This window comes from Peromyscus eremicus, chromosome 19 (assembly GCF_949786415.1).
Source record: "Peromyscus eremicus chromosome 19, PerEre_H2_v1, whole genome shotgun sequence".
In the NCBI taxonomy this organism is placed as follows: domain Eukaryota; kingdom Metazoa; phylum Chordata; class Mammalia; order Rodentia; family Cricetidae; genus Peromyscus; species Peromyscus eremicus.
Genome location: NC_081435.1, coordinates 2,488,246 through 2,632,424, shown reverse-complemented (window position 1 = coordinate 2,632,424; position 144,179 = coordinate 2,488,246). Strand labels below are relative to the sequence as shown.

Sequence of the window (144,179 nt, the reverse complement as noted above, 5' to 3'; positions counted from 1 at the left end):
TCAGCTAGTTGCTGGCTCCACCCCCTGATCCAAGGTTGATTTTATTAACATAGTTTCAGGTTTCACAGTGTGATTAAATATCCTGCAATAAAGATGCACCTCAGTCATTCCACATTGCATCTGTGGACTGACTGCTTACAAGTATCTTCAGTAAGGCGAGTTCTTGCATTTTGGGCATTGCTCGGAAGAAGAGGAGGCATTCAGGAGACAGAAATGCAGGCTTCTTGAGAGCTGCTGACCTCAAGGTCCCCAGCCACCGCCTTGGGGAAGCTTTTGGGAAAGCTAGGTTAGAAACTCCACCCTGGAGGCAGGAACAGACCCAATGGATAGATCTGCCTGGTAGCCAGTTTCCTTGTTGTGGTGATAAAATACCCTATAAAACAGCATGAGAGAGGAAGCATTCGTTCTGGGTCGGGTTGGCTGGATCCATTGTACTGGATCTTAGGTGAGGCAGAGTACATGGGGGCTGGAATGCGTGGCAGAGGCAGGAAGCGGAGAGTGGAAAGCATCAAGGGACAAGATGCCCTTGCAAGGCATGACCCTTGTAACCACTGCAATCAGATCCTGAAGTCCCCGTCTCTTTTGCAGAGAGTGCCACCATCTCAGGACCAGGTTTTTAACTCGTGGTCCTGAAGTCTGGGGAGGCTCTGTTAGTGCTGAACTCAGATCTCACCTTGCAGCGTGGCACCTGACCCAGCTGAGCCTGGAACAGAAGCTAGAAGGAGCCTCTCTGTGAAGACCATGTATCCCCTTGCCTGACAGGAAGCAACCTCTAACCTTTCCTATGAGAGAAAAATAACAAAGTCCTTCATTGAAGCCACTGTTATTCCTAGCTTCTGTGACAAACCTCAGAACGACATCGAGCAGCCCAGTGGCTATAGCGGGAAGGTTGTGGACTGAGGTGGACAAGACAGACACAGGTACATGTCCTTCCTTCTGTTGTCACACAGGATAGAAGTGACTTCTGTAGTTGTCTTCCCCTGGATTCTACGTTCCAGAAAGCTGAGGCTCAGGTCTTTTTATCTTTGTTCAGAAGGTACTCAGTTATTTTGACATGAACAACTTTGATCTTCTACGTTTGCTAGCTCCAGGGTCTTTGGCTCTCTAAGTCTTAATTTCTTTAAAGATAGAAGTGGAGGTTGTAATACCAAGGCTGTTTTCATCACATGAAACATGATATCTGGTGCTTAAGGCATTTTAGACACTCAGGAAAAGGATTTTAGAGTCTTACCCCTGTCCTTTCTAAGAAGTTTCCAGTCTCCTGCTTTTACATAAGACTGAATCTTGACTCTGATATGTGTATTAGTTTCTGAGGCTCCACCTAATATCCTTTGCCTTCTTTGGGTCTCGAGAATCTCACTGGACACATGTCTCTAGGTTGCTGTGTCTCAGTGATGGCTTCTTCCAGGCTGTGCCCTCGAATGCAGGAAAGTCTTCCATGCTTGGCCAGGGAGCCAGATGATTCAGGAGACAGAGAATGTGAAGTTTTCCATTCTGTTCAAGGATCTTGGTCAGAGAGCAGGAAGTCGCCTGGAAAAGCAGACCTAGTTTCCCATCCTTCCCTGGTATTTCCATGGCTTTTGCAAAGTGGTGAGCTGTTTCTTCTCTCTCTGTGTGGACTAGCCTTGTCAGTTAATCCGGCCAATGGCTGGAATGAAAGTAATACTGCCCACTTTGAATCTAGACCCTAAGTAGCTTTGTATAATTCCACGTGCTCTTGTTGACTCGGCCTCTGTATTTTCTTTTTGACCCAGCTTTTGAGAGATTTCTCTGAGTCTTTGTCTTGATCAGGCCTTAGCATGCTGAACCCAGTTGAGGAAGAATTCTGTCAGGCTAGCTCAGCCTGCATACCTTCATGCCTACCCAAGTGCCCCATGTGCATTGGCTTTCATCTCTAGCTGCTCTAGTATCAGGCATTGAGTTTAGTCTCTCAAGTCTCGGCACCTGTTGCCTGCATTAGGCGGAGGATAAGAGGCTGTGTGGAGAGGAGCAGACGAGCCTCCAAGCCAAGGCTAGCCCAGCCAGCCCTTAGCAGACAATAGACCTGTGACTGGGCCTGGCCAAGGTAAGCTGCCTCAGAGACTCATGGGAAATAAGATGGCTTTTAGTTTAAACAACTGAGATTTAGGTGGTTTGAACTGTAGCATTCTGATTGGCAATACATAGGGAGAAGAAAAGAGAGGATCACTAGAGCAGAACTGTTACAGAGCTTCTCTACTCAGAGCTAAGTACAGAGTGCACGTGTGTGGTTTCCAGAGCACATGCGTGTGTGCGTGCGTGTGTGCGTGCGTGCGTGCGTGCATGCGTGCAGTGTTGGGGGTGGTGGTCAAACCCAGAGCATCACACACACTAAGCACACACTTCCTCACCAAGCTACACACCTAGCCAGCCTCTGTCTTTGGTGGCCAGTCCTGAAAAGAGATGACAGAGGAGTGGATTTGCAAGTGGTCTGTGTCACTCCCTCAGCCACCAGACAGAAACTAAGAGGTAAGAGAGGCTGGGCTGACGCTGGAGCTGACTTATCAGTTTGTTCCAGTTGGGCTGTTGGCGGATGTTTCTTTCCCACCTGGCAGTTCCCAAAACCGACATGGAGGGAGATTTAATATTAATTACAAATGCTTGGCTGGTAGCTCAGGCTTGTTACTAGCTAACCCTTACATTTTAAATTAACCCATACTTCTTATCTACACATTGCCAGGTGGATTCATACCTTTTCATCAGCATGGCATGCCCATCTTGCTTCTCCCCGCATTTGCTGGTGACTCCAGACTCTGCCCTTCTTCCCAGCATTCTGTTTTGCTCTCCTCCTAACCTTATCCTGTCCAGCTATTGGTCAGTCAACTTCTTTATTAAACCAATCACAGAGACATATATTCACACAGTGTAAAGGACTACACACTGGGCAACAATTAAGTCCTACATTCCAGATTACACTAAGCTAACACCTGTGAGGCTGAGCTGTAACTGCTGGCCTGAAGAGTTAATACATTGTTACTCCAGCACTGGACAGTGGAACACCAGCCTGAGGTGTTCTATTGTCCAGAGCCCAAGGTCCTTGACTTACTGCTGTCCCATGCAGCATTTAACTAATAAGATATCTCAGCCCTTTTATTATCTTTTTTCTGTTTGTTTGTATTTGTGTCTGTGTAAGTGTATGTGATGGGTGTAGGTACCTGTGGAGGCCAGAAGAGGGCATCAGATCCCCTGAAGCTGGAGTTACAGGCAACATTATGAGCTACTTAGTGTGGGTGCTGGGATCTGAAGTCAGTTCCTTTTGAAGAGCAGCGAGCTCTTCCCTATCCCCTTAAGAAATTGTTTTCAATATTTATTTATTTACTGTGTGTGTGCACATGTGTACATGTGCACAAGTTTGTATCTGTGCATTCCATAGCTCACATGTGAAGGTCAGAGCACAACTTATTAGGAGTTGTCTCTCTCCTCCCACCATATGGGTTCCTGGAATTGAACTCATGTCATCTGTTTGTCAGTGAGATGGTTCTCACCCCTTGAACCATCTCACTGGCCCTGGTTCTTAATTCAAAATCCAGCACAATGCAGTGGCACTGGCACACATATAATATTGTACAGCCATCAACACAGTCCCTTTCCAGAATCCCAGGCAGAGTTCCACACACACTGACTACTACTTCCCTTCCCCCATCCCCTCTCCTTTCTAGGTGACAACTATTCTGCTTTATGATCTGTTAACTCCAGATGCCACATGTGGATGGGATCCTACCCCTGTTCTTTTGGTCCTCTCAGTTCCTTGTTTTTACCAAGTGTTTCCAGACATCAGAGAAGCAGTCCACTGAAAACACGGGAGTTGCACTTTTAGTAATGTCCAACCTGTTTCCTTTGTTACACTTCAAGAACTGGATCACATGACCTTGGCCTTGGGATGCAGGCATCCTTCCTTACCATCAACTCTCGAAGTAAGATGAGACAACTTCCTCTTCTTAACTCTTCTCCTCTCTGGGAGAGGTTTCCAGAACCCCGTCATATTTTTCTGACTTTTTGCTTGGCTTGTTGTTAATAAGCACTTTTGTCCTGTAGTCATGGGGGAAGCATGGCTGGCAGATGTGATGTGTAAATCTAATTAATCTTACCAATAAAAACTAGGAGTCAGATATCAGGGTAAAAACCTGAAAAATCAGAGAAGCAGGGGAGTAGACACAGTCACTTCCTATCTCTTCTGTTCCTCAGCCTTAAAGGGCTGAGATCCTCTCTCTGACCTGCCTTACCACTTCTTGTTTCCTCTCTGTACAGACCTCCAGATCTCTATGGTTAACTAGTGGCTAGCACCACCTTCTGACTCCAAGCAAGCTTTATTTATCAGAACACAAACAAAATATCTCACAATACTCCCCCCTTTTTGTCTAAATAAAAAGCAAAGGTTTTAGCTAACATGGTAAAATGATATACAATAAGTACAATACCTATATACAAATATATGAAGGCAATAACTACATGAACAATGTCTAGATCATCCTGTGTTGGTTTGTGCTGCAATTCCTTATGCACAGGCAGGGAAAGCTCAGCTGATACAGCGGTACCAGCTGCTGCTCCCACTTCATCTAAGGGCAAAGCAGTGGGTACTGTTGTGTTTCCTGGATGCTGTTTTGTAAGCTACAAACACCACCTTCCTTAACAACTGGATAAACAGTTTCAGGTAAAACTTTAGGGGCTAACTCTTTCCCAGATAAGAGATTGATATTCAAAAGAATTAAAGGTGACACCATGGTGATCTGAAGCTCTGTTCCTTTTCCAACAGCTATATATGAAGACTCATAACTTGGTGTGAGAATGGACACGACTCTCTGTGATGAGCTGGTCATTTTCTGAGAATTTCTAACACCTGAACAAAAAGTCTTACCATGAACTTCATCCGTGGGATTTGAACTGCCAACTGCTGTTGTGCTGGTTCTTGATGCAGGACACTGTTTTTCTTCTAAAGGTTCTGGAACATTTTCTTCTGTGATTTTTGGAGGTTGGTTATTCTAAAGAGAAAGACATGTTGCTAGCAATTCCATGAAGCAGTGACTGTCACTTTTAGCAGACATTTATTTTGCTGAAAATTCAGAATGCTGAGTTGGTTCAGTATAAGAAATGTTGGCTGTTTTACTACAACCAGCACCATCAAAAGACCTTTATTGATTTTTCTTGCAAGTTCTGAAAACTTTGGTTTGTACTAGTGATTTAATATCCTTCACTGGCTTTTCTTTTGTGGCATTTGTGTCTAGTACTTGGATTGCAGAAATACTTTTTTTCTCTTGATTATTTTGAACAAGAGTCTGTACACCATGCCCAAAAGAGCTAACAGAGTCATTGTAAGATTGTTTTGTGTTTATTTTCAACTCACAGAATTTTCCAATGGTGCCAACATTTTACTAGTGTTTTTCCAATGCTCTTGAAAGCCTTTGTAAGTATCTTTCTTTTTTTCAGATGAATGCATTTCTGAACTCTGAGGAACTTCAATAAACATGTGTCTAGAAACAAGCTGATAATTTTTATGAGTAGGCACTGTGAAGGTAAATTTTTATCCTTTTCTTATAAAGATATAGTGAAGAAACAGTCTTTTAAATCAATAACTATAATAGACCATCTAAATTTAGGTAATAGAGAAGTCAGGGGAATTCCAGGCTGTAAGAGTCCATTGACTAAATCACCTTATTAACAGCTCTTAGATCTGTTACCACTCTCCATTTTCCAGATTCCTTTTTAATAACAAATACAGGAGAATTACAAGGACCAGTCGATTCTTGAATATATTGAGCATTTAGCTGCTCCGGTACTAGCTGTTCTTAGGCCTGTAATTTTTCTGATGTCAAAAGCCATTGTTCCACCCAGACAGGTTTGTCAGTCAACCATTTTAAAAGAACGGCTATTGGTACCTTTGAAAGAGCAGCAGCTGCTGTGCCCTGTTTTCATACAACCTGAACGGTCAGTGACTGTTCTTTATAATACTTTTAAATATTTTCCCAGAAACATACATTAGTTTATGGCTTGTTTCTTAGATTGGAGGAATGTTAATCTGGGTATTCCATTACTGTAACAAATCACATCCCCATAAATTCATTGCTATATTAGCCACATATGGCTTTAGTTTTCCTCTCTTTCCTTCTGGCCCTATACACTTGACCCCTCTTGTACTTTGTTTTACCTGAGATGAAGTTCCAATCCCTAAAAGCTGAACATTTACCTCCTGAAGAGACCAATTTGTATGCCAAGATTCTGATGCAATTATTGTTACATCTGCCCCTATGTCTACAAAATCCTCAATTACAATGTCATTTATTTATATTTTTAATTTTGGTCTTTGGTCATTTATAGAAGTTTGCCAAAATATTTGCTTTATGGTTTCTCCTGAAATTTTTGTTTTATCTTCTAAAGCTGTTCTACCATCCAGATCAGTATGATTTTTTACAATAGGCATTAGGTCATTTAATTGCTCTGGGAAAGAGTTTCCCTCATGGTAACGTGGAATGATTGAACCAAAATTGACATGGGGGCCTGCAAGAGACCCCCAAAGTGTTTCCTGATGGCAAAGGGTTACCCTGTCTGTCCCTTGTTGATCTGCATTCATTGGTCCAATGTCAGCCTTTGCTATACCTTCTGCATACTCCAGAAGGCAGAAGCCTTCTATTTAGATTATTCCTAGAAAAAAAAAACATTGTTTCTAGGAACACCCTGCCTACAATCTTTTTTTAGGTGACCTTGTTTTTAACCATAATTAAAAAACCTGACATTTTGATTTTTCTTCAAGCCTCTAGAAATCACCTCTCCTATCCAAGCATCATCATGGTTATGAGATTCAACATTGACTGTATCCCTGATCCTTAGGATCTTGCCTTTAAAGGCCTAATTACCCTTTTGCATTGTGAATAGTATTTTCAAAAGCCAAAGATTCAATTATTATTTGTCTAGCTTCTGAATTTGATATCATTCTATTTACAGCTGAAGTCAATCTTTATAAAAAAAAAAATCAGTGAATCTTTTGGGCCCTGTATAACTTTAGTAAGAGACTCAGTTCTCCTTCTGACTTCTGCATTCAAAGCTGCTGAATGGCATAGAGCCAGGGTGTGGTCATCATGTCTTTGTACATCAGCATAATCACCCTCTCCAAGAAGTTGGTTTTGGGAAATTTCAATACCTCTAGCCCTACTTTGTTGTTCAATGGTCTTAGTCTCATCTTTCCACCAAGTCCTCCACTATAACTGAGGACCAGGTTCTGATACTTCGGTAACCAAGTCTCTTCAGTGTTGTGGGACAATTTTGTTACTAGTTGACCATGAATTTAACATCTGCTTCACAAAAGGTGAATGCATACCATATGAGACTATCACTTCCTTAAATCTCCTCAAATCTAACATTTCCACAGGAATCCAGTAAGCTCTTACACAGCCTTGGGGATGCCTGTCATTTGGCAGTTGTTCCTGTATGGTGACTGATAAATTAAGGTTGGCTGTTTGATAACCTTGGGCTATTCCTCTCTAATTTTATAATGTAATGGTGAGGTTGGTTCTCCTTTAAATTCCTCTGTGTCTGAATATCTCTATTATCTATATTAATAAGTTTTTCTTAGACTTGTAACTTATCAGTCAAAATTGAATTATTTTTCTTTAGTTGTAGGGCTTGCATATTATCAGTAATAACCCATTCTAAGGTCTGTATCTTGGCAGTCATATCAATCAAGTTTTTTAGGGATAAAACAAGAATTGTCAAACTGATAATACTTATAATTAACATTATGTAAATTACAGCTAAGTTAATTATCCCCTCATTTAATTGTTCCATTTTTCAACCATCGATTTTGTAGTCATGCAGAGACCTAATGGACCCCCTCCATTGTAATAGTGTTTCCCACTTGTTAATGTGTGAAAACTCTCTCTCTCTCTCTCTCTCTCTCTCTCTCTCTCTCTCTAACTATTTTCCCCCTTTAAGAATTCCCAATTGTCTCACCAAATCTGCTGCTGCTGATGGTGAAGTGTGAGGTTGGCTGCTGTCGTGTAGCATGTATGAGCCAAGAACACAAGCAGCACACAGCCTGGCTGAGGACAGCTGCTGCTGATCATGTCAGCAGCCTGAGGAGGGGGTCCATGAAATTCCCACAACCCACTGGGAAAAGGAGCCGAAGAGCCAGCTGTTTGGAAGGCAGACATGGGGGAACCTGTGAAAGCAGCACTGTGACCAGCAGGAAGTGAGCACAGAGCTGCCTGAAGACGGAGCTGGCGAGTGGTGAGGGGCTAACACCTGTGGCATTCAAAACCCAGGCAACTGTGCAGTTTGGGGCTTGTGGTGATTGCTGTAGAAAGGCTGCACCAGGAAAATCCCAGACTTGCTCAGAGGGGTTGGGGAAGAAAGGGAAAGCCAGCTGGTGGTGCAGTGACTCCAACAGATGCAGTTCCTGAATGCAGCTCTGGTGGGTGCTGCTGGCCGCAAAGCCACAGACAAGCAGCTGTTTCATGAATTCTGCCCCAAAAGTTGGATGCCAGATGAAGTGTATATCTAATTAATCTTATCAATAAAATCAAGGAGACAGACAGATATCAGGGTAAAAGCCTGAAAAAAAATCAGAGAAGCAGATGAGTAGCCACATTTGCTTCCTACCCTTTCTGTTTCTCAGTCTGAAAGGGCCAAGATCCTCTCTCTGCCCCACCTTATCACTTCCTGTTTCCTTTCTATTCAGATCTCCATATCTCTTTGGTTAACTAGTAGCTAGCTCCGCCCTCTGACTCCAACCAAGTTTTATTTGTCAGAATACAATCAAAATATCATACAACATGGGTGGCTACCTCAAGTGTGTCTTAACAGCCCCAGGGCTCACTGTTCATGTTCCTTGAGCAACCTTAAACAGTGTCCAACCCAGCCTGACTTCCAAAGCTTATTATAAATTACTGCTTCAGTAGGTGAGTCTTGAACAACTTGGAATTCAGTCAGTCCTTAGGGGCCAGAAAAACCTTGGAGGAGTCTGAGGGTCTGTAGGTATCCTGCCTGTATGAGTTCATCAGGTTAGTGAGAGAATGAGGTGCTTGTAGACATCGCCAAGTTTCCACATTCTGCTGCCCCTCTATACTCCATACACATGTGTGTGCATGCCACACTAAGGCAACAAATCCACAGAGTCTGCTTAAAGGACAAAGGGATTTATTAAGAAAGGAAAACCCACAAGATAGAACAGAGTCACGGAAAAGGTGAAGCACGGTCTCATGTTCTTCCAACTGTCCCAGCATACAAAGAACAAAAGAGAAAGATACATATGTGCATCTCAGGTCTTAAGAGTAGCCAAGAGGCCATGCCCCAGGGGCATGTACTTCAAGGTCATAGGCAGGTAGAACAGTTACCTGCTATGTCTTTAGGGCTGCGCTTCAGGGTCATAGAATGGATATCCACTACATCTTCCCCTTTTGTCTAAATAAGAAAGTTCTAACCTATTATAAAACTATATACAATATGAACGATTATCAACTATTGTCCAGGAGAGGGGAAAGGTAATAACCAAAACAAAAATACAACCAGCAAGAACATCAAACATCAAACAAGAGACACATTTTAAAATGTAGAGATGTCCAGAAGATAGGTAAATGTCATGTTACAGAGACTACTCCAATAGCTATCCTATTCTAAAAAATTGAACTTTAGTATCTCAAATGTTCTTAGCTAAGATATGAGAGGATTATAACTATAACTTGTTAGAATCTTAGATGATCTTTTAATAAAAAAAACTCAGAGCCAGATAGCAGGGTAAAAGCTGAAAGATCAGAGAAGCAAAGCAATCAGCCACAAGTTCTTACCTCTATGAAATCCTCAGTCTAAAGAGAGTGAGTTCCTGTTTTGTCATGCCTTATATACCTTTCCCTGCCCTACCATATTACTTCCTGGGATTAAAGGCATGTGTGCTTCCCAAACAAAGGATTAAAGGTATGTGCCACCACTGCCTGACCTCTGTGTCTAATCTAGTGGCTGGCTCTGTCCTCTGATCCTCAGGCAAGTTTATTAGGGTACATAATATATCAACACATTTCCTCTTTTTTTGTTCAAAATAATAGAAGGTTATAACTAATATGAGAAAAACTATATACAATGAGTACAATAAGTACTGTAATAAATACAGCCAAGAATTACATTAACAATGTCCAGTCCATTAACATTTGACAGATTTAGATAAAATATTTTATCATTCTATTTTGGTGAATCTAAAATATACCTAATTCACTTTCTATCCTAACTTGTATTACCAACATAAAACTATCTTTTGATGTCATTCAAACTTACATATTTTACACCTCTTTAGTGAGTTTCTTTTCTGAATTTGTTAACAAGGAAAACTATATAATTATCTAATCTTCAACTCCCTCAGAGACCTGAGAAGGAAATAATATTACCTAAGTAAGCAGGGAGTACAAACAAGCGACTTCTAAAAAATGTGAGGAATAACAAAAACAGTTGGCTGCCTGGGCAGTCACCCAAGGTTCCTCTGCAAGGTTGGGGCATCCATCTTTGGCCTACAGGCCTAGCATATCTGACAGACTCATCTGTGAAGCAGGATTTTCTAAAGAGCTTTCCTACCTTGTCTTGGCAAGTTTGGCAGTCCTTTCTTTTGTGTCCTTCTTGTCCATTTTGGACATCATACTGTCAGCAGTAGAAGCAAGTGCTGTGGGATGGTCTGTATGTCAAATGTGTTGCTGATTGGTCAATAAATAAATCACTAATTGGCCAGTGGCCAGGCAGGAAGTATAGGCGGGACTAAGAGAGGAGAATTGAGAGAACAGGAAGCTGGGTGAGGGAGACACTGCCAGCCGCCATGATGACAAACAGCATGTGAAGATGCCGGTAAGCCACAAGCCACGTGGCAAGGTATAGATTTATAGAAATGGATTAATTTAAGCTGTAAGAACAGTTAGCAAGAAGCCTGCCACGGCCATACAGTTTGCAACCAATATAAGTCTCTGTGTTTACTTGGTTGGGTCTGAGCAGCTGTGGGACTGGCAGGTGAGAGAGATTTGTCCTGACTGTGGGCCAGGCAGGAAAACTCTAGCTACAAGCAAGGGCACTTTCTTGTCCAGTGGCCAAATGTACCCTCATAAACTTACCTGAGGATCAGAGGACAGAGCCAGCCACTAGATTAGAAACAGAGCCAGGCAGTGGTGGCACACACCTTTAATCCCAGCACTTGGGATCTCATGCCTTTGTTTGGGAAGCACACATGCCTTTAATCCCAGGAAGTAATATAGCAGGGCAGAGAAAGGTATATAAGGCATGATGAAATAGGAACTCACCCTCTTTAGGCTGAGATTTTGTAGAGGTGAGAACTAGTGGCTGGCTGCTCTGATTCTCTGATCTTTCAGCTTTCACCCTGATATCTGGCTCTGGGTTTTCTATTAATAAGACATTTAAGATTCCAACAACTTCTGGCGCCCAAGGTGGGGCACGAATTCATGATAAAGCTGCTTGCCTGTGGCCTTGCAGGCCCTGGCTCAGGCCCGAGCTGCATGCGGCCAGAGTCCCTAACCCCCTGGCTAAGTTTTTGTTGCAGTCTCTCTGCAGAAACTCCCCAGATGCAGACTCCAAACACACCAGAATTAGCTGCTTTTGCACATTCCTGCATGCAGACTGCTGGCTCTTTGGCTTCTCCCTTCTTCAAGTGGGTTGTGTCTTTCTCTGGGCCCCCTGCTTGGGATGCTGCCACACCACCATCTGAATCATCACTGTCAGCAGATTTGGTGAGTCAATTGGGATTTCTTAAAGGGAGGAATTAGTTAAAAGAAAGTTTTTCCCCCACATTAAAAAATGAGAAACTATAACATAAATTGCTAAACAGTCTTATTAATAAAAGGCCCAGAGCCAGATTTTAGGGTGAAAGCTGAAAGAATAAAGGGATAGAACAAGCCAGCCACAAGTTCTTACCACTAGGAAATCCTCAGCCCAAGAGAGAATGTGCCTGTTTCCTCATGCTTTATTTACCCTGTGTCCTGCCATCTTCCTCTCTCCACCCAGCTACATCACTTCCTCTTTCCTCCCAGATCAATCACTTCCTGTCTGTCTGTACAGACCTCTAGACCTCTATGACTAACTAGTGCTGGGATTAAAAGTGTGTACCACCATGCCTGGCTCTGTTCTCAGTGTGGCCTTGAATTCACAGAGATCTGGATGAATCTCTGCCTCCTGAATGTTAGGATTAAAGGCGTGTGCTACCAATGCCTGAACTCTATGTTTAATGTACTGGTTGGCTTTGTCTTTTGATCCCCAGGCAAGCTTTATTTGTTAGAGCACAAATAAAATATCACCACATTTCCCCCTTTTTTGTCTAAAATAAAAAAGTTATTATTAATATAAGAATAACTATATACAATATATACAGGCAATAAATACATCAACAGTGTCTAGTCCATTTGCATTTGACAGATTCAGAGAAAATATCCTATTATTTATCCAATTTTGGTGAGCCCAAAATGTACCTTATTCACTTTCTATCCTAACTTGTGTTACAAACACAAAACTATCTTTTGATGTCTTTTAAACTTATACATTATACACCTCTTTAGTGAGTTTCTTCTCTGAATTTAACAAGGAAAACTATAGCTATAACTATCTAATCTTCAACTCACTCAGAGACCCAAGAAGGAAATAATATTACCTAGTTAAACAAGAAGTACAAACAAGTGACTTCCAAAAAATGTGAGGAAAGACTGAAGCACCTGTTTTAATAACAGATTTTTTTTTTCTTTTTTTATGACAATGAGACATGTCAGCTCCTGGCAGCACCAATTTAATTCAGAGAAGGTGATGGGCATTGAAGAAACTCCACATAGAGTTTACTTTCATTGTGGCAAGTTAGCCACTGGGAAGGAAAATGCCCTTGCTTCTACTGCTGACTGTATGCTGTCCAAAATGGACAAGTAGGACACAAAAGAAAGGACTGCTGATCCTTGCCAAGACAAAGTAGGAAAGCTCTTTAGAAATCCTGCTTCACAGATGAGTCTGTCAGATATGCTAAGCCTGTAGGCAGAATAGGATGCCCCAATATTGCAGAGAAGCCTCGGGTGACCGTCCAGACAGAAGCCAGGTGTCTGTCTTTCCTCACGTTTTTTGGAAGTCACTTGTTTGTACTTCTTGTTTAACTAGGTAATATTATTTCCTTCTCGGGCCTCTGAGTGAGTTGAAGATTAGATAGTTATAGCTATAGTTTTTCTTGTTAAATTCAGAGAAGAAACTCACTAAAGAGGTGTAAAATGTATAAGTTTAAAAGACATCAAAAGATAGTTCTGTGTTTGTAATACAAGTTAGGATAGAAAGTGAATAAGGTACATTTTGGACTCACCAAAATAGGATAAGTAATGGGCTATTTCTCTGAATCTGTCAAATGTTAATGGACTGGGCACTGTAAATGTAGTTCTTGGCTGTATATATTATATATACTTATTGTATATAGTTTTTCTTATGTTAGTTATAACCTTCTATTATTATTTTAAATAAAAAGGGGAAATATGGTGATATAGTGTGTACCCTAATAAACTTGCCTGAAGATCAGAGGACAGAGCCAGCCACTAGATTAGACACAGAGGTCAGGCAGTGTTGGCACACACCTTTAATTCCAGCACTTGAGATCTCATGCCTTTGCTTGGGAAGCACACATGCCTTTAATCCCAGGAAGTAATATGGCAGGGCAGAGAAAGGTACATAAGGTGTGAGGAAACAGGAACTCACTCTCTTTAGAGTGAGGATTTCATAGAGGTAAGAACTAGTCGTTGGCTGTTCTGCTTCTCTGATCAGCTTTCACCCTGATATCTGGTTCTGGGTTTTTATTAAAAGATCATCTAAGATTTGAGCAACAGTAGCTATTTTTCAACCCCATCAAAGACCTGAGAATGAACATAATAATACCTGAGAAAACAGGAAATACAAGCAAACAATTTCCAAAAAATTATGAGAATAGACAGACTGTTGGCAGCCTCGACAGTCACCTAAAGATTCTCAGCCCTGTTGGGGCATCCATTTTGGCTACAGGCCTAGAATATCTGACAGACCATTTTCAGAAGCAGTAATTTTGAAAGACCATCTTACTCTGTCTTGGCAAGGTTCAGTAGTCATTTTTTTTGTGTGTGTGTCCTGCTTGTCTGGAAAGGACAGCATTCATACTGTCAGCAGTCAAGGCAAGGGCAGTTCTTTGCCCAGTAGGCCATTTTGTGCCAAGAAGAAGACAAACTTACAAACGGAGTGTCTTAGCAGCCCAACATTCTCTCAGGAGTAGATCAGTGCTGCCAGGAGCAATTGTGTCTCATGTCAATAGAATTCTAAGTTATCAAAACATTTAAATGCCATAATCTATAGGTCTATGAAGTGTGTGAAGATGATCTGTCCATCTGACATATGTTTCTGTATATCTGTAGAACCTAACTAATATAACTACAGAGATGACAATAATGGGTGACTATTTTTTTTTTTTTGGTTTTTCGAGACAGGGTTTCTCTGTGTAGCTTTGCACCTTTCCTGGAACTCACTTGGTAGCCCAGGTTGGCCTCGAACTCACAGAGATCTGCCTGGCTCTGCCTCCTGAGTGCTGGGATTAAAGGCGTGCGCCACCACCGCCCAGCCATGGGTGACTATTAATCTGTAATTTTTATCTACCTAAATAACCTAAGGACTAAGGCTTCACATTTACAAGGTAAACAGTCTGTAAACTGATGTACAGTATTAAGGACAATGACCTCAAAATTGTGACAGTACACAAAATATCTTAAATGGAGCTGCAAATGTATAATGCAGTATGATAACAATATCCTTAATATGTATCAATATACAAAATATCCTAAACATGTAGAACATACATACAGTATTACAAATATAATTTTACATTTGTATCAATATACAAAATATTTCAAATAAGATTAGGAACATGTGTACAATATGATGATTATAGTTTTGAATTTGTATCAATATACAAATTATCTTATTAATATAAAAAAGTTTACATTTATATCAATATACAAGAATCCATATCAGTGCAAATTATCTAAGGCTGGTAGTTTGCTGAATTAGTTTACTAGTGGATACAATAATCTACCTTAATATATTATACCTATCCATTCCCCCTTTTTCTTTTCCAAAAAAGAATTCTGAGTCTAAATTCTATTGTTCCACCCACGACCCTATAACAATTTATCCATAACCTTGAGAAAATGAAAACTTTTGAGGGAGAGGGCATCGTTTTCTTAAAATTGCTTCCTACTGTTTAGGGGGTGACAATATCTCTGTGGGATCCTGTAAGAAATGGTTAGTGGTTAAGTCTCAATAGAACTAGCTGTAATATTTGTAGGCAGTCTCATAGTAATGTGTAAGGTTATCTGACGTTCTGGCTAGAAGTATAGTATGATGGACCATCTCATCTTAAAACTGTCCTGCAGAGTTTTCAGTCCAAAGCTGATTGATCATTGAATAATGTTCTTAGGTACAATGGCATCATTCTGGACTGGGTAGAGTTGTTGTGGGGCCCCATCTTCCTTCTGGAGACTTCAGAGATTGCTATTTCACTGTGGAAAACTTGAACATTATTAATATCAAAATGGAAAGTTTGAAATCTTAGTATGACATGACATGTGAGGAAGGATTCTGAGAAATCAAGAATAAGCATGGAGAGAAACAGAGTCTTGACAACAGTGGTCCCTAGATTATTGGTTTTCTTCTGTCCCACACCAGTTGGCTCTTCTGATATGAGACAGAATCTTCTAATTTTTTATTTTTGCAACATGCTTGGGTTTAGAGAAGGAGAGAGCCACATTCCAACTCCAAAGCCAGTTTGATTTATAATTAAATTGGGACCACAACTTTTCTAGAGTAAAAGTGATATTGATGTTAGGCAGTAAGATATTACCCTGTAGAGTATATTGGTACCAATAGGTCCTTCCTTTCTGATGTAGACAGATGTCCAAGGCCTTATGTCTAGATGTCCAAGGCCTTATGATTTCTTGAAGATGGAAGGCCTGAGATGGGAGGCTGCTTTAGACATAACTCAGGGAGCTGGTGGGGGGAGGGGCTTTGGCATGAGAGGGATTTCTTTCCACCCCAACTCCTTTGAGGACATAGTACTGTTCTGAGTCTTTGGTACACAGGAGAACAGCATCTAAGGCTGGGGCAGGGGTGGGGAGGTTTTGGAACTGAAATAACCATGTGGCCAGATTATGAGGCAAAATGCCGCAGCTCCACTCAAATCCACCAATTAAAAAGATGAGATGGTGAGAAGCTGAGGGAGAAGACTTAGTCAATGCTCACTGGGAACCAGAATAGATAAAGGGGTTCAGTGACCCGAAGTTTGTCTTTGGGATACTTAATATGAACTTTAGGCTTGGATAGAGGAAGAACTGTTAAATATAATAAAAGAAGAGCAAAGTCCAGTCTGTAAAGAAGCTGAGGAACTGTTCCCTTCAGAAGAATGAAGTCTATTAGGAGAAAGGGCAGTGGGCAGAAGAGCTTAGACAGAGATGGTACAGGGGCGCTGGCTGCCTTTCAGAGGGCCTGGCTTCAGTTCCCAGCACCCATGTGGCAGTTCACAACTATATGTAAGTCCCAGTTGGGGGGAATCTGATGCCCTCTTCTGGCTTCTGAGGACACTGCATGTGTGCAGTACATATACACGCGTACAGGCAAACACTCGTTCACATAAAATAAAAAAATAAATATCTCTTTAAAAATAGAGTAAGGGAGACATGGCCGCAATGGTTACTAATGAGGAGGAGGAGAAGGACAGGGTCTCCTGGGAAGGAGAGGCTTCCCTTCAAAAACTGAAGAGGAGCTGAATTAAGAGTAAGAATGAGCCGGGCGGTGGTGGCACATGCCTCTAATCCCAGCACTCAGGAGGCAGAGCCAGGTGGATCTCTGTGAGTTCAAGGCCAGCCTGGTCTACAGAGCAAGATCCAGGAAAGGCACAAAGCTACACAGAGAAACCCTGTGTCAAAAAACAAAAAACAAAAAACAAAAAAAAAAAAAAAAAAGAGTAAGAATGGGTGTGTGGGGGAGGGGACTCTTCAGAGAGCAGCCTTGGAGGAATCTCCCTGAGAAAAATTTCCCCTGAGGAGTCTCTAGATTAACCCTCCAAAACAAAGAAATGTGACCTTTCATAACCTTTTTGGGTGTAGCCAGAATTTTCACACCATGTGATATAGAGCATAGAGGAGCCAGGTAGTGTTTAGGATCATAAATTAGCAACTGCTGTTAGAGGCCACAACACTGACCACTTCCTAACAGGGGCATGGTCTAGTCTCTTGAGGCTGTGGGATCTGGCCTTTTCAAGTGACCACTGTCTTTTGGGGCAGGTCTATGTTCTAACAAGAATCAGCGCAGGGCAAATGGTGTGTATAAATTCAGCTGTTCTGGCCATGGTGTGGTCTTGCCTGTCATTGTCTCTGCCTTAATCCTGCATGGTAGTCCTTCAGGTAACCTGTCATTCACTGTCTTCCCCAGAGGGCACCAGAGGGTCTTACAGGATGATCTATCTGAGGGTTAGCCTAGGGTCTTACAGAACAAGCTATCCAGGGCTAACCTCTCCTCTATAAATTGCTGTTTTTAAGTGTGGCTGTCCTGCCTATAGACCTTGCTATTCCTAGGTTAAAGGTGACTGCAGGGTTAGGACAGTGACTTGACTAAGTGCATTAGGTATCTACACCTTGAGTGATTGATGTACCTCCATGCAGAGGGGACCAGGTAGTTCAGAGGACAGGAGGCAGATACAAATGGAAGCAGAGACGCCAGGCTTTCATCCTGCATTTAGTTACCGTATAGAGCCAAGTATGAAGGCAATACTGTTTAAAGCAACTGCTGAGTGCCAGTTGAAGCTGGGGAGGACACCTCAGGAAGCCTTAGAGATTGGGTACCCAAGAGTGCGGGTAAGTTGGAGGAAAGCTAAGTGGCAGTCAGGGGAAAGGCAGTCTCTGCTTAGTCTTGCCTGGGGAAACTCAGGTTATAGTTAGCGAACTGCCCACCCCTCTGTGGGGAATTCACTATGGGAGTAAATTCCTTGTCCTCAAGGCAAAGAATTAATTTTTATTTGGTAGCAAAGCTGAATTTTCCTCTTCAAGAATTTTCTGTCTCCTCAGCCTCCATGGTCTTTGTCTGTCTTGATCAGGTGAGGCCAGGGCTGCCTCTGGAGGTGAGCAGCTGCCTGGGCATTCTTGGCTTAGGGTATAAACTCACTGAGTTTACATTGTCAAAGTGGGGAAGGTAATTTGATGCCCTCTTTGCTTTATTGAAAGAATTAAGTGGAGAAAGGTGTGAGTGTGTGTGTGTGTGTGTGTGTGTGTGTGTGTGTGTGTGTGTAGCAACTTGCCTTGTACCTGCACATAATAACTGTATTAGTCATTCTGCTGTGATGAAACACCATAACCAAAGACAACTTAAGGAAGAGTTTATTTGAGTTTATGGTTCCAGAGAGAGAGTCCATAATGTTGAGGGAGACATTGGCAGCAGGCAGCAGGAGCAGGGAGCTGAGAGACCACAAAACAGGGAGGACAAACTGGAAGTGGGGTGAGGCTATGAACGTTCAGAGCATCCCCACCTTTCCCTGGTCTGGGGAGTCCCCTCCCTCAATTACCAGAACCTAAGAAAAAATATCCCTCTAAACTTCTTAACTTTTTCTTCTCCTCTGCCAGCATCCTGCCAGGTCCAGGTGTCCCCTCAAAATCTGCATCCTGGACAGCTTCAAAGTGGCTGCCCCAGGGGGTCCACCCTCCCAGACTGCTTCAACTAGACCTGCACTTTCACAGTGCCAGACAGTCCCTCAGAGCCTGGACAGAGAGAAACAGCCAGCTATCCCAGGACTTGGCCAGCATCCCAGCTTTCTCAGGTCCCCCAAAGATGCCGACACCCGCAGACAACAGGAAGCAGTCTAGAGAACACAGCGCCCCCATTCCCACCTCACCAGCTACCCTTTCCTATTTCCTCGCCTTTTTATAATAAACAAAAGGGAGGACCGTGAGTTTCCCAGCCTGCAGCTGCCTCCACGGCAGGTGCCTTTCCACGGGCAGCTATGTGACATGTGCACCCCTTCAAAGTGTCCGCCAGACCCAGCTCAGGCTCTTGCTGCTTTTGTCTCTTCCCTGTTCTGTCTGTCTGTCTGTCTGCCTCTCATGTCCCTGGGGATTCCTTTCACTCGTTCACTCTCCCCCTCCCCCAATAAACCTCTTGCACTGACTCTGTTGTGTGTGGCATGTTCTCTTAGGGCACAGCTTGGCCGGCCCCTGAAGGTACCTACTTCGCCTTTCTTTCTTAATCCTTTCACTGTCCCTGCGGATGGGTTTCCTCCAGCAAAGCCACACCACCTCCCCAAACAATGCCACCAACCTAGAGGCAGTGTTCCAATTCCTGGGGGGATATTTGCCCTTCAAACCACTATAGGAACCAAACAGCAAATGCCACTGCTGTCCCCATGACCCTCATCTGGCAGGGCTTCCTCAGTGATTGGCTTTAGGTGACAGAGTAAATTGTCTTTAAGATGACTTCAGACAGGTGTGGAAGTGTCTCAGAAAAACCAAGGACTGGGGATATAGATCAATTGCAGAATGCTTGCTGATTGTGCACAGGCCTTGGATTTGATCCCGGCACTAATAATGAGTTAATGTGTTTAATGACTTTAAAAATCTATTGGGAATACTATGTCCAAAGCATGATGGGAATGTAGTCACCCAGAAGCCCTCATTATTTGTTAACTGAAGAAGTCACAGAACAGGCACATTGTCCCCAGCAGTTCTAGGAAATACAGCTTCTCAGGAGCCCCATAGCCCCCTTTCCCCTAATTATTACAAGTGTTTTCCACACCTCAGGCCTTTGTCCTCTTCCACTCAGAGGGGCCTCACATTCTGCTGAGAGAAGAGCAGAAGCTGTCCAGTGAACACCCTCACCTTCCCACTGTAGCCCCACATTCGTACCCTCCCTCCTGTCCGGAGCACCACCTCCCCCCTTGATTCCAAGTCTTCTCTCTCCTCAGAAACCCAGGGATGTATTTTTAAAGTTACTTAACCTGCTTCTCCATTGGATTTAAACGCCCTCACATCTTCCCTATTTAGAAAACACACATAAGGTTTTCTCCTCACCACCTTTGTTGTGGACTCCCCCAAATCCCCAGCACACCCATTAACGAGACAAGGTTTGAGTTAGTTCAGAACAGCAAAGTTTGGGCATGTTTCAGAGTGGGGAAGACAAGGGAGAAACAGGTCTGGTTATAGACAAGTCTTTCCAAGTAGGGATTCAGGATTGCAGGCTACAACACATGAATTCAAAGTTTGTTTCTTTGGGTGCAATTTATCTGCTGTTTTCCATTAATGAGTTGATGGGTCTTTGGGGAGTTTCTGAAGTAAACAAGTACACCACGTGCTTATGGGGCCAGTTCCGAACTGTAAGCAAGGTGAACTAAGACAGCAGCAGTGAAGTCACGTGAGCTAAGGCAGTGGAACAGCAAAGCCAGGTTCATACGGGCAGAAGTTCCACCTCTCTGTGTCCAGACTGATAGTGAAGGCTGAAGTTTTGGTTCTCAGCTTCAAACTTACTCAGCAGCTTTCTCCTGTTCATAGATAACTTTCCCAAAGAGCGACATCTCCGCTGCTGACCTCACTTCTCCATCCCCATTCCCTCCTGCGCACTCTGGTCCACACCTCTAAGGTAGTGCTCATGAGAGTCTTTAGCAGTGTTCTCATCTTTGACTCGAGTTGAGACTCCCTCGTCTCAGGAGCACATCTGTCCAGCTCTCTCCTCCTGAGAACTGGTCCTTGTCCCGGCTTCTACGAATTGTGCCGCTCACTCTCCGGGTCACCCTCTCCCTTCTCCCCACTCATTCTTTTCTTTGCAGAAGCCCTCTCTTCTGCCCTATTATTAGATGATTTGGGTCTGGGTCTTCTCTTAACTGCCCATTCTCTATACGATGTCAGACTCACTGGCAGTGAAGGGATTCATACAAGTCAAATCAGAGTAGACGAGAACAAGGGTTTTGTTGTTGTTGCTTTATAATTTATTTTTATTTTATGTGCATTGGTGTTTGCCTGCATGTGTGTCTGTGTGAGGGTGTCAGATCTTGGAGTTACGACAGTTGTTAGCTGCCATGTGGGTGCTGGGAGTTGAACCCAGGTCCTCCAGAAGAGCAGTCGGTGTTTTTAACTATCAGGCCATCTCTCCAGCCTCAGGAGAATAAGTTCCCAGGGTGCACTGCAAGAGAGCAGCAGGCGGGGTCATCAGTGGTAGAACTGACTGGGGACAGCGGGCTGTGGCTGTTTCTATATGACAGCTGTCTTTTAGTGGTTTGGTTTGTGCCTTGTAAACGAGGGCCCTGGTCAATAACTGACTCTGGGTGGGAGCTGGCTTTTTAGAGCAATGGTTTTGTGGTATGAGATCATGGCTAACTTTGGCTGTGCTCAGTTACTCCATTCCTACATTGCCCCGTCAGACTTCTTTCTCCTGCGGCACTGCCGTTCACACGGCGAGTCATGGATCTCTCTCTCTCTCTCTCTCTCTCTCTCTCTCTCTCTCTCTCTCTCTCTCTCTCTCTCTCATACAATCTTGAGCTTTGGAGCTGGAGCATCTCACAGCTCCTCTGAGTGTCTTCCAAAGGTTTACAGTTTAGGTTCTGGAGACTTTAGTATTAACATTATAACAAAAAAAAATCTCCCAAACTAGGACACAAGGATTTATTTCCCATTAATATTTCTTCTGGTTGGTTGGTTGTGTCTCCCCATGTGGCACATTAGATACCAAAACTTCTTTTGCTTATGATTTTTCTTCTTCCTACATCCTCAGGGAAAAGAGAGGTGTAAAACTGTCCCCCTATATACCCTGTGACCGAGAGATTAATGTCAGAGAAATACACTCTCCAGTGTATTACTTCTAAACATAGGAATGTGATTTGTGGGCTAGGAGCCTGGCTCCTTGGAATGTTGGGTCCTGACTTGGACCCTCTGGCTTCTGACGTGTATGAGAAGCCCTGCTGGCATGAGAATCTTTGACTGCCTCCTGTGGGTTTTGTTATGACACCTCGACACCTTTGTGACTGTGGTTGTCAAGCTTGGGAAGGGAAAAATGCCACCTGGGAGTGCTGAATTCCCAGGTGCCACTTCCAGAGATTCTGGAAGCACAAGGAGTCTCATTTCTGCAAGCCCCCGGTGACTCTGGGGACCACATTTGACAAGTGCTCATCAAATGCCTCTTCATTCTCCAGTGAAGGATCTGGTCTATAATAGTAAATTGGCCTCTGGAAACCTGGTTTGTTTATAGATTTATTTATTTTATATGTTTGAGTATTTTGCCTGCATGTATGTGTACCATATGCACACCAGGTCAGAGGTCAGACAGCGGCGTCAGATCTCCTGGCAGTGGAGTTACAGATGGTTGTGAGCCACCTCATGGGTACTGGAAACAGAACCTCGGTCCCCTGCAAGAACAGCTATCGTTTTTAACAGCTGGGCCAGCTCTCCTGCCCCTTGTGGAAATTTCTTTTGGTCACAGTAAGAACCATATTTCTAAGCCCATATCTCAGGCCAATAGGATCTAGATATGGAAATTTTCAATGAGGAAAAGAATTGAGAATAAATATTTGTCTCCATTCATTCTTTCCCCTCATTGGTCTTGATTTCAATGTCTTTTGTTTGTGTTTTTTATGTTTTCTGAAAAATCATATTTAGTCTCTGTGAAAAAACTGAAAGCACACTCTGAGCATGCTGGGATGGGTGAGTTTACACACCTTCTGATGTGTCTCACTGAGGCCAGTCTGTGGTGGTATGAGAACTCTAGGGACCGTTCAGAGCAAGTGTGTAAAACCCAAATGCTTACATGTCCAGAGAGCTGTGGAAATCACCCAGCCGCCAAAGACAAGTAGGGATTGTAGGGACTTCCCGACTGAGTGGCCAAAGGACTCTGTCCAGTTGAGACCATGAATGTCTGTGTGTTAGACTGTCAGTTTGCAGTCAGTATGGTGAGTATGATGTGGGGATGTGTGCGAGGACCCGGCAGTGGGGGTCACGGCAGTGGGGTCACGGCACCTCAGTGGAATCCCAAGACTGGTCGAAGCAGGTGGAAGGAGATGCCATGGAGTGAGGTAGAGAGGAAGAGGGATCAGGTGGGAAGCAGGCTGCGGACTTACAGTGTAGGGACAAGCAGCCTGGGGAGAGAAGCAGCTGAGAGAGGAGCCAGTGAGAAGGATGACATTGGTCACGTAGCCCAGGAGGCAAAGGCATGCCCTGCGGTGTGACAGGAGGAAGTGCACTGGTGTAGAAGATTAGGGGGTGCTGCGGAACTGCCAAGCAACCTGACCTAGAGAGTCGTCGCCAGGGTGTAGACGGCACATCTGGAAGAGAGTCGCCAGGGTATAGACGGCACATCTGGAAGAGCTCAACTGCACATGGATCTAAAAAGTACCTTGACTCAGTTGCATGTAATAACACTCATTCTGAAGTTCATCTGTAGCTTGGGGGTGTGTCCTGAGACTGTGTATATACTAGAGAGCAGGGTGGAAAACTGGGAAGGCTCCTGAGGGGCTAATGGCCTGAAGATCTCAGGTGGACTGAGCCTCTCTGGAAGGGAAAGTAGGCTCCACTGGTGGCACCTGGGCCTCTCAGGCACCAGACGCTCTGGTGGGAAGTTCGGCACATCTCTGAGTGATCCTCCTACCTTGAGACGGCAAGGTAACTGATCTGCAGGTGGAATCTTCCATCCCAAAGTTCTCTTTCCACCCTATAAAATCCCCTCTACTCTGGCAGAAAGACTGTGTGGCCGTTCAGGTGGATCTATAAAGGAACAATTCTGTCTCTGGTGACGTCTAGCTATTTTATTTCCAAGTTGCCTCCATCAATCTTGAGCTAATAGCCAGCCCCCCATCTCTCATTAGTGGGCTGGGTCAGGTCTTACCAGTATCAAGGGGCCATGCCTCTTCCAGTTCACCCCAGGCTTTCCAGGGTGAGCAAGGCCAGGCTGGCAGCATTCTTCACCTGGCTGACTTAGACATCATATGAGGATGGCACTTCAGTTACTGTGTCAGGCTCTTGACTGTCTTGTACATGGTGTTAATAAATGTAAAGGTCCCCGGTTCAAACACACACCATTATGAAAAGGTTTCAGGTTTAGGGTTCAAGGGGGATACTGAGGCAGACTGTCCTCTTGGGTAATAGATTTATTTGAAGAGTTGCTGATGCCATGGGCATACAGACTTATGGACAGACAGCATGCTGGGTACTCTGATGAGTGTTCGGGTCTGAAGGGCAGAATGGGGAACCTCCTCTTCCAGGTCTCAGAGGCAGGGGGAGGTTTCATGTCTTCAGGCTGTCTCTTATCCCTTGGCTGGGCAGAGGGGAAATGGAGGAGGGTCTTGGCATCAATAAGTCAGAGCCAGCTCTCAACTCTGCATGGGAACGGAGGAAGAGAAGCCACAGGCAGCTTGGCTGGCACGTGCCACCAAAGGGCTTCTGGAGGACAGCTGTCCAGGTTGGATGGGAGCAGGGTAACCAACGTTCCTGTCACCAAGGAGGAAGCCTCATCCACAGCGCGCTGAGAGCATCCCTTCTCTGTCATGTAGGCTCTGATTCTCATCAGTGATGCTGTCATGCTGTTGCCCTGTCTGTCTGTCCATGGTGTTAGTCTCAATGTCCTCTGTCTGTCCATGGTGTTAGTCTCAATGTCCTCTTGAACCACCCGCCCCATCCAGCACTTCACTCAGACCGTGAATCCCGCCAGCTTTCTTCCTCACGGCTCTCATCAGCTCTGCCTTGCGGCTGCACTTCTGGAAGCCGCCTTTGGTTGGAGCCAGTGTTCACCTGAACTGTGTGAACCCCATCTGAACTGACCTTTGCTTTTTCCTCCTGTCCACAGCAGCCCCCACATGGTAGCATTGTCCTTAACTGTCCCAGGGCGGTGACTGCAGGTTACCTTTCCCATGGGGTGCTTCCTCCTGCCTGGGAAGACTTCTTTCTCCACTAGGGGCACCCCACCTGAGCTCCCTTTCCTCTTCCCTCTGTCTATTTGATTCTTGCAAAGGGGCAGCAGCCGGCTTCTCCTAAGTTACCAGAGGCAGCCAGGGCCTGGAGGGCAAAGGACTTGGCAGTTGAGCATTGAACAGGAAATGTCAGAGAGCGACAGATAAGGAACGGGAGCTGTTTTCTTTGTTGTTGTAGGGATGATGGGAACAGGAAGGAGTGACAAGGAGGAAAGGAACCTAGGTCCAATCCCGCTTCCCAGTCACTAAGATGGGACACGTGACACGGAGTGATTTGTGTGAAGTGACCGCTCCAAGCAGAGCCTGCTGGCTGATGATAACAAATTTCTGATCAGAAAGAAAAGACTGAGGAAAACAAACCCCATTCGCGTTTGACACAGAGTTCCTGACTTAGCAGAGGGGAAGTGACTTCTACCCTATGCATGGCTGCCGGGGCTTCCTGAACAGGTACAGGGAGGCATGGGAACTGGCCCAGTTCTCACAGGTACCACTTTTCTGTTTGGTTCTCGTCTGTTCCTTCACATCTGGGGTTAGCTAGAGCAGAGGTACCTATGCCTTGCAGACCAGACTGGGGTCGGCCCTGTTGTCCCAAGGAACAGAGTTTCCTTAGAGACCACCCTAGAAAAACTTCAGGTCAATCCTCAGAGGTGTGCATGAATCTTCCCCCTGTGATAGACCAAAGGGCAAAGACACAGAAACTTCTAGAACTGGCCTTTGTGTCTTTCTCACAGCAAAGGCTCAAGTTTCCTTCTGGACTCCTTGCCAGAGCCCACGGGTGGGGAAGAGTCTAGAGTCTGACTGGTGTATGTCCCTCACTCTCCTCATCTTCTCTTCCCCCAGAAAGCTGGAGTTGTGAACATGAGCTAGAAGAGCTCTTGTCACAACATCCTCATGAAGGCTCCCCCTCCACACACTCATAACCCCAGTGCTTAAGTTCAAAGGAAAAAGACTAGGGACACCTTGAGCCCATCTATAGCTGATCAAATACGAATCATCCCAAATCCAAGACTATAAATCCGGTTTGAAGACACAGGGAAGGACTTGTTCCCCCACACCCCAGCTTGGCACCTGACTGTTCGGGCCATCTCTGCCTACAGGAGCCTTGTCTGTCAGAGTAGGTCTCTCTTCTGCAGGTTCTGAGTGAGGGCTTGGGAGCTTGAAAGCACGTCTGTCAGTCAGGTGCATGGTGACGGGCACCACCAGAGAGGATGGCCGCGAACATTCTGAAGGTCTGGGGTCTGGAGGTTTTGTGCTTCCCAATTTGCTTTGTAAACCGTGTGTGTTCCTTAAATACTAGTTGGCTGAACTTTTGAGCGACTCTGTGTGCTATCATATCCCACCCAACGGATACTTGGACAAGGAAACTTGATAGCAAACTATTTAGGACTGGATTCAGCTAAATTAAGGTTTAAAAGCCTAAAAGTCTTCATGTTCTCACAGCAGCTGCAGCTTCTCCACCTTGAGGGGCAGTGTGCATCTGTAGTCTTAGCTACTGGGAGACTGAGGCAGGAGGATGACTTGAGCCCAGGAGTGGGAGACCAGACTGGACAACACAGTGAGACCATGCCTAATAACAAGTTTCAGTTTCATAGACAGGCATGCGTACAGTCACAATGGGGAGGCTGAGGCAGGAGGATTGCAAGTTTTAGCTCAGTTTGGGCTACAGAGTGAGAGGCTGTCTCTAAAAAACCAAAACTACATGGTGTAGAACTGAGATTCTTCTGAGCACCAACCACTAAGAACAGCTGTGGAGACTTGCCTTCTCCATTCTCCTTTCTCCAGGTAGAGGGGTCTCTGTCTGCAACCTCACGAGAACTGGTGAGGTCTGAGGTGGCAGGCAAGGGATGGCTGCAGAGGTGTGGACTGGCTGGTGTTTGTGTCAACTTGACACATGCTAGTCACTACAGGAAGAAGCCTCAGCTGAGGAAAGGCCTCCATGAGATCCAGCTGTAAGGCACTTTCTCATTTAGTGATCAATGGGGGAGGGCCCAGCCCATGGTGGGAGGTTCATCTCTGGGCTGGTGGTCCTGGGTTCTATAAGAAGGTAGATGGAGCAAGCCACGTGAAGCAAGCTAGTAAGCAGCTCCCCTCCATGGCCTCTGCATCAGCTCCTGCCTCCAGGTTCCTGCCCTGTCTGAGTTCCTGTCCTGACTTCCTTCAGTGATGAACAGCAACACTGAAGTGTAAGCCCAATAAACCCTTTCCTCCCCAACCTGCTTTTTGGTCATGGTGTTTCATGGCAGCAATAGAAACTCTAACTATGACAAGGTGACTGAGACTTACATGTTCACACACACATTTATGTATCTGTAAAAGAACAAAATACTTTAATTCTTTATTCATGGCCACAAGCTTTCTTCGGTAAAGTTACACCTGTGTAACTACTAGGTGACAGCATGGTTAATGCTTCAGGACAGGCAGTCCCAGAGCGAATCAGGACAAGTCACAATTTTGTACTAACAATCAACTTAACCACAACTTGAAATGTAGTTTGTCCCAGCTGCAAGAGCCACAAGACACCAATCATGCGTCTTACCCCCAATACAGACTTTTATAAAACACACATGTATATGTATTTAGCACAGTAAACGCGCTCATTATGCACTCTAACATAGAGCACAAGAATACACGTATGGAGTGCAGCCCTCACGTCTCCACAGGCAAGAGCTGGAGGTTAGACAGAAGCCCGGTGTGACGGCAGGAAGTCGGAGCGCGCCACTCTGAACTGTCGCCCCTGTCAGCGGGTGGCAGGTACAGTCTCATAGACAGTGTTACTTCCTAAGAGCAGAGATGTCACTCTGGATCTGAGTCATTGTCACCTAGAAATCATTACAAGTCAGCTCCATAGAGGGTGGGGATTGGCTTTGGGGGTCAAGTGTAACAGTGCCCCTCAGACATCTGCACACCCACACCCTTGTGCCCAGGGAAAGTGCACTTCCGATGGCAGATATAAAAATAGATTGGCACACTCTTGACACAGGGAGAGGGGACTTTAAGCCTCGTCCCCCAAGCCTGCACATCTGGTTCCCTCTGCTCCAGCACAGCATGCTCCCAGTCAGAACCAGTCTGCAGTAAAGGCCCTGAGCAGCTTCAAACTTCACATGTGCCTGGGAGGGAGAGTGGGCACTGAGTTCCGACTGTGGGGACCTGGGAGGGCCTCCAGCATCCCCAGCACATGCCTCCTCTCGGCGGCGAGCCTGAGCGGCGTCTCCCTAGCAAGGTCCAGGTACAGCTTCTCCATGAAAATAAAGCTGTAAGGAGACTCTCTGGGCAGGCTCAGCTCGACTCGTCTCTGGGAGTAAGCGAGGCTGCACCGTACTCGGAGGAAGCAGTCCTTGGCCCTCCTAGGGCCTGTGCTAGGAGCTCTGGATCAGGCGTCTATAGTGGGGCATGACTTCGTGCTCTGGCAGATGAAGTGCAAATTCCAAGGCCACCAACACTGGGAATTCAAAGGCAATCAGTTCTCTCCTGTTCAGTCGGAACTTCTCTTCCAGTTTCTGCAAAGTCAACAGAACCATGTTAGTTTTGCATTTAACAACTTAGGCTTGTTTTTGTTTTTTTTTTCCAAGTGCATTGACTCAAGTCAATGAGTATTTATCACGGCTGCATCTGCTCTCCATTGCTATAACAGATCACCAGAGACTGGGTGAATTTTAAAAGAAGAGAGGTTCTGGAGGTCAGGCAGTTGCATCTGGTAAAGGTGCTGTGCGGCTCCATCTCAGGGAGAGAAGCAGAAGAGGCCGGCTGGGTCCATGCCGTGCAGAAACCAGGAATGCACAGCCACAGCCACACTCCTCACACGCTACTCTTGTAGCTACTCTAGTTTCAGGAGACATCAATTCCCAAAAGATGGCACAAGTCCTCCTCGGAGTCCCCTCCCAACACCATGCAATGGAAATCAAATTTCAGTGTGAGTTTCAGGGGTGAGGAAAACATACCCAAATCATCTGTCTGTGCATCACAGGCAAGGAGCCGGAGAGGGTTAGTACCGGCTGTGTCCTGCCTTAGTGCTGGTGCTGCAGACAGCAAACCTTCCCCGAGGGCCAGCGGTCTGTCTGGGGGTCCATGACAACTCCATTTACTACTCCAAACGTTCTTAAAGTTCATGTTGCACTTATGCCCATTTTACAGGTGATCACAACTCAAGATATCAAGATGTTCATCTGCTGTGCTGAGGCAAAACCTAACAGGGAATTTTTTTTTAAATTGGGTTTTTTGAGATAGGCTTTCTCTATGTAGCCCTGGCTGTCCTGAAACTCGCTCTGTAGACCAGGCTGGCCTCAAACTCAGATCATCCTGCTTCTGCCTCCCTAGTGCTGGGATTAAAGGCGTGTGCCACCACCCCGGAGCTCTAATTGGGATTCTTTTTTTTTTTTTTCCCCAAGACAGGGTTTCTCTGTGTAGTTTTGCGCCTTTCCTGGAACTCGCTCTGTAGACCAGGCTAGCCTCGAACTCACAGAGATCCGCCTGCCTCTGCCTCCCGAGTGCTGGGATTAAAGTCGTGCGCTGCCACCACCACCCGGCTTCTAACTGGGATTCTAACTGCATCTTTATAACTGAGTCGGGCCTAGAGGTCAGAGCACGTTGGCCAGCGAGCAGCTCAGGAACGCTTCGCATGACACGAGATGAGGATTTGTGATTCAGCCTTGTCCTCTCACGTGTGGGGACCCAAGTCCCCGTGAGGCTGTCCCACCTCTAAACAGCTGAGTGGCCAATGGCTCCTCTCTTGTCCACTCAACAATACAGGCTTCCAGGATTAGAAACAGAAGAGAAACTGGGGGACAGAAAGTCCCCCCTTTTGTTAGAGCACTCAGGCTCAGCTTTTGGCTGACGAGGTATCTACCAGCAGTGGCTGATGGTACTGCGGTAAACTGGGCCGGGCTCTCACGTCAGGGAGCTGCTTTCGGATCAGAACTGTGGTCTGTGTTGACACCATCGGATTCTGCGGCGTGGCACGGTACTGAACTCTGATTTAATGTGTATCGTATAAACATGCTCAGAACTGTATTAGCATTACTTCTGAAGATGTATTAATTATATGCATTTATGTATATTTCCCACTTTATCTGGGAACCCCCAAGGAGATCCTGAAGCCACAGTACCACATCATATAGATACGTAATCAAACAGTGTATCTATAGTAAAGGTTGGCTTATTGTGCCCGAGTTATAGGCTCAAGTAAAACAGTAACGACACTGCAGTGGACGCTACACAAATGCGCTCTCTGTTGCTTGTTCTGGGCTCGGCCGTGCGATGCCTGCGGTGTGAGACAAAGGCACCGGGATGCTGTCGTGGGGGTTGCTCAGACCGACGCTATGATGCTTGGGCAGTCAGTCGAGGTGGCTGTAGGTGCTGGTGCACACAGGACACGGGGACAACTCGTGTCTGAAGGGGGACAGGGAGAGCAGCTTCTGTCACACTGCTGAGACTGGTACACAGCCTGAAACCTACAAATGGCTCATCTCAGGACTTCTCCACGCAGTACTGGGGCTGTGGTTGGCTTGGGTACTGAAACCAGGAAAGGTCATGGAGAACAACGTGTATGCCAGCGGGGACAACTGTGTAAGCCTGTTGATGCTCATCTGGCACCCAAAGATTACTTCCATCTTCACGCATCTACTGCACACACTGGACCCGGCACCATTTCTGAAAACTAGGAAACTATGACATAAATAATACTCTCTTAAAAACATACACCAAATACCTACCTTCCTCTCTTCATCACTAGACAGCAGGCGGGCAGATGTCTAGGGCACCGCACCGACCATCTGTTCTGGGCCTGTGACAGCCTGGCCTCTTTGCTGTCCCTGCCTTTCCTGGCCACACTCTTCCTACTGCCCAGGAAAGGGCAGTTTAGTCACGGCCCTGTGATCCTGATAGGACATCCTGGCAGACCTGCCCTGAGGCTCAGGATTGCTCACCAGAGCCTGTGATTCTTGCCCGTAAACCTGGTGATTCCAGCTCCTCTGAGGTCTCGGCCTTTGAAGGCCTCTCTTCGGGACCATCCTGGAGTCAGCTCTGCAGGGGCTCCAGAGAGAACAGCAGAGCCTCGGGACCTCAGCAGTGAGCTGGACAATCACTTTTGGTTGGACGCAAAATTGCTAACATTTATAGGGCACTTAGTTATGTGTGCCGGGCTTTGAGCATTTATAAACACCGACTCCTTAAGTGCTCCAATCAGCACCAGTGGACAACTCCTTGTGAGAACGCTTTTAAAAGGCAAGCGCATCGATCAAGAGTCCCAGCTCCTTTCTTCTCTCTAACAAGGCCACTGGTCGCCTGCAGGCGGCCCAGCACTGATAGGCATTCTTCAAACTGGGCGTTCCTAAGCCTGCACACCGGCCTGGCAGGGGCATTCTTCAAACTGGGCGTTCCTAAGCCTGCACACCGGCCTGGCAGGCACCCCTTTCTGGAAACAATAATGAAGGCTCCTGCCACAGCCCTCCCCTTTCCTTCTGCCCCCATGGCCCCATGGGGTTCTGGTCACATGCACTGAAGGTCTGTCCCTCACAAATAAGTGTGGTAAGGCCTCTGAGTAGAACTCAGAGGATCTGGGTGGTCTTGGTGAGCGTGGTGACCTTAAAGGAGACCAGATTCAGAAAAAAAGGCCCATGTAAGCCAGGAACGGACCTCAGACTTGTCGGCTTTTACAGCGATGTGAAGTCAGTCTCTGTCCTTTGGGCCGCCTAGTCCACAGTTGTGCTACGGCCGCCTAGTCCACAGTTGTGCTACAGCCGCCTACGGGAGGTCCTTCCTCTTGGAACTGGGAGTAATAACCCGTTTTTCAATGGCAGTTCGCTCTGGCTGGGCTTTTCTTTTTTGATTTGTACACTCCAGTACACACACACACACACACACACACACACACACACACACACACACAACATATAATGTACATTTGTGTACTGGGAATTGGAACCTAGGGCCTCACATGCGAGGCATGTACTCTACCATCATGCTACATCCTCCCCATTCTTTTTATTTTGTGACAGGGTCTCCCCAGGCTGTCCTGGCTGGCTTTGAACTTCAGTCCTCCTGCCTTAGCCTCCCAAGTTCATGGCCTATAACCACAAAGCCCACCTACACTCTATGTTAAAACAGGTGTCCATAAACCCACCCTAGGCCGTCAGGGTGTCCTTGTTTGGTGGGGCTGTCCTTTAGAAGTAAGGCCACACCATCACACTGAACCCAGCATTTCTGATGGGTGGTCTGGAGTCACACTGCTCACAATACTCTCGTGATTACCATGTGTGGTGGTTAAAAGAAAATTGTCCCCAAAGGGAGTGGCACTATTAGCAGGCATGGCCTGATTGGAGTAGGTGTGGCCTTTTTGGAGAAAGTGTGTCTCTGTCAGGGTGGGCTTTGAGGTCTCCGATGCTCAAACTACACCCAGTGTATCAATCCACAGATCAAAATGTAGAACTCTCAGCTCCTTCTCTAGCACCATGTCCGTCTGCATGCCGCCATGTCCCACCATGATGAAACTGTAAGCTGCCCCCATTAAATGTTTTCCTTTATAAGAATTGCCGTGGTCATGGTGTCTCTTCACAGCAATGGAAACCCTAAGACACATGGCTTCTCTGGCTGTGAGAATAACTTCATCACTCACGCTATCCGAGAAGGGTTTTTAGGTCATGACCCTAACGATGGCTTTTTCATCTTGTCCAGGTAGATCATCCATTCCTTCTACAAATTATTTTCCAACCCTCATCTCTACTCGACATTAAGGTCCATCTGCCCTCCAGGGGACCCCTGGGCTGAGTGCATGCTCCCACCCCCACCAAGACCCAGCTCACTTACATCAATTAGATGCTTGACTTCGTGCTTTTTGAGGTCACTTCCGACCTTGGCTGCTAACAGCACACACGCTCCAGCACAGAGCTTCCGGTTCTGCTTGTTCAGTTTCCCCTTGAGTGCGAGCTTCTCAAAGTAGACAAAGGCCATGGCCACTGTGGGCTCCTCAAAGCCACAGTCCTCCTGGGCAAGCTTCCGCATCTCTCTCTTCAGACTAGAAAAAGACAGGAAGCAGAGTCCTGAGAGAGCTCAGGGGACCCACAGGACTATGACACCATACGGAAAGCATTTTCTCTATTTCCCTCCCACTGGGGGATGTAGGCCGAGGTTAATCCACAGTAGATGTGGGAGCAGACCGTGGAACTAGGGCTCTGGCCCGTCTGTGGGTCAACTGACACAGACACAGCACAGCATCCCCACTTCCAAGGATTCCGGGAAGGCAGAACTCCAGGGCATGGAGGGACACCACTGAACCCAGTGTATATCTGCATCCCCAGAACAGGGCATGGAAGGACGCCACTGAACCCAGTGTATATCTGCGTCCCCAGGACAGGGCATGGAAGGACACCACTGAACACATTGTATATCTGCGTCCCCAGAACAGGGCATGGAAGGACGCCACTGAACACAGTGTATATCCGCGTCCCCAGAACAGGGCATGGAGGGACACCACTGAACACAGTGTATATGTGCGTCCCCAGGACAGGGCATGGAAGGACACCACTGAACACAGTGTATATCTGCGTCCCCAGAACAGGGCATGGAGGGACACCACTGAACACAGTGTATATCTGCGTCCCCAGGACAGGGCATGGAAGGACACCACTGAACACAGTGTATATCTGCGTCCCCAGAACAGGGCATGGAGGGACACCACTGAACACAGTGTATATCTGCGTCCCCAGGACAGGGCATGGAAGGACACCACTGAACACAGTGTATACCTGCGTCCCCAGAACAGGGCATGGAGGGACACCACTGAACCCAGTGTGTATCTGCGTCCCCAGGACAGGGCATGGAGGGACGCCACTGAACATAGTGTATATCTGCGTCCCCAGGACAGGGCATGGAGGGACACCACTGAACACAGTGTATATCTGCGTCCCCAGGACAGGGCATGGAGGGACGCCACTGAACACAGTGTGTATCTGCGTCCCCAGGACAGGGCATGGAAGGACGCCACTGAACACAGTGTATATCTGCGTCCCCAGGACAGGGCATGGAGGGACACCACTGAACACAGTGTATATTTGCGTCCCCAGGAAAAGGGGGGTAAGGCTCCTCCAAGTGAAGAAAGGGATCCACGCTCATTTTAGAGCTATATCAGGTGCTTGATCTAAATTCTGCCAATTACTGATTAGACTCTAAGTCAGGTAGAAGTGTTTGGCTAAAGGAAAAACCATGAAGTGTCTTTGGGAAAGCTGCCTAGCAAACAGACAGAGCATGTATGCTTGGTTTGGAACATGCCAGAATCAAATCTGCATTAGGATGTACACTAGGGTAAGCCCTGCACATACTCCAGCATCTCGGAGGTGGTGAGCACATGCCAGCGATGTTGGAGGCATGGTGTGGACACCACAACATGAGTCAGCACCTCTCTAACTTGGCACAGTGAGTGGCTGGCAGATGTGGGTCACCACAAACCCATCCAATCATCGGTATGGGAACTCTGGGCCTGTCTCTCTGTTTTGACCATTTTGGTGGCCACTCAAAGATAGGGCCTTGAAGTCATGTCTAGTTAGGTGGAGTTATCTCATGCCCAAAGGTGCCAATTCTATGCACTTCTGTTTTGCCTGCATCTCAGAAAGCCAAGACCTGAATGCTGCCCATTCTAGTTTGTGATTTTAGACATGACTCATGTATCCTAGGCTGATTTCACATTTCTGCCTCTGTCTCCCAAGTGCTGGGATCATAGGACTATAATCACGGCTGGGTTGTGTAGTGAGGGAGCTTGAACCCAAGCTCTGTGCATGAAAGCCCAGCGCTCTACCAACTGAGTCCCATCCCCAGATCCATCCTCGCTGCTTTTTATAACCTCAATCTTACTGAGCTGGCAAGCTGCAGGCACACAGCATGAAATGAGTTTCTCACTGAATGAACGTCTTCCTAAGAGCTGTGTCAACTAGAGGGTCAGGAGCTTGGCTGGATGCCTGATGCCCTGGGCTCTCCCACAACATCCAGGCATGAGTCGGCCAGCAGCGGAAGAGTGTCTGGTGAACGTGACTACATTGTTTCCTGAGGAACAAGAAAAACTCTAGTACAATGTGAGCTTACAGTGTGCTGGAGGGGCCTGGCGGGAAAGTTCAGGGTGATATGCGGCTCTCATACCTCCTGATTTTGCTGAGTGTTAACTTAATGTGAGGAAACTTTTCCTTGAAGGTTTCATTCATGTCCTTCTTGAGATCTGAGGGCTTCACGTAGTCAATCACTGTGGTCTGTAATAGAGGAGGCAAGAAATGTCACTGCAACCACGGGTCAGATGTACTGATGATGTACAGGTTAGGCCCGAAGCAGCCAGTAGGCCTCAGGGAGTACCTGTGTCTCTGCTTGCTGTCCACACCGGCAGGATTCAAAGCTCCACCCTCACCCCTCACCATCCCACATCTCATATTCTACCTCCCATGGTTATTGTGGGAACCACGAGAGATGCTCTGTACGCTTCTTTGCACATTATATAGATGCTCAACACATTCTAGCTACCATTTAAACATGTTTTCGTAAAATTTGACAAATTATGCATAAAATTCACCATTTTAAGGCACCATTTAGTGGCATTAAGGACATTAACATCATTATGCAACCATTACCACCGCCATCTCCAGTACTCCACAGAACATCTCCCTGTTTACTCTTGAGCCCAGGCAAGCATCATGGTTCATTGTTTGTTTTTGAGACAGGGTTCTAGGTAGTCAAGCCTGGCTTTGAACTCTGCATTCTTCCTGCTGGTATTATACATGTGAGTACCATGTCCAGATACTTTTTTAAACACTGGTTTGTGTACGTACAAATGTACATGACTGTGTTTGCCATGTTTTGTGTGTGTGTGGGGGGGGTGTCAGAAGATAACTCGTGGGAGTTGGTTCTCTCCTCCTAGCATGCGAGTTCAGGAAATCAAACTCTGGTTGCCTGGCCTGGTGACAAGCATCCTTACCTCCTTAGCCACCTCACCAGCCCCCAGCTAACTTTTGTCTCATGTAAGTAGAACAACGTGTTTGCTCTTCCATCACAGGTTTCTTTCAGTGTTAACGTTTCAAGGTTCAGGTGGCATCGTGTACGAATGTCCCTTCAGAGGGAGAGTGGCACTCCATTATACGTATGCAATGGTAACATTATTAACAGTCCCTTGCTTGAATTCTGCCACCTTCAGCAGGCCACCACTTGCCATAGGAAATTATGTGAAGGCCACCAAGCTCCAGGGATGACCCACTACTAGGAAAATCCATCCAGCATTTCTTAGTGACTGTGACTAAAGTTGGTAGGCTTCTCTGAACACGTGGTTTGATGTGATGCTTAATGAAGTTTTAGATTTTGGCAGGGCTGAGACTTGAACCCAGGGCTTTAGGTACGCCCTGGCAAGTGCTATACCACTAAGCTACACCCCAGCTTGACAAGACTTAGAATAGACACATGAACTGCATTTGGTGGCAGCTAAAAGCCACATCTAGCCCAATGAAAATAACTGTAGCAGTATTAACTTGGTTCTGCTAACCCAGCTCACACCTGTGTGGCACTTGGGGAGATGAGAAATCAGGTGAGTAACACCAAACCAGGGCAAGCAATGCAAGTGAGCATCTGAATTTTCCAACAGGTCTGTCCAAACCTTTGAGGAAATGAGAGGCCCAGATCCTTTCCTGAGGTAACCATTGCAGCCGACTGGATGTGGGATATATGAAAGTACGCCCAATGCTTCTCTTTGAATGCACCCATCTCAACTTACAGGTGAGGGAACTGAAGCCCAGGATGGTGGAGAAGCTTGTCCCAGCCTTGACAAGCTGCAGGCATGGCCAGGAGTGAGATCCTGGCCTCCCACTTTGGCACCTTCAGCTCCCCTTATACAATGTCTTCCAGGCTGTTCTTCCCTAATCAGACAATGAACAGCTGGCAGTAGCTCCCTTCTCATGAGGCTGTCACAAAGAGGTGTGGATGCAGACACGGCCAAAGAAGTAGCCACCTTAGCAAGTCAAAGTCACTCAACCTCTGGTCTAGGCACCCACGACTTATTTCTTAGTTGACTTCTATGTTGAGAAGTTCTAGCTCACTAGCTTTAGATGTCTGTTTTGTAGGTGTAGACCACAGCAGGGGCAGCATGGTCGGCAGCCACCATTAGTGGTAGTGGGTTCCCAACTGTGGTAGTTACCTGTTGGTAGTGGGAACTAGCCCTGGTTGTTGGTCAGAAACTAGAGCCCTGATCCCATAGGCAAGGCTCCCTAGGTGACTTGGGGATCATTCTTATTCTGCTAGTGTTCCCAAATATTCTCTGGTTAGAACCTACTCTGTAATAACCACCACCCACCTTTGAAAATGTGTGTGTGTGTGTGTGTGTGTGTGTGTGTGTGTGTGTGTGTGTGTGTGTGTGTGTGAGAGAGAGAGAGAGAGAGAGAGAGAGAGAGAGAGAGAGAGAGAGAGAGAGAGAGAGAGATTTACAAGAACACATGGAGGCCAGAGGTCAACCTCAGCACCATCCTTAGGAATACTGTCCACCACTTTGAGATAGGGTCCTTCACTGACTTGGAGCTCACTAATTAGGCTAGGCTAACCAGCCAGGGAGCTTTAGGGGATCCTTCCTTTTCTCCACCTCCCCAGAACTGGAATTACAAATGTGCTACCACGCCCAGTCCTTTTCACAAGGACTGAACTCAGGTCTTCAGGCTCGCAAGGCAAGCACTTTCTCAACAGGACCATAGCCCCACCCAGAGTGGGTGCTGAGCTTTACAGTGAACTGTGACACACTGTTACAGTTACAAGTGGCCCCATCCTTGCTCTTGGGGTAAGGAGCTTGGGTGTCCTTTCCTGGTAGTGGGGTGAGTTCAGGATGGGCAACTGAGTGTTGATGTGAGACCCTCAGCGCAGTCTTTGGTAGATGCTCTAAGTACCTGGATGGCAAAACTCTCAAGGTCACAGAGATGCCACCTGCAGGCACACGTGACATTCTCCACCACTCTCAGCCACCGTGTGCTTGTTTCCAGCTGCAGTCTCATGTCCTCGTGACTGTCCCCAGCACATAAGGCTTGGCTGCAGTTGGAAGGTTTCAGAGACGCCAGCGCAGCCAGGAGAAGCAAGATGTGAAAGCACTGTAAGCCACGGCCATGTGGCAACTTATAGATAAACAGAAATGCCTTACGTTACAAGCATTAGCTAGCAAGAAGCCTGCCATAGGCCATACAGTTTGTAAATAATATTAAGCCTCTGAATGATTATTTTATAAGCAGCTGAGGGACTGCAGGGCCAGGTGGGATCAGAGAAACTTTCCGACTACACTTGGCCCCAATCTGGCATTTGACTTGCTCTTTTATTTGGGCTTCATGAGTCTCACTATATAGCCCAGGCTGGCCTTAAACTCAGTCCTCTTGCCTTAGCCTTGAGTGCTGAGATGATGGTTGGGCATGCACCACCATGCGTCTTTCCTAAGTTAGACAACACGCTTTGAGGTGTGTGGAGGGTCCTCTGCCATTATCACCTTTCAGTCAAAGCCCAGTAACAGCCACTGCGTAGACAAGAAACCCCTTACTCGATCTTCAGGGAGGCAGTCTCTCCTCATAGCCTCAGCATCTGGCACCAAGTAGCTGGTAGTCCTCCAGGGGGAGTGACAGAGGAAGCCCAAATAAAGATGCTCCTCACATGAAGTATGAGATTGGCACATGGCCAGGTGGGACCAGTGGACCAGGATCCTAGAGAGAGACTGCTTTATGCTAAAGGCATCAGTGTACTTGGACAGCTGTAGGCTTGTGACAGCCCACGTCACTGAGGCAAGTGCCCAGTAACAGTCACTGTAGCCTGTCTGCCTCAGTCTATTTTGAGGTTGGGGGTGGGCAGTGAAATGTCTCTAAGACACGATGGAAGAAGATGGTGGTAAGCTGTGCTCTGAGAGGCTGGCTGAGAACAGGAAGTGGCCACTTTGGTTTCCTGGCCTGCTGTAACAAGCTCCCACAATCTGGGTAGCTTTGACAACTACAGGCCGTCCTAGAGACCTAGCTGGAAGCCTGCACTCTGGGCAGGCTGGTAGGCTGGGCTCACGGAACGTAACACTTTGTTACTCTGTCTCCAGAACCCTCCTTGACCCTCCCAAGCTTCTGATACCCAAGACTGACGATGCTTCACTACAGCATCCGCTGTCTTTCCTGCCCCTTTCTACGGACACGATCATGTCAGATCAGGAACATTATTCTCTGCTCACCTCACTTTACCTCATGTACATCTGCACAGAGCCTGGTGCAGATCAAACAACATCCTAAGGTCACAGGAGGTCACAGCCTCTCTTAGGGGAGACAGTCCCAGCCACAGTCGTGACTTGTACTTAAAAGTGCTGCTGTGCAGCCTTACTAGACTCTGACCCTGTCTGTCCCCCAGGCTGAGAGTTCAGCCCCCTGCCCCAGCGCCAACTCAGCCTCCCAAGAGTCAACCCTGGTCTGCAGGAGGCCTTCCCAGGCACTCTCCCTGTGTGTGGCAGCTCTCTTTCTGGTTTCTCTTCTCAGGGAGACTCAGCCAGAGATCTGGTTTTACACCCAGCTCTGCCTCATAGCATCCGGGTAGCCTGGAGCACACTGCTGAAATACTTAGGCCTCAGTCGCCTCCTCTGGCATCTCTTCCAGACACCTGCTTTGTGCTGATGGCCACAGGACACCTGATTGGGGGGGGGGGGCTGTCACTGTGATCTGCTCACTCACCTGATGAGTCGGCCACCCCCAGTATGGCAGTCTGCCTCCAATCCTTGTAGGATGCAGGGCCACCCTCTACCCTAGCAGGTGTCAGAGGGATGAAGTTGTCACTGTCTTCTGTAGAGACCAGAGTATGGCGAGCTCTGACACCTGACATCACCCTCTCTTGAGGGGGTTGTAAGATGACCCTTAGAGGCCAGCCCTCCTAGCCACCCAAGTGACCACTGTTCCTTCAGGGATGACAGTAACCAAAGAGGCTCGGGGATCCCAGCTCCTGCTAGCCACCCTTTCTGGCTTGGGGGAGAATGAATGAGACACAAAGCTGATGCTTTAAGCTAATCTACCAGTCTAACACACCAGTTGGGGGGCCTCTGGCGGTAGAATCAGAATCCACCCCCGGTGCATGAGGGAGCTTTTGGGAGCCCACTACCTTTGATGGGACACCTCATGCAGCCTTGAGGCAGGGGGAAGGGCTTGGACTTGCCTCCACTGGATGTGCCTCCCCATGGGAGGCCTTGCTTTCTTGTGTGTGGGGGAGTAGGGGAAGGGTTGAGGGGGGAGGCTATGGGGGCAGGAGGAGGGAAGAGGGGGATCTTTGATTGGTGTGTAAAATGAATGAAAAAATTTTCTTAATGAAAAAAGACTTGCAAGGCTAGATTTTGCCAGGTGTGTTACTATAAATCAAAGTGCTAATTAAACAGGGTGCAGCTCCTTCCTGGCCCGGAAGCTCAGCACATCATCACCTAATTCCAGGCTGCAGGACGGATGGGCAGTGCTGGCCTCAGCACTTACATTTCTGATCAACACCCAAAGTGAGGTCCCGGACACACCTGTCCGCAGCTCTCTGGCTGCAGGAGGCAGTGTGCACTCAGCTGTGTAAAGGAGAAGAGGAGGGTCAGCAGAGGGGAAGACCCCCCCCCCCCCAAAAGACAGCAAGTTCCAAAGCAATGTGCTTTACTAAGGAGCCCGGCCTCAGCAGAGGCAGGGAGGGAGGAGGGGAGAAGAGAGGGAGAGGGAGGAGAGAGAGAGACATGACCCTGAAAAAGATGAAAAGCCTACAGTTTAGTTACTTAGGTAGAAGTATCTACTCCATCTGTGTAGACACGGGGGTGCACTGCTTTTTATAATTACTCCACCTTGACTCTTGAAAGAGGAAGTCCAAGGAGGTGAACTTGGACTCATTCCAGCTCATGGCAACAGCTGGGAGGCTGCACAGAGAAGGACCCCTGGAGTGCAGTGGCAGAGGGAAGGGAGCCATATGCCTCAATAACGATGCTGGAGACCGGTAGGGGGGTTAGCGCTAACAGGTGGCTGGTCTGGTGGAGCTCTGGCCTCCCTCCTCTAGGGCCGACAGTCTGACCACTCTCAAACAGCTCTGAACAGGGGCACGCGTGCCGCCCACTCTGCTACTGTCTCTCGGGGCCAGAATTCACCCCTATCCTGGTGGGAACATTCCAAGGAAGTAAGGCTGCCTCAGTTTCCCCACCATACCTTAAACGGGAGGAGGAGTAGCAGGGAGTGATCTGGGCAGCTCCGTCCAGCCCCTGGGAACATCAGTGCTCAGTTCTGCTTCGACTGCACTTGTCCGAGAACCACCAGCACTCCCAGTTCAGGGGGGCAGCCGAAAGCAGATGTTCTGCTTGTTCAGGTAATTAGGCAGGGGCGCCAGGGACTGAATCCGTCTAACAACAGCAGATGGGCATTTCAGCTGTCCCGTGCATTTAATCCGCTTTCTGAGGACAGCGGTGAATGATAAGGGAACTGTGTGGATGGGCAGCCTTTGGTGCTGTCTACCCTGCGGATTCCAAACAGCAGAGCCTTGAAGGAAGCAGTGCGCAGCTCTCACTGACACATCGGGAGGGTCATGCTGTGGGTCGCCATGCCTTCTGAGGCACGCTCACTGTCAGACCTTTGATGGACAGCAGATGCTTCACGCCTTGGGTATTCTGCAGTCAGGTGGGCACCTAAGCCACCAGTATAATTCTTTTTTTTGGTTTCTCAGGACAGGGTTTCTCTGTGTAGCTTTGTGCCTTTCCTGGAACTCACTCTGTAGACCAGGCTGGCCTCGAACTCATAGAGATCCGCCTGGCTCTGCCTCCCGAGTACTGGGATTAAAGGCATGTGCCACCATTGCCCGGCCACCAGTATAATTCTTAATGAAAACAAGCAACAAAAATAAAAATTCTCTTATAGAGGTGGAGGCAGAGTCCAGCCACCAAGCAGGGCAGGCCGGATGAATCTTTTTCCTGAGACCTTTATTTCCCACTGCTCAGCATTTCACAGTGTACTGGAAAACCGGATCCGAAGATAAATTTCTACAGCTTACGGGGGATTTTCAAGGATGCTGTGTGGGCTTGCCAAAGGACTCAGATTCTGCTATTAGGTAAATGGAATAAGAGGAATATATCAGAGACCCATCCAACAGGTGTTCTGTCGAGATGTGGGTATCTATGGACATCATCAAGCATGTCTGTCAGTTTTCTTATGTCAAAGCATTCACTGATCCATTCACACAGGGTTAACTGTGTTGACCTTACCACAGAGCTTTCTCATATTCTCTTCTTAACTGCTTTCTACACCCATAAAAGGAAACCAGGTAACAATGAAAACCACTGTCAATACAAGCTGGCAGGCTCTAATGATACACAGTCACTCTAGTGAAACTTAATTATCCACCAGGCACCGGAACACAGGAAGTGAGGTCCTGACACCAGACCTCCTGCCCTCTGGCTGCACATTAGCTAATGCCCTACAAGAACCTGCATGTAGCCGGGCAGCTTGACGTGCTTTCATGGTCTGTGGTCTCCTTCTATGACGTGCTTTCATGGTCTGTGGTCACCTTCCAGAAATGCGCAGCCTGGACCACAGGTGCAGCTACACCATGGTCTTCACGCCGGCCCCGGGAGGTTTCAAGTCCAACGTCTAACTTTTGCCTTTTCATGATGGCTAGGTGTGAGCGTGACCTGCGGGGTCAGCAACTATAGAAATGAATGTGCCAAGAGTGTGAGGCCACCTTGGTGTCACTTCCTCTCTGGAAGTGGGGACTTCACCTGCAGACATATCCTTAGACCAACAGCAGAGAAGACACGTATCCAGCTACAGCCTGGGTGGGTACTGCTGAATGACCCCTGCAGGTACTTACCCAAGAACAGAGGAAGTGCAGACCCACAAGGGGCCACGTGCAGGGATACTGACAGCCATTTCATGAGAGCCTCACACCAGAGACAACCAAATGGCCGACCACAAGAGGATGGACAAACTGTGTTCATCCAACACTGTCAGCAATTCAGTACAACTCCGGGTGACTCTCACTAACACCACGCTGTGTGAAAGACCAAAGAGAGTATACTGCCTGTATTTCCATTTACACAAACTTTCAGGATAAGTGAAAAACTAAACAGTCTCAGAAGTCAGAACAGTGCTGCCTTTAGTGAAGCTGGGGAATCAGAAAACAGACTAAATCTATATTGAGATTTAGTGACAGAATTCATGAGACTACACACTTAAAATGGCTGTAGTGGAGCCTGAAATTCCACGGCACTTCCTCAAACACGAGACAATCATCCCAAGGTCTCAGGCTTGGGTTCTGCACGGAGATGGTTTAGCCTGGACTGTGGCCTGAGAAGATGAAGCTGAGGCAGCAGGATCCAGAGGCTGAGTGGTCCCTAGGACGTGCTCCCACAAGCCAGCAGAAGGTGCAGCAGAGAAGGTGCAGCACTGGGCCTCAGAGACCTGCATCGACCTCACGGGAAGGCTGTCGGGTTGAGCAGACAGCAGGCCCAGCCTCAGAGACCTGCATCGACTTCATGGGAAGGCTGTCGGGTTGAGCAGAGCTTCCCATTCCTCCTCGTGTGCCTCGGGCTTCTACTGAGGGCCCTTTAGCAACCTGCTCAAATAACCCCAACTCTTACTGTCCCTCTTGGAACACCAGCCTATTACAGGTGCAGGCTTGTCACTCTACGGTCTCAACCCCACTCTGCACACACCCTTGCCTTCCCACAGGGAACCCACCTCTGGCCTGTCAGCTCCTATCCATCACTTTTCCACACCTTCCACACCCTCCTCACGACCACAGTCATTTGTCTACATGTTCGCCGTTGGACTTTCCCACTCATTCTGAGGCCAAAGAGAGGGGACTGTGGCTGATAGTTCTCTGAGAAGTGAGGAAGCACACAGTAGGGCGGCAACTAAATCTGCTGAATGAACAAATTCTAGATTTGCTCGCCAGCATACAACAGTCGAGCAAACCCATGAAAACAGAGTCCTGCATCCTAGTTCCTACAAGGTCAGTGTAAATCCCCTGTAGCCTGCAGGCTCCTGTGAGTTGCAGAAGCTGGCCTGAAGCTGTCTGTCACACATTGTCAACAATTTAAGTGGTGACACAAAAGAATAGATGTCCTGTCTTTTATCAAAAGTACCACGTCTGGGGCCAGGATAGGAGAGAAGCCTCATGGCCTAGGCTAGGAAATGCAGCCAAAGAGTGATGGCATTCTGTAAAACACGGACTCTTACAGAAGCCCAATGTCAGCACATGAAAAATGGCCCACTTGGGGACACAGGCTGAGGAGGGCTGCACATACACTCTCACTTGGAAAGCCATCCAAGTGTCTAAGGAGGGCAAATGAGCTGCGTGCTGTGAGTCTTCACAGACTGTGGCCCAGAGCTTCAAAGTTCACAGTGAAGTAAGCGGGCAAATGGGATCTGGCCATGCTTGTCCAAGGGAGGTCAGTGCCGCCACAAGACAGCATCTCCGTGGGGGAGTCCCCTGCAGGACCCCACCATTGGCCACAAGCAGTACACCTTCATACTGTCTCAAACTTCTGACATCTGTTAATCTTCTGGCTAGAGAACGGTCCTCACATCCTGCCCTTAGGTCCCACTGCGGACTGCACAGGGACAGGCCATTCAGAACCGGCCAGGCAAAATCAGTGAGCAGAGGCCGACTCAGAAGCTGGAGACTCAGCACCCCACTTCCTGTCAATAGCAAGGGGTCTCACTGGGATTCTGAGCCACAGTTTCCTGCCCAAGTTAGTTAATAAAGTGAACATTCATCGGTAAAGTGGGGCCCACACTGAAAATACATGTTCTCATATAAATGATAACGTTTAAGTGGCTCCTTTAATACAAGGGCGCAGGCTTTTGTCATGGAATATTTAAGCATTGGAATCTGGGGAAGATGAATGAATCTTGGTTTTGTTCCTTGAATGAACAGATCATGGAATAGGAAAAAAAAACCCTGAAAACATTTAAACCCAGTAATCCCTACCTATACACAACTGTGCTTTTGTTATCGTGCTAGGAGCACAATAGGGATAAGTAAGAGTGAGGACAGGGTCATTTTAAATTAAGTGACTTTGAAAGTAGCTCAGCAGGACTCTGAACTACAAGTGCTGACTGGTGGTTCGAAACCACTAAGGGCAACCTTTGAGTACTTGGGAGTGGCTTTGCCCCTTGGCTTCTCTAGACACCGAAGACCTCAGTGAGAACCCTTGGGCTCAATGCTGAGGGTAGGGCTTCTAAGGTAAGCAGCTAGAGTGACCCAGGGGAGGAAGTGCATTGGTTGCCTGCCCTGATGTGCCATGGGATGCAGAAGGTATAGAGAGGCAGGGCATCTGGGCAGATGTGCCCTCTGCTGATGCTGTGTATGATAGGTCTGGTCAGCCCACTTCTCTCTTTCCTGCTCCCTAGCAAGTGGGACAGTTCTACCCAAAGAAAGGGGTATCTACAGAAGCAGGAGCCCACCATGGCAGAGAAGGTAGTCAGCCAGAAAGTGTAATCGAGATACACAGAGGGAAACCAGGAAGTCACGAAACACACACAGCAAGGAGAGTGCTCGCTTCTACTTGCCCGTGGTTCAGAATGCACGTGGAGATTTACAGTCACTGAGGTGATCCCAACACAGCTCAACTTGAACTTGGTGCTCCCACGGAAAGGTCAGGCCCTTCCCTAGTGGAGTCTGGGGTGTGTATATTCTGGCACGCTCTTCTCAGAAGTGAAGGTCTCTAAAACTAAGCTGGTAGCTTTTGCCCACTGGACCCAGCCTTCTCAACTTCTCTGTAAGTGGCATTCCCAGGCCAGTTAACCAGAATGCTGCAACTCCGACTGGAGAACTCAATAAAATGTCCCAGGTGCACAGTCCAGAGAGCTGCCCAAGGCCACTCCAGGATGCTGTGGGCACTAACCACTCAGCCAGCCGTCCGACACCACTTACCATGTAGGAAGGGAATGTCAGCACTCGCTTGTGCTTGCCACAAGGCCACTGGGGGTCATCCAGGAGATTCGGGTCATAGTCCATAAAGTCTCCCAGGTCGCTTCCTAAAGAGCACAAGCACATGGTAATTAGGGGCCCTGGACTCCTTGAGGCTGAGGCTGCTGGGATAGTTATTAAAGACAAGGTGGCTTCAGGGCCATTTGTCTCAGTCACCTCACAACGGCTCTGATTTCTAGGGGTTGTCTGTGCTTGGCAGTGAGGTATATCCACCCACCGACAAAAAGATTGGCCAACTCTTACCATTCTGATTTTTTTCCTATGTTAGTAAATTATGTGTTCATTTCCCTGACCCAGAAGAATACAAAACTTGACACAACATGTGAACTGTGGGGACCCTTGTAGGTCACAGGACATGGTCCTAGATCAGTCTGCTCTTTAAGCTGACAGAGAGAACTGCTAAACCCAGTTGTACCATTCAGGGCCATGACCTGGGTAAATGCTTCTAGACAGGCTGCTGTGTGTGAATCATGTCCCAACTGTGGTAGCCACCAGCAAACACAGATACAAGTGACCTTGGCAAGTGATGGGGGATTACAACAGGCACAGGCTGACCCAGGGAACTTTACCTTCACTTGGAATTTCGTGTGTGTAGTAAGTGTGAGCATGACTTTGTAAGTTGGTGTGCAGGTGTACATGTGTGTGTGGAGACCAGAGGTTGATGTAAAATGTTTTGGTCAATCACTTTTCTATCATCTTTTGAGACAGGGTCTTTCATGGAACCTGGAGTTGACCAATACTGCCAGACTAGTGGCCAGCAAAACTCAAGGTCCTCCTGTCTCCTCAGTGCTAGGATCACACACACACAATGCATGCCTGGCCTTTTATGTGGGTGCTCGGGATCCGAACTCAGGTCTTTGTGTTTTTGTGGTAGGCACTTTGCCAGCCGTTCCTAGGCCCCTCACCTGGAATTTCCCTGTAAGAGTTTTTATCCTTGTACCTATGTATGGGCAAACATGGGTATGCATCTCATCCTTCAAAAGCCAACCCAATTCCTAACTGTGAGCACTGCAAAGGAAATGCTCACCCAATCTGCACTTCAGGACCCAACTGTACGGGAAAACACAGAAGGCAGAATGCAGCCATAGAACACAGGTGAATGAGGAGCCGAGAGGCCGGGGGGGGGGGGGGGGGGGGGTGCTACAGCTTTGCTCCCCACCCCCACCCCCACCCCCACAGGTAGGCCCTGGGGGCTGGGAACCGAGCAGCTAATTAAGAGAAAGGTCTTCTGTGGTATGTGTGAGTCTGTGGCCTGAGATCACACCTCAGGCCTGCCCCTCACCTCACCTGTGGATCCTTCCTCTAACCAGCACAAATGGAGATCCTATTTGCGCTGTAAACTGAGGCACATCCTACCACCAGCCACCAGACCCTTCTGAGCCAAAGTTACCTGCATCAAGGCTCCCCTGGGTGCTGCTGGCCCGGCCCATGGAGAGGCTGCGGTGACTCAGGTTCCGGAACTGGGAGAAGGAGGAGGTGGAGTCTATGGTGTTCCTCCGGGTTCCGAAGGCATTTGTGGGTAATAGAAACTGGGTATAGGACACTGTCTGAAAGGGAAGAACAAATCCAGGGCAGTGGTTACGTCCAGGGGAGGCCAGGCTTGTTTTCTGGCCAAGCTCTGTTGCTACCCTAAGATCAGGTTTGCTTTTTTAAAAACATGCAATTCTGGAAGCTAATGGGATTTGAAAAATGCAACTTGTAGACCGGCCTGGTGGGCCCATCTTTAATCCCAGCACTCTCAAGGCCACGGAAGACAGATCTGAGTTCAAAGGCAGCCTGGTCTACACAGAGAGACCCTATTTCAAAAAACAACACAACACAAACAAAACAAACAAAAAAACCAAGAAATAAAAATGCAACCTGTTTGGTATTCCTTTTTGCCAAATTTGTGCCATTTTCATACCCCATCCTTACCCGAACAGCCTCCGAGCTATGTGCAGTCTAACTGATCCCATTTGGTCTGTCTACTCCTGGTAGGTGGCCAAATGTCCACATGTCAGACAAGGCACTGTCTCAGAATGTGCTGGAAGGTTGTGTCATGCACAAGGTACATGATGTACTGCATATAATCCAGGGGAGGGATCAGGAACACATCAGGCCTCCAGAGTCTCTGGTAAGGGCTCCTCTCACACTTCCCCGAAGGTACTGACCATGACCCTCCACTCTGCCCCAACCTTCCTCACTCCAAGGTGAACACTCACCCTTTTGGATGAAGATGGGGGAGCCTATTTCTCTTTACTTGCCCCAAGAAGCACCTTGTAGGCACCCCACATACAGCCTGACCGAGGCATCGTGTCTTGGACACAGAGCTGACAGATGCCCTGAGGGTGAGGACAGCTATTTGGGAGCCTCCCACCAGAGCGCAGGCTTTTCGGGAGGTTGTATGAAGACTACCACAGGTCAGCATATTTCAAATTTTGCTCCTTGGACTTCAACTTAGCAGCTCACTATATTGTGGGTGAAATCTGACTGTTTAGCGGGACACCACACTGACACAGTTTAGTGGTCACCGTGCTGGGCAGAGGCACTCGGGGCTTCTTGGGATCATGAGAAGCCAAAACTTTACTAGTGGCTGGAATATTGCTCACTGACACCTCTCGTTCACAGATACACAAACCATCACTCCATCTTGGAATGTGGATGTGTTTATAAGTATGTGAATATTGCACAATCAGCTGTAAACAGTGTGAGCAGAAATGCACATTCCTCAGGACCTCCTGCCACGCCTCTACTGAGTTACTGGCTTGGTGGTTTCTGTCTGCACAGAACTGGAGTGAGATGATGCATCACACCGAGGAACCTGCCCTGACCTTGCAAGTAAGTCTTATGCTCTAGCTCTCTGCCTTTGCATCCTGGGCCTTGCACCAGCTGCAAAATTTCAGACACTAGAAACCTTACCTTCCCATCAGCCCCCAGCTCCACACCATCAAGGCCAATGATCTCCTTCAGGCTCATGGCCCCTGCTGACTGTCTCCCTCCATCCAACTTCAGGTCCCTAGGAAGCACAAGCCAAGAGAAAATGCTTTTGTGTGTTTCCCAAAGAATGACACTCGCTGTATGACAGCATGGACACACTGATGAAATGACCCAGGAAGGGGGGGGCGGGGTGGTGACAGTGCTCTGGGAGTCACTCTCTGCTGTCACTTTCATGCAAGTGACATCCAAATGAACAAACACTCAGGAGGAAGCGGGCCTTGGAAGCCCCTGGCTACCACCACCCTCCACATGGCCTCTGTGTTTTCAGACACATGGGGGCATTTCCTGAATGCTGGGGACAGTGGGTCTCTTGGGATCTAGTGCTGGCTTCCTTTTGAAGTTGCTAAGATCACCTCTCCTTGCCACTCTTCTTTACCAGATGGGACAAATCAATGACTTCAACAGCGACCAGGTATCACTGGCAATGAAAGGTCAATGCCACAGTAGTTAGGCCGACCACCTTAACAGCGAGTGTCCTCTCGTCAAAGGAGAGCCCCAGGAGTGACATAAGCCTTCCAACACTGTGGCACAATTTCTAAAGCCTTTCACTGTCGTGCTTTTGGTTACGACGATACCATTAACCCATTTTACAGAGGAGGAGATTGAGGCTTGTCAAGGCCACCAAGAGAGCAGATTGTGTATTGAATGTCCTTCCTAACACATAGCACCACCCTGGTGATGCAGGATAGGGTCACTGTGACTACATCCAGGTAGAATTACCCACTGTGTCAGAGGGTGAGTCTCTCCAGAGTCACCTAGCGCCTTTCTAACTTCCTACTACAGTCTGGCTCCCATGGCCAGGCATTCTGTATTAGTCAGTACAGGACGGAAGAAGGCGTCCAGGGTTTTCTGTGACACCCCAGGGTTCTCTACTGCAGCCATGTTTGGGTACTGCCTTCCAGCTTCTGTCTGACACACAGTGCTTGCTGGTGAAGTCCACGTTAGACTGACAGCATGCTCGTCACGGGACCTGGGTGGAGACTCCCAGGTCTGAGTCTAAGAACGTGGGCAAGAGACTGTAATGTGGAATGGCCAACGGCAACCCAGGGGAGAGAGGAGGGCTGGGGAGTGACGCGGGGAAGTGAAGGGAAAGCAGACATCCCCGGCCCAGCCGCTGCTTCCATCCATGGGCACGCCAAGCATGGCCCGGCTCCTTTGACTGTGGAGCCTTATCTGGAACAGTCTTCAAAATCAACACACAGGCCTTCTGCGCCTAGTAGTGCTGCATTTTTGAAGCCATTTTCTTGGGAGGAGATGGCTCACCTCGCTCAAAATGACATCAAAGTCACACAGGACAAAGGCAAACAAATCTCAGAACTCTCAGTTATAAGGTCCCCTCCCCCCTCTCTACCATTCCTCTCTCCTCTCTGTCTCCCTTCCCCCTCCCTCCCTCCCTCTTGTGAACATTGTCAATCAGTACTTCTCCAAGCCCTCCCCATGTATGTGATTCCCAACATCAAGCTCGCCTCCCCTGTTTGGGAGCAGAGCATAGCAAGACTCAAAACTGTAAGAAGGAGCTGGGCAGTGGTGGCACATGCCTTTAATCCCAGCACAGATCTCCGAGTTGAGTTCCAGGACAGCCAGGGGTACACAGAGAAACCCTGTCTTGAAAAACCAAAAACCAAAAACCAAAAAAAAAAAAAAAAAAAAAAAAAGCAACAAAGAGGCACAAGTCATCCAAATGAGGACTTCAAGAATGTTCTAGGCAAGGGAACTGCTTTCACATGTATCTAAGTCCTCCCACTCTCCTCGAGCACTAGGGTGTCCCGGATTATGTGTGTGGCTTTCCCAAGATGCTGTGCTGGCACTGAACCAGAGGCTAGGAAGACAGAGCATGCTAGAGAAAGAGAAAGCAGGGCCTACGGAGGTCACCGGGTCCCCTGGAGCTAGGTCCACCCCGAGGGACGCCACCTGACTGATTTGCCTGCTACACGAGCTACCCACAGTGCTTCTCAATGGATTCAGCAATCAAGATGGAGGCCAGTGCACCGTGGCACTAGCTGGGGGCAGCATGGGTACCATGAAAAACTCGAAAGCTGACATTAACAGAAAGGTAGGTGTCATCCTCTGAGGGGGTGGGCAAGAAACCTAGGGGAATGACTATTAAAGCCAACCTGTGTGCAGAGGGTCTACAGGAGTGTTTTCTTTCATGCTCCATCTGCACAGCATCTCATAGGTAAAGAAACTGAGGCATTTGCCAACGGTAGTCTGGTGTCTCCTGGTGCTGGGTGATTCGTATCAAATCCCTTCAGCTGCCCTTAGGTTGTTCGTACTACTGAGTCCTCAGGACAGCCTGGCTCCAGTCAGTTGTTAAATGCGCACAGCACAGTGGACAGAGTGGAACCAGCCACGCCTCTTCCCACACTCCTTCCCGGTGTTTCCCACAAGGGAAAAAAGCTATAACAAAAACTGTATCATACAGGATTCCTCCCAGGAGCCAACCCACAATCCCTATGCAGAGAATCAGAGATTCCCATATGGACCCAGGAAATTGTCTAAGTGTCCAGAGACATTTGGGTCCACAAAGAGGTCAGGCGAGGCTCCACCCTGCCTCCCTCCCCACAGGAATCCACCTATGTGACCTGCTAGTGTTTTCCCCATACAGTGGTCACTGGTCACATGGGAAATATGATCTGGTTAAGAAAACTAATTCTTCAGTTGTATGAACTCTGTGTGTGTGTGTGTGTGTGTGTGTGTGTGTGTGTGTGTGTGTCTCACTCTACAGCCTATGCTTGCCCACAATCCTCCTGCTTCAGCTCCCAGAATGTGGGGGTTAGAGGTATGTACCACCATGCCCACATTAATGTATGAAATTTTAATCAACTTAATATAAATGGCCACTGGTGGCTAGTGGCTACCATATTGGGCTAGCTTTTGGTGCTTTCCTGTCAGGACTGTGGCTTCAATTCATTTGTAACTTCCATGATAAAACCATACAGTCACATGCAATGTGTTTAATAATGTGGACCGGCTCTCCCCATTTTCTTCCCCAAAGTAGCCTGGCCATTTGCTGTCTGTAGCCTCAGGGATGTTTACCTTTCAGGCCACAGCTCACTGAGGAGATGTGCCAGGCATCCTAGAGGTGGAGGAGCAATGAGAAGAGCAGGGTGGCCCTCAGTGGGGAGGTAATGATGACCTTGGGGTCCCTCGGCTTGGCATTCTATCGGTACTCCTAGACTAAGTGTTCCCAGCTGTAATCAAAACCCACAGCTGCAGGTGGCACAGGGCCTCGGCAATCTTTGGGCCTGGAGGAGTCACTGGGCAGGGGTGTTATAGTAGACTGCTGGCAGTATCAGGGCACACCAGTGAGCATGACCAGTGTGCGGGTCAACCTGTGAGCAGTGATCCCTTTGGGGGTCGAATGACCCTTTCACAGGGGTCGCATATCAGACATCCTGCATATCAGATATTTACATTAAGATTCATAACAGTTATGAAATAGGAATAAAATAATTGTATGGTGGGGTTCACCATAACATGAAGAACTTTATTAAAGGGGTGCATGTAGTTGGAAGTTTTCCTGTGTCCCATCCGGTCTGCAGCCGCTCAGACCCAAGTAAACAAACACAGAGGCTTATATTAATTAAAACTGCTTGGCCATTAGCTCAGTCTTCCTACTGACTAGCTCTTACACTTAAACTCAGCCCATTTCTGTTCATCTATATGTTGCCACGTGTTCTGTGGCTTTACCTGTGTGCCATTACATGCACGGTGGGCTGGCAACTCCTGACTCAGCCTTCTTCCCAGAATTCGACTCCTGACTCAGCCTTCTTCCCAGAATTCTCCCTGTCTGCTTATCCCGTCTATACTTCCTGCCTGGCTACTGGCCAATCAGCATTTTATTAAACCAGTGTACAAAAGCATTATCCCACAGCAGTCGCAACATTAGGAAGGTTGAGAACACTACCCTAGGCCTTTCTTCATATAGTCATAGAGACTGGAAAGAGAGGGGATCTGGGATCTGAGTTTCTCGACAGCCTTGTGTCAGGGGAGAGAGGGAGGTAACAGACTGGAAGAACTAAAGAATCTTCTCAACTGCAGCTGGCACACTCGTATGGCAGTCACTCGAGAATACTACTTTGTGATGTTTGGGACACACATTTCTGTGTATTCTCTCAGGCTGTCACTGGAACGGGACATGGTTCTTGGTGGGAGCGAGTTAAGAGCACATGCATATACATATATGTGCCTCGAGTCACAGCACAGAAAACAAAGCTCATTCATGACTTTCTGATGATCACTGAATTTTTTTTTTTTTTTTTTGTCTTTTTAGGATCTGATCTTGAAACTCACTTATATAGCAGGAGGGGACCTTGAACTTCTGGCCATTCTGTTTCTACCTCCCAAGGGCTGGGGTCACAGGCACGCACCACTATGCCCCGTTTTCTGTGGTGCTGAGAATGGAACCCAGGGCTTTGTGCACATTAGGCAAGTGTTCTACCAGCTGGGCTCCATCCTCAGGCAGGTCTCCATTTTCTTCCCTGAATTCATGGGTAGCAACTGTCAGGGTCTGAAAGCGCAAGTGTGCAGATCATCTTCTCTGGGTTGGGTTTTTCCTGCTAAGTGCTCCAATAAATGTCACTGAAACCCGATATTAGCACGAACTGCAGGAAATTGCCCTTTTGGAGCCATACTTGACTGACATAATAACAGCAATTTCACAATGGGCTCCCTGATATTACAGATAACTGCCTTGGCCTGGTGTGTGATGCAGATAGAGCAACAGAGGCCTGGGCGTTTGCCGGCTGCTGTCTCAGAGGGCTGAGCGACTGGAGGTGACTGCAGAAAGAACTGTGATGTTTTGGATGTACCCAAAACAATCTTTAAAAATAATATCCAGGGAAAAAGAACTAAGCAAAAGTCTCAGGAGAGTAGGGGTAAAATCCCAGTGTGTTCTAAGATCATTGCTCTAAAATCTTATAAAATGGTTATTAAAAATATCTGTGGACTCACATGCCAGCCTTAAACCCGCAGTATGGATAACACAGAGCAACAGCTGGATGAAGCCATTGAAAGCAGATTCAAGCTGGACTTTCTTTGAAAAGCCTAGAGGATCTTCTTTTAATCTCAGATATATGTAGGGTTCAAATGTTAATTTACTGAGACTCCGACTGTTTTTAAGAACCAAAAAGGCACTGGGTGTGGTGGCATACGCCTTTAATCCCAGCATTAAAGTAGGCAGAGGTAGGTTGGTCTCTCTGGGTTCTAGGCCAGCCTGGCCTGTAGAGGAGACCCTGTCTTTAAAAAGCATGCGAGCTCAAGCACCGCTTGCAGTATCCCAGATCTGCACATAAAGGCTTGAATGTGGTAGGTTTGCCCAGGGAAAAGCATGGTTTGCAAGGTTGTCGGAGAAGACCTTTCTTACTTCCACAGGAGCCGTAAAACACTGGTGAAGAGCCATGGCAAGTTGGTTCTAACCCCTGTGGCCCCACCTCAGGGCACACCGCAGCTTACACTGGCCTCCCTGCTCAGCTCAGTTCGCAGGCCATGCAAGCTTGAACAGTTTGCAAACGCAGGACAAAGACCGGCAATGGAACCAGTCAGTGGGGAATGGGAGGGGCTGGAGAGAGGGCCAGGGTGGGGCGGGGGCAAGATGAGAGGGGATGAAGGCATGTTTGGGGGAGACAGCCAAGCAGCACTTATACGCTTAAGAAAAATAGGTTGGTTCATTTGGGGGCTGCAGCATTCTTCACAGCAGCGTGCCACAATCCTCAGCAGGAAAGTCGCTAGACCCCAGTCTTAGCTTCAGCTGCTACAGCATAAAGCAAACACATCATATTTCACCCCTCAGTCATCTGATCAAAGCCGACTGTCAGCCTACATCATCAGGTTCTCAAAGGTTATGCACCTCCCTTAACCACTGCATGGCCAACTCCCAACTCTATCTTTTCTAAAAGGCTTGGCTGACTACCATTAATGCACAGAACTGATCTTGGTAGGAAAACAGGATTCCCCACCAGACAAGAAGTTCAGGGTCCTTTCCCTTAGAGGCAAAATCAACGAACCAATCTAAAAAAATGTGATTGCGAGCCAGTGTGTGAAGGTGCTTATAATGCAAGCCAGCTGAGCTAATTGTGATTCCCAGGACATGTGTAAAAGGCAGGAGAGAATCACCCCCACAAAGTTAACCTCTGACCTCCACATATGTGCCACCCCCCCACATCATGCACACACACCTCACACAATAATACTTAAAAAATAAATAAACAATTGAATACTTACACCTGGGAAGTAGATGGGAAAACGCATGTGTGATCCAAGTAGGTACTTTCCAAGGCTTTCTGCTCCTAGGATTGGGCTGTCCTGACCTCTACCCATGGTTGAGATCTCTAATGGTGCCTTAAGCGCAGACTCAAGGGACCGTCTGCGAGCACCACCCAGGAACTTGCTCTTCAAAGGGCAACAATGGCTCAAACACTTGGATATGTAAATAATTTAAGAGCTAATTAAATATTAACAGGATTTCTAGACTCTTCAAAAAGAACAGAGACTGGGAGAAAGCAGAGCTCTGAAAACTGGATTAGCAAAGGAAATACCACTTGTGAATGAGTCTTAATTAAGAGATCACACGTCGCGGGACTCCAGGACACTAGTGAGCGTTAAGAAACCCCATCTGTAGTCTGCTGTAATTTGGATCTAGAATGCCCCCTGAAGGTCATGTGCTAAAAAGCTTGCTCCCTCACCTGGTGTACTCCTGAGAGGTGGTGGAGTCCCGAGGAGGGCCCAATGGGAGACCTCAGGTCAGGAGGTGGGCCCTAGAAGGGGATATTGAGACCCCCCTCCTTTATTGGCATCCCTGCCGTGAGATCCATGACTCAGTTCCAGCACCTGTAGTGAGTGAAGCATGGACTGAAAATGTCTGTGTGGGTGCATGTGCATGTATGTGAAAACCACAGGACAGCTTTGTGTGTTGTTCCTAGGAGCAGTCCACCTTGCTTTTTGAGGCAGTACCTCACTGGCCTGGAGCTAGCCGAATCCCAGGCTCACTGGCTACAGAGCCTAGGGGTCCACTTGTCTCTACCTCTCCAACACACACCACCGCTCCTGGCTTTTTCATGGGGCGCCAGGAATCGAACTCAGGTCTTCCTCCACAAACTATGTCCCAGCCCCAGACTGAGACTTAATAACTTAAGGTCATTGTCTCTAGTGTCTGTCACAGTTGCAGAGCTAACACAGCCCCTTCAAGTGCAGTTTCACCTGCTCACATGGCGGCAGTTAACCACCAGAGTTCAAAGTCAACAAACAAGGCCACAGCGGACAGAAAAAAAAGGGCAGCTTTTAGCTGAGAAATCTTGGCCCCTCAGACCCAGCACTTCATGGGTAGGTCATCCCCAGAAAGGTGACAGGCAGACAATGAAGGGGTCTTCATGGAGATTACACCAAAATCTTTGTCTAAAGGCAGCTCTTACATAGCCAGAGAATGGAATGATTCACCCATGAGATCATCCAGAACCAGTCGCTGTGTGGGAATGTGCTTGGTGTGAGGAAAGAAACAGCTTGTGAGTGTGTAATTTTCCACAAGAAGAGATGTTTCTGGGGCGAGTGGTCCCGACCAGGCAGGGTGCATGCAGGCTTGAAAGCTCTCTAAGAATAGACTTTGTTCTGTGTCACAAAATGGTCAGTTTTCAGGAAATGAACCAAGTAGATGACCTCATCTGATTGCCTCATGCCGAAAGCTAAGGACACAAACACCACGTGGAAGCCGTTGACAACTTAGGACACCCCGGAGACACCTTGCACCCCACTGAGCAGTCCACGCCTGAGTGTTTGTGAATAGTGAATCCAGTGTCTGTTGCTCAACCAAGGACTGTCGTACAAACGGCCGTGTCCATACCACAGGAGCTGTCCTGGCCAGAAGCCTCTAGCTTCTTGGTTTTCACAAGACCCCCAAACAGCACATTAACCACCCGGTGATTCTCACTTTTTTTTGCTCGGACACCTAGGCAGACTCGCCCACGGATGTCGCATATTTCAGGAAACAAGCCCTTGGGCACAGACGCCAACTCCTTTAGGCACAGAAACAATGCTGGGATAACCTTTAACACACTGCCTACTGTCTCTCACTCACTAGTGGACTGTGCTCCAAAACTTCCTGAGCTGGCAGTCTGGAACCAGAATGCATCTTTCTAATGGAGGCAGTATCATAAATGGGGACTGGCCACACTACACCCTTTCAGCCTCTAATGTAACTGAGCCAGCCCCAAAGTACAAGCCAGAGCTCTGGCCTCATCTCAGCAAAAGGCCAGTGGGTGTAAGAGGAGAAAGACACTGGAGGAAGCCGAGTCTCTTGGTTTCCTGGCTTGGGACTGACCCTTAACCAACAGCTTTGAAGGTCAAATTCACACTGGTCTACCTTCTTCTCAGCTCTGCCTCTTCCTTCACTGTACTGAGCCTTTCCCCTGGGCCGTTCCCCATTTCTTCTGTTTCTATAACTCCACAGATCCTCTGTCGCACCTAGAGGTTCCACACCTGGTCCCATGGTCGGGGCACCAAAGCTCAGGGGTGCAGGGTAGGGGCTAGAGGGTGAGAGGAGAGCAGTCTCAGGTGGAGGCACCTGGCTGTGGGGGTCCCTGAACCCAAGTCCTTGTTCAGGGAACCATCTGTGGGAGGTCAGCTTCCACCAGGGTTCCTATGAGGAGGAGAGAGGAAAAAAAAATACTAGATAGAAAGATGGCGGAGAGGAGACAGAAACACAGGATAGGTTCAGGAGACCCTCGGTCAATATCCAACGGCCCCTTCTGCCTCTTCAAAAGGGCTTTTTATAACAATGCATACCACACAGCCAAGTGCAGACCCTTCCACACACCTGGTAACCATGCACATGGTCAAGTCATGCCCTCATGCAGCCCTGTTGGATAAGGCAAGCTCAGATCTCACTAGGAAACCTCTGTGGGCTCTCACACATGGCACACTTGTTTACTAAGCAGGGAAGAGTCCAGGAAGTTGTGTGCAAGTCTTTTTATGTGACAGGAGTCTCCAGGCCTAACTGCAGGTCCATGCTAGAAGGGGGTGGGCAATGACTAATGTGAGTAAGGGCCTTGGCAACTACGCGCTGAAGAATGAGGAATGAGGAGCTAGTTTAAACTGGGGACTCTTCCTGAGAACGGTCCGGTTTATAAGCCCTTAAGTCAGAGATGGGCCACAGCTGATCCCCTCCCCCATTGCTGTGCTCCACCAACCTGCACGCTGTGAAAGGTGAGTCTGAACAAAAAGTCAAAACCACCTCTGTTGTGTCCTATGTTAGGGAAACCACTAGAGGGAAAAGACAAAATTGGAAGAAAATGGACCAAAATGTTAGCAGTGGCTTTGCTGAGGTCTGGCTTGCAAATTTCAATCTTATTTTTATGTATTTTCTAAACTAGCTTTAACATGCATGTGCCGAGAGGAAAAAAATTAAAGAATAAAGGAAAACCTGAAGATGAACCCATAGTACCTGTGATTCACCGAGAGCCAGGCTGGATTTCATCTGTGACTGGACGGAAGGGACCTCCCACTGATGAACTCCCGTGTCACCACAGCCTGGCAGGGGCTCTGAGCTCCCTGAGGTGGACACTGCAGGCACTTATAAAGATGAGTCAGCTGGGGTCAGCGGCTGCCAGCTCCATTCCCCGGGCCACCCCTTGCCTGGCTTCAGGTGCCATTGGCACGGATCACCAAGATGGCTAAGGGAGGAGTAGACTTGTCCCCATCCTCTTTAGGACTGGACTCCACGTAAACTTGTGTTGTCAGAACAGCAGGGAACCGTGAGGTGAAAGGTGACAGCTAACAGGATGTCGCTAAAGTCCTTCGAGCTCCTGTTTGATCTGAAGACACTGCCTTTGTTGAACTGGTATTGCTGGAGTTATCCGCCATTTCAAACATCCTTTACAAATGACCTCAAGGGCACTCGAGAAGAGCGCCTTTATGTCCGGGAAGGGCTTCCATGTCCTCAGAAGTCCTCTGTTCACTAGGCTCTGCCTGGCTGCTGCTGTGTGAGGCGTAACCCACCCTTGGTGACTATCAGTGGAACATCAACCTCACACCTGGGTAATTTGAAAGAAATGGGCACAACCCACAGGCCTCTTCATCCACGCAGGTCAGTAATCCCGCATCTTCCTAATGCATGCACTCAGAGACGGCTGTGTGGGCCTCTACAAAGAGAGAAGAGAGGACTACCGGGTGTGACTGGGATGCATGAGGGAAGGAGGACCAGGCAGGAACGTCACCTCACCCCAAGACGAAGTGCCCCCTCTCCACAGCACCGACCTTGGGAAACTGCTCTCTTCTACCTATGCTGAGTTCCACTCAAAAGGCCCGTTAGTTACTTAAACAGAAGCAGGGTACAGCTGAAGGAAAAGTGTGCTGACCTGCGGGGGGAGGGGGGACAGGTGCCATTTATCTTTTGATCTGTTTTAGAGACGTTCAGGCCACCAACTCTGACAAAAGCCAGTGAGTGGGCCTAAGCAAAGACAGCAGAAGTCACGTGACCTTAGCAACAGGCCTGAACGCTCAGCATGGATACTTGCCATACCAGTGAGGCAAAATGCAGTCTGCCCTGGCTGTATGAACACTGGGTCATCTGGCTGGTGAGCACAGAGCGGGGGGCCTCACGGAGTTCACCAGAAGCATATGGATGTAGCTTGAGGCCCTCTATCACTCCAGGCTTAGCAAAGTTCTTGTCGCTGTGACAAAGCCACTTGGAGAGAAACAAGGGACCATGGCCCACGTCAGTTCACCTTGTTAGTCCCTTCAAGGCCATCTGTCCAGCTTTCTGTTTCTCTGGAGATGCCCCCAAGGACCAAGTGCCAGGTCGAAGGTTCCACAGAATACCGGCTCTCACCAAAACATACTGCCTGTCTGCCTTTGGTAGGCCAGTGCTATGCTTCCCCCATGAAACGAGCAACACCCCAAGCCTGGAAATGCAGCCCTGGAAAACATGGCCCCCCTCCACCCAGTTATCTGTGAAAGTGGTGTGTTCACTGTGTTCCATGCCGAGCGCTGCAGCTACTCTGAGAACTAAGATAGAATCCATCTACGGGCACGTTCACCGACCTCAGCATCGGCACCAGAGAGGGTCTTGGCAGAGCCCTAGTGAGGTACTGGGGTGGGGAAGGGGCCTCCAAAAGCTGTTTGGAAAGGCTGACTTCCTTCAGACTGGGCTGGGGTCAGTGAGTGACAGAGCAGTGTTCCAGATGAAAATCCCCACAGCAAGGAAAGCCGGACAAGGAATCCACAGGCATCTTGCTGGTCTGAGATACCACGTGGAGAGACGGTCTAAAAAGGACCCTTGTCTATGTAGAGGCTGGGCAGGGGCCTCGGGTTCAGCGAGGAAGAACAACACGATGATTAAGTATGAACTCCTCACCCCCTAGAAGGTTCGTGAGATGCGCTGTGGGGTTGCTATTTTGAGTGGCTTGTTTGGTTGATGGGACCTAGGTGGAGGAAATGGGTCGCTGGGGAAAGGGGGTGTTCTTGGAGGTTGTATCACGTGCCTGGCCCCAGACAAGGAGACAAGAGCAGAGACTCTCAGAACAGTCACACAAAGAAACCACAGATTTGAGCTGGGGTGAGGGGTCAGTGTTAAGGGAAGAACTGAGCGGGCAGTTCAGGGGTCAGTGGATGACTGACTGGATGGGCAGGCGCTGCCACCTGCAGCTGAGCTCAGGGCCCACGGACACAGCTCCTTGTGCTGGAGGACCCTCCTTGGGTGACTTGAATCTGATCTGCAGTTGTCTTGAGGGGGGACCCACCTGTGGGGTGGCAATTCTCAGGGATCCTTGTTGCCTTGGGGATTCCTTCTGGGGATGACGTTGGACTGGGGGCTTCACTGGCCTCCCCAGGTTCAGTGTGAACCAGTGGAATCTTCAGTGGACCACTGTGGCAAAGACCACAGGCTCCAGAAAGACTGAAAACTACATTTCCCAGATCCCCAGAGGTGGCCCAGGTTCCCTCAGGGAGAAGTGCTCATGTGAAGCCTATTGGAGGAAATGAGTCACACCTGGGCAAGACAGGCATTCCTGGCAAGCCCGGGGGACCCATGGGAACTGCAATGGTATTTTTGTGGGAGAGGCCTGGGGGTGAGGCACACGTCCGCCCTGGCTGCACTGCCTCCCAGGCTGCATTGCCTCCCACTGGGCTGTTCTGGTGCCCAGGCTGCTTTTGTTTTTTCCTGGAGAGTCTGTGAGGTCTTGAAAGCCTCCCACAACCCTGACCATGACAGGGATTCTGAATTTGCAGCTCAGGACGCCGAGTGTCCACTGGGACCCTGCACTGCACTCTTGTGTGCAGAGACACTGTAGGACATGGTACATGGATGCCCTACTGTAGGAAAGACCTGTGTTTCTAACGGAAAAGCCCAGAAAAAAAGAGCTATCAAAATAATAGTGGATGATCTTTCCTGAAATGTTACATACAGGCAACTGTGTAAGTCAAACTACATGTGGGAGCAGTTAGGAAAGCTTTGAGCAGCCTGGAGAGCCGGCTCAAGGGTTAGAAGCATGTACGGTTCTTGCAAAGGGCCTGAATTTGGTCCCAGCACCCACATAAGGCAGCTCACAATCACCTGTAACTCCAGCCCCAGGGGCATCTGATGCCTCTGACCTCTGCAGGCACGGCACTCACATGTACCCACCCCTCCATACATGATGAAAAAGAAGTTTAAAAGAAAGAAAATTCTGTTTTCAAAGTCCTGTCACCCACGGGGGAAGGGATGACATGCCTTATGCTATGAAGAGTAACTCTCTTACAGAAACACTGCACACCCCAAGAGAGGCAACGGTGGCACACACTGGGTCTAGACTTGGGGACAAATACTTCAAAGTCCAAGTCCCTTCCCAGTACTAGAGGAGGGGCAGGTGGCCAGCATGGGCCCCGTGGGGAGAGTGCCTAGGACTCGAGTGTGTGGTACAGCACCAGGGACAGTCACTCTTCCCTCTTTTCACAGGCCCCTCAGACTAAAGACAGAAAATACTCAAATGGGGAAATTACTTTTCATTTAAGATTCCATCCAGAGCAGGCACATACCCATAATTCCCATTACTCAGGAGCATCGTGAGTTTGAGGCCAGCCTGGGCAACATAGCAAGACCTTACCTCAAAATAAAAATAAGTAAGTAATCAAGGCTGCGGTTGTGGCTCAGTGGTAGGGAATTTGCCCATCATGCATTAGGCCCTGGGTTCAGTATAGGGAGGGGGAGAGTTTGTTCACTGCTGCCTGGAGTTACTTCTGGAAAATTTCATGCCATAGGGTAAATGAGCATCCCTCATAGCCTTCTGAAAGCCATCACCCAACAGCTTGGTCACCAGAGTTCCCAGGAAGTGACCCCTGGTGTGACTCCCATAAATACCATAAAGTCTGGAGACAGCAAGTCTAACCCTAAAAGGGTGGTTGAGAAGGGAAGGCCAGCTGGGGCTAAGTGCTGTGGGCTGAGCTATCCCATAGCCATGGACACAGTCCCGCTACCCTCTGTCCTCACTCTCCTTGGCTGAGGTTGCTCAGTCCCACCGTGTCTCATCCCTCTCATGAAAATGATAACATAGGTACCTACCTTACCCAGTCCTCCGAAGAAGGAGTGAGCACACACTCCTGGAAGGCACTAGGAAACGCCCCCCCCCCCCACTGCTCGATGCTGTTTTAGCACACAAACCTCCAGCTATACCCTCTGAAAATCATAATATGCCGTTCTCTCAAAACAGCTTTCCCTATACATGAAGGCAGTCTGAACTTGGGGACAACTGTCACATAACCAGGTCACCTGCTTGCACTGGAAGGCCTAGAAGTCATCCTGGAGACTCCTAACATCAGCTTAGCACAGACCTGACCGCTTGTAAGTACCCTGAGTACTTCACACTGTTCTCGATCCTTGGGGATCACCAGACCAGAAAACTGCCCAAACTCACCCCATCTGTGCATGTTCTGAAATCTGAAAGTTTAAAAAGACCCATGCAGAATAATTTTTCAGGTGAGCGCTAGAAGCCACTGACTGTTGACAGGTGGGGAGTGTGAACCACATGTCTTACTCACAGTCTCTTCAATGAGACTTACCACTTCCACGCCAGCCATGTAGACAAAGACTTGGGAACAACCACTGGCACCCATGGCCGCTTGGGAGATGTGAGCCAAACATTCCAAACAGGAACCATAAAAGAATGGAGGTGGAGTGCTGAGTGATGGTCGTGTGAGAGCTGGGGCGGTCCCATGACCAGGACTCCTGGCAAAGCTCACTTCAGATTTCTCCCTTACCAGGATGGAATACTTGCTTGGAAGCAGGATTCCAGCTTGGACATGGCTCTATTGAATTCTTTCCATGTAGCAGGCCGTTAACCATGCCAGAAGCTGACTTATCCTCAGACATCTTTGGAAGTCCACGGAGTCTCAGACATTTCTGTGTCTCTAAGGGCTCACACATCTAGCTCAGTACACTTGCACTGTCTGTCTGAATCCTCTCAGTTCCTTCTTCTGGGCTCCACTTGCCCTAAGCATTGGGCAGCTGCTTGGGGCTCAACTGTCAGCTGGCTGTTTTGTTTGGTAGTAAGTTTGTGTCTAGTCTCGATGAGAAGAGATATCTTCATGTTCATTATGCCCGCTGCCTTGAACAGTGCCTGGCAAGCAGGAGGTACTCTCTAGATTCCAAGAACAGGATTGAATCCTGCTCTGCGGTAGTGGGGCCTGAACATCTACACAGGGAAGGAGGAGAGGTGGGAAAGAACCTAGAGGTGGGTGGGGCCACAGATTTTACACAGCCAAGGATTCTGAAGACAATTCAGGGGCAGTAATGTGTTCTCCATCAGGGGACTCATGCACACTGGGGACTACAAAGGACTGAATGCAAAAACAATAAGAAATGGACGGTGAAACCTCTCCTAAGATCGATCTGTCAGCATTGCTCAACTGATACCAGGTGCCAAAATCAGTGTTCACTTCAGGTGAAAAACACACACACGCACAAAGCCTCAGAGCCACAGCAGATGAGGCAGGGCGAGCCAAGAGAATGGGAGGTGGAATTGGGAAGCTGCCATGCTGAACAAGAAGCCAGAAAACACACCCAGGAAGACAAGGCTGCCTATCTGAGAGATGCTTGCCCCAAAAAGGAGGTTCAAGTACATGCAGAGGAACAACTGAGTTTCCTGTGTTTGTGACCTTGTGATGACGCTAGGCGTACACCGCATCTCCTCCACTGCTGTGTTGTCCGTATTCCAGACTCAACAGTCTGGAATAATCATGCCCTCGTGGCCTGGTCCACACACAGGAGCACAAAGGAAACATGGGAACCAGAGAACAGAGCTCAGAGCTCTAGGTTGATACACAACCCCCACCCCAGCCCTGCACAACCTTGGCCACCCTGGAATCAAAGCCGGAAGGACAGATTATCTGACCTCTGCAAGCCTTTCCAGCCTTGGACTTCTGTGACAGATGGCTATATCACAGGACAAGCTTCTGGATAAGTGTGAGGCATCTTCCACAGTGGAAATGTATTATGCTGTTTACTAATAAATACCATCATACTGTACTAACATGTATATTCTCTTAGATATGTCTATTAATATAGCTTTTTATTTAAAGTTATTTCTCATTAATAAAAGAATTGTAGCTATTAGTGGATAATTACGGCAAATGGCCTATCATTTATTTATAAACAGTATGTCTGTTTATTAAAATGTCAAAAGCACGGAACACCACCCTGCCACTCAAGTGGAGTACTTGGCATCATGCTCAGAGTCCCCTCGTTGCTTTGGCAGAAGGTAGACTCTGTTACAGACAACAGACTCGTTCCCCCTGTGAGGTCTTACAAAGAAACTGTGCTTTGGTTATAGAATTCATTGCTGGGCCCCTTGGTTTCCTCAACTATAAAAATCTTGGAGAAATGGTCGACTCTAATCTGCTCATGTCTAAGACATAAAAGTTATATCCAAATGTCTCTATCCAGGGCCACAATGCAGAACAGTCAAGTCCACAGGTGATTCTAAAAGGCAGGCCTTCCCAGCAGCAGGGACACCAGGCATGAACAGATGCTGTTAGGTACCAGCTGCCTGCCAGCTTGCATTTCCCCGAGGTATCTAAAAATGTAGAAGGCCACATGGAGCCATGGTGAGATGGTTTGGATAATCTCCATTCAAACATTTATTGGCTTTGAGAAAAATACCCAGACCTTCAAAGTCACAACTGAAAAACATACAATCTTCAAAGTTCTTCACACTGACTCTCTATGCCGTGTGCCATGTTGGGAACCTCGTGTCCACAAACTCCTGTGAGCCTCAGGTGCCCTCTGGGAAGCAGATAACGTCAATGCTCCATATCCTGGAAAGACTGCCACAGACGTGGAACTTGTGTGGCATGTCTGCAGGGGTGGAGGGGGGCCATACAAATGGTTCCCATTCCCACTCTTGCCTGGGACCACTGCTCTCACAGATCATAGCTGTGAAATGTTAAGTTCTTGGTACAGCAGTGAGGGGTACCTGCATATGGACATTAACACTTTGGAAATGAACCAAATGTGAACATTTCAAAGATGAAATGTAATGTATGGAGAAGCCAAATTATTTTACAGAACAGAATGGGTCCTTAGTTAGGAAGGGGCAGTGGTCACCTGCTGGAACATCTTCAGCATCTATTTAAAACAGTGACTGTGTATGTGTGTAATTGGATGTGTCTTCCCCTCAGAGTAAGTTCAGGAGGATGGGTACCATGCCCATCCTTGTCTCCTGCATCCCCAGTACCTGGTCATGTGGTAAGCAGTATGCAAAGAAATGAATAAATGAATGGGCTGGAGCAGGGGAAAGAATGCATCGATCAGGGGACAGCAAAGGAGTCCAGAGAAATGAGGAAGCTCCGTAGGACCCACCAGGCCACGGCCAGAAGAGGCTGCGACCTCCCCAGGGCTGTGGAACAGAGTCTGGGCCTTACCACGGTCTCCCTGGAAATGGGCTGTCTTCCTGATACAGCCACAGCTGTGGCCATGGCAAGTTAGGCAGGAAAAAGAAAGCTTCTCTGGGACATCCTTCAAGCCCACGGCTACCCCGCCTGAGCCTCAGACCTCCAAGCTGTAAGATCTGCTGCCACTTTTTCCTAGAACACCTACTTTGCAAGGCTGTTGTAAGGGTGCATTAGTAAAAAGGGTGACACTTGGTGCACTCTGTAAGTCACATATCTAACCAGCGGCTGCCCTTGTGGAACTCACAGGGAGTTCATGTAAGAACCAGGTGAGTTTATCAGGACGAGTTTAACCTGTTACAGCAGAGGAAAGTTCAAGGCCAGCAGGGAGCCTGTGGGAACAGCCAGGGTGGGTAATCGGTGAAATAGTACCCAGACCACATTATCTCAGGTGCTGTGACTACGGCGTCTGTTGTCACAATGCCGAGAGAGCAGCTCCAAGTGAACAGAAGCTAGAGGTGAACAGCACCCTGTGACAGGTGCTGGACACAATGCGGTGGGGATGAGTCTAGACACAGGGAGGGACCAAAAGGTTGCACGGTGGTGGGGGAGAAGGTGATCCTGCAAGTCCAGACCTTCTATTATCACCGTCTGCTCAGAGTCGGAGCAGGGCTGATGAATCCAGAGACGGGAACATTTCTCTGACTGCCCCTAACTATGTACATTTGTTCCTGGTGCCACTTTGCTGTGACATGTTTGCCCTGCACTGGCAGCTCCAGTTCTCCCATCAGTCTCCAAACCAGGATGTAGTACAGTCACAGGATTTGGTCCTTACCCGACCTACCTTTTTCCAGCAGTCAAGAGTGACCCAGCGGCACAATGGTGGACCTCATATTTTTCTTGGTTGATAGTATTGGACAAGGTGATAAAATGCACATTTAGAAAGAGGCAGATGGTAGGGAAGTTCACACACACACACACACACACACACACACACACACACACACACCAAGGAAGTTTTCTGGCTGAAAAGAAAGTAGAACACACCCCAAAATCAGACACTGAATTTGTAACATCAAATCTAAGCAAATTCAGAACAGAGAAAGGCAAGTCACACTGTGCACACTGGTGTCTGAACTTCTCACCCAGAGAACTGTAAGCATGCATGCTTATACATACCCGGCCTGGGTGCTGTCTCGATACGGCAGCACGGAAAATACACTACAGAAGGATCTTCTGCCACTGATAAGGACTATTCTACAAAGCAAAAACAAAACACAAAAAAACAAACAACTAACTAAATGCAAAGACTCCAAATTAAAAAAATAAAACAAACTTAAAATAAGTTCTACAGCAAATTAAGCATTCATGGAATTCACAGGCGTATTTGCATACTCCCGCCACCTCCTCCAACAGATGGCATTCTGCTCTTCTTGCAAAATGCAAGTCTGAGCGCAGCAGAAGTTTGCTGCCTTTCCTCACCCAAATATTAACACGTGCGAGACCAGCCAGACGTGAGAGGTGCTGGCTGGGATGTGAGCCGTGCATACAAGGCAGAGCAGACCACACTGAATCTTGGGTGGCCAGCACAGGCAAAATGGCCAATGCCACATCAAGACTACTGACTTCTGCCACAGTAAACAATGTGAGGGCAACCGTGCCCAGAACTGTGAGCTGGTCAGATGTTCAGATGCCATTACCATCGTTAGCTTTTCATATTCTGGCAACATGTTAGGTTCTGAGAACAGACTGAGGGAACAATTACATAATCAGTCTCAGCCACCATCGCTGCTATAAAGAATCTACTGGGAACGATTCTACACGATGTTCTTATGCAATCAAAGCCACTTGAAAAAACATTAAAAACAAAAACAAAACCCCTCAGAAGTACTTATCCTGCCGCCTGAGAATAACTTTTGCCAAAGGGAATTGCTGGTGAAAAAAAAATGAAGAAATGAGTGGAAAAAATAAAAATCATTCTTTCTGGAACGAGGTCAATACAGTCACATAAGGAGTTTATTTACTTTTTAAATTTCCTTCAATATTACAATGTCACAAACAGGGAAAATAGCACTACTAAGTGCACCAGGGTTTGGGGATCCTAACCTTGTTTTGAAACTATGATGTTAAGTTGCCCACAGCCCTGGGATGAGGTCTCCTCTCTGGCATGGCAGACAGACCACACTGCTGGCCCTGCCTCTCCAGTGTCGGTGACACAGTATTTTCCCATGTGCCTTATCACGTCCGAATTCTAAAGTGCCTGCAGGTTCCACCTACTGAGAAAAGCCAGTTCATCCTGTGTCTTTCCAGGCTATTTCTTCACCTGTGATGTCCTGCTTAGGCACAATTGGCAAACTCGCACAGAGTCTTCAAAACCTCACTGGGGAGTCACGCCTGCAGGTGAGCGGAGTGCACTGGTGGGCACGGCTCCTTCCTAGCCACTTGTCCTCTCTTCTAGAGGGCAAGACTAAGGGTTCGGCATCGGACTGTTCCTCTAGAGATGCAGCCAATGTGTCTGAGACACGGTCTGGATTGCAGAGAGGCACCCAAGTATCCATCAAGAAGACCCAGGGCTTTCGCTCTCCATTGGCTCCACAGTGGGACCTATTTGCAGGGACAAAGAGGACCAAGGTGATGCTCCCAGGTTCTGATACCAGCCTTGTCTCCTTGTCTCTCTTCTGAGCCTTAATTTCCCCATCTAAAACATGGTACTCAACTGGGCATGGAAGCACACACCTGTTTTCTCAGTACTTGGGAGGCAGAGGCATGAGGATCAGACATCCAAGCCCAGCCTTGGCTATCCAACAAATCTGGGCTACATGGGATCCTGTCTGAAGAAACAACAACAACAACAAAGAGTGAGTGAACTAATGAATGAACAACTGAATAGAATGAGGTAAAATTAATAATGATCTTATTGGGAAGTTGGAGGAGAAAAGGAGTTCAAAGTAGAAAAGCCCTTGGGGCGTTGCCCGGCAGACAGGACGCATGTTAAACGGGAATCATTTTCAATGTGGACTAGCTTCCTGGATGGAGTTGTCTCAGCATTGAGACCCTCTCCAGACCTCAGTGCCGCTAAGAGGCAATGCTGGGGGCAGCTGAGAGAGCAAACACGGGCTCCACATGATGTAATGCACAGAGATCATTAGCTATCATACCCAGTTCTAACCAGGGAGCCGGCCAAGACCGTCACATTCTGAGTGGGCCCAAGTCATGTATCACACCTGCCTGGACCACTGCACACGAATCCTAGAGACAACTTCCAGCATGGTGTGTCTGTGTAAATTCACTTACACTGACACAATAATGACTGAACAACTGATTATGTACCAGGTCATAAATGCTGTAGCCAATAAGGCACAAGCTAATGAAGGCCTTGGTGAGGGTGACACATGAGCAGGTGTGGCTGCCCAGAGATGTGACCCTGAGCTCTTCCTTGCTGTGAATTCACCTCCCCAACTTAGTAGAAGATCTGCCTTCAGGCGCTTCTTAGCTGGGCACCCATGGGCTTCCTGGACTCCAACAAGCCTGCCTTTCCCTATGTATTCCATAGTCGCTTTCTAGTCCTGCCTGCAGGTCACCTTGAGAGTGACGGATCACACCACCACCACCACCACCACCACCACCAGAGCTGCTGGAGCCACAGAGGCTCGGTGCTCCACTCTGCTCAGCCTGGACCCTTTCCAGATGAAGGACAGAGATTCTCCCTGACCTCAGAGTCCCTGTCACCCCTGTCACCCTTGCCATACCCCCAGCCATTCAACATCAGTGTCCCTGAAACACAGAGGAAAGAGGGTGTTAACTAAACTCAACTGCTTTATTATTGCTGATTTCCTTCAGTACTCAGTTCTAATGTCTCTCTCTTTCCCACACACCAAATTTGTTTGGACACCTTTAATAGAACAAGAAAATGAGAGACTGTCAATGCCAAGTGCAATCCAAGTCTTCTGTCTAGCATTTCACCCACAAAGGCGCCCATCAGTAAATGGGCTGTATTGTTCTATGAACCGAGGGTGCACTCTGGGTGGTCCTCACTATTAGGTCTAGGAGATGTTGACACCATGGATCTCATTCAGAAACTTGTTACTGTTTTACATGAGCCAAGTTTAGCAACCTGGAACATAGACTGTTTCCCAACAATCCCACTGGGGTGGCTTTCTCCTTGGCTAGTCTGGAGAGGGGAGGGAGGGATGCAAGAGCCCTGCATCTTTGGGACGTTCCCTGCCATTTCTGGGCTCAACCTTCCCATGGACTCTGCTCTTGACAGGGGCCGGAGGAAGAAGCCATGGCAGATTGCATGGGAGATTCATGACAACATCACCAACATTGCCACTGGAGCTCCTGGGAACACGTCTTCCATATTTTCCGGAGTAATCTGGCCTCCAACAGGGACTACAGGACTTAGCCAGATCAGGCAGGCAGCAACACGTACAGAATGAAACTTCTTACACAAACAGCTATGAGGCACATCCTGTATAGAACCAGGAGGCTCATGGGAATTTACAGCTTGGCTCTGGAGTCGCCCATCACAATGGCGATGCCTCAGGAAAAAAAACAAAACAATTTGTTTGCCTCCTTCAGGGGTGTCTGCTCTTTCTGGGAGAATTAAATTGGACACCGGTGGTCATGAATGGCATTAGACAACCACACGCCATTTCCAATGGGCTCTTTAAAGGGAGCACGCCGGTGTCCTTGCCTCCAACCACAGACGCTGCCTTCTTTTCACATGGAACACCAAAAGCTCACACAATCTTCCCCATCTGGGACATCTAACACTGTACTGAAGTCAAGATGTCCAGAAAGCTTTCCATAAAATGTAGCGGGAGCTGTTTGAGCCATCCCCTGAAGCACTGCCCCTAGTGAGGTAGCAGGTAATTGGTACACCTGCCTGTGACCTCGAGGTACCTGCCCTCATTAAAGAGACTCCATGGATTAACCCCATTATCTGGCTCCCAACTCCCCCTTTCCTAAAGGTTTCATGTTTCTCAGGGTTATGGATGATGCTTGTAGGGTTGGGGTTGGAACAAAAAATTAGACTCAGTATTTTCCTTAAGAAAAGAAAAAGGAGAATGGATAGGTATAGGATATTAAGGTAGATTATTGTATCTACTAGTAAACTAGTAAAATATCAACCTTAGATAAGTTGCACTTTTATGGATTCTTGTATATTGATACAAATGTAAACTATTTTTATAGTCCTACTTAAAATAATTTGTATATTGATACAAATACAAAACTATATTTGTTGTGTATATATTTCTACTCCTATTTGAAATATCTTGTATATTGATACAAATGTAAAACTATATTTGCCATACTGTATGTATGTTCTACATCTGTTTAGGATATTTTGTATATTGATACATATTGTTGCCATATTGCATATTGCACTATACATTCCTACCTCTGTTTAAGACATTTTGTGTACTGTCACAATTTTGAGGTCATTGTCCTTTTACTGTACATTTACTTACAGACTGTTTACCTTGTTTATGTGAAGCCTTAGTCCTTAGGTTATTTTGGTAGATAAGACTTACAGATTTATAGTCACCTATGCTTGTCATCTCTATAGTTACGTTAGTTAGAGTGTCTAGATTTACAGATACATACGTCAGATGGACAGTAATCTTCAAACACTTCACAGACCTAGAGAATATGTCATTTAAATGACTTAGAATTCTGTTGACATGAGACATGATTGCTCCTGGCAGCACTGATCTGATCTGAAGAGAATGTTGGGCTTTTAAGACACTCTGTTTGGAAGTTTGTCTTCCTCCTGGCATAATGGCCTGCTGGGCAAAGAACTGCCCTTGCCTCGACTGCTGACAGTATGAATGCTGTCCTTTCTGGACAAGGAGGACACAAGGAAAAGCAACTACTAAACTCTGCCAAGGCAGGGTAAGATGGTCTTTCAAAATCCCTGCTTCTGAAAATGGTCTGTCAGATATTCTAGGCCTGTAGCCAAATTGGATGCCCCAACGGTGCTGAGAAACTTTAGGTGACTGTCCAGGCTGCCAGCTGTCTCTGTCTATTCTTGAAAGATTTCGCAAAGTTGCTTGCGTGCATTTCCCATCTTCTCAGGTATTATTATTTTCCTTCTCAGGTCTTTGATGGGGTCGAGGACTAATAGTTACAGTTACAATCTTCTTGTGTCTTAGCTAGAATGTATGATGTACTAGATTCAGGTTCTTCAAGATAGGACAGCTTTTGGAATAATCTCTCTAACTTACCATTTACCTATGTTCTAGATTTTAGTATGTGTCTCCTGTTTGATGTTGTTCTTGTTGGTTGTAGGTCCATTTTGCTTAGGTAACTGCCTGTTATTTCTCCTGGACAATACTTAATAATCATTCCTATTGTATATAATTTTGTGTTAGGTTAGAGCTTTCTTATTTAGACAAAAGGGGGAGATGTAGTGGGTAGCTGAGCCAGGCCCTGAAGCACCACCCCTAGTGAGGTAGCAGGTAGCTGTTACACCTGCCTGTGACCTTGAGGTGCACACCCCTGGGGCGTAGCCACTGGGGGGGGCACCCTTAGGACCTGGGATGCATGTATGTGGCTCTCTCTTCCATACCTCGTGGTTCTGGATGCTGAGATCTTATGGGACATAGCTCAACTTTCCCGGGCCCTACAATAAATCTCCCATGGTTGTGAGTTAACCCCCAAATAAATCCCTTTGCTCACTAAATAGACTCCGTGGATTAATCCCATTAATAAAAGATTATGACTTCAAGAGTGGAATTAACCCCAGGGAGATGGGTCTGTGAGGAGCCAAAGGTCACATTTCCATACAAACGTCTCTAGAGAATAAAACAAAACAACTAAGGAAAAGGCTCCTCGGGGCTGTGGGCCAGGCTGCCTCTGGACACACAATGTTTTCTAAAGCCTTCAGGAGACTCAGTGCTGCCCAGCAGCTCTGAACAGGCCTGAGTTCCTTATCCACAGGGGATCATGTCCATGCTCTTGGGAAAGAACAGCCACTCAGAGGGGATCTTTCAATTCTAAGCACAAATTTTCCACAGCCATGCTTTTTCATGGAATTTGCTTTCACACCCTCAGTTCAGTGTTGGTGACCTTACACAACACCACCCAGGATCTTCATGTGTTGTCTGATGCCAAAAGCTGTCTCCTTGTTCCATTTCCAGCCCTTGAGGGGTCTGCCGGTCTTGAGAAATTTCATCGTTATTCCATAATAGCACAAATATTCCATAAGGATATTAAAAATGACCAAGCAGTTTAATGGAGTAACAGAAAACAAGTATCATACTTGTAACAATGGGGGCAAGTACAGTGGTGTCCAGACACAATCCAGGGTCCATATCAAGTACCGGACACGAGCAGAAACACATTTCCCAAACTCATTCTTTCTATGCCTGGGAACAAGAGAAAATACTGACATGGCGGAACTGGGGACTGTGAAGAATCGGCCCTAACTTCTGTGGATACAGCCTTGTGTGGAAGTAACAGCTTTCAGACACCCTGGGTTAGGATGAAACAATACACTGAAGTGGGTCTCACGTCCAGGAAGTGGTGTCTTCACAAGGAAAGAGTGATCTGTACAGACATCTGAACAGCAGAGGAAGAAATCACGTGATTATGAGACAGAGGTGGGGTGATGCTGCTTAGGGCCGGGGATGCCTAGGACTGAGGCCAACCACTGATGGTTGGTCCCTAGAGCCTCCGGAGAACACCGTCCTGCATGCCAAGCCTCCAGAAACGACAGAAACTGCCTGTGTTGTTTTGACCACCCAGCTCTGGGTGCTTTGTAAGGCAGCCCAGGAAACGATACCTGGCATCTGGCTGTGTTCTTTCTGGGGGGATCTACGCCCCCACCTCTGGGCAGGTCCTCTCTGCATGCACACTGTGCTTGCCGTGCCCAGAGGAGGTAACATGTCAAAAGAAGAGCACAGTATCTGGAAAACCCAGCCTCTTCCCCGGTCCGCTTAGACCATCTTTCCCACAGCCGCCCCTTCCTCCCTCACAAAGCTCAATTAAAAGCGGGAGGACTTGACCCTTTCTCTTACGCCTGAAGCTGGCAATTACATAATGAGTGTTGAATGAAAACTGCCACAGAAGAAGAAAATGTTCTTGTGCGCCCTACTTCCAAACTCGCTAGCCACTGGGGGATGAGCTCCTTCCTTTACCTCACATACCCCCTCCCTACTGGACGGGCCACTGAGGATAAGGGCAAAGCAGAGGTCTGTGGGCTTCCAAGAACATTCTTCACAAAGCGATCTGTCCCCTTCCGTCCGGAAATGGGATAGAGACTGTTTCTGTGTGGGAAGTTGGCAGGATGGAGTTGTCCTGAGAAGGGGGCTGGAACCCTGCCTGTGGTGTGCACAGCTAGCCTGGTGTGAGTGTTTGGTACCTGGGTCAGGCTCTAGAGGGGTGTGGGATTCTAGCAGGTAAGAATAATGAACCTGGATGACTCGGGCGGTGACGTTGAGCTGTAAGGACCCCGGGAGTGCAGGGAATGGCAAGAGACTTCTGAGAAACCAGCTAGTGATCTTCTGTCCTCCTCCTCCTCCTCTCCTCAGCAGATACTTTCTAAGCACACCTTCAATGCCAGGCATTGCATGAAGCATTGGGGACCTGAGGAATGATGTAGGCAAGAGCCCTACCCCCATGAAGTTTACTGTTAGGTAGAAGACAGACTGCCACATTGACACAGAGGCAGGATTCTGTGGTGGACAAGCAGAGGGTACTGCTGAGTATAGGGAAGAAATCCAAACCAGACTGAAGGTAGGCTGCCTGCGGAAGTGACCCGAGGGTGAGGGACACCAGCCTTCTGCTCTAGTGGAGGGAGTGGCTGAGCAGAGAGGAACAAGACACAGAGCTGAAAGACAGCTTAGGGCAACCAGCAAGGACACCAGTGCTGCTCCCTGGCCCCCAGCATTCCCACCTACTGCACGCATGCTCAGCTGGAACCCCGAGCTGGACATTCTAACACTCAGTTATGCACGCCCCAAATCTGTTTTTGTCAGCTCTATGTGTGGTTTCTAGTTACACTGGACCATTAAAGACTACAAAAATAAACTGGGTATGATGCACATGCCTGAAATCCCAGCACTTGGAGGCTGGCGCAGGAGAATTACTGTGAGTTCAAAGCCAGCCTGGAATGTATAGTGAGTTTAAGGTCCACCTGGGCTACATTTACCACTGAGTGGTTTAAACATTAGGATTTCTCTCTCAGTCCTGGGGCCAGAGGTCCAAGATCAAGGTGTGGAGAGAGCTATGTGCCCTCTGAAGATAAGAATGGGTCTGTCTGCCAGGACTGCTTCCAAACGCAGGGCTTCCTAAGGCAGAAGGTCCTCCCTGAACAGTATCTGTTTCTTAAGGACAACACTCCTACTGGACTACAGACTCTAACCCATCATGACCTCAGCTTACCCAATTACACATGCAAGGACTCCATTTTCAAATTAGCCCACACCCTCAGGCATGGGGTGGGTACTAACATATGAATTAGGGGACCCACAAGCCCAGAACAGAGAAGTTTGGGGGTGCTGAACAATGTCATAGAAGTGAGACAGTCTCTTAGGGAGACTAGCTCCCCCCGGGACAGCACTTGGAGCCACAGTGTGACTCTCGCCTAAAGCTGTTGGCCAGAAGTTATTACAGTTTTTCCTCAGAGCAATGTCACCTCACTGGCCAGTACCAAAGCCTGGTCTCCCCCAACTCCAGGCCACCTGTAAACGAAGGAGAAAATGAACACTCACCCACCATCAGCCAGATGGTGGTGTGCACCTTCGATCCTGCTTGGGAGGCGGAGGCAGGAAGACTGAGTAATCCCATCACTCGAGTGACTGAGCGGGAGGATCATAAGGTCTATCCAGACCAGCCTGGGCTGCACAGACTGTCTCAACAATAAAACAATGAACCTGATCCACCCAAGCAAGATTTGGTCCAAACGGAACTGGTTCCCACCCAAAACTGTCTGTCTGTCCTCTGTGACTTTCACTTCTTATCAATTTCTAGCTGAAAATAGCAACAAGGACCCGCAGGCCATGATCTTTTCAGCAGCAGAGACAGACAGACATACATACACACCCTCACTCACACTTACACGCTCGCACCACAGGGAAGGCCAGTGTTGTGTCTGTGCTTTCCATAGACTGGTTTTGTTTGTTTTGGAACAGGGTCCTGCTATGCTGCCCACGCTGTCCTCAAATGACCCTCCTACCTCACCCTGGCAAGGAACTAGGATTAGAGGCATGCATCTCTGCGCCAGCCTTCTGTACTTGCTTAGGGACTTTCAAAGACAGGCTGGTCGGGATCTTACGATCCTCCCGCCTCAGTCACTTGAGTGATGGGATTACGAGTGTCCTCATCACACTCAGAGGACTCTAGGCTTTTTAAAATTTCTTCGTAAGTCAAGTGCACGTGGTGCTGATCCTGCGTGCCAGCTAAGGCCCAGCCTTTCCTCCCTCCTGCCATTCACACGCACTGGAGGTGGGTCCCAGGAACACAGCGGGCAGGGCTCCTATAGACGGGTGTCCACTTACTCCTGGACTGCGCTTTTGCCGAAGATGAGTGGTAAACACTGGCAGGGATGAAGGTGCCACCCGCAGCCCTGCCCAGGTGGCAGTGACAGTGAGACCTAGTCTATTCGTGAAGACAAATCTGAGCAGAGCGGAAGGTACACGCCATCTCCACAGCAGGTGGATCTGCTTCATCAAGAAGGGTGGAGCCAAGCTTCCTCTGACGCTCTCAGGTTGCTTGAAGGTTTTGGAATGTGCCATTTCCTCTAACTCATTTTCCCAAACTGTAGTCTGAGGGGTTAGGGTGAAGCGATCACAAGCCAGGTCTCCGTGTCCTTCTGACCCATGCTGCCCCTTCCCCTCCAAAAAAGGGAAGACCACAATGTCATCTCAGCTCCTGTTCTGACAGCTTCTTTTTAAAGGCTGATAAAAGGTGCTGAAATCCGCCAGAAATTCACAGAAGCCAACAGCTTCGTTCTTTATCGTCTCCCATCTTGAGTCCTTTACAATCACTTTGAAAGTTCCTCTCACAGGAGACGGCAGCAGAGAGCATTTCTTGATCCCTTCACAAGCAGTCCCAGGAAGTGACACTTTCAGGGCATGTGGCAGCTACACTGGGTAGCTGGTGGACATTCAAAGCCAGCCAGCGTAGGACTCCCAACACGTGCTCATGGGTCTCGAGGGCTGCAAGGACCAAGAGGCAGCAAAGTCTCGTCTTTCCTACCGGCACTGTGCAGGTGAGAAGTCATGGCAGCCAAGTCTGCCTTCAGCTTTCAAGCTCAGCATGGGAGTCAGTCACTCTGGTGGCTCAGTTCCACTTGCCCGTCAATGAGCTTTCGAGGAGGCACCAGGTAGTCTTGCTTTGAGAGGTTCTGTGAGCGTCTGTCATTGTTCCAACACATCTATGCCTGATGACTGAGACTCTGTTTAACCTTCTCCCCTCCAGGCACAGTAGGACCCTCAGTGAAGACTGGAGCCAGCAGTGACCAACAGGTCCTCTTGGCGACCACCCGGCCCAGGGTCTTCAGGTATTAAGGCATGGGGCAGCTGCCCGCCCCTCTTTCTCCACAAAGGGCAGTCTCTTCAAAGGGCTGGCACTCATGTTTGTAGATGGCTTTTTACAATTTTGAGTTGGTTTTCAACTTCACATTGAAATGAATTCAGTTTAAGGAGACCACATATACCCACTCTTTCGTTCTACCAAAAGTCACCCTAAGTGACTCACAACGTTTGTCCTTGGCTTCTGGTTGGCTTGAGTGACTGCATTCAAAGTCAAGCCAGATCATCCCCTCCTGTCTCTGCTCACCAAGGTTCCTGCGTTGGCAGCTGTCCAAGTGGACAACCCCCAGTTTCTCAGGGATCAGCTCCCCTTCCTGTCTCCTTTTCACTCTGTCCCACCTCAATGGCGTTCCTCAAATACACTCTCCATGTTCTATGCTCCATTCACTCTAAATGCTCCTATCGAACGGTCGGAGGGTTGGCCCCTCACCTCTTTCACACCTCTGCTGCAAGGTTTCCCACGGGCCCTCAGCACACCCCCATTCTGCCCTGCTCACCACCGCGGCTTCAGTTTCTCTAGCCTGTATCTCCTGGTCTGTATTAAATCATTTATCACCCGCCTCTCTCCAGCTAGTCCCTGACCCTGAGAAGCAAGACCGTTGTTTTGTTCATGAACGCATCCTATAAGATCTACGCAGAACAGGTACCAGCAGGATACGATGAATGGGCTGTACATGTGCACCACTGTGTTCCATGTGGTCAGTAAACTGCGAGAAAAATGGAGGTGAAATTTCAATGCCGTCACTGACTGTGGACCACATGCTGTGCTGAAGGGAAGGGTAGCAGGTGAAAAGCTCCACACTGTAAGACAGCACGCTGTGGTCAAGTGTGGGGATGATCTCCACGGAACCCCCATTCTTCCTCTCTTTTAAATGTTTGTGTGTGCAAGCCATAGGAACATGGAGTGGGCGTGCCAGGAACAGGCAATGTCAAATGTCGTTAGCACTCTCGAGACAGGGTACCTCACTGAACCAGAGGCCACTGTCTTGACTAGACTGGCCATCACGGAGGTCTCCAGATGCCCCCGTCTCTGCCCCCAGTGCTGGGAGTGTAGCTAGGGGCAACCATACATTAACAAGGGTCCCAGGAATCTGACTCCAGTTCTCATGCTTATCAAAAAGCACTCTTACAGCACCCTTAAAAATGATTAGTCAGTGGCCAAGGATTGAGGAGAAAAAACATGTGGTGTGAGTGAGACAGAATGGACCGAGGACTATGAGAAAGAAAACCAAGTCAGACTCCCACAAGGGCACCTGGTGTCCAGGCACAAGGCTTATTCCAGGAAGCGGACTACCGTGGGCCATCCTGTTACAAGTAGCATTCTAAGTAAGACAGAACGCTCATGTCAGTCACAATCGGGTACAAAAGCCATGCATGTGTCAGGGCTAGCTTCCCACCAGGGCAGGCTAATGCAGGCTGTACTGTGCTCAGGTCAGCATCCTGCCATCTTAACGCCAAGAGCCTTTAACGTGACGTCCCTTCTACACCGTAACTGATGGTCTGGCTAAACTACATCTATTCTTGATAAGTTTAATCTCACTGTACTGGGCCCGGCTCTTCCAGCTGATAAAGCAGCTGTACCTCGGTTCCCATCTGCACAGACATCCTCCACTCCGGTCCTCTGAGCCTGATCGTGAGAGTTACAGCCTACTCTCCCGTCTGTTCCACAGAGCAGAGACCATGCTCACCGCACGACAGTCTACTCTAGTACACTAGCTGAGGGTGATCAGTCAGCAAACCTCAGCCCGTGCACACTGTCAGGTCTAAAGCCCCAGCCCTCCTCCTGTTAAGCCCACTGGGATCTGCTGTAAATGAAGAACAGCCTAATGTTTTGCTGAAATCAAGAAATGTAATGTCTACAGCACTCTCCTAATTTACTAACCTAGTTATTCCATCAATGAGGAAATGAAGCTAATTTAACAAGACTTCTCCTCAGTGAACTCATGTGGATGGCTAGCAACCTCCACACTCTCTTCTAAAACACACACACACCATCTGTTCCTCATCTCTGCCAGCAAACAGCCGGAGGCCTGTTGGGCTGATAATTAAAACTTACCCTCTGCTACCACCACAGACTCCTTTGGACTTTCTTAAAGTAGTGCTTGTCTGGCATTAGGCTTAGAACTTAAAAGAAAATTCTTCATGGTATACCGAAGACCATTTCCTATTATTTCTTTCCATTCCTAGCGTTTGGTCCTGAAGCTGCGACACCATTTACGAGGCCTCCTGACTCAGTTTGTCCAGTGTGTGCGAGCACACTGTGTCCGCTGTGTGGCTGGCACACTGCTGAGCCTCTGTGCTTTCCAGTTCTCCTCGAAGAGGCTGGAAGTAGGTCAGCAGCTGACCTTTGCTGACCTTCAACCCCAACAAGTCCCCTCCCCCTTCCTTCCTCTGTCCCTATTTCCAGCATTTTGTTATTTTATCTTAGCCAAATAGACATAAAATGTGAACCACGCCATTAGACGACTGTCAGCGCAGCTTGGGGTGACTGAGCCTGGCCACAGTGTGTGCACACATCACCATTTCACAGCCTTTCCCTCACCCCAACTGTGCCCTCTCCCTGGGACCCTGTTAACTCATCTATTTTCTAGCTCTCTGGAGTCACTGCATATTTCACACAGATGTGGTTCTACAACATCTGACCTCCTGTCTACTTTAATCCACTCACGTCACAGCTTTTCTTAAGGTTCATATTAGCTGCACTGGGTCCCTGTGCGGCCCCTCCACATGGCTGGATGGCACTGCTCTGCATATAACTGTGCTTGATTTCTACTCTTTTCTCCGGGTCTTGGTTACCATGGAGAAAGCTGGGTCCTTCTTTTCAATTCCCGTTAAGTATGCACCTTGCTGTCTATTACAGCTACTTGATGTTCTGCTGTTCGAGCAACTTCCGATTTGTTTCCCATGGCAACTAGACCATGTCACAGTCCCCGTTCCCCGCTTCTCCTGCTCTTCCTCTTGGGGTGGTGACATGTGTGGGCACACGGAGAAGCCGGAAGTTGTCTTTCTCAGTCACTCTCCGCCTGATTTTTTGAGACAGGGTCTCTGGCTGAACCTGGAGCTGACTGAAATGGCGAGGCTGGCTGTGACCTTCCTCCGCCTGCCGTGACCCGCTGCGGTGCAGTGGATGGACAGCCAGCTCCGGCATCTTTGTGATGAAGAGATGTGCAGTCACACACCGGGGCTGCAGTTTCACCTCCTCTTCTCAGTGTTTGCCGAGTTAACTGGGACTGAGCACTGCATTCACTTCCCAGCACCCCCGGGAACTTACTGGCTTACAGCAAGGAAGTTCCTATCTTCAAACTCTAGAGTCAATCACTAACACCGGTCTGCAGGTGTCCGCCGCGCTGGTCTCTGGGCTGTGGGGAGCACTGGTTTGATGGTGCTTTTTAGCCGCCTGTGGCCACTTGCACGCCTGTCTTTCAGCCCTATCTCCACCTTCAAAGCCAATCAAGGCTAGACCAATGTCATATCCCACCATCGGATTCCCTCCCCACCTTGGAGGACTTTGATTATATAAAGGCTGTCCGTGTTCAACAGGTGTGGGAGGGGAGGGCGCCTTGGTGTGAGACACGATTGTGACAGCTGCCTGTGCTCACAGGTGTGTGTGGGGACACTTTAGTGTGAGACACGATTGTGACAGCTGCCTGTGCTCACAGGTGTGTGTGGGGACACTTTAGTGTGAGACACGATTGTGACAGCTGCCTGTGCTCACAGGTGTGTGTGGGGACACTTTAGTGGGGAGACATTACTCTGTTTACCACAAACAAGAGAGTGACGTGTTCCTTATAAAAATCAGTATTGGAGGTGGAGCCCAGGGCCTCGTACATGTTGGGCAGGCGCTCTAGCTCCAACCCTGATTACTTGTATTTCTGATTCTTTCCCTTCCTTGAGTTCTAGTCCTGAAGACTGTAACTCATTCAAAAGGCGCCTACTGGTGTCCAACAAATACTCAGGATTGTTTTTTCAGTCTTGGCCACCAAACTCAGGGCCTTATATATGCCAGGCCAAAGCTCTGCCAACAAGCTCCACCCCAACCCTTGGCTTTTGTGACAGGGACCCCCGGTGTGAGTCACTGCCCTCCTCCCAAATGCCGAGATCACAGGCATGCTCACCACACTGGGACGGCCTACTGAGGTTCTTGATTTTTGAGACAAGGCCTTACTACGATGCCCAGGCTGGCCTGGAACTCAGAGATCCACCTACTTCTGCCTCCTGGGTACTGGGATTAAAGATGTGTGCCACCATGCCAGGCTACCTGTTGAGTTTTTAGTTGATAAAACAAGACATTGAGTGCTTCAAGCCTGGCACCCAGAGAGCACTGAGTCACCTCTTGCTAGTGAGCATTGCTCACGTCCACCTTGTGCTACTTTATCAGCTCTTAGGCAAGGCAACCCTTGCCACAAGAGTCTCCTTCCCAGTTGGGAACCACTTTCTTTTCCTACTATGCACCCACAGTGACCCCCCAGGGCTGGAGCAGGCGTCTCCCACGTGAGACCTAGAGCAGCAGGTCCCATTCCAGTCTCCCTGCCTGTCGGTCAGGTGAGGGACCACGGCTTGCTCCTCTCTCAGAGGCTAGCCTGCGATCTGTGTCAGGGGACGGTCCTTTCTAGCTTGCCCAGTTGCAGGAGGACACACAGCTGTTTTCCTCCGCACTTCTTCCTCACACAGTCCACGCATGAATCCACCATGGCAGCCTCGTGCTTCTGTCCAAATTGCGTGCATCTACCTCACAGGCCAGCGAGGTCTGTCTACGTCACAGGGGGATGCTGGTCCCCAGTAGGGAACAGGGAGCCACCTCAATCTCAGGGATTTATTCCTCAGCGGATACTTTGATGCTATCAACTAGGAGGCCAGCTCAGGGTTTGTATTTGTGTTTTTGTGTTTGCTTTGTTTTCCAATGCTACAATACTGTCTCCCATTATATACAGTTCTCAGTTTGTGGGTACCTTTCTCTCATTTCTATCTCAAAATTATGTTTCAAACTCATTTCTAGCCCACAGTTTTGTGCCAATGTTCCCTGCTTGTTCTGTGAGATGCCAACTGTCTTCAGTCCCGGCCTCTGTCATACTGCAGGCATCTAGGGGTATGGGAGCCTCCACACCAGCATCTTCAGGGTAGATGAGTCAAGGGCCCCAGGTTTGTGCTCAGACTGAGAAACTAGACTGTGAGGTTAAGGGAAATCACCGGAGGGTCTGCACAGCAGTAAGCAGGATATGCCATGCCAGAGCGGTGATCAATACTCCTCAGGTGGGAGCCTGCTGGGGGCCTGAGCCAAACATTCACCCTACTACTCCTGAGGCAAGGGTACACGAAACTTCAGCCATCACACAGATCGCTTCAAAGCACATGACTAGACGTCCCTCTTCCCAGAAGGGCTGACCTACAGCTCACTGGATGTCTAGGCACATCCACAGGAGACCCTGCACTGCTGTCTGCAGCCAGGCAGAGCGGCCTCTCTGTTCCCTGAAGGAACAGCCCACATTCTCCCATTCCAAACCCCAACCACTGTTCCCTTCCCTTCCCTCAGAAATCCTATTTTCTTCCTGGCTTCCTTTCTGGTTTTGTTTCACACAGTGACGACACAACCTTACTAATGAATTCCAGGGCAGAAGAGGAACCTCACTGGCCCTCTCATGTGCGCGCTGACCTGGGCAGGTAGAGCACACTACAGCCTGTGGTTCTTACAGCTCTGGTTTCTACCTTTACCACCTGTCCGAGGTCTTCAGGGAGGCTGCGATCTGGACACTTGGCTCATAGCTCACGATCAGCATTTCTGATCCTACAGCCTCTGTGGACTGTAATATTACAGCAGTCCCTAGGTGGGGTGTGTGTATGGGGGGTAGCTCCACACTGGAACTTGAAAGCCCATTCTGCTGATCCTCCATTACCTTCCTCCTCTCATTGCCTAACCATGCCTGGGAACCCTCCGATGGTGTGCCAGGACGGTCAGGATTGAGAGTGGAATCCTTTAAACTGGGCTCATCTCTTTGGCTTTGTCATTGATTTTATTTGGAAATTACAGCCTTTCTGTGTTTATATTATAGTTAAAGAGATAACAGGGAAAAAAAAACAAAAAGATTTAAGTAAAGACTAAAAATGGCACTAGAAACAGCCTCAAAAGCAAACAAAAATAGTGACTGAATGAATGAGGCACAAAATTTGAAGAAGACAGTGAGCACCAGACTGAAAACAAAAATTCAGAGTATTGCACAATGTGAACGCTGGCTGGGAACCTAATGGGAAGATCCACACGAAAGTCTGCAAAGGTATTTGAAGGCCTGGACTGTGCTGTCCTAAAAGCATCACAATGGTTATAAAAACATGTCCTTGTTCTAATAAGGCTCAAAAATTAGGTATAAGCCTCAAGAAAGCAGGCATTTAAAAACTTCTTCCTAGTGCTACTCCGTAAGATGTAAACTGTATTTCCTACCCCAGAAGAACAGGCTTGCTGGCCTTAACGAGCATCCCTGAGAGACATCTCAGCCATTTCATTTTGTAAGAACTGGAGAGTGTTAGTGAGGCCACATGGCCTTCTAGAAATCCTACCAAATGAGGTGGGCTGGCACCGACCCTCTGCTCTGGGATAGCATGTCAACTAAGAGGAACCATTCTTAAGGGTCAGGGAGCATCAGTAGACACCAGAGGTCTCGGATGAACAGATAGTAAGCATGCTGGCAGCAATTCCAATCTATCTATCCTCTGGAGAATTTTAATGTTAAGGTTGTATGCTTTTCAACCATAATTGTTATTTAAGGAAGGGATGGAGAAAGCTTTCCAGTGGATGTCAGCGGGCCCAGAATCCGCCGAGGAAAGATCCGCCAGTCCAGATTCTGCCCTCCTAACTGCCTCCACCAGAGCCAAGGCCGTGTTCAGGCGCAGACCTGGCAGCCTTACTGCCTGGCCCAGACAGTGCTGGCGAAAATGAAAACAAAACCAGCAAAGCAGAAAAGAACTGTTCCTCCGTTCAGAGTTTTCTATGAAAACACCCCACGTCCTATCAGAACTCCAGTGAGCTGCGGTCCAAGCTCTCATAGGCCTTTAGAACTCGGATTCTCCAGGTCGTGATGTCTGGGGAGGTTTAGCCCTGCTCAGCTCTGGTCACTAAGGTGGTCCTCTCCCCTCCCCTGGCCCCCCTCCCCTGGCCTCCCCACCCCACCCCGCCCTGTGGCCCGGCAGCTGTGTGCTGGTGGGGTACCTGCCATTCCTGGTATCATGCTGACGCATGTTCTTGATAAAATGAATCTTCTTAAAATTCTTTGGTCTGGGAGAACCTGAGAGTGTTCGACATCTGGAAAAAAAAAGAGTCATTTAAAAACCACTGTCCTTGCCCACTGGACAACTGGGACATCTCCACACAAAAGACAGGAAGGAAAGACCGGCGACTGACTGAGTCACCCCTGGCAGGCAGGAGCGGGGGTGGGGTGGCATAATGAAGACAATACAGCCAGCCCTAAGCAAGGAAACTTTAAAAACCAAACGACAGACAATTCCCTTGATGATGCTGATAACATTTTATATGAGTCTCTGAAAAGCTAGCTGGCGACAACTATTGTCCCCAATTACAATAACATAACCTAAATGGATCCCAAGGACATCAGTCTTCTTGTTATCCTAAAAGAAAGACCCTAAATCTACAGAGGTAACAGGAACAGAAGTCAGTAAATTTAAAAGATTCGGGGCTGGAGAGATAACATGCAAAATCCATTTTAAAAACAGCCCTGAGTCATTTTTCTTCTGGAGTGGGAATTTGGCCTGAAAACCTTGGACAGTTGCCAGACTCCTGACTCCACCTGGGAAGTCACGGCTTAAATCCGAATGTGAATTAGGACCTGGGTGTTGCTGTTTCAGCTCATTGCTTCAGAATAAACGTTAATAAGTAAATATCTATTGAACCAAAGTGACCTGAATTTAACAGGTAAAGTCCCCCCGCCCCCCAGAATGGGCAGCATTGTTGCTTCTGACCAACCACAGCTGAGGAAGCGTACTTGTGAACAGTGATTGGTGAAGTAACCTGGTAAATGCTAACTTACCAAACCACACAGACACCACTACCAAAGCCAAAAATCCCACTACGACGAGGCTGTTTTGTCTTGTCTTGACAAAGGGAATTATGACACTCCTATTTTTAATAGATTTTTAAATATTTTTTACCTTCCTGACTATAGGCCCGAGAGCTGGCTCCTGGACACCCACAAATTCATACTTCCAAAAACAAGTTCTGGAAAAGCAGTCCCGGGGTCCCCAAAGCCCACACTGAGCTCTGGGTGGGGACATCATCTGAACAGCTCAGTCTCAAGGCCGCAGAGGGAGGAGACTCCATGGGAGGTAACGTTAACAGCAGAAGAGGTGTGGGGCACATGTGGGACTGAACTGGGGAACAAGGGTTCTAGACCTACAGGGGAACCAGTCTTTACTCTCCTCCAGGGCAGTCTCCAAGTTGGTGGCAGGTCTGGTCCATCCCCATCTACACTAACCAACCCTTCTAACAGAGGCCAGCCTTTCTGGAGGCCCTTTCTTAGAATACAGATCACAATATATTTTTTAAAAAAGCAAATAAACAAAAAACAACACCCTAAAATATAACCTCACTTGAATAAATTGCACTAAAGCAAGTCAATGCATGCCCCAGCAAAAGCATGCAACCGGATAGTATTTTGGTGGTTTTTTCCTATGAAAAGTCCTTCCGTGGGCCGTGTGTCCAGAGAGGGAGAGCCCCACTTCCCATCGCTGTCCATTACAGTGGGCTAAAACTTCAGCAAAGACATGGTCCTCCCAACCTCCAACCCTAAAATTACTATACACTTGATTCACAACTGCTGGCGTTATAGACCACTCAGGGCTCCCAACTAACTCTATTAGCGACACTTCCAATCCCTGCTGCCGTTAATTAACGTGAGAATTAACATACATGTGTGTTTCATAAATGGCCAAGTAACCCGTTGGAATGAACGCACTTACACACGTGCACGCATACACAGTCATATGCAAATTTCAAGTGTTATTAATAAGCTGTGAGCTGGGTGGGGGATAGGAGGGTGGACCTCCACGTTCTCAAAACGGTAGCTCTTATTAAAGGCTCCGAATTCATAGCTTTAAATGGGAATTTCTTTAGAAGCCTTGCAGAGTGCTGCCTGAAGAAATCAAGCATAGGCAGCTCCATCTCTTCTCCACAGACTTCAGATTTCTTAGTTTGGGGCTCAAGGGAAACAGAGCCTCCATCTGCCTTCTTAAGATGCTCTCTGGAAACAGACCCAGAACCCCAAATTGCCCCCATGCTGACTCCAGAATGACTGCTTAGGTCTACCTCAAGGTTCCCACTGTCTTACAGAAGGTTCTGGAAACATGGGGTTGCTGATGAGAAAAGAACCGTTAAAGCATAAACATACAAGAAGCTACGCCTCCAGGGCATTCTGGGTAGGGCCACAAGTTTAATAAGACTGTCCTGTTCCTTGCTCTGCCCCACCCCCAAACCAGAGCTTTCTGTTCCAGCCAGTCTGAGAGGAAGAAGGCTAAGAGCTAGATGGGGAGCAGGTGGTGAGCTCACCACGCCTGTCACCTGACAAGCTTTGGATCCCGGTAGCTACCAAAGACAGAATTGAAGGAGAACAACCTGGGTCTCATTTGTTGGGCTGCCATGGAGACTGGAAGTCAGCAAAAGGGCCACAGGTGGCTGAGTGCCAGCTGGGTAAGTAGGTGGCCGCAATAATGGCTTCAACAGTGGTAGCTCCAACACCCATCCGCCAAGTCAGTCTCAGAAAGCAGACAGGTGCTGGCAGCTGCTACAGCTGCAGGAGGACAATCAAGGCTCTAGAAGAGATGTCCTAGTGTCCTGTTTGGGGGTCTCCGGTGATCACCAGGCAGGTGGCAAACTCCTCTTATCTTGGAGCTTTGGGTGGACACAGGAAACACTGACTGTGATATACCAGAGAAAAGATAACATAAAAGGCCCATCTCAGATGTCAGCTCTCTGCTCCCCACTAACCTAAGCATTCAACCAACACGCCAGGGAATCAAAGATGCGCTGTAAGAGCACTATTAGCAACGATTGCCAAGGAAACCGGAATACTGGGCCGCAGGTGACAAGAGGTTGGGCAAGGGACTAATTCACAAAGCTGCCTGCACCAACATGTAAATACCTATTTAAAAGCATACACTCTGAGTGATGCAAAATTAAACTGGAGATAATTAAATTAAAAACTAATTCAATGAAAGTTTAGCTCTTCCTTGTTAGCATTGATTAGAGGATACACTTAATTATGCTGAAGTTTTAATGGGCACTTTGGAGGCAACTGTTTTATATGCTAACCTTAAAAGCAAGCTAGGCTGGAAGCCTTCCTTCCACCCCCACAGTTCCCAGAACACTTCAGGGCTGTTACTGGGACATTTCCTCTCAGAGGCTGCAAAACAACTTCACAGGTCATCTGGGCCCTCCCATTTTACAGATGGGAGAACTGAGGCTCATCTGATGCCAAGTGAGTCCGACACTCCAGACTAGCATGCCTTTCCCTACATCACTTTATTTCCTAAGAGCAAGACATTTCTAAGTAAATATGAACCCCTTTTTTGTAGTCTTTCTCCTTATTTGCTCATTTACATATGTATGTACCAACTAATGGGAGCACACACAGGCCACACAGCACTGTGTGGAGCTCAAGAACAACCTATACATTGTCTGTCCTCTTCTACTATACGGGTCCCAGGGATTGAACGCAGGCCATCAGGGCTGGTGGAAAGGGCCCTACCCTCTGAGCATCTCACCGGCCCTGAGAAGTTGGTTTTTGTTTTTGTTTTTGTTTTGATTGTTTAGTTTTTGAAGTTCATTTGGAGAAATAAAGACTTCTAAAACTGTCTTGACTTCAGGTTACTTTTAGATGTTTACATTTACATGTTTCCTTTGAAATCCAGGACAATACTCTGTAAGCCCGGTTTGGGAGAATAAGTCATTTTCACTTTCTCCAGTCGGGGTACACCTAGGAGGAGGTCACGGGGTGACGGGCACCCAAGTCAACCTCAGCCCTGTGACTTCCCGGGGACACGATAGCCCGGTCTTGAACCCCAGTGGGGGCGGTTTCTACCTCTACCCTGATCGGCGGGTTCTGCTAACGGTTCCACACAACTCCCAACACTGGCTTCTGGAAGCTCTAGCCCCCAGTCTTCATCTCTCCTCACTGCCTCCGTCTGCTGCCGGTGGGGCTGGGGCGGGATGGACCCGGGCTCTAAGGTCACCTGGGAGCACTGTTTTCCTTCTTAGTACATGGACCAAAGCCAGTTCCCTGCTCTGCGTTTTAATGGAGCTGATGTGTGGAGCCTTCAGGGAAATGGCTTCTAGTCTGTAATACTGCCTCACAGAACATGTCCTTTGGGGCTTCTGGGAGCCTGATATATTTCCAGAGACTTCAAAAGTAGAGACCAGCCTGCCAGCCCCTGCCCTTCTGGATGACGTCAGTGGCCAGATTCACAGTCAACTGATATCTGGGTTTGTCCCTCTACTTCCCATGCTGGTGAGGAGCCCTCTCAGGACACCCCTCTGCCCTCCAGAGTGGCGCTGCCCAGGCTCCAGGGGGAAGCTACATCCTGGAATGTAGCCAAGCAGATGTAACACAGATTCTGCAGGTTCAGGGCTGATGCCAGTCCACAGGAGCTCGTTCGCAGCCTCCCACGGGCCTTCTTGTCTGCCCTCTGCCCCACCGTCCTCACGGTGAAGCCACACCTGTCTCCCTGGCCTTGGTGATTTCAAAGGATGGAACCACACGCTTTTCCCTTGCCAGCTTGGAGCTGCAGGGAAAAGGCAGGAAGACACAACAAAGCCTGGCCGGACCTCTGCAGAGACGTGGGTCAACAGAGAGGGCAGGATGAGCGCAGGGGACCTGCCAGTCACAGGCCACTGCTGCCAGCCCAGAAAAGTGCCTCTCCAGCACTTTTCTAATCCGGCAGGAGGAACGGAATGGAATGCTTCCAAACCCAAGGGAGCACAGGCAACTACCTTCACCAGGTTGCCCCAGCAACTAGCTAGGGAGTGACGTCATGGTCACCTCCTGAGGAGATCTGGTGGCTTCTCCTGCTGAGAGTGAAGCCAGGGATCTTAAGCACTGTTAATGCCGGGGTTAACAGGGCCCTACATCCATAAACAGCAGCTTTTAAGATGCTGGGGCTGAGACTCAAGGTCAGCATGAGGAGGCCTTCCCTGGGGGCCTTCCGCAAAGGAACACTAACCACAAAGGTAACCACAAGAAATGGAGCCACCAAGTCTGCAGGCAGACTACAGTCTATTAGTGGGGTGTCCTAGTTCTCACATCTTCATGACTGGGGTTCCACACTAAGAATTCTTTGTCCCTGGGAGGCAATGCTTATTCTCAAAATTTATTTCAGAAGAACAGGAACTAAAAAAATTACCGTGTACTGCCAGCTATTACAACCTACACATACATGAAGCATGGAGAACTTACCTCCGGAGAGGGGCATTCTCCTCAATATCTTCCAGGGTCTCCAAAGATGATCTCTGGGAGATGAGTCGGCGTCTACAGAGATAAAAAACCAGGAGTTAATAGTGCACAGTAAAACTGATCAAACAACTGTGTAAATTTTTAACTATCAGGAAAAAAAAAACAACATAATATCCCTCGGTACATGCTAAAGAACTGTCCTGACACCCACAAATAAGTGAGGACCTCACCCTCACCAAGGAAACTTCTCTTTCCAACAGATGCAGCAGATGCAGGCCACTACAGAAAGTCACAACCAATCAAAATGCAGTCCCAGTCCCAGTGGATACCAAACACCCTGCACCTAAGGCTCAGGGAACGTGGCGGGAGAGCCAGAGGACCAGGGAGTCTGTGTGCGCCTAGGTCTCCTAGGAATGTCAGCCACGACCCCCATGAAGTCTCCCCAACATGACTGCCTAAACATGAGCTGAGTGAGAACAACAATGGACATGTGAAAGTGTACAGGGGTGGGGTGGGGGAGCAGGGGGCCTCAACCCTACACAAAGAACTCCAGGCAACTAAGGAACACTGAGAGTGGGAGAAAGTCTTCCCTGGAGAGGAACACACCAATTGGTTGTCCAAGTAGCCCTGAAAATATGCACCTATATACTATATACTATACTCTCTATAGACCTTATATACTATACAGACTGAGCAGGCCATGTTTGTGTATTTAGGAATATATATGTATATGCATACACATATATGCATGTAACAACAATTAATGAAAAGAGAGACCATGAACTAGAAAGAGCAGGGAGGGCTATAGGGAGGACTCAGAGGGAGAAACGGGAAGGGGGAAATGATTTCATTACTTTGTGATCTCATTATAAAAGAAATTTTTTAAAAAAGAAGGGGTGCTGGTGAGATGGCTTAGTGGTCCTGAGAGCCCCATCCCTCATGAGAGAAGGGACTCCACAGTTTGCTGTCTGGCTGTCACATGTCCTTGGTGGCACTTGTGTGCCTGCCTCACACCCCACGTAGTAACAATAAACAAAATTAAAACAAAACAAACCAGATTTAGACAAAGGGCTGTAGTGGCCTGCAGGGGACGCCAGGACCATCCTGCTTGCCTGCATCTTGATCATGCGCCCCAGGAACAGCCTTTTTGTGGTGATTATAGAAGCAGATGACTTGTTTCAAGCTTTAATTGCCAAATTAAAAATTTGGCAAGCATTTTTTCATAAAAATTCATGACACAAACAAGATGCCTCTTACAATACACAGGATTGCTGAGGTACCGTAAGCTTTCCTGAGCATATGCTGTTAAGAATTCAAACATCCACCATTTGAACCCAGGAACTGATGGATATTCCATTTTGAAAGTATATTTTTATCACTGTGTACCTGTGTCTGTTCACATGTATACGTGGGTGCAGGCGAGTGGAGGCCAAAGCCTCGGGTGCTGTTCCTCTGGGGAACTACCCACTAAGGTATATTAGTTAGGGTTTCTATTGCTGTGAAGAGACACCACAGCCATGGCAACTCTTACAAAGGAAAACATCTAACTGGGGTGACTTACAGTTTCAGAGGTTTAACCATTATCAGCATGGCAGGGAGCATGGCGGCGTGCAGGCAGACGTGGTGCTGGAGAAGGAGCTGCCACTTGTTGATATGGAGGCAACAGGAAGTGGACTGAGACACTGGGTGGTATCTTGAGCATAGAAAACCTCAAAGCTTACCTCCACAGTGACACACTTCCCCCCAAAAGGCCACACCCACTCTAACAAAGCCACATCTCCTATTAATGCCACTCCCTATGAGCTTATGGGGGGGCAATTACATTCAAACCACCACACAAGGTGTCTTACTGGGACTGGGGTTCATGGATTCAGCTATGCTGGCTGGCCAGTGGGCTCCAGGGAGCTTCCTGTTTTCACCTCATCAGCATGTGGATGCCTGTCCAGCTTTCGACATGGGCACTGGGGATTGAACTCAGGTCCTTATGGCTAGTGCTTTACCACCCAAGCTCTCGTCTCCTGCCTTCAAACCTTACTGTTAACCTCAAAATCATTAGGCTGCTGTAAAAATGTTACTGTCTCAGGAAGGCCATGACACTTCCAGAGAACCAGAAACAAATGATTCTTTGAGGATAATCCTCAGAGACCAGTGAGAATGAATACTTAGCGTGATCCTGTGGAACAAAAAACGTTTCTGGGGTGTTGAACTGCACACCACTTGCTCAAACCCCCTCAATCTAGCCTCTTTTGGCAGGCTGAAATAAGACCAGTCCTTGTTAACTCAGAATATCTGGTACAGATCTAGCAGGGAGAGTTGGGGGCAACTTTAAATAAGTCCATCTGAGCAACCACTTCCCAGCCAATGATCTGAGGCAGGAGAATAGATGAGAACATTTGATACCATCTTTACCCTAGGAAGAAAATGGGACTAAATGTAAAAGCTGATTTTTTAAGAACGTGTTACCCATCTTAATAAACCATGTTCTAGATTGCTCTCAAGAACAAAGACACAGCTTAGATTTATTTATTTATTGCTTTCTTTGTATGTGTATATATAATTTTGAACAGCTACCACACAGCCAGTCTTTTATAAGACAACCAGAAGCATCATTTTTTTGCAACCTACTCAAAGGCTTCAATTTTCCAAGACCTATCTTAATGTTTAATAATTATTCAAATCACTTAAAAATTCTTTGTACATCCAAATTTCCCTTTTTTCTTTAACTATTCTAATTTAGTTGTCTCAGATCTGCATTTGCCAATCACATTAACTAATTTCCTTACACACACACCCCTCACTGTCTTGGAGACATATAGGACCCATGCTGTGGGGATGTCTTTCTGTACGTTGTGAATATGTGTTGCTCTGATTGGTTGATAAAGAAAGCTGTTTGGCCAGTGACGAGGCAGAATAAGGTCAGGTGGGACATTCAAACTGAAGAGATGGGAGAAGAAAGGAGAGTGAGAGGAGACGCCAGCCCACGGCCCACAGAGCAACAAGATGCCAGCACACTGGTAACACTATGGCCACGTGGCAACATATAGATTAATAGAAAAGGGTTGAGTTAAGTTATAAGAGCTAGCTAACAAGAAGCCTGACCCATAGGCCATACAGTTTGTAAATCATATAAGCCTCTGTGTGTTTACTTGGGACCAAGCAACTGCAGGATGCGGGTGGGAGAGATTCTTTCCAATCGCTGGGCCACCAGGGAAACTTCCAGCTACATTTGGCGCCCAATGTGGTAGCAAGAATTTCCACCCAAAACCTGAGAAAGATTTAAAAAAAAGATTCTAAAACGGAGCTAAAAACAGCTTCCTAGTTGTGTCTCTCAGGCAAGCCGTGATACAGAGACGTCATGGCGTGCGGGTTCGAGCTACAGCACAGTGGATTCCTGCCGCAGTGCACAGAGGTGTCTCCAAGCTGTGCGATGCACTGCATGGTGGGTTTCGCTTTTGCTAGTACAGACAAAAAAAAAAAAAGGGTTTCTGGGCCACACGCTGCTGATGGAGGCACAGACCCACGGCTTCCCAGAGTCAGCGGTGAGCAGGTACCCCCAGAGCTGGCGGTAAAGGTACCTGCGCCATGTTGGGAAGCTGAGGTGGGCAGAGCCAGCAGCCAGGGCTGCCACTTCAGTCCTAGCCACACTGCAGTTTAAATCAATGGTCAAAAAATGATTACAGATTCACAATAACACAGATCCAGGAATTAGACTCTGAACGGTTTATAGTGTGTAGAGGTGAATGTAGGCTTGGAAGAGAGAAGAAAAGGAATATAGACAGTTATATAAAAAAATAAATAGTTTTAAAAATAGTCTTTAAAAGAGACAATAAGAATAATATGAAAAAAAAGTAAAAAAAAAAAGAATAATATGAAAGTTAAGCCACATAAAGATAGAAATTACACAAAGACTCTGGATACTGCATATCATTATATTGTTCTGGGGATTTTTAACTGCAGAGAGACATTTCATTGTGGGGGCTGCTCAGTTAAACCAACATGGTATATTTTAAAGGTATCTGGACTTCAAAGTTTGTGTCTAAGGATATGTTGCTTTGGAAAGAGGGTTCTGCTTTTCTTTCCACAGAAGATGAGAAGCTGTGGATTCCTTCCAGGTTAATATGGTTCCATCAAGGAAGACCCCTGAGGGGTCTCCAGATGATCCAATACCCAGAACAGCTTCAAGGCAACTAGCCCAGATAACACAGCCTCACTGACTACTGCAGTCAGGACTTGATCATTATCCTGAATTTTCTCAGGATCCTCATAAGATTGCCGGTGCCCCCAATCAGCAGGAAGCAGTGTGAGAAGCTACGCCCAAATTCCTAAAATATTGTTTATAAATGTTTATTTTTATTTAAGGGAGGGTTGATTATAAATGCAATCTCTTTCTAAAGAAAAAAAGGGGATAGTATAGATATGATAGGATAAAGGGGTAGATTATTGAATCTATTTTTAAAGAGCAACGTGTTTAAAATGTTTTACATTGGTGTGGATTTCAGTTTATCGATACAAATTTAAAGTTAACATTGTTATACTGTATATAAATTTCTACTCTTGTTTAAGGTATTATGTTTATGCAATTCACTTAAAATTATAATGTATAACTAAGAAATACAGATTAATAATTAGTCATCTATGATAACTAAACTTCTAGTCATGTTAGTTAAATTTTCTAGGTATACGTAGATGTACTTCAATTAGGTAGGTAATCTTCAAACACTTCAAAGACCTACAGAATATGGCATTTAAAATGTTTTAAAATTTTTTGACTTTTATGGACATTGAGACATGTCATCTCCTGGTAGCACCAATCTACTTCAGAGAAGATGATGGGCACTGAGGAAACTCCATATGGAGTTTGCTTTCTTATGGCAAAAGTTAGTCATTTGGGCAAGAAACCACTCTTGCATGGACTGCATGACAGTATGTTGTATAAACTGGACATTCAGGGCCCATGGGAAAATGACCACTGAACTTTGCCAAAACAAGGCAAGATGGTCCTTCAGGTTCCTGCTTCACAGAGGAGACTGCCAGACAATTCTGCAGAACACAGGGAGAAGCAACTGATGAACTTTGCCAATAGGCAAGACAGTCCTTTAAATTTCCCGGTTCACTAAATGTCTGCCTGAGATTCTAGGCCTAAAGGCTGAAGGTGGATGCTCCAGCATTGCGGAGGAACTTTGGATTACTGTCCAGGCAGCCAGCTGTATCTGCCATTTCTAGAATTATGGAAGTTGCTTGCAATGCACTTCCTGTCTACTTAGGTGATATTGTATCCTTCTGGGGTCTTTGATGTAGCTGAAAACTAGACAGTTGTAATTTTCCTTAGTTGTGATAAAAGATAGGCTGTATATGAAGCTTTGGACTCACAAATATAGGATGGATGATGGAATGTTTTTTATTTTGCCAGGTACAAATGCACTGGATACTGTAAATGTAATTCTTGCTTGATAACTGTTTTGTGGTGTGTAATTTTACTATGTTAAAGCTAAAGCCTTCCTTTTTGATTGGACAGAAAGGGGGAAGTACTATGGGATGTCTTTCTGTACACTGTGAATATGTGTTGCTCTGATTGGTTGATAAAGAAAGCTGTTTGGCCAGTGACGAGGCAGAATAAGGTTAGGTGGGACATTCAAACTGAAGAGATGGGAGAAGGAGAGTGAGAGGAGACGCCAGCCCACGGCCCATAGGCAACAAGATGCCAGCACACTGGTAACACTATGGTCACGTGGCAACATATAGATTAATAGAAATGGGTTAAGTTATAAGAGCTAGCTAACAAGAAGCCTGACCCACAGGCCATACAGTTTGTAAATAATATAAGCCTCTGTGTGTTTACTTGGGACCAAGCAGCTGCAGGAAGTGGGTGGGAGAGATTTGTTCTGACTGTGGGGCTGGGCAGGACCAGAGAAACTTCCAGCTACAGACCCACAACTTCCTCGTGTGGTTAAATAACACTGGACTTCCATCCATATAATAAGGCCAGGTCAACAACTGCCAGCCACAGCTGTCAGAAATGTAGCCATCTTCTTTGGGAACCGAAGGTACAGAAATTACTTTAGAGGTAGCCAATTCACTGGGGAGTGTGCAAACACTAACTCCAGGAGTTCAGCTTTGGGAAACCACCATGACAGCATCCTGCAGCTATGGCTCTGGGCATCTGCACCATCAGTTAAGACACACTATCAAAATCCCAGTTAGTCTTGGCAAGTGAGGCCAGGCTGGGATCATGGCAGCACATCCCAGGCCATGGCATCTCTCAGCAGCAAATGCTTCCACCCCCATCCACAAGGCTCATAGGTATACAAAGGAGCATGCCTAGGCTCTAGGGTCTTAGGAAGCTCCTTAATTCCTGGGCCTCAGTTTTCTCATCTATAAAACGGGAAAAACCAGGCTGGAAGATGGCTCAGCAGTTAGGAGTGCCTACTGCTCTTGCAGACCTGAGTCACATGATGGTCAGGCACCTGTGGTCAAGTATCTATAATTACAGCACCAGTGGTCTGTAGCTTCTGCAGGCACCCCCCACCAACATACACAAAACTGAATATCATAAAAACATGTTAAAGTGGAAACAAGGAGGTTGTCTATACGAGCTCTGACCCCTCCTCCAGTCCCCACAAGTAGGGTCACCCCCAAATGCACTGTTCCTTAGCCCACCTGAGACGTGGTCCTTCCATATCAAGACCCACCTGAAGTACAACAAAATCTACACTTATCTTCAGCATGGTCCCGGGGAAGCCGAGACACTAATACTCTTGCCACCTATAAAATTGGTGCCTGCCCAACCTCCATACCCTGCCTTATGGCCCATGTCTCCTCGTTAGTGGAAGGGTAGTGTATCTCTGGCACCATTCCAAGCCTTTAAGCTAGAAGTAAAATATTAACAGGGGTGCATACCTAAACATCACTAGCCACAACAGCCACAAGCAGAAATAAATGTAAGCTACAGATACCAGAAGTCTCAACCAATCCTGTTATGCTCTGAGCCTCCCTTTGTAGAACAGGATTTGGGGATGGACACTGAAGAGTGCTTGTTGAATGTGATGCAAAGCTGTGCCCCTGAGGACTGACCTTCCTCCCGTAGTCGCCCTTGGCAGGTCCTTGCAAGCTGTGGCCACTGCTCAGGAGCAGGCACAACCAGGCCCCAGGCTAGTTCAGCCAGGCTCATCCCCTGAAGACATTGATCAGTGTGATTGCTGGCCTGGCCTCGGGACCGTTGCCTACCATGCTTGACTCCTATTCTTTAGGTGCTGGAGTTCAAGTGGGATCCACAGAACCACTGGAGAGTTCCACTGGGATCCCTCAAGATCTTTAATCTTTTGAGACCAGCTTTCCTAAAGGCAAAAAGAAGAGCAGCCATACCCACCTAAACTCAGGAGCCTCCCCCCAACCCCTCACCCTGGGCTCCTCCACCACTCAGAACAGGTGCTCGCCTTAGAAAGCCCACTGGTCCAGGAAAGTGCAAATCCCAATGGCGCTCCTGTGGAAAAGCTGTATCCATTCAGTTCTTCCCAGCCAGGAAAAGGTGGCTGCATATCTGGAACACAGTTCTAGACTGTTCTAAGAACTTGCTTTTTTTTTTTTTTTAAATCAGCACATTAGGTATTTTCCTTGTAAGCTGAACAAGTGTAGAGTCACACATGCATATTATTACAGACTAAATGTTTTCTGCTCTCCACCCCCAAGACTCAAATGAAATCCTAACACTCATGTGATGATATTAGGAAGTGGAGTCTCTGGGAGGCAACTAGGTCACAAGGGAGGGGCCCCCAGAAATGGGATTGGTGCCTTTGTAAAGAGGCACCAAGAAAGCACCCCAGTTCCCTTTCTGCCACATGAGGATATGTGGGAAAGTCAGCTGTCTGTAATCTGACCCATCCAAACACCGAGCTACCACACTGATTACAGGCTTCCAGCCCCTTACTGTGAGAATGCAAACTTCATTTGTTTACAAGCCATCTAGTCTCTGGTAGTTTGTTACAGCAGCCTAACTAAGACAGACAGACAGACAGACAGACACTCAAGACTTCAATTCTTTAAAGGGGAAAAAGATTTCAAACTTGAATGTTCATCTGCTCCTTTAAGTCAATGGGCACGCTTCCCTTGTTCATGAAGATTCTTTGAGACAGTGGTATACAACCTAGAAGAATCCATACCAGTCACTGTGAGAAACTGTACCAGGGTGCCATGACACCAGAGCACAATGTCTTGCCCTTAGGATGAGGACCTGTTGTTATCAGAAGGGTGTACCCTGCGAGCTAGCCATTGTGTTCATCTCCACCCTCACCATGCTAGATCCTTCCAAGATCTGTAGTAACGTCTTACTAACCTTCTGTCCGCAGGAAGCTGTGCGGATGAGGTAGCTAAGGGCAGGCAGCCAGCTTAACCAGCCACTTTCACCCTGCAATGTGTTCCCTAGGCTAAGCGCATTACTGGGCCACCCCTTTATCATAGGCACAGCTAGCCGATGAGCAAAGGTCTCTGAATATTTCAATGACTGACAGAGAATACTTAGCCTTGGATCAAAATAGCACGCTACTTTATTACCCACATAGACGTGCAGTAATAGACCAGCAAGGCTCAAACAGAAGCCTTGTGTGCTGAAGTCACCCAGTCAAGGTACTAATGACTAGCAGACCGAGCATGTCCCTAGGGCTCATCCTCATGTCTGATAATTATAAGCAATGACCTGCCATGCGGCCACAATGACCCCAGTGTGGTTCACACTTACTGTCAATGTGCTAGCCAGCTTCCTGAGAGCATTTCAGACTCATCTCAAAATACTAAGCACTAAACGCAGAATTCTGAGCAGGAAAGGAGCTGAGACCCACAACAGTATATCTCTGTATCTAAACATACCTACACGAACCACATTGTTCTATTTGTAATGAAGCGCTCACAGCTCATGTGCAAGGACGTCACTATATTCCCCAGGGACCTAGAGGTGGGCAGTGTGGCCATGTTCTAATAAATTTATTTGCATACATTGAGAGCTTAAGAGGAAGTCACTGGGGGTCAGGGAAGAGGGCTACACAGCAGACAGGGAGGCTGGAAGAGGAGGACCCAGGGCCAGTATCCCTAAAGCATCTTAAGCCCAAGAGAGCCACTGCCCCATTTCCAGGGCAGGAACAGCTGCCAGTCATCCATCCTGTCCCCGGGCGACCATTCTGAAAGGCTCCCCAGTGGCTGCTGGCTTCATCCTGGCCAGCAGAGGACCCTGGGAGAGTGAGGGCTAGGGAAGCAGAAGCCAGATGTGGCCAGGGTTTCTTAGAAGGACAAAGCAAGGTAGTGGGGTACTGCCCAGGGAGTGGAAAGCGCTGGCCCAAGAGTTAGGACCAGGCTGTGATGTGCTCAAAGTTGACCCCTGGGCCTTGGTGTGTGTCCTTATGTAAAATGATGCACTTGTAAAGCCGATGCACTTGAGCCCAGCTGCACATCGGAATGCCCCTTGAAAAGTCTGCCGCTTGGGCCTGCCTCCACAGTCTGCCTAACTTGTCTGGGCTTGGCTGGAAGGATTTTTTTTTAAACCACGAGGGGATTCTAATGAGAAGGACAGTTGATCTCACTAAAGGAGGTCACCTCCAACAACCTGCTCTGGTCAAGGGTGAGTGACACACCAGTTAATCCCTTACTCTCCTGCATTGGCATACTTGGGATGGAAGTTACCAGAGCAGCCCCTGAGCGATGACCTGTCTCATTCATCCTTGTGTGGAGACCTTACAAAGGTCGGCGAGCAAAGGGAAGCAGGTCATTTAGCCTGGAGAGCCGAGGCTAGGGAGGCCCAGAAGAGTTTCAGGAAGAAGCAGGAACGAAGTACAGTGTGCTTGCATGTCACGCACACGCAAAGGGCCAGAAGAACAGGGACCTGGGTCTGTTTTCTCTGGAACCAAACAGCAGCTGCGTGGTCAGGTAGGGACCTTGGAGAGCAGCCATGCCAGACACTTCCTGCCGTGATGTTGTTTTCCTGCATGGAACCCACTTATAATGTCCCTGGCTATGAGCTGGGCTACTGGGGGGCACAGTCTTCTCTTCACAGGTGTGGGAAGTGAGGGCAGAGACCTTAATTACATCAACAGGTGACAAGCTGAGGACGCGATGATCACATCTGTTCAGAGAGTTGTTATAAGAAAAGAAAAAAAGAATTTCAGTATATCATCAAGATGACCCCAAGCATATAATTTATCTGACTTAGTGTGATATCATGTGCCCACTGACCAAGCTCCTCCCTCCCTATGATAAGACCTAACAAGACTGGACAGAGGACTTCTGTATTAGTTCATTTTCTACTGCTCTGATAAGACACCACAACCAAAGCAACTTAGAAAAGAAAGAGTTTATCTGGGGCTAACAGTTTCAGAGCTGAATCCATGACCATGAGAGCAGGGAAGATGTCAGCTGGAGGCAGGCATGGAACTGAGCAGGAGCTGAAAGCTCACGTACTGATCCACAAGCACCAAGCAGAGAAAGCTAACTGGGAATGGCCGGGGCATTTGAAAACCTCAAAGCTAACAGCAGAGACACACCTCCTCCAACAAGGCCATACCTCCTAATCCTTCCTAAACAGTGGCACCAGCTGGGAACAAAGTGTCTTAGTTAGGGTTTCTATTGCTGTGAAGAGACACCATGATCATAGCAACTCTTATAAAGAAAACATTTAATTGAGGGGGCTCACTTACAGTTTCAGAGGTTTAGTCCATTGTCATTAGGACAGGGAGCATGGCAGCGTGCAGGCAGACGTAGTGCTGGTAGTTGAGAATCCTACATCTTGCAGGCAACAGGAAGTTGACTGAGATACTGGGCGGTATCCTAAGCATAGTCATTCTTAACATCTCACCCCTCAGTGACACACTTCCTCCAACAAGGCCACACCTACTCCAACAAAGCCACATCTCCTAATAGTGCCATTCCCTATGAGATTATGAGGGCCAAATACATTCAAACTACCACATTCCATTCCCTGCCCCCCCAAAAAGCTTGTAACAATATCATAACGCAAAATGCATTTAGTCCAACATTAGAAGTCTCCATAGTCAATACCAGTCACAATCCTGTTTCAAAGTCCAAAGTCTCTTCTGAGATTCATGCAATTTCTTAACTACAATTCCCTATAAAATCAAAATAAAAAAGCAGATCACATACTTCAAACATATAATTGGACAGGATATACATTACCATTCCAAAATGCAGTGAAGAGAGCATAATAAGGAAATATTGGACCAAAGCAAGACCAAAAACCAGCTGGGCAAACTCCAAACTGTGCATCTTCATGTCTAATGTTAAAAGCTCTTCAGATCTCCAACTCTGTTCATGTTTGACTGCAACATACTTCTTTCTTTGGGGCTGGTTCCACTCCCTATTAGCAGCTCTCCTCAGCAGGTATCCGATGATTCTGGCATCTCTAGCATCATGGGTTCTCCAAGGCAATCCAGGCTTCAACTTCACAGCTTCACTCAACGGCTTCTCTACTAGGCCTCCATTCAGGAACACCCCTGACACATGCCTGGCCTCAGCAGCCTTTTTTAGCCATGGAAGCAAATTCCATAGCCCCTTTCTTCTATCCTTAACTCTAAAGCCAGAACCACGTGGCCGAAGTTGCCAAGTTCTCCTGCTTACTGGGGCTGGAACATGGCCCCCTTGTCTAATTACAACTCCACCAGCTTTCTGTCCTTTACTGCCTAGGCTTGGCTGTCTGAAACTAGATCTCCAGACCAGGTTAGCCTCAAACTCAAAGATCCACCAGCCTCTGCCTCCCAAGTGCTGAAATTAAAGGTGTGCCCCACCACACCCAGCTCTAAGCTTTCCTTTACTTTCTTTCCACAAGTTGGACATTTAGTTGGGTGGGATCTTGCTCTTTATTCCATTTCTTAATCTGCTTATCACCTTGAACAAAGAACTTAGCTTCACTCCACTTCCTGGTGCTCTTTTTCTCTTCAAAATTTACATTTTGTAATTTACCCTGCTCAGTTTGTTCCTTTTCATTATAAATCTTCATTAGAGTTACCACTAATACCCACACAACAGAGTCTACACTAGGCTGTTTTGAGATTTCCTCTGCCAACCGAATTAATCCAAACTCCTCACTTTAGCCTCAGGTAGACTCTTCAGACAAGGGCAAAAGGCAGCCACTTTCTTCATCAGAATATCATAAGAAAGATCTCTAGTCAATATACTAACATTCTTCTCCTCTCTAACCTCTTGAGTGAGCCCCCAACAGTTCAAATAACTCCTAGCACCTCTGTCTTCCATGCTCCTACTAGTGTGGCCCATTAAGCATCACTTAACGCATTCCACTGCTTTCCTAACCCAAAGTACCAAAGTCCAAATTCCTCCAAACACACACATGGTCAGGCCTATCACAGCAATGATCCACTTCTGGTACCAACCTCTGTTTTAGTTAGGGTTTCTATTGCTGTGAAGAGACACCATGACCACGACAACTCTTATAAGGAAAACATTTAATTGAGAGGGCTTGCTTACAGTTTCAGAAGTTCAGTCCATTACCCTCATGGTGAGGAGCATGATGGCGTGTAGGCAGACATGGTGCTGGAGTAGCAGAGAGTCCTACATCTGGCAGGCAACAGGAAGTCAACTGAGACACTGGATGGTATCCTAAGCATAGGAATCCTCAAATCCATCCCCACAGCGACACACTTCCTCCAACAAGGCCATACCTATTCCAACAAAGCCACACTTCCTAACAGTGTCACTCCCTATGAGATTATGGGGGCCAAATACATTCAAATACCCCACCAAGCATTAAAATATATGCACCCATGGAAGCCATCCTCATTCAAATCATCACAGCTGCCTAGGGAAGGGCTGTGCCATTCTCTCCTGGGTATTCCTGGGAAGGGACCAGGCTAAGCAAACAGCAGGTAATCAGTCAAGCCTGGCTAGCTACAGAAGTCCATCAGGCAGGTGGGTAGTCCCAAACTTCTCTCAGATGGTACTTGGCCTTTTCCTTTACATATAATTAGTTAACAATGTCTGATTTCTGAGTCTCCACTCTGTTTCACAAGGCCCAGAACCCATTCTTGGAAAGTTCTCTACTGTTGAATGGGGAAAAAGTGGGGCTGGATAAAGCACAGTCCTACCTTTATCTTATAAACTAGGGAAGCTTGCAACCCCAGGCTCCTTTACACACTCAAAGACTAAGTCTCAGGCCCTTGGGTTGCTCAATGAAAAAGGTTGAGGCTTGCCAGCCTAGAAGGCAGAGTAGGCCTTTGGGCAGCTGAGAAATCCCTTTGTAAGATGTGGGAAGATCTCTTACTTCCTGAATACAAGCCTCATGCCCTGGCTCATACACCCTGCCTCAGGGACATAGTCTTCGCTCTGCCAAAAAAGGTTGTGGTGTCCTAAAACACATGGCATACTTCTGCCATCTGCCACTGGTTTACTATGGAAGCACGCTTCTTTAAGGAGCCCTTCAGTTCAGAGCTGTATATAAACCTGCAGCTGCTGCCACCCAGGCGTTTCTTGTGAAAATGATGCTTGGCAAAGACCAGGCTCTCAAATCCAACCCCCAACATTCTCCTGTTGCTTCTTCTTCTTCGGGGTTTTAAACAACTGAGGGCCACAGCCCTCTGGCTTGTGCTGCATCCCCAAAAGTATGGTAAGGTAACATTGGTCATGAGCTGCAAACCTTAAAGCCAAAATTCCAGAGGCTCCTCAGTGGAACTCAAATCACTTCCCGAGATAGGCCTTAGGGCCTAAAGCAAAATGGCCTTCACTGAGTTCACCAGATACAGGCTTTGTCCAAAGTGCTGCTGAACTTGAGCTCAGCCCCTTGCAGCAAGAGGTGTTAAAGGTAGAGGAAACCTCAGTCTGGCTGTGGAATCCGACAGAACAGCGATATACTGCATGGGCTGGGTCAGCAGTCGCAGAACCAGGCAGGCCAACACCTCCCCACCAGTCCTCTGGGCAAAGGGCTCCCAGACGGCCTCCTTCCCACATCACTGCTGACTGTCCTGACGTCAGAGCCATACCAGAAAACAGACCACAGTGACTAGAAACCCCCAGGGGCTACTGGGGTTCTCCTCAGAAAGAAGGAAAGCAGGTTTGTTTTTATAAAAAAAGAGAAGGATCCCCACAGAAAATTGCACAATTGGTTGTCCAATGCCAAACAGTCAGCCCTGAAAACATACACACAAGTAACATTATACAGACTGAGCAGGCTGTATTCAGAAATATACATGTATAAACATATATGCATATAATAACAATGGAAAAAGTGGCCCTGAATTGGAGGAGAAAGGGGAGGGGCATATGGGAGGGCTGAGAAGAAAGAAAAGAAGGGAGAATGTTATATTATAATCTCAACTTTTGTTTTGTTATTTTTGTTTTTTGAGACAGGGTTTCTCTGTGTAGTCCTAGCTGTCCTGGAATTCTCTCTGTAGACCAGGCTGGCCTCGAACTCAGAGATCCACCTGCCTCTGCCTCCTGAGTGCTGGGATTAAAGGTGTGTGCACCACCACCGCCCAGCTCAAACCCATTTTTTAAAAAAGACTCCATCTGATGAATCAGGCAAAGAAATCAAATTAAAATCAAAACACAAAGCACTGTGGACCAGCTTGTTTAAATAAGATCTGTTTCTACATTGTTCTAGGTGGGTTCAGAAAGACTCTCTAAATGTTTGCAGAGAAGACAAACGGTACTTGGCTGGCGTATTCTTGCTGCAAGGGTTCTCAGTAGACTTGCCAAATCCTGGAAAACCCAAGTGTGAGGTCACTGCAGCACGTCTAGCTATTTAAAGCAGACACGCTGTGAGCAGACGGACTACCTGGCCAGGAAGTCACTGTTAGTTCCTGCAGGCCACCCGGGACACCCAGGCCCTGCAAATGAGACACGGGCCTTTTGCATCTCAGCGGAAGCCCATAGTGATTGAGTCCCTCTGGAACACGTTCAAACACCTCTCACAGGGGATGGAGGGAGACTTGAGAAACGGCTAGACAGGTAACTGTGTCACTTTGAAGGTATCCGCCCAGTCTCCCAGTTTTTGTTTGTTTTTTTGTTTTGTTTCATGTTGAGATGGGTTTCACCATGTGTAGCCCTCCTAGCTTGGAACTAGCTGTGTTAACCAGGGTGGCCTTGAACTCATGGCAATCAGCCTGTCTCTGCCTCCCCAGCACTACCATGCCCAACAACGCCTGGGATAGTTTTGAGTATCAGGAAATGCAGAGGCTAGCCCGGGCCCCGGCTCTGGTCTTGGCCACTCAGCCTGACTAGAGGGAGGTTCAGGGCTGCAGCTGGAGAACACACACCGGTCAATGGTGCAAGAGCAAAGCTAGGCAACCAAGTGCAGGGGCTTCAGAAGTCAGGCTCCAGACAGGTCTTCTGGACCTGATGACGGCACTGCTCTCCTGTGAAACAAAAGGACTCCCCTTTGGTGACAGAGGTGACAAATGGGAGCCAAGATCAGGGTCAGGGTGGGAGGGAAATACTAGAAAAGGAAAAGCCGTCAAAATCTAGACCAGAGTCCCTATGAAGACAAGAGCCCTGCAGATTGACTGCAAGCCAAGGAGCTTGGGGACAGGTCAGGGATGTTCTCAGAGGGCATCAGGATTCCAGGAACAAAGTCTACATTCCCCACGCCAGGCAGGAAGGCACTGGGAATCCTGCACTCCCAACCGGCGTTAAGATTAGACAGTCCAGGTGTGGAGGGGGCAGGCCAAGCAAGCTTAAAGGATAGACAAAATGTAACCGGAAGCAGAGGCTCAGACTATGGCAGAAGGTTGAGATGACAGGACCCAGGTGAGTGTGAGGCATGGGATTTCTTGGGACAAAGTCTAGTCTCAGGAAGGAGACCAAGGAGCTCAGGAGTGGATAGACTCCCAGTCTAGATGGATAAGAGATAGAAGGGCCCAGTGGCCACCACGGCGACATGCAAAAATGTGTGGGAATGGTGTTAGTCACCGAACAGCTGTGCACACGCTGTGATTCAGAGGTGGTCCAAAAACACCTGCAGAGGCCATGAAGTATCAGGAAGGGGGTGATACAGCAGCCACTATGGTGGCTGGCGGCAGCCCTATCCCCAAGTCTTCAAAGACTCCTGAGTACTAGCCCAGGCCCTCAGCTCCAGCCTCCTCAGAAGGCTCCTCATTCTACATTCCTCTTGCTACATACCCCAGCCTGACAATGCCCTGGGCCTCAGTGACATCACCTTTCTTAGTTTCCTGGTCACCGGAAGACACCTTTACACATCTTCCTAAGCCAGACACACATGTATGTTTCATTAGAATGTAAGATGAGGGCACTCTGTGCCAGCTCCGTGGAGATTGGTGTACAAGGACAAAAGATGCAGAAGAAAAAGGCAGATCCTGCCTGGAGGTGAGCATCTCCCCCCTCCTCCAGGCTGGTGGAGCTGCCTGTCCACAAGGCACCAAGGGACCTTTAGCGAACAGACCTTTTGGTGAGGACACCAGCATTAAAATCTCTTGGCTCCCGGTCTGACCTTTTTCTGTTCTGAAGGACCTTCAACAGCAATGGATTTTGACAGCTTGGAAAAGGTAGGCAATTATTTATAGCAAATTCAAGATCAATGGGGTTTCACAAATTCAAATTTTCTAGGAGCTATTCAGATGAACTGCAGTTTATGGGAACGTGATGACGCTTTCTTCCTCATCCTCAGAGTTTCTGATCCAGGAACTTGGAGCGGTCAACTCTTTCTGGAAATGTTTTGTAAAATGCCTGTTTTTCTTTGGCTTCTTATATTTATCTCTTTTTGCCAAAAGCTGAACAGGGACAGGCACTGAAGCATTAGTCTCATAAGTGGCTCATAAAGATGCCCAGGTAACCAAATCCTAGTTTAAAAGAATTGGCAGCATCCTCTCTTTACCCACCAGAATGCCACCTTCATCCTCAGACACAGCACAGTGCCACCGGTCCAGGAGGCTGTCCTTGGCATTTTCTGAATTCCTACAATATTTGGTGTATTGGCGACATCTGCAAACATTAACGCCTAAATATTTGTACACTGGATAACACTGTTCTCATGATCTTATATTCACCTCCAACCAGACTGCAGGTATCTTAAAAACAGACACGTAGTCTCTCCTTCTTTGGAATCCCTTCAGTGACTGGCATGTTGTATGCAATAGACTTTCAATAAATCCTTCAGCACAGCACAAACAACTCCGCAGTCACAGCTTGAGAGAAGCAGCATGGGATATAACAGTTCTGGGAGTCAGAAGACCCTCACTGGGGAGTGCTGGGGACATGGCTCAGTGTTAGGAAATGGGCTTGGCATACAAGCATGAAGACCAAAGTTCAAATCCCCAGCACCCACATAAATGCCACGTGGGTATAGTGGCGATCCCTGTGGCAAACTGGCTAGCCAAACTAGCTGAGAGCTCTGGGGCAAGTGAAGGAGCCGAGCCTCTCTCAATATTTAAGGTAGTGAGTGACTGATGAAGAGTCTAGCATCAACTTTAGCCCTCCACACAGATACACACTCATATATATATATACACACACACACAAAGACACACACACAATTCTTATACTCAGATACACAGTCTTTTATACAGATACACATTTTTTGTTTTGTTTTGATTTTGTTTGTTTTTCAAGACAAGGTTTCTCTGTGTAACAGCCCTAGCTGTCCTAGAACTCACTCTGTAGACCAGACTGTCCTCAAATTCACAGAGATCCACCTGCCTCTGCCTCCCAAGTGCTGAGATTAAAGGTGTGAACCACCACCACCGCCTGGCAATTCCAAACTTTATAAACATAATTGCTGCAATATTTAATCTATGGTAAAATCATGATTATAACACATAAGGTTCTTTGATATTTAAATTATTTACCACTTATTTGTATGAGTGTTTTGTCTGCATGTATATCTGTGTGTCATGTGTGCGCTCAATGCCCAGGGAGGCCAAAGAGGGTATTGTATCTCTGGGACTGCAGTTACATATGAGATACCATGTGGGTGCTAAGAATTGAACCCTATTCCTCTGGAAGAGCAGTGAGTACTTTTTACCATCAAGTCATCTCTCTGGCCCCTTCTGATATTTAAACAAATGTGGAAACCTGAAGACAAGGATGCTCTTGAGTCCAAGGTGAATCTCAGCATCTCATTTGATTCTTTTAGTCCTGCTTGTACAGTAGGGGTATAATACCCATTGGCAAGGATGAGTAGGTACCTATGGCAACCATTTTCAAACATCTTAGGACCCAGTTCTCTCCAGCAAATGGGAGAGGTGACGCTTAATTGCATAAATTCTACCTACTCTGGCAGCATGAGTTAATTAGTGTATAGTTAGTTAAGTAATTAATGCACAGATCATCAGCATGTCAGGTTTTGTTATATAATAGCAGGGTTCATTTTCTTTTACTGTAGTTTTAAAACACCTTATATACAACTATGTATGTGTTCTAGTCCTTTCTGTTGCTATAACAAGAACCCTGACACCCCCCCTCAGCCCCCGGTCAATGCAACTTTGGCATATAATGCCAAATTATATAATTCTCCGACCTTTTGGGGGAGAAGGCAGGAAATCAAGCAGTTGATCGCACATCACATTCATAGTCAACAGCAACGAGAGATGAATGTACCTATGTTCCTGTTTGCTTAGCTATCTTTCTTTTCTCTTACAGTTCAGGGTCTAGCCTAGGGAACTGTGCTACCCACAATGGGCTGGGTCTTCCTGTGTCAATTATCAAGACTACCTCCCACAGATAAGCACACAGGATGACCTGATCTAGGCAATCCCTCAGTTGAGACACACTTCTCAGGTGATTCTGGATTGTGGCAAGTTGACATTTAAAATCTTCACAATAGGTATATGTTACATACATAAGTTCATATACAATTATACCCTAACATGTTAAGCAGTTACCATATATAACCAATAGGTCCATTGCTTGGCATGATCCAAGAGAAATGCACACATTGTCCACATAAAAACTCAGCAGGAATGTTCACAGCAGCACTATTCATGTAAGTCCATGTGCACCATTCACACAAGTCCATGTGCCCATCAACCAGTGAATGGTCAAATAAAATGCAATGTTAATCAGCCTTAAAAAGAAACAATGAAATGAACCTTGAGAACATTCTAAGGCAGAGTTGCCTAGAAATCCATTTAGATGAAATGTCCAGAGAAGCAAACCCATAGATATGGAGGTTCACAAAGCGGGGAACAGGGACCATCAGTGACTACAGGGTTCCTTTTGAGGGTGATGAAGCTTTCTAAAATCAGACAGCAGTGATGGTCACACGACTCCGTGAATAGACCGTGAGAGCAGTGCTCATCGGCTTTTAGTAAACAGATGGCAGTGGAGTTTATTGCAATAAAGCTGTTAAAATATTTATGTATGATATATGAAATCTATATATGCACAAAAACATGAGGAAAAAACACATATTAAAAATGAACCAACCATTTGTGGAACTCGAAACGCCCTTGCTGAGATCCTCAGAACGCCACTTTGAAAAGTATGGCTGGGGTTCAACTTCTTCTCACTGGGGGGTGGAATGGCTTGCTCAGGTCAGAGGTGGGCAGTGGGGACACAAGGATCATCGTAACATTCATGGTTCCTCTGAATCCTGTTTCCAGCCCAGTACAACAGGCTCCAGGTAAGCTGGGGATGTGGGCACGTGACGGGTCCACCCATAACTTACATAGACTCTACAGCATCGCCCACAGACTGCTTAGAGCACCTTCTGCCTCGAGCACAGGACCGTCACCAGCATCTGTCCCAACTCTGCACCCTGACAGAGCAAGCAGGCAAGCTCCTGGCCACCTCCGTTCTCTCCGCTCTCCCTTCCCCTGGCCTCTGGAGGAGACAACATGACTGCTCTTCTTCCAGGCTTGCACCGTCTTCAGAAGAGGAACCACGGTTACCTCCATCATCCAGGCTGCTCCCTCAGTGTCTTCAGCGCAATCTGATGTTTGAGCCTCTCACTCCGAGCCTTTTGAAGTTGTATTGGTGCAGCTGCCTCGCTGTATATATAATTAGCAGCTGCAGTTCTAATTACAGGCTGTTGAGGGAAAGGCAAGGGACCTGTGCCTAATGCCACGGGAAGTCACAACTCAGATGCATGCGCATTCTACCACTTACTGGATTCAATAGCCTATCTCAAAGGTCTGAAAGGCCCCTTCATGTCAAAGCTTTGCTGTGATACCACACAGCTGCTGTGGAAAAGAATACACATACACACACATATACACATGTATATACACACACACACACACACACACACACATGTACCTCTGTGTGTGTGTGTCCGAGAGAGAATGTATATGTTCTTGTAAGTACCCATACAAGCCAGAAGAGGGTATGGAATTCCCCGGATTAGGAGGTGTAGGCAGTTACAAGTTATTCAGGATAAGTGCTGGAACCAAACTCTGCTTTTCCAAGAGCAGTGTGCACTCTCAAACACGGAGCCATCTCTCCAGCCCCAAGAACATATTCTTAATGACCAAGAGGGTTAGGACACACTGTTCTCAATTTATATCCTCAAAAGCAATAGGCTAAAATAAAAGTGACCAAGTGCCATTCATTTTTCCTAGGAGTGTTTAATGATGTCATTTTTAAAGCTGAGATCCTTTAACTGGGGTCCTCGGACCTTCCTGGAGATTCTGTGGACTTCTAAAGTCAGATGCAGTGTGTATGTGTGTGCCCACTACTTCCTTCTCTCTTCTGACAGACCAAAGGGCCCCAGAACAGATGAGAAACTATTGTTGTACGCTAACAGGGGCACCCACTGGGGTAGCAACAGGGTTCAGAAGGACAGGGGTCTGGACTGAATTAACTCTCCTGTGTGACTAAGCAAGCAGTCACTGTCAACATGGACACAGTGCACAGAGTTCACTGTTTCAGGTGACGGAAGAATGTAAGGCTTGGGTCCTTGTTCTTAGGTAGCACATGATGGGTGGGACTTTAGTCGATACCCTGAAGCCAGGGGCTTGAGATGCAGGTAAGCATTATAGGAATATGAGGTTGATGAGGTCATGGGAAACTTGTGTTCTAATGGGGGTGCAGGCACCAGGTGGGTGTCCCATACCTGTAGGAACTTTAGCCTGTGTTCTGTGGAGCCAGGGCCAAGCTCTAGAGCAGTGGTCCTCAACCTTCCTGATGCTGTGACCCTTTAACATGGCTCCTCGTGGTGTGGTGACCCCTGACCACAAAATTACTTCATTGCTACTTCATAACTGTAGTTTGGCTACTGTTATGAACAGTAATGTAAATACTGGTATGCAGAATATCTGACATATGATCCCTGTGAAAGGACCTCAGAGGGGTCATGACCCACAGGTTGAGAACCACTGCTCTAGAGCTTCAGTAGGTGACAGAGAGCTGAGAGGAAAGCCGAAAGCCAACAGCGAGGGATAAGGCCCCCTCTGGAAAATGGGAAGATTCCTAAGAGTCACAAGGAGAAACACCATCAACATACTCAAATGAAAAACCAGGGCTAGCAAAAGAAACTTTATGAAGTGTCACCAGGAAATCAGCATGTCTAAAAACAGGGAAGGCTGACAAAACAGCACAGACCACACAAAGGTCAAGAGATACGACCCCTCCACCAACCACACCCCCCAACTCTGGGGGAAAAAAAATCACCAGAAGGTAAAGTTTCATTTGTTCAGTCACCACCACCACCACCACCACCACCCCACCCCCCCCACCCCCGCAATTCCTAACACACACGCAAGGCGCCAGGGACACATGGATGATGGACGACCTGACTGGCAGACACAATAGGAGCTAATTACAAAATAGACCACAGTGAATGCCGAACCCGGTGTTACAGGAAGGAGAGGACCCCAGCCTAGCTCAGGGTAATACATGGAGGAAATCAAAGACTTCCTGGATGTTGGTGTGAGGATAAACCTGAGAGGTCACTAGCCTGGGTGGGACAATCACACCCAGGCACACACAGAATAATCTGTGTGTGTGAAATCGCTCCTCCTGTAAGCTAATAGGAAAAGGAGGTCTCACCTTTCTTCTGCAAAGCACAGTGGCCCCTCCCATGGGTTCTTGCCTCAAGCTCGGTCTGTATTTTCACACAGTCCTTTGAAACTGAGGCTGAGGAGCGCTGGGACATGGCAGGTTCATGCTGATGCTAAACTGTGTGTCTATTAAGTCAGGTCTGAGATGTAAGGTCTTGTAATCATCAAGAGCCCATTTTCTGGGGTTCATAAAATCCTAGTGGTTCAGCTATCAGTGCAATAAAAAGCATGTGCAAAAGCTTCAGATGGACCTGAAATGCTGGAAGTTGCCTAAGGGACATGGAACTCCCACACAGGTAAGGTTCGGGAGCAACCCTGTCCATCCAACTCTTCAGTTGGAAGTGTGGCAGAAAAGGGACTTTGTTTTGCATGTGGCCACACAGTCCTTAACACAGCACTGAGGTCTCAAGGAGGACATCAGGACAGTGGTTCCTTAGGATATGAGGCGGACCAAGTCTTCTGCTACGGGCTTTATGAACAGTGCTGTGTTAACTTGAGTGCTCTGAGTTCCAGTTTGCAGATGGAGAAACTGAAGCTCCCACAGGGCATGGACCTTGTCCAAGGCCTCAGATCCAAGACACAAGGAAATGTCTGAGGTCCCACTCTTTAAAGGAAACACTCTTGTCTTCTAAGCCAGCAGTCCAATGCATCCAGGGAAACATGAGGGCTCTCTTGGGGGGGGGGGGGCTGTCAGAGACGGAGCATTGTCTAACCACCCTGGCCCCTCACAGAGGCTTGCTGCCCCTCCTGATGGTGGCTCTCTGCTGCGTGCCTATGCTGGGCCAGGCTGCAGGCCAACATCCTGACCTCATCAGGGCATGACTCACTTACCCTGCAGCTAGCTGCCTATATGACCCACAGAGGAGCAGACCCTGATCATCATGGGAGACTACTGGAGAATGTTTCTCGTCTCTCTCTCTCTCTCTCTCTCTCTCTCTCTCTCTCTCACACACACACACACACACACACACACACACACACACACACAATCTCCCTATTTATAGGGTAACAGTGCCATAGTTTGATAGGTATCATCATCAAGTCATATAAAATTAGCATGTCTACCTCTGCAAACATTTGGTTTCCAAAAGTGTCTGAGAGTTTCACACTACTTCAACCCCCCACCCCAGTACTTACTCCAGGGACGGACGAGGTGCCCATCTCCCTTCTGCTCTTTTTAAATTCTCCTCAGTCCTCCTGAAGTTTGTTTCAAAAGAAGCTCTTTCCTGCTGCTTCTGCCCAAAGCAGGCTCTTTTACCTTGGACTTCAAAGCTTATTTCTAAGAGGAAGCGACTTTGCCAAAGGGGAGAACAATCTACACTTTACCCAAGTGAGAAGAAATGGCTGGGGTTGTAAGAAGTAAACTTAAAAAGTCTGGGCTGGGCGTGGCTTCTCCCCTAGAATTCTGGGGTGTCATCATGAGAAATAACAGCTTCTCTGGCCAGAGAGGCAGTTGTCTTAGAAACAGGTGGGAGGTGACATGTCATTACACGATGCGATCAGGTCTTTAGGCAACTGTACTATGGGTACCTAAAATAAGTCTGCTGGGGAGTCCCTAGTGCAGAAGGGCACCAGATGATCCCGGCGGGAAATTCCACACACCCAAGGAGTGGTGAGCTGTTTTCCTGCAGGCCCCTCCACAGCCTGAGCCACAGCTAATGCTGTCCATCCGGATGAATTCTGGTAAGACTTACGTGACATTCACCATCATGATCACATCTGAGTGTACTATGTACCAACACTGAGGAATGCAGCCATCAGTACCACTGACCTCCGATTTCATCACCCACACCCTCCGTACCCACCAAACACTCGTTCCCATCCCCTCCTCCAGCCCGACTGCCACCCTTAGACTTCCCATCCTTTCATCTGACCACGCGAGGCAATCAGGAAGTGGAATCATAGCATCTGCCCTTGGCTGGCTCCTCTGTTCAGTTAGTGTAATACCTTGTCCCTTCTTCTGAAGGCTGAACGATACTCGGTCGCATGCATAGCATCACCATGTGCCTGTCACCTCTCAGTGAATACTTGGATTGTGTCCACCTTTTGGCAGTCAACAGTGCTGTGGGAAACACAGGGGTACAATGTCCATTCTTCTCCCCACCAACTTTCCCAGGACAAACTGACATCAGTCCCATCCACTGCCTCAGGGGCAGATTTGTCACTGGGTGACCTCAAGAAGCCTCCAGAGTGAACAGAACAGAGGCAGCCTCAGAAGACTACTTGTGGGTGATTGGTGGCACCTGGGAGCCGTTAGCCTACCTGCTCTGCTGGGTTTAAGGGTGGCTGTAAGTGTAGAAATTGACCACGAGCTTTTATCTTTACACATCAGGGTCCCTTCCATTCTATCATGTCCCCCAAACAAATGTCCTCTTCCCTTCAAGAAGGCTGGAACACCTGAAAACATCCCTAAGGGACTGGATGCAAGCCCTGGGTTAGAAGTCTCTTTTGCCTCCCAGCCCTCCCTGCAGATAGAGCCCTTGTGGACACATCCCCCAACATGCCTCAGCTGCCTGCCTCAGCTGCAGCCCTGCACTGGTAGGGCAGATGCTCCCAGTCTGGCTAACTCCCAATCAGGAACTTAGGGCTCCTGGATACAGAACAATTGCCGGCACACTGACTGTATATACAAAATACTTACACACATTCCCTCCTAGTCACCAAATAATTAGCACCAAATTACCACTCACAGACTATCATCAATAGAATCTAACTGGTGATTCCCATACGGATGCTATCTGGTTGGCCCTTTGAAGTATATTTTGAAACCACTAATAAAACTACAGAGCAAAGCACATAGTAAACAAGACAGACCCTGAATTTCCAAACAGCTTTTGAAATACATTGGCCATCAGCTGGACGGTCCAGAGCCTGAGGACTCCTGAGGGCCAGTGTGAGGAAGGGAGGGGCCAGCTCCTTTAGCCCATCTTGGCTCTCTTCATGATGTAGCTATATACATTTCTGTCATACCTAAAGACCATGAAGTCTCCAGAAGTAGCCTAGAAAGTTTTCATCCTTGCTTAATTAAAAAAAGGCAGAATTGAGACTATCATTAAGCAAGCATAAAAATATTAAAGCACACTCCCAGGAGATTAAGGGAAATCATTTCCACTGATAATGATCTTGAGGCAAGCTCTACCAAGAGAATCAGGAAGACACAAGAGTGATCTGGCTTCTATTTCCAGCTTCCTGCCTCCTGGTCATTCAGAGCTGGTTCCAATTTCTAGGTCCACTTTGCTATGAAATGGGGAGAAGAGGCCACCTCTCCATTAAAGAGGACACTCAGTAGAGATGTCATATACAGCACAGACTGTAGGGTATCCCGTCTTTGGGCAAGGAGTCACTGTGGGCAGTGTGCTCTTAAGAACTCAGCCACTCCCAGCCACACATAGAACGGGACATGGGATGAGCATAACATAACGATTCATGAATAAAACCCCCTCCCCCAAATGTATGAGCTCCGGTCTATCATTTTAAAAACAATTGACTATATATGCACATAACATAGTTAACAGCACCTAATCCATCCATGTGTGCACATGTCCTAAACCAAAACATTAGCTGGTCACCTCTGGAGGTACTTTAATGGGTCATCTGATTGGCATGCATAGACCTGAGGGAGAGCTGGCCCAATCCTAACCTGCCAAGTGAAGTTCATTGCTGATGCTGCTTCTAAGTGGTATGAAGTGGAAAAGGCTCCAGAGACTTCAGAAGAAAGCTCCAGAAGCAATTCCACTTCCTTCCAGGAGCCTGATGAAAGCTAATCTGGCCAACCACAAAGCCCCCAAAATGGCAGGCATGATGCTTAAAACCTTGACCCCAGACCAGCATCATAGCCTATTATTGGTCCTGGGGTTTTAATTTTTAAAATAACATTTATTTAATATGCATATTGTGTGTGTAGAGGCCACTTGCATGTGTAAAGGTCAGAGGACAGCTTCCAGAAATCGGCTTTCTCACCACCATGTGGGTCCTGGGAATTGAACCCATGTCACCAGGCTTGGCAGCACACACCTTTACTCACTGAGCCATCTAACCAGCCCAGCCCTAGGACCCGAGATGTGTTCAGCAAGCTCCCTTGTGCCTCAGTTTTTCATAGGTAGGATGGTGATGACTGGACCTACCATAAAGGACACATACCACACACTAACACTGGAAAGTAACTGCTTTAAATCTTGGTAAAGAAAACATATACTAATGAACATGTTCACATGGCGGAAGTCTGATGATGATACATGCTCATCAGGCTCTCCCAGTCTGAAGAGAGCCTCGGCCTTGGTGACTACAGCTGCCTCTGGTGTGAACCAACCACACAGTCATTGTCGCTACAAATCCATCCCTGCTAGCCTCAACGAGGAAGGCCTCTGTGCCCCCGAGCCTGGAACATCTGTGCAGCTATACCCTCTGTACCCCAAATACTTGCTTCTCCCAGCCCCATTTACACTTCCCCTCTTTCTCCACACAGTGACAGCACAGATTCTAAGCCCAGGCTTTGTGACCTCCTCTGCTCACTTCTAAATACTCCACTTGTCACCTCTGGGTCCTTCTACCTGAGTCCACTTCCACCCCATTTGAAGCGTTCTTTATCTAGTGATTGGGGCCCAGTTTCAGGGGATTACAGTTGTGGGGGAGGCATGGCTCCAACTGCGGCAGCAGGAGCTGGCTGCTTGTTCACACCTTGGCTGACCACAACTGAAGTGGGACAGGTAGCAGGGTGGGGAGGCAGCCCTTACGACTCATCCCCAAAGAGGGAAGATCAGTTTTCTTCAATGGAGTCACATCAACCACAAGCCTGGCCCATCTCAGGAGCAGATGGCCAACACTAATCCAACTCCGATGTTCTTCGTGGCTTTGTTCTTTGGTTTTGGTAAGAGGGAGAAAAAAATGAAGTTGGGTGGGGAGGGAACAGGGGTGGAAACTGAAGACTAGGAATTACACGATAGGAAAGAATGATAAGAAGACACTGTGTGGCCAGGTGGTGGTGGCGCATGCCTTTAATCCCAGCACTCAGGAGGCAGAGCCAGGCGGATCTCTGTGAGTTCGAGGCCAAGCCTGGTCTACAGAGTGAGATCCAGGACAGGCACTGAAACTACACAGAGAAACCCTGTCTCGAAAACAAAAACAAAAACAAACAAAAAAGACACTGTATGAAATTCCAAAAGAATTTTAAGAAAATAAAATAAAATAAAAGGCTCAGCCCTGGTGGTCTATGTCTGTCAGTCCCATGTCCTAAAGGCACCATAACCTCCCAACTTAGCACCACCTGTGGAGATCTACGCGTTCAAACATGTGAGCCTGTAGGGACGTTTCTAGTCAACCCACAGTTGTCCCTTCACGTTCATCTTGAGCGTGCTCCTGACACCTAGCCTTGCTGACTTCAGACAGCGATGTGTTCAACGGCCCTCCAAGCAGAGGCCCTGGAACACCTGGCAGCCATACAGGTGCAGCGAGGACATCACACAGTCATCCACGGCAGTCGTCCATGGCTTTCCATACATGCTCCACACAGTCATCCACGGCAGTCGTCCACGGCTTTCCATACACGCTCCACACAGTCGTCATCCACAGCAGCCATCCACGGCTTTCCATACACGCTCCACACAGTCATCCACGGCAGTTGTCCACGGCTTTCCATACACACTCCACACAGTCATCCACGGCAGTCGTCCACGGCTTTCTATACACGCTCCACACAGTCATCCACGGCAGTCGTCCACGGCTTTCCATACACGCTCCACACAGTCATCCACGGCAGTCGTCCACGGCTTTCCATACACGCTCCACACAGTCATCCACGGCAGTCATTCACAGCTTTCCATACACGCTCCACACAGTCGTCATCCACGGCAGTCGTCCACGGCTTTCTATACACGCTCCACACAGTCATCCACGGCAGTTGTCCACGGCTTCCTATACACGCTCCACACAGTCATCCACGGTAGTCGTCCACGGCTTTCTATACACGCTCCACATAGTCGTCCACAGCAGTTGTCCACGGCTTTCTATACACGCTCTGCCCAGGCCTGAACCTGTCATGGACAGTCTTACAAAAGACAACTCTGCCTATGTCTCTGGAACAGTTGGGGTGTGTGTGTGTATGTGCGTGTGCGTGTGCGTGTGTGTGTGCAGTGTGTTGCATGTTATGTATATCCCTGTGTGCATTCATGCAGAGTGTGGCCATGTGTGGTCACATATGGAGGGCGGAAGTCAACCTTGGGTGTTGGTTCCCACCTTCAACCTCTCTCGAAGGAGGCTCTCTCTGCTGTTTATAGGTGCAAACGCCAGACTAGCCAGCAAGAAAGCTTCCCAGGGTCCTCCTATCTCTGCCTCCTGCACCCTGCAGATGCTCGTCACACGGGTTCTGGGGATCCGAACTCAAGTCCTCAGGCTTCTGCAGCAAGAACTCTCCTCCTGAGGCCATCTTTCCAGCCTCCTCCTTGCCATGTCTAAGCCAAGCTGCCAGCAGCCCATCGCCTACCCAAATCCACATTTGAAAATCAGCATATCATCGAAACTTTACTTGGGCTAATCTTTTAGATAAGAAAATTTCAAAGTAGCAAAAGATGAGAGTTGCCTCTGAGTCTCCAGGAGGAAAAGAATCCAGAGCCGTGAGGGATAGTCTAACTAGGTAACTAGATAATGAATGCATCTTTTAAAGGGAGCAAAAGAATCGAACCTTAATTTTCTTCAAATTTTTATCTTCAGATGAAACAAAGAAGATGCTTTTGAGAGAAGGCACAGCACCTCTGCCCTAGCAGACACTGTAATCTCACTGGGAGCAATAAGCTTTTGTCTGGGTGTGTGTGTTAATTATTTATTTTTAAACTTAAACAGATGTCTTTTACAAGCTCACACAGTTGGGATCATCTGACTGGATTCTATTTAGTGGAACATCTCCCACCGTCGCCCCAGGCAAAATAAACAGACAGGAAGAAAGAATCTCTTGTTCGCCGATTGAAGGAATATATACTGCAGAAAAATCCTCATCTAGTGTATGCCAACTTAAAACAGGGCACAACCTGCCCGCATATGGGAGCGGTGCCCTCTCCTCTCAGGGAAAGAGGGGTTTTCTACCAACAGTGTTTCTGGGACCATGAGCATGCATTAACTACACAAGCAGGTTAGGCCAAGTCATTTAGTCAGGTAACAGGACAAATGTCAACACAGGGAGAGCTCCCCCTTGGTCCCTCGGACTGGAAGGTTAGGAGACCCTCACTGGGATTTCCTAGGCTGCTCCACTGGCATTGGAGCCGACTGAGTTGTCTCCAAGTACCCGTGTTACTTTTGTGCTGCTCAGCTGTGAGACAGGGTCGAAGGAGGGGAGACCTGTGTAAGGAGGTAACAAGAGACAAGGAAAGCTGAAGTTTACTATCACAGTTACTCAGGTGTGGATATTGCTACATCCTCTGCCACTGCTGCACAAAGGCATCACACTCAGTGGACGGGTCTGCCGTGTCCAGGACCGACCTCGTGTAAAGGCCCGCCACCCGCCGTCCGCCGTCCGCCACCCGCCACTCACGCCCACCCTCCGCCACACTCGCTGGCTCTCTCCTCTCGCTCTCTTACTGCTGCTGGGTAGCAGGAGGGAGGGAGGGAAAACAGGTTGGTTAAACATGCATGGGGAGCCGTAAGCGGAGGCTGGCGGCAGCATGTAGAGAATGGTGCCCATCTGATTAACTGTTTACTCATCAAAAGGGGGGGGGGGCACAAGTTTAACCCGCTAGCTGCCAACAGTCAAGCTGGGGATATAAAGCTCAAAACGGACTTCCCAGGCTCAGAAGAAGCCATGTGGTCCAAAGGGACTGAACAATTTCAAAGTCCTCCTTGGCTTGGAGCTGTGAAATCACAGCCATCCTGTGCCATTTCTGCCGTTCATTCAGGGCTGCAGGTGATGGACCAGGCGCATCTCTTGAGCACTTAGCATACTCAATGCAGTCCTGGGCTAAAATACAGGGCTCTGTAGGTGCCAGGCGCCAAATCTGAATCCGTTCACCAGAGTCTCACATTTAACCCTGTAGGCTGGGTTTGTGGGGTATTCATTTTATGAATAGGGAACCAAGAATCAGTGCGCGCACACGTAGGCTACAAGCTCACATCAGGTGCCTTCCTCACTTGCCTCCCACTTTTTTTTTTTTTAACAGGTTCTCTCACTAGGACCTGGGGCAGCCTTTTAGGCCAGGCTGGCCGGGTTCTAAGGCCCAGGGTTCTGTCTCCCCTCCCCAGCACTGGATTACAGGAGTGTGCTGCTGCTCTTGGCTTTTCACATGGCTGCTGAAGGTGTACACTGACAAGAACCTTCCCAGCTGAGCTGTCTCCCCAGCCCCGTTCTGCTTGTTTATAAACGGCCCCAAGTCCCAGAGCTAAGGCCCACAACGCCGGGATCCAAGCCTGGGAAGGTTAGTTCCAGGAGTTAGACTCTTAATCCCAAGGAGAATATATTACACAGAAATCACTGGGGGGAAGATCTTTTTTTTTTTTTTTTTGGGTATCAAGACACGGTGCCAGCCTTTAACTTCTTCCATCACAGCATCACGGGGTAAAAACAGATCACAGCCAACAGGTCTTTCTTTCTGTCATGACCTCAGCCACGTGATTGCTCTCATCCTCATCCACAAAGCCAGCCCTCACCCCTTCAGGGGCTGGGGAGGATCGCAGGACATTAGACGAGGCTGACTTGTAAAAGGAACAGACCTTTTCTAGCCCTCGTCCCTGAAAACACAGCAAGTGCCTGAACAAAACAGAGTCCTCATCATCCACACACCCTAGGAGTTGGGTATGGAGGAAGCACCGTGCCCTCGTTTTGGTCCCCAGCACCAAGTAAACTGATGGGATAGCACGAGACACGAGTATATTTGCAAATATAGAACATCCATTAACCCCATATCAAGCCCGCATCCTGCTCGCGACCAGAACCAGCACAGGCGGAGCGGCAGTTGGTGAGTCACGCAGAGCACCTGAGGACTGAGTGGACACCGTAACATGACTTCCTTATCTGTCAGCGCCAGCAAGGACCCTTCCTTCCCCGGCACTTTATAACGCAGTCATTCTTTCACTTTTGTGTATTCCGTCACAATTTCACTGTTTAAAATGGTCCAAACCATAGAGTCATGTGTAGTTTAGTGTCCCCAACCAGGGGGAAGCTGTGATATGCTTGGGGACAAAACATGTACAAGACCCTCCATCTAGGCTTGAGTCGCAGGCCGTCACGTGTGGGCTCAAGCACACATCAACAGCACGTATTAAATGAGGTTTCTTTAAACACATGGAGAACAAGGTTATGTGCAGACTGAATGATGGAAGTGTGACCAGAGGCTCTCAGGATTCCCTAACTCAAGTATTTTCAATAACTGTTAAAAAACAAAAAACAGACAAAAACAAAAACAAAAAACCACCAAACACTAACAGCATTGAGAATGCATCATCAGCAAGACTTTTATTCTGGAAAGGTGAGGAGTACAAGTAGCTGTGAACACAGCACAGGCACTGATGGGCAGCCACCGGGCTCCCAAAAGGACTTCTATGCAGGGCGTCGGTGCCCGCTGCCCACAGCTGGGAAACCTTTGGCCAACGTCAGCAGAAGTGTGGAGCTGAGCCGTCTCATCCTCTCTCGTTACGTGTCCCTGTGTGAGTCCGAAGCCTGGCCACAGGCTTTACCACGGCCCGATGTGACAATTAATTTCACTGTTCACTGACTTAGCCACAGGGAAGCCCACCCTGGACATGGGAGACACCTCTTCATGGGATCCCAGACTCAAAGTAGGCTGGTTCACAGCATTCTTTGTCCTTCCTGCTGCAGACAGCGTGAGCACCTGTCTGATGCGTCTGCCACTGTCTCCCACCATGCTGGAATGTAACTCCTCACGCTGGAAACCCAAATACCCACCCACCCCGCCACACCCGGCCACACACACACACACACACACACACACACACACACACACACGGTCACACCCATCTCCACCCACACCCACACCCACACCCCGGCCACCAAACTGCTTTGTTGGGCATTTTGTCACAGCTGTGAGAAAAGTAACTATGTTTTTTGGTTTTATATCAGCTTTACACAACCTAGAGTCATTTTGGAAGAAGGGCCCGCCATTGAGAAAATCCTCCCTACCAGACTGGCTGTGGGCAGACCTGTGCTGCATCTTCTGGTTTAATGATTGCTGGGGGAGAGTCCAGCTCACTGTGGGAAGTGCCCTCCCAGGGCTGGCGGCCCTGGATGCTGAGCAAGCCATGAGAGCATGCCAGTAAGCGGCACTCCTCCATGGCCCCTGGCGTCCCTCAGTGATGGGCGTACAAGCTGTAAGGTGGAATGAACCCTTTTCAGTCAGTGTTTTCACAGAGCAAGAGAACCCGATCTGCGATAGGAACCAATGCACTAGTGGAGGGCCAGCACACCACCCTCCAGCCACATCCTTACGTGCATTTCACTTCTCCAGGCTGAGCCCCAGATTCCCAAAGTCCGACGGCACCCCAGCATTAAAACCAGAACAGACTCCACTTTACCCAGATGACCCTCGACAACCACAACAAAAACCAGCTCGCACGGGCACGTGGTCACCCTGCTGAGAAACTGTTCCAGGCCTTAAGGAGACGTCAGGAAATTCTGATGTCGGGTCCTGAAATAAGGACCTTCCAATCTTATTTTATAAGGCGTTTACATTCAGCAAGAAAAACTGCCTGCAGCCTAAGAAAACACTGTTGAGACTAAACCCGAGGCTCAAAACGAAAATCCACTGTTTTCAACCATAGGGAAAATGCACTCAGCCAAAATATGATCCTGGGATCCCGCCACATGTAGCCCACAAGGGGCCCTAAAGCCCCCGACAGAAGCACTCTGTGTTTCTCCTGTGCCCTGAGGTTGAAGGACGATGGAAATGGAGTGGCCAGGTTCGGACATGGCTACCCCAGGCTGAAGTGAGTTTGAGTGAGAGATGCCATCCATCACTTCTGCCAGGGTTATAAATAGACCCTGGAGCCTGCCCCCTGGGGCGTCATCTGTTAAACACCATTCATAAAAGTGCCGTTTTAGAGATCTGTAGTGCGCATTCTTCTCCCTTTGAAAACAACAACAACAACAAAGTTGCAAAAAGTATCAAACGGCATTCCAAATGGCAAAGTGACTTGCTGTGCGATGTCTCAGATCCGCTTGGGAGTCTGTCTGAAAAGCAGGCGTCTGGTACCAATTTGTGACAATAAAAAAAAAAAAAAATCAATGCTGCGCTTTCATGTAAATATTTCCTCGTAAGCCAGATTTCACCAGCCTGTACGTATCCCATTCATTTCCTTGTATTTCAGTCCTGACTTTTCTTTTCCTGGCTCCAAAGAGCTAAAGTTAAGCATTTTGAATGTTGCACCTCTTCACGGAGCTACGCAGGCTAAATTCTCTCTCTAAAGTAAGGCCTACAGGATAGCTGGAATGAGACAGATCATCCCTGACGCTTGCAATCCACCTGGCCCGCATGAAACACCTATGTCTGAAGCAAAGAGGTCAGTCTGTAAAATGCAGCCCTTACCCTCATACAAGGCAGCTTCCGGTCCACGCAGCCGTCATCCAGCACCAAGTTGCGTTGTGACGAGTGTATATTCTTAAGACAGTGTTAAGGACGTGTTGGACACCTAGGTCCTAAAGCAGAGCCCCAAACTCATTCAGGTAAAATGTTAACCTTGTCAAATGGTAACAGTGCAGAGGGGGAACGCATGGCCTTGGGGGTCAGGGGTTAGGGACTTGGGGAGAAAATCAAACTCCAGCTAGTTCAGTTCCCCCACTGCTATGATGACATTGGCCCCCATAAAATCTGCAGAGAATCAAGAGGGCATCTGGTCTCTGTAACCATGTCAGACTTAGTGAGAATCACACCCCATGTGCCTCACAGAGGTCATGATCATTGGGTTTGGGCTTCAAACTCACTACAGGAGTGTCCACTCACTAAGTGGGATCTCTCCCTTCACAGACATCAACTGAGGCTCGAGTTTAAGCCACAGACCCAGGTCAAAGCAGACTGCGCTCTGTGTCTGAGAGGCAGGTGGAGAGGTCTCAACACCAGGCATGGCAGTTGCTCCTTTCCCTTGTTTGATTGGTGGCTTTACATAATTCCCGCTTACTGAACATTCGCAGGGCCTGTAAGCTCATGAAGTGAATGCTCAATAGGCACTGCATTGTTATGCAACACTACCAATAAAACAGGGAGAGAGACACGCCAGCCCTCCCTTCTTCCCTGTACCCCATCTCCAAGCCCCTCTTATCGACCCCCGTGTCTCTGTCCAATTTGCTTATTTCCCCCATCATGACCATGGGGGTTACGTGGCCAATGTCTGCATCTGAACTACTGAAGTCCACTCTCTCTGGCTTCTACCCAGTCCGTCCACCCTGGTTCCTATGAACACTGTGACCCCGCTATATGCATCCTGGCTTCTGCTGCCTGCACGAGTCCTCCAATCTCTAGTATACACATGCATAATGCTTTCTCCTGTCTACCTGAACCATCCCAGCCATTCAGCATCTAGCGCTTCTCCTGTCTCCCAATCACCCCGCCCTGTTTCCTCCTGTCTGTCCCCCTGTCTGTCCTCAGACCTTAACTCAGCAGTCACTCCCAGAGGCCAGCCTTCCTTGACACACCAGCATGGTTCTTATTGAAGGCTAACAGGGTCGGTACCATTCTGTCCATAACATGTATTATGCCTACAACCTTCTTTTTTTAAATAATTTATTTATTTTTATTTTATATTCATTAGTGTTTTGCCTGCATGCACGTCTGTGTGAGGATGTTGAGTCCCCTAGTACTGGAGTTGTGAGCTGCCATGGTGGTTGCTGGAAATTGAACCCAGATACTCTGGAAGAGCAGTCAGTGCTCTTAACTGCTGAACCATCTCTCCAGCCCCATGCCTACATGTGGTGATATATTGTGTCCCCCAATATATTGTGCATCCTAATAAACTTATCTGGGGTCAGAGGACAGAACAGCCACCAGATAGACATAGATCCATCCGGATCTCTGTGAGTTTAAAGCCACACTGGAAACAGCCAGGCATGGTGACTTACGCCTTTAATCCCAGGAAGTAATGGCAGAAAGCAGAAAGGTATATAAGGCATGAAAACCAGGAACTAAGCTGGTTAAGCTTTTAGGCTTTTAAGTAGCACAGTTCAGCTGAGAGGCTTCCAGTCTGAGGAAACAGGATCAGCTGAGGAATTGGTGAGGTGAGGTGGCTGTGGCTTGTTCTGCTTCTCTGATCTTCCAGCATTCAGCCCAATACCTGGCTCCAGGTTTGTTTTTTATTAATAAGACCTTCTAAGATTCGTGCTACACCTACAACCTTCTATTTGTCCTCTGACTATTCACAAGGTTGTTTCCATTCACATATCAGCTCAGTGCTGACAGTCCATTTGACTGACATCTGCTTATCAGTTCCCAGCCCATACCTTGAACCCAGCAAGCCTCTCTAACCTCTGCCTCAGCCCAGGCCACTGTGTCTCAGGATGTAAGAGGTTTCTATTCATCACATATGCTACCCACCCAATTCTTCTTCTTCACTTCCCAAGTTCCCTATGTTCCAACTACCCCCATTTTCTTCTTTACACACGCCTCGTGGATCCAGAACATGTGGTCCCCAGTGCCTAGACCCTGTGTCGCATCTTTAGGTGGCTTTTCCTCTGGTTTGTGTGTAATGGGATTTTTGTTCTTTAGACAGAGTCTTGCTATGTATCCCAGGCTGGCCTCAAACTGGCAATCCTCTTGCCTCAGCCTTTGACATGCAGGGTTACAGGAGCCTACCACCTCGGCCAGCTTTAGAAGGCTCCCACTGCTTCCTATCTTCCTCGGAGGCACCTTTCCCGCCACCATGTCTAATAGGAGTCCCTTCACAGCAGCCTCCAGAGTGTATGTTACTGGCAGTTTTATGAGTGCCTTTTTTTCTGTCCATACTAGTGGCTATGATGTGTGGGGAGAGCAGCACCCCAAGGCTCGGCACAAAGCAGAAAGCCTTCAAGTCTGTTTGCATGCCTGAAACACGGCTACAACCTTCCAGCAGAGAAAACATGAAAGACCTGAGACTGCAAAGCAGGAGCGGAGAAATGGATAGGAGGCAGGAAAGCTGAGGTGAGAAAACTCATCAGAAACCCACCAGACACACAGCTGGCCTCAGAACAGCAGGAAGGGTGTGAGCAGGGCAGTGGACTGCGCCTCCCTTCCCACACCACTCCGACACCAGCAGGGCTGACATTACTTCCACTGACTTGCAAAAGAATGCAGGCTTTCATATAATCCAAGTGTCTCATAATTAAAGCACCAAGCTCTGGCCACATCTGGGGGGTCTCTGCGGCCTTAAGAGGCTGTAGAGAGATGAGCCTCAGGAGGCAAGAAGGCAGTTTGGTTCAACACGACTCAGTAGCGTGCTGGTTCAAACTCCAGGAGTCTGGCCCCAAAGTGGTTTGTTTTAGGCATATTTAAGCACAGCACAATACAGTGAAAACTGTTCTGGTGATGATTAACTCAGTCCCGCATGAACAACAAAGCATCCACAAATCTCCTCAAGGAACAAAGGGAGCCAAATACAGATCAGATTCGACTACATGGAAACTCTCTGTAAAGTCCATAAAGACAGGTTCTATAAACTGACTAAGAAAAACAAATTTTTGATAAGGGGAGTAGGGATCCTGGTGCTGGAAAAGTCATTAGCCACACAGATAGGACAAAGGGCACCAGGCTGGTATTGTGTCCACTCCCAGACTTCTAGGTGGACAACAGGTATTGCACTCCTTCCCTTGAAGGGACAATCCCAGGTGCTTTAACATTCCAGATCCCCCCAGTGCTTATCTGTGAGCACAAAGACCTCCGTGCCTCCTACACCTGTCCCGAAGGGCACTGTTAGGGAACATACTCAGAGAATTACTGCTCTAAGGCCTGCCAAAGATTTGAACAAAAAACGTCAATATCCAGATTGGAGTTTAGATTCCACTTCCCACCCCCATCAAATCCCATAGGCTCGCCAAGCAGTCTCCTTTCCCCTAATTTTGGTAATTCAGATCTGGAGTGTCCCTCAAGGGCCATGGTGTTAAAGGCCTATGCCCTGGTTACTGAAAGGCCGCTGGGTCATCTGGGAATATGTCGTCAGGGCACTATAGAAGCCCAATCTCTCTCCTCTCGTTTCCTGTGCTATCACAGACTCTTACTGTGACAGTCTGCCTACCAGTGGCCCAAAAGATCATAGCCTACAACTTCCTAAACAATGAGCCAACCTCCCCACGGAGGTCACCTCAGCTATCTGTTATAGCGACAGAGAGCTTGCTTAGAAACACAGAACTTGTGTCCATCCTATAGGCAGGGGGAGGAAGGCTGGTACATCCATGTGAGAACTGGATCCTAGCTGACTCTGACCTTTGCCGCTCTGACAACCAAGTTCTGAAGACGAAAGTCTAAACTCCAGGTGGGGCAGGGCAGCTCCCCTGGCACTCTAGGGAGGCTTGTCCTCCAGCTCCCAATGTTGCTAGCATTCTTTAACGTTCTCTGACCATGCTAGACACATCACGCCAACCTGTCTGTCTGTCTTCTTGTTCTGCGTGCTCACACGGCCTTAGGAAGTTACCATCATTGCATTTGGAGCTACCCTGGTTCAGTATAACCTCATCTTAACCAATCACAACTACAACATCATTTCTGCTAGGTCTCAAAGCCAGAAAACAGCTAATTGAGGTGCCTATATAACAGAACAAGTAGACCTGGGGCCAGGTTCTCCCAGCATCCCTCAGTCCCTACCTGTTACAGGGTTAGGCTCGCATACCCTACTCTCTGCCCTGAACTCTCCAGCCCAGGACTGGGCTGCCTTCCCCCAGCTGCCCTTCCCTATAATCCAGCCATTCTGGTTACCTGGTGCTTTTGTCTGCCCTGAACTCTCTAGGCCTCTTGACCCAGGCCACCTCTCGGTCTCTGGCTCCTCTCCTGCTCTCCCTCCCCCTCTCTCCTCTCATGGTCCTGTTTAGTCTGCTCGGACTCTTCCCTCTGCCTGCTTTCTCCCTTCCATGTATAATAAAAATCTCCACACTGTAGGAGAGGTCACATTCTCCCCCTTTTATTTCATTTTTCATTCAATTTCCAAGAGGTCATTCTGCAATACCAAGTGAGCACAGGGAGGGGACGGGGACACTGTCCATCCGAGTACACCCTACAAGAGCAAAGCCTAGGTGTGACAAAAGCAGGTGACTGTTGTGGGTTCTTCCTGGAGAGTCTGTCTGTCCACCCCAGACAGAGAGGGCACTGAGAGACCAACGGACAATCCCATCCAAGTCGAGCTAGATATTTCTCTGGGTGACTCACAGGTGCATCTCTGAAAAGCCCATCATACCTGTTCCTGCTCAGAAGAGTCCCTGCTCCCTCTGAAGGGAGACTCACTCTCCCTAAGGGATCATCCAGTGGGTGGCAATGCCAGGTACCCACCATGCTCTGACAGATGTTCCGTAGGCCCAGCTCACAGGTCAGTCATCTCCAAGACTGCCAGTGGCTCTCACCTCAGCCCATGACAACTCGCACATGCTGTCTTACTGGAGTTCTCCTACTCAGTTAATCTTGTCCTCCTAAATACTCTTGTGTCTCCTGAGCCACATGCAGCTGGGACAGAATTATATGCAACTTGGAATTAGGGCAGGAGGGAGCAAGAGGCTGCATGCAATCCTAGTTAAGGGTCTGATGCCCTTCTCTCAGCTCCTTTATGAGGCAATGGCTATAGGCCCATTCTGTGAGGGTCTCTTTTACTGGGTACTCATTCATACTGGGTACTCTCACTGGGTACTCACTCTCACTGGGTACTCACTCTCACTGGGTACTCACTCACACTGGGTACTCACTCTCACTGGGTACTCACTCTCACTGGGTACTCACTCACACTGGGTACTCACTCTCACTGGGTACTCACTCTCACTGGGTACTCACTCTCACTGGGTACTCACTCACACTGGGTACTCACTCACACTGGGTACTCACTCTCACTGGGTACTCACTCTCACTGGGTACTCACTCTCACTGGGTACTCACTCACACTGGGTACTCACTCTCACTGGGTACTCACTCTCACTGGGTACTCACTCACACTGGGTACTCACTCACACTGGGTACTCACTCTCACTGGGTACTCACTCACACTGGGTACTCACTCTCACTGGGTACTCACTCACACTGGGTACTCACTCACACTGGGTACTCACTCTCACTGGGTACTCACTCACACTGGGTACTTTCACTGGGTACTCACTCTCACTGGGTACTCACTCTCACTGGGTACTCACTCTCACTGGGTACTCACTCTCACTGGGTACTCACTCTCACTGGGTACTCACTCACACTGGGTACTCACTCTCACTGGGTACTCACTCTCACTGGGTACTCACTCACACTGGGTACTCACTCTCACTGGGTACTCACTCACACTGGGTACTCACTCACACTGGGTACTCACTCTCACTGGGTACTCACTCACACTGGGTACTTTCACTGGGTACTCACTTTCACTGGGTACTCACTCTCACTGGGTACTCACTCACACTGGGTACTCACTCACACTGGGTACTCACTCTCACTGGGTACTCACTCACACTGGGTACTTTCACTGGGTACTCACTTTCACTGGGTACTCACTCTCACTGGGTACTCACTCACACTGGGTACTCACTTTCACTGGGTACTCACTCTCACTGGGTACTCACTCACACTGGGTACTTTCACTGGGTACTCACTCTCACTGGGTACTCACTCTCACTGGGTACTCACTCTCACTGGGTACTCACTCACACTGGGTACTCACTCACACTGGGTACTCTCACTGGGTACTCACTCTCACTGGGTACTCTCACTGGGTACTCTCACTGGGTACTCACTCTCACTGGGTACTCACTCTCACTGGGTACTCACTCTCACTGGGTACTCACTCTCGCTGGGTACTCACTCACACTGGGTACTCACTCTCACTGGGTACTCTCCCTGGGTACTCACAGCCCCTCTGATTTCCATAGTAACAGCCAGGCCATGCCCAGAGGGCAGTATTCCAGAGTGAAAAGGGCGTGTCATGTGCTCTAACAGTCCCGTGTCTCGGGGCCATCACTGCATTCAGACCCCCTTTCCCTGAACTCCACCGTCCCCTCCCCAGACCTCCTTAGGGAGACATCTGCAGAGCCTACACGAATCTCCTCAACTCTAAAATGGGAAAAGTAGGTGGAAAACTGAAATCCCTGAAAGGACAACTCTGACACCAAAGGGATGACCAGTTCTCCTGTGGGCCCCGTTCCCCGGTGGGCACAGGATTCGGCTGCTCTTCTACAACAGCCAACGTGCCTGGCAGAGCGGATACCGAAACTGCTGCTGTCCCAGTGCCACACAGGCTACCCCTGGGAGCCTCCAACCAAGGTCTAAGTGTTCGGTGCAAGGTGGGGGACCCGGGAGGGGGAACTCACGACAGGAATCAGCCAAGTCACTGAGTAGCAAGGGACTCGACTCCATGTGGCATGGCCACACTGTCCTGTTCATCCCCAGGGAGCCCTCCCCCGGAGCGGGTATGCCACTTAGACCCTGAAAGCTGAAGAGACGGCACCTGACCACAGGCAAGAACCCTGCAAAGGGAGTGAGCAGAAGGGGTGAGAGGGGCCCTCCCGGCGTGGCATCTCCTGACTGCCCTCTCCACACACAGGCAAGACGGGCTGAGTCAGCAACGGCAAATAGGATGCTCTGGGTCTTGCTATACTGGGGATACATAAAGACTGATCATGGGAATTATAAAACTGTAGTAACTTAGCTATCCCAGTACCACAACCCCAGCTCCCCACCGCCTTCCCAGGCTTGACCCAACTGCTCAATTCCTTCCTAGTGGAAAACACAGGGGTGGTTAGCGGAGTGCAGCTAACTGGATGGAGACAGGTTTCAGCTGCCCAGCCTAATCACCCTGGTGATGGCTGCCAACAGGGTCGACGTAATGGAGACACTGGTTTCTACATACCTCTGCTGTGTCTGCCAGGGCGTTTCCTGGGGTGCACTGAGAAGAGAAGACCCACCTGAATGTGGGCAGCTCCATCCCAGTGACTAGATTACCACACTAAACAAAAAGGAAAAAGGAAGGTGGCCGAGTACCAGCATTCATTTCTCTTTCTGATCCTGATGCAGAAGCCACGTGACCAGCCAGCATGCTGCCCCTGCCATGAGGGACCACACCCTTTTTCAACTGTTATCTGAAATAATCCACCTTCAAGTTCTCTTGGCAGAGAGTCAGTCTCCGCTACAGGAAAACTAGCACATCCCCCAAGGCAGAAATCACCAGCCCCGATCTACAGGAGGCTTAGGTATGTGAGGGGCGGTGAGGTCTGCTAAGCGGCCGAGGCGTGGGACTCCACGGCCGGTCCTTCCTCTTCTCGGTCCCTTGACCCACTGTGGTGACGGAGGAGTGGAGGAGAAGGCAGAGGTGCCAGTGCCCATTCCCCATGGGAGGAGCTGACATTCTTGGGTTCTTGGGAAATTTTTCCACCACTCCTTCCAACTCAGGGTCCTGCTGGCCTGCCCAGGAGGTTATCACGTGCTGTCAGCACACTTGATGGACAGGCTGCAGCCCCAAACCCTGGCACAGCACTACTGTCCTTTACCACACTGAGAGACTGACTGGCAGGTGCAGCCCGGAGATCTCTGTGGGGACTTGGACCAGGATGCAGGGAACGTGCTGGAGTGCGCAACAGATGCCTTTGTTTTTGTTAAGTGATCTGACTCGAGGGGTACATTTCTGGATGTTTTAAAACTCCCAGAAATGGAAAACACAGATTTTGACACCACAGTATTAGCACTCTTGGTGACTTTCTAACCTGTGCCCCTGCCGCCTCTGAATGCCTTGATGAGAAAAACAAAACAAAACAAAAACCAACCTATGGAGGCCCTTTGTGAGCTGTAAGCTCCAAACAAGTCAAATTCACAATACCCACCGGACAGAGCAAAGGCCACCTCCCACATCTGTCACCTGCACTGCGCATCCTAACAAACTGCATTCAACTCAGAAGAACCGGCGTCAGCATGAGGTCACCATCTAACTCACCCTAGGCAGATTGGCAAGATTCCTCCATCTTGCCAATCTCCTAGCATTCATGGCTCCAACCTTCCTGATTACAGAGTAGACATTTTGGTTTATTAATAATTTGGTCAATGAGGAAAGTGTTTTAAAATAAAAATCGATGTTGTAGGCAGAGCTCTTTGGTCCTTGCAAATATTCTGGACTCTTGCTGGTTTTATTTTTTTAACTCTGTCATGGACTCCATCTCCTAAAAGACATGGAGTCCTTTAGAACAAGAGTGAGACTGAGTCCCTCCACACACCCCCACGACACTGCAATACCCCAAGTGCTAAGGCTCTACCCTAGAGCTTTCTAAGTGTTCATGTCTGTGGCTAAACATGCAGCAATAAGCCCCAGGCCACACCAATGACAACCTCATTCAGTATGAGCTAGTGTGCAATTATCCAAACTACTCACACAAACAGAGTAGGGCTAGGAAACCCTGATCAATGTTATGTTCCTGGAAGTCTCAGAAAACCAACCCAAAACAAAGCCACGGCACTGTAGTTCACGAACGAAAAATTACCAGGGAGCTCATGATTCCCACAGTGTCGAGTGCTGGGCACAGGATTCTGGCTTCAGTGTCTGAGAAGATTTTATGGGCTTTAAAATACATTTTAATTTTTAAGTTAAGTGTATGCATAGTTGGGGGTGCAGGTACCCAAAGAAGCCAGAAGAGGGTGTTAGATGACAGGACCTGAAGGTACAGGCACCTAAGACTGGTCCAATGTGAGGACTGGGGTCCAACTCAGGTCCTCTGCAGGAGCAATACATGTCCTTAACCACCTTGCCATCTCTCTAGCCCTCAAAGTTTTGTTTTAAAATTACACAGACCAAACTCATATGATTTGTTTGGCTTTTGTTTCCTTTTGTGGTGCTGGGGAACCAAACTCAGGGCTTCCTGTATTAGGCAAATGTGCTGCCAGCTGGGCTACATCCACAGCCCTCGTGTTTAGAAGAGAAGACAAAGCAATAATCCTGGGGGGCAATCACATCGCCTCTGCGCTACATCACCAGCCCTCGGAAGAGAAGACACAACAGCAATCCTGGGGGGCAATCACATCACCTCTGTGCTACATCCACAGCCCTCGTGTTTGGAAGAGAAGACACAACAGTAATCCTGGGGGGCAATCACATCGCCTCTGTGGCAGATTCTTTTTTCCCCTGAAGTGTTTTTGAGGTAGGGTCTTGCTATGTGCTGCAGGCTGGTCTTGAACCCAGGCTGGTCCCCCTGCCTCCATCCCTGTGCGGGATTGCAGGCATGCACCACCAGGCCCAGATAGCTACCCAGCAGATTCTTCAGAAACTGGTTTTCCACGTGCTTCCTTTGATGTGGACATTGGCACAGTCCCCTGGGGAAAACCAGAACACAAACGTGTATTCATGGGGTAGCCCCCAGGGCACACCAGCTCTTAGGAAAGGGACCTGACTGGCAGCCTGGTGGGTTCCTGCATGTTAACAGTCCTGTCCCGAGGAGTTCAGTTTACTACCCAGCTCAGAGCACACCATCAGCTCGGTCAATACTTCTCCTGGGCATACCCAGCCCACCGTTACAGCTAAGGGGTTTTGGCAAACCTCCATAAACCACCCAGCCTCAGTCTCCTCAGCTCTAAAGTGGGCAGAGTCTGCATGGCACAGGAATAGGAACAGAAAAGGCAATGGAAGAGAGTGAGTGCTCTGTCCATTTCTCACCCGCTGGAGGAGGAGGTGGGATGTGCAGGCCACACACGCAGCCTCAACTCACCCCAGGACCCGGCTAAGGTTGGGATGGGTCCTTCATGTCGCAGGACAGAAGGGGAGGTGGTTAGGTATCCTGCCCCACCAAATAAGCTGGGGCAGGAGTGATGGCTAGGAAAAACACAAAAGGCCTGGGAATTGGGGAAGCAGTGGGAAGACAAGGTCTCTGAAGAAAAGGATGAGCTCAGACTTGGAAGAGGCTTGGCCAGGTGCCAGGATCTAGTTTCTCTGCTGGGCGGAAAATGCAGCTTCCAATGGTAAACCTGATAGAGTTTGGCCTGATAGAGTCAGACCCTGGGTTTGTCCCCAGCACTGCCAAAACCAAACCCGAACCTTCCATCAGGCTGCCGGGGAAGCGGGTTTTGTTTCTGGTTCTGTGGTCACTTGGCAGAAAAAAGAAGTCCACTTTGGTGAGACCCGGCCCCAGATGATCCACCCAAGGGTGCCTGACAGCAGACAAGCCAGAGAGGTCAGTGGACGGGGTGAGAGACACACGTGGACCAGCGTCACGATCCTGTGGGCAGTGCCGGACTCTCCCCAGGGAAAAGCCTACAGACACAGCTGTGATGGCCTGGGCGTGGGGTGGGGGAGCCAGGAGTCCCCCAAGGCCACTCTGCAAGAAATACAAGGGTCAGATGAGAGTCTTAGATGAGTCCTGCTACCCAGGAAGAAGGAATGATGGGCCGCAAAGAAGAAAGGGGTCTTTAGAAGAACACATGTCATCTAGGACAGAGCTGCCAATGTTGGGCAGAAGGGGGCCTGGGGTATTGCACGCCTTCTGGGCACTGAGCACCCATCAGGCCACGGATGCCATGATTTTGCTGGACCAAGCCAGAGAATAAACAGCTGAGGCTTCTGTTGGTCACCTAGTCTCTGTCACAACTCTGTCACCCTACCACAGAGGGCCAAAGACAACATAGACATGTGTGGGTGTGGCTGTTTCCAAGAAATCAATACATGAAAGGCCAGTGGGCCACACCATGCGACCCCTGACTGGGGACAGTGTGACACTGTGAAGACAGAGCATTCAGACAAAGGACAAAGGCCTCTTGAAGGAGGGGGTGTGACCAGGGAGGATGGCAGGGACCGAAATCAGGGCTGGTCCCACTGTGACAATGGGCAGTAGAGGACAGGAGCCCTCTGAGGAGGGGTCCCAAGTGGGTACCCGAGGGGATTCCACTCCTGTGGTCACAGAAAGCTTTCTCCCTCTGGCCACAGAGGTCCTCCTTAGATGATACAGGGGTAGGACTCTAACTTAGGAAATCAGAGTGAGCAATGATCTTCAATCATCAAGTCCGCTTCTGTGGGCCAGAGGTGTGCAGGCACCAGCAGATTCCGAAGACCTTAAAACCACGTCCCAACATACGGACTGAAGGACCTCGGGCAAGTTACTTAACCTCTCTACACCTTAAAACGGGACTGATACACTCAGGATTGTCACAAACAGGACCCAGCAAATCCTCATAACTTGCTACCTGTGTGTTAAATAATACTGTGTCTAAGGTCCTGGCCCAGGACTCACATGGGAGGGGGAGAGCATCCCTGCCCTGTCGGGGCTCAAACCAAGAGCTCACCTACCACTCATCACTGCGCCAAGTCACATGTCCACCTGTGTCACTCAACACAGAGAGGGGCCCTTTTCCGTCTATACCTCCTGTGTTCAGGACTGTGGGGCGCTGTAACTGACACCCGTCATAGTCAGCTTTTGTTAAATGAAGACACGAGACAGGATGTCAAGACTCATGACTAGAGTTTCCTCTACATACCTGGCAGATAAACAAAGTACCCAAGGTCGTCCTCTGCCCGCTGTGTGACCTTGGGCTCCTGCCATACTCTTGGCAGGACTGCGATGCGCGTCTACAAAAGCACTTTATAAATGGGCCCCTTGGCAGTCAAGGTTACTACAGCCCACTTCCTTGATGAGGGAGGGGTGCTGGCTGGGAACGGCCACCCAGGCAGGCCAAGGCTTCCTGCTTGGATGGCCTCCTGAAGTCCGAAGCCCAATGTGACCCTCCAGTTTCTCGGGTGATACAGCTGAAGGCAGTGCCTGTCTATAACCCCAGCACTTAAAAGACAAGTTGGGAGGGGCAGAAATTCAAGACCATCCTTGGCTGCGAAGCAAGCTGGAAGCTGGTATGGGCTGCTTGAGACCGCTCACAAAAAAGCAAATAGAAGTCTACCCTCCACTGAAGGAGCCCTGCCATTCCCTCACTCCCTCACTCATTCACGCATATTTCCCAAGCTGGTCTATAAACAAACTCACCACAGCTTTGCATCTAAGTCCACAGTTAAATTATCCTATGCCCCCAAGCAGACACACCCTAGCCCTTCACAGCAGGCCACAGGCCTTAGACAGGGACAAGCAGGCTCACTTATCCTAAGCCTTTACTACCACGAGGAAACAGGCTGAGAGCCCAGGATTCTCAAAGCTGGTCTAGGTCAGGTCAGCAACTCGTACCGTTCCCCCTAACTCTGCCTGGAATGCCTGCTGACACTGGCCACCCCTCCTTACCTAACTCCCCACGGAGGTGACTGGACAGGCACTAGCAGATTCTGGGCTAGCTGCTGGGTGGGCACGGCAGAGCCCGGAGTGGCTTCCACACCTCTCCTGGAGAGCACACACCGGGCTTCCCGTTGGTTCAGCCTCGCCGGCTCACACAAGCTGCAGACTTTGTCGCTGTAAGACACTATGTGGGCCTGGGCCTGAGATGCCACTGACGTCGGCCAAGTCTATTTGCTAATGTCCCTTAGCTCACTGGGAAGCTCAGTGGCCAGCCTTTGAAAGTACCTTGCCTAGAGCCTGGCTCTGCTAAGACCACAGCTCTGGATTCTGGGGCTCCTGTTGCTAGAAACATGGCTCAGAGGTAACCTGGGTTTGCGATCGCTGAGGAAATCAGTCACAAAGCAAGGAGGTGACAAAGTTAGGGGAAAATGACCATCTTCCCTCGCAGGCTCTGGCTCTCAACTCCTGGATGGTTTGCATTTCTTCTTTCCAACAAAATCTCAGAGATTACAGTTTACAGCGGCACGGACCAAGTTTCCACACTGATGTGAGGAACAGCACAGAGGGAGGTGGCAGAAGCCCATAAGTGACCAGGAGAAGCCATCAGCAAAGAGCCTGGCTCTGCCCTGAAGGGCTGGGTGATCTTGAGCTAGTGACCTCTGAGCTCAGCCCCTCAGCCTCACTTCAGGAAGCTGTCAGACCTGGGTAGAGCCTCCCTCCACAGCAACTTCCCCTTTATCCCAAGGCTGGTTAGTTGGTCAGAAAGGACAGCTAGCTTTTCTTTTTGGCCGTGTGTAGCCCAGGCTGGCCTTGATCCTCCTGCCTTAGGGTCCCGAGTGCCAGGATTACAGACAAAAACTACTGTGCCTGACTGTGACCTTTTAAGAAGAGATCCCCAGGGCCTGCTAACCACATTGACATCTGACAGCCCTGACCCTACAGCACATTTAGTATTCAGTAAATTTTAGCATTCAGAAAGTTAAGTACAGCCACGACCTTTGCAAGACACAGGCCAGAGAGCTCAAGAGTAAAGTCCCTCGGAAGGGTTGATTTATCTGCCCAGGGTCACACAGTCATTATGGTGGGACCAGCATTCCAACCCAGGACATGATGGGTCCTTCATCACATGGGCTCCTTCCACTCAGGTGTTCTAAAGGCAAAGGCCTGCGCTATTTTTACACAGTCCGGTTACTGCAGCCCTGTGGCTGCCTGGCTGGCTGGCTGGCACTCACACCTGAGCTCCACGCTGCACTGCTGGGTGGCCGTCTGCCAGGCAGGAGCTCCCAAGGCTTTCTGAAGCCAGCTGTGGCCTGAAATGATGTTTTAAAAGTAAAATAAGCCTTAAAATATGTTCCAAAAATCTGTTCCCTTTGCCTATTAACACCTTGCCCACGTGGGGCTCACTGCCCCAGCCGAGGGGAAACAGGGCAGGGTGTGAAGTTCAATGGCTTCCATCTCAGAAACCTCAGACCTGCATGGAGACCCTTTCACAAAGACTGGCAGGATCCTGGAAGCCCTGCAAACAGAATGGAGCCTAGGAAGTGGGAAAGGGTGGAGGATGAAACAGAGAAGAAAAACGTCAGACATCAGAAAAGGGTTACAGAATCACGTGGAACCACTGGCCTGCTGTGTTCTACACCAATTGTCTCAGTCAGCAGCTCAAAAATTATCAACCGGCCTACTGTGTGCAAGGCAGTGATAAGGCTGAGAGGCAGAAGGGAAGGAGCCATGTTTGGAGGGCAAAGACCCAGGTTCCTCTCCAGTCCCAAGCCGGGCCATGGTCAGGGTACCTCTCAGTGGCTGGGCCAGTCTGAGACAGTACTTCAATCATTCTGAGCCCTGGAGTCTCCCCTCTGCGAAAGAATCCACACACAGGGCAGCTGTAGGGGTCAAAAGCCTTTGATATCTAGTTTCTGTGTACAGGGGTGGTGACCACCACTTGGATTCATGGTTACTGAGCACGTACTCTAAGGCCCAGCCACAGAAATGCTCCTCTCCGCTGCAGTTCAAACTCGGACAGCAAAGCAATTCATTCTAATTGGCTTTAGAAAAGTCCAAAGGAACCAGGGTTCTAGCTGAGTGGCGGAGGGCTTCCCTGGCATGCCTAAGGACCTGGGTTCCATCTTCAGTCTCTCAAGAGTCCAGAGGGAAGAAACCAGAAGGAGTTTTAAGAGTCCAAGTCTTTAAGTTGTAATTTTTATATATCCATGACAAGCTCAATACAGAAAAGCTTAAATTCACTAGAAAGAGAGTGGATTTGAGATTCACTCTGGCGGTGCTTGTGAATCACCTGGGGAGCTTGGACATGAACTCACACGGGTCAGGGTGGAAACAGACAAATTGCTCATTTGAGCTCTCCATAAGGCAAAGGGACCAGAGCCCACAATCATGGGCAACAAGGCTCCATAGAACTTCTTACAGAGGTAGGAAAGCATCCACAGAAAGTCCAAATTGACTGGCAGCTCACATCCCAAGAGCATTTTTTTAAAGCAGTGTATGGAGAGAGCCCCACTGGCCACTGGGCTTCAGAAAGCCAATACACCAGGAAGGCAAGGACCAGCAGAGGGCTGGCCCCACCTGAGCCACAGGTAAGTGTGGGCAGGTGAAAGTCCTCTTCAGGGATTATAAAAGTAACACACCTCAGACAAAGGTCTCCACGGCCACACTGACCTTTCTCAATTCATGTTAACCTCCACTCTGCCCGCCTCTATTAAGAACTGCCAAATGCATACCTATCAAGTTGCCAAATATAGGCTATTCAGAAATGGTTTGGTCAGTATGACTGTCAAGCAAGGCTACATCTCTGAGACTAGCACATACTGAGATGTGTTTGGACAGATCCTAGCCGGCTGGTGGTGGCACACGTCTTTAATCCCAGCACTCGGGAGGCAGAGGTAGGTGGATCTGTGAGTTCAAGGCCAGCCTGGTCTACAGAATGAGTTCCAGGACAGCTAGAGCTACACAGAGAAAACTTGTCTAGAAAAACACAAAATAAATAAGTAAATAGGGCACCCTAAAGGTTCCCAGGGCTAGGATTAGCAAGTGAGCTCAGGAAGTCCTTTGACTCAGAAATGCTCTATGCTCTACACCTCCCAAATGAGTTTCCTGGAGGAGGAGTGGAGGGTAATCCCATTACAGCTGCTGTCAGCACATCTGCCCTCCAGGCGACACACTGGCTTAGCACAACTCACAGCCCTCTTCTGGGCTTAGGCTCAGACTCCGAAGTCACAAAGAGCCAGAGTGTGATGTCAAGTGGTAACAGTTCCGCCAGCCTAGGGCTGCCTGTCCACTCATCAGCTTTCCAGAGATGCATGCTCTAACAAGAAATGCCACAGCAGGATTGTCACTTGAACCCAGCATCATTAATTCATGGGTGCAATGGAGGCTGCCTGCCAGACCCCACACCCCTGCCTAAGGTCCACGTGCACTTACTCTGCAGCAGCAAGGGTCTGACTTCCCACACCGGGAAGCCAGCAAACTTCTGGGCGAGCCCAGCTGGTTCTTCTCTCATTCCATTAAGCAAGGAAGTTTTCCTACAGGCCACCCTCTTTTTCAGGCCGGAGCAAGTATGAGCCTTCACTGGGGCATCACGGGAGAGCACAGGGAGCAGAGGCGGTCTCCCTGCCTACCTAGATGCCACAGAACGTTGGCAAGGGCCCATCCCTTAAAGGAAACAGAGGCTCTGGTTCCCTAAGTTATTGCTAGTTAACTAAGATAGTCAATGCTATAATTTCTTAGGAGGCTTTATTAGCACGGAAGGACTCACGCCACAGGCCTGCAGAGCCCCACCTACTCCACTCGGCTTCCTCCCCAACCTGTAGTCTCACTATTCCACACAGAACCAAGGCCAACTGCCCTAACATACGGCAATGAACTCCAGCTATTTCTCCACTAAGTAGGTTTCAGGTTTTTGCTGAGATGTCACAAACCCGCAGATAACTCACACAAGCATACAGCAAGCTTCTGACTCTTGCCAGTTTTTCTCGGAATGGAAGTCTCAGGCCATATGTCCTCTCTGTCCCCCACACCCTAGGCCTGGACCAAGGAAATGCCAGAAAAACTTTCCACTTCTTAGAAAAACAAAAGGAAAACACGATTTCCCGGGCTCCACAAACTTTCCGAAGGGGTTCCCACGTGTCTGCTACTAGTTGGGGCTCCCAAGCGCCGCCCTGCCCCGGCCCCACCCACTGCACCCGGCAGCGCTCGCCTGGAGCTGGGGACGCGCCTCCGGGTCTGGACCGGTTTTCAGGAAGCTGGTGTTCTCCTCGCACCAGGAGGCTTGAGAGCAGCTTTTTAACTGCTTCTTCCAACTCCCTGGCCAAAGAAGGGGCATGGTGCGTCCGCTCTGCTAGTGCCGGGTTCATGCACACGTGTGACCACATACTCCCTGGGCCTCTTCCCCTTTTCAAATGCCTTAGTGGTTTGGGATTCCGGCCAGGAGCCCGGGATCTAGCCAGGCGCAGGAAGGTGGGAGCGACCCCGGTGGGGTTCCTGTCGTAGGGACACTGCAAAACTGGGCGCGCGTGGCGTCCAAAATACTCACCGGGACCTCTGCAGCTGCTCCAAGGCGCTAGTGCTACCGCCCTGGCCTGGCTGCTCCAAGGCGCAGTAGTTCTGCGAGTTCTGCCTGGAGAAGGCGATGGGCAGGATTCCCTGAGTGAACGAGTTGAGGCGGCCCCGACTGCCGCTCGCACTCCCGGGGGTCCCGGAGCCCAAGAAGCTGGCCAGTGGCACCTGCACGTTGGTGAAGGCATCGTCCTCCTCCAGCTCCTCCTGTCCGGCGCCCCCCGGCCCGTCGGGCAGCTGCAGCTGAGCTGGGGCTGAACGGGGAGGCAGCGATTCGCCCGACGCCCGGTGGACCAGGGACGGCGGCAGCGGGCAAGGGCTGGAGCCGGCGGTCCACGGCGCGGCCGCGGTGCCCGGTGCCGAGAACGCGTTGCAGCCGGCGGCCAGCAGGCTGAGCCGAGCCCTCGCTCCCGGTTTGGTCGCGCCGCCCTCCTCGCCGCCGCCCCACTCGTCGTCCTGCAGCGGCGGCCGTCCGTCCAGCGAAATGTTGGTGAGGAAGGACAGGGCAGCCTGGCGGCGCCGCGGGTCCACGCGCGGCTTACGGAGAGGCTCGGGTTGAGCGGCGGCCGCGGAAGGCGGCGGCGGCTGCACCCCGCTGGTGGCCGCCGCGTCCGTGCCGCCGCGGCTGCTGCTGCTGCTGCTGCTGCTGCTGCTGCTGCAGGCGGCCGTGCCCGCGGTGGCGGTCGCCGCCGCCATTGTGTCCGTCTGCGGCGTCAGTTCCGCGGAGCCGGAGAAACCAGTGGTGGGTGCCCAGTGCTAAGCGGCGGCCGCGAGCCTCGGCGACCCGGGCTGGGCAGGGCGCGGGGCGCGGGCGGTGTGCGAGGCGGCGGCCCTGCCCTCCCGCGGGCGGGCCATGCTCGGCCCTGGGCGCTCGGGCGCCGCTGGGACTCACGCGCGCCTGGCTCGCCCTCCGCGCCCGGGACCCACGCGCGCCTTGCCGGCCCTGCGCGCCGCGCGATCGCGGGCTCCCGGCCCGGCCGGCCGTATTTATAGGTGCGCGCGCCCCGCGCTCGCGCTCCGAAGCGCTCTTCGCAATAACACAGTATCACGTGTGGGGAATGAGACCTGGGAGGAAAACAAAGCCGCAGGCGGAGTCCGCAGCGGCGGGAGGCGACCGTGCTGGAGGAGGTGAAAGAGGAGGAGGAAGGCAGAGCCCGGCGCGTGGCAGGGCGGGGGCTCGCCGGACCGCTCCCCACGGTCCCAGCTGTTCCTGGGGCGCGCGGAAGCCAGGTGCTGGAGGCGAGCACGTCACTCCGGTACGCTCGGGCGGAGAATCGCGGGTGTCCACAGAGCCCGGTGAGCTACAGCCCCTGGGTTACAGCCCCAGAAGAGTTACGGGGCGATCACCTGGAGCCTTTGCACCGCGACCTAGTAACCGAATCTGGCGTTACCCGTGGGCCTGGACACGCCGGTCCCTGTTAACAGTTACGTGGGAGGGCACACCTTCCTACGTGGACATTCCCACCGAAAGTGTCGCTGACCACTGGGATGTGCCCCCACTCTTTCTCGCAGACCCAGGGGGAGGCTGCCAAGATTAAGGATAAAGGCACCTAGCTGCCTAGGTGTGTGAGCACCTTCTGTGTGATCCAGCTGATTTATACACACACCCCTGGTGCTCTTAGCAAAAGACAGCCAGGATTTTCATTTGGTCCCTGAACATGTATTGCATTTTCTGTGAAGATCTGGGCGGGCTAAAATAATCTTGCACGCATGTACCTGTCGTCACCTTGCAAATGTCGCGAGTGTAGTCTCTTTACTCCTCTATAAACAGGAACAGATATGGACAGTTATTCCCATTTATTTCTTAAACATCTGTTTGGCTCCTGGATGTATGTTCCAGAAATATGGGTTCCTGCCTATGGACACAGCGACTCTGGCCCCACCCCCAACAAGTGGTTTTAGAACTTGCAACCGCGGGACTACCCGGCTGCTTCCCAGTTCTCTGTGCCGTTTGGGTGACTTATTAAACACAGTATGGAACAACTGTCGCCCTGAATTAGGCCCCGTGACACCTAAGAAGCCTTGCTACACTTCTCTGCGGGAGAAGCAAAGTGTTTAAGATGAACGGATTAATTTAATTAAAGGTTTAAATTTAGCCTTGGAGCTAATGGGTAACTCTACATTGAAATTCCACTCCATTTCAGCAGAGTAAATTAAGTAGCGGAGAGCAAGCATACGCGGCTCAGGGATGTGCTGCCAACCCCGACTCCTCCAGAGATAGGTGAGTCTGGGTTACAGGTACTGAGGACAAACAGGTCACGTGGCTGTTTGCGTGAACAATTGTTCATATGTAATTCTGGGCCATATTTAGGCCTTATGAAAAAGCAGAGACGCTGTCTACTGCCGACTCACAACAGTTAAAGTCTAGCGACCGAGTCTGGATTTCATCAGGTTTTTAATTACTTTAACTACCTTGAAACTTCAAGTCACTTTATTACAATTGACTTAATTTACCTGATCACGGGCCTAGCTTTTCTGGAAAGTAATGTTAAATGAGACTCCAATTCTGCCCCTGTAAAAAAAAGTATACTATTTTATAACAACAAAAAAAATGTTAAGTTTTAAACAAACGGGGGTGGGGGAAGATTACTAACAATCTCATTGTCCATGAAAATATTTTAATATTTTTTTTGAGTAATTTAATTTTTGTTTTGTTTTTTATTTTGTTTTGGTTTGGTTTGATTTTCGAGACAGGGTTTCTCTGTGTAACAGTCCTGGCTGTTCTGGAACTCGTTTTGTAGACCAGGCTGGCCTGGAACTCACTGAGACCTGCCTGCCTCTGCTTCCCAAATGCTGGGATCAAAGGCGTGTGCCACTACTGCCTGGCCAAGTATTTTAATTTTCATCTTAAGACAGGATTTTTTTATTCTGTCTTGAGTATATCTTCGAACAAAAGGGAAAGGGGGCTGCTTGTGCCTTGGGACTTTGCGTGTTGTGTGGCGATTGTCTTTCCGTTTGGAGTATCCTTCTGTTGCGGATGGCTCCTGGTGCTCGACTTGATGGAGCAGTGGTGAGTTATTAAACTCCTGTATCTGTAAGTTTGTTAGCCCCACTTCTGCCATCAAGAAAGCAGCAGTGACAATCTTTCAGTCTTTCTACTATGAAGTCTGTCTATCTATAGCTATACATATTTATTTATTGCCTTTGGGGACTCAGGATTGCATTCATCCTAGGCAAGCATTCCACCACTGAGCTTTATCCCCAGCTCTCTTTTCTTGTTTCTGAATTTTGAGACAGGTCTCTGGAATCTAGGGTGGCCCTGACCTCACTTTGTAGTGTGGGCAGGCCATGAACTCCTGCCTCAGTTCCCAGACAGCTAGGATGACAGGCCTATCACATGATATCCCAGACTATCATACAATATTAACATTTTTTAGTTTAAATAGCTTCCAGGGTGGATGGCACACCCCATTTTAAGGCCTTCTGTCCAGAGAAGATCTAATCTGCCTCCTGAAATTCTTGGTGGGTATGAATATGTTTTCAGCAAATCCATTTATTTGACCATTTGATATAACTCGGCTTATTTTAAGTTTCAAGTAGGCAAATTGATTTCAAATGTTTATTAGATCATCAAACAGGAATCGATGTCTTTTTGGTCTCCGTGTCTCTGTGACCCCCTAGTGGGGGTCCTGAGAGATGATTTAT

The 144,179-nt window shown here is 48.4% G+C and overlaps 1 protein-coding gene across 2 annotated transcripts; it reads right to left on the bottom strand.

Moving 5' to 3' along the window:
* Nucleotides 1–27,277: 27,277 nt before the first annotated feature.
* On the bottom strand, nucleotides 27,278–141,230 carry Cables1 (Cdk5 and Abl enzyme substrate 1). 2 transcript variants are annotated; one of them, XM_059246075.1, is made up of 10 exons: nucleotides 140,512–141,230; nucleotides 89,706–89,777; nucleotides 84,455–84,547; nucleotides 66,896–66,973; nucleotides 48,791–48,887; nucleotides 47,283–47,439; nucleotides 45,836–45,939; nucleotides 35,078–35,184; nucleotides 32,756–32,963; nucleotides 27,278–28,452 (listed from the first exon to the last, which is right to left on the bottom strand). In XM_059246075.1, the coding sequence occupies exons 1-10, from the start codon at nucleotides 141,228–141,230 to the stop codon at nucleotides 28,312–28,314; spliced, it is 1,776 nt and encodes a 591-aa protein (XP_059102058.1). In that variant the 3' UTR covers nucleotides 27,278–28,311. The 2 variants fall into 2 exon arrangements, with proteins under 2 accessions (XP_059102058.1, XP_059102059.1); XM_059246076.1 differs by lacking the exon at nucleotides 66,896–66,973.
* Nucleotides 141,231–144,179: the final 2,949 nt, after the last annotated feature.

Bases quoted from the DNA above. Each gene is read 5' to 3' on its own strand.
- Cables1 (XM_059246075.1), bottom strand. From the start codon at position 141,230: ATGGCGGCGGCGACCGCCACCGCGGGCACGGCCGCCTGCAGCAGCAGC. The intron at 89,778-140,511 runs GTGAGTATTTTG...TTATCTCTGTAG, and splicing joins GAGCAGCTGCAGAGGTCCCG to ACGCCGACTCATCTCCCAGA. The intron at 35,185-45,835 runs GTAAGTGGTGTC...CCTCTATTACAG, and splicing joins TGACATTCCCTTCCTACATG to ACCACAGTGATTGACTACGT.